Genomic DNA, 143,568 nt, shown 5'->3' with positions numbered 1-143,568 from the left:
TTAATAACTCAGTAATCTCTTAGGCGGTTTAGCTCCCATGCAGTATACATATCTATATCAACATTGTTTTTTCCGCATCAAAGTCGATGACAATAGAATCTAATATTATATTTAATTCACATATTACCTTTGCAAGTATCTTATTTCTATCGCTGATATAGAAGACCATAATTCACTGAGGCGGTTTAGCTCCCATGCAATATACGTATCCTTTTAAATATACTAATGACTTGAATTGAGAAATTACGACAAAAGCATAACCTTCATTCACCCATGTTGAATCGTATGTATTTTTTTATCTTAAAAAACTTAGTAACTCGGTAATCTCTTAGGCGGTTCAGCTCCCATGCAGTATACGTTTCTATATCAACATTATTTTTTCCGCATCCACCGCCAAATACTTAAAATTATGAATAGTGTATATCTCTTGAGCCTCATTATCTTCGAACGCAGATCTCATCTTTTCATATACTTTTATATGTTTAGTAAACATCAAATTACATTCTCCCACAAATGGATAATTTGACTCTAGATACACTCCATTCTCCAGTATATAGTGAAATAGATCAGGAAGACCAACACTAAAGGAGTAGCCGTCATGTGTGTATTTTATTCTTTTCTTTGTTTTTTCTTTTTAAATTTTATCATACGTGTAGTATAGCCATCTCTTTATAAATATAACATACATTATTTACATCAAACTACAAAAAAATAGCTTAAAACATTTGTAATCAAATTTACCAAGTTGTTCGGGATAAATATAATATATGCATGTCGGTTCTTTAATGATGAGATAATTTACATATCTTTTATTAGAGCTTTCAACAAATCTTCGAAAATAAAATAAGAATCAAAGTCGATAACAATATAATGTAATATTTCATTTATTCACGTAATTACCGTTGCAAGTAATTTAATTCTCTTGGTGGTATAAGAAACCATAATCTTCTTAGGCGGTTTAGATCCCATGTAATAAACATATCCTTTCATATATGCAAACGATTTAAAATAAGAAATTGCAACATAAACATAATATTCATCCACCCATGTCAAACTGTATGTATTTTATATTGAAAAATTTTATACATTGGTTTTCTTTGTACCCCATATTCAGAACTGTGTGGTTGGATTTCTTTATTATGTTTTGATCGATGATGTTTTAAGGTAATGAAGACATTAAAAACTTATGTGAGAACAAATTATTAAGCAAAATAAATTATCCGCAATACTTACTTTTTCTTTCATCCATGCAAACTGGCTACTTACCCAAAACATTTTGTTCACTGATATATTTTCCACGGTGCTCCTTTCACTTTATCAATAATTTTTATATTGTTGTTTTTTGCATCGACCTTCAAATACTTAAAAGTATCAATCGATTATCTCTTTTGAGCCTGATCATCTTTGTACATTGATCTTATTCTTTTATATTATTTGACACAAATAACAAATAAGCCCCAATAAATTTTTAATTTGACTCTAGATAAACTCCGTTATTCGGTATGTACAAATTATTTGGGCAGAGTTTGACAATGAATACAAAACGGGAAAAAGTGCAACAAATAATTTTATTCTTGTTTATGACATTCCTCTAACTTAATATTTTCGGCCATTCCGCTCGTACCAGAGTCTTGGTTTGATTAGTCTTTTTTTAGTTTCAACTTTAAGTATTTCAAAAATTAAGACTTTAATTAATTCATTGCATACATATATCTCCACCTTCTACGATATATTTTGTTGGATGTTTTATAAGCTGTATTTTTTTGACCCCTATTGCAGGTTCATAAAGGAGGCGCGAGGACCAGCTTTGTTTCGCAATGAGTCAGGCTTTTCTATTGAGTTGGTCGTTACCTCTGGTATTTGAGCATGTTGGTGTCTATGATAAGGCGAAAAATCCTTCACTAGGAGGCATAGTTGATTATGATAGCATTCTCATGACACAGCCTTCTCAGCATGTGTCACATCCATCTTCTTCGAGGCCTAGGCAAATGAATGAAAAGTTTAGCACGGAAAATATGAACAATATAAAGAGAGGTTGGGGATGGGGATCAGATAAGAAGGTGCTTATGGAGGGTGAAATTAAGCACAACAATAGGTATTCTTTAGCTGAGAATGCTATGCAGAGTTTGGCCCCCGGATTTTGGGTAGATGATCAGATCATAAATGCATACATGGTATGATTTTTAACCTCTTTGTATTTCATTTGGTTCTTTGCTTTCATATATCATATTTCATATGTTACATATATTATATGTTCGCTAATGTTGATGTAATATCTATTATGTTGCTCATAGTCCCTAAAACCTATACTTAGTTGCTAACCCATGTATTGGTAGAGGTTAGGTTGTATTTATAGTCCTCTAGTTGGGCTCTTCTTGGGTCTTTCACCGTTTGGCCTTCCCTTATTGGGCCTTTGTCCTGACAATAGCCCTCTCATGAAGTCAAAATATCTTTAGATTTTTGTTTTTTGTTATTTATTTTTGTTTTGTGTGCCTCTTCTTTTTTTGTCCTCTCCCTTTCTTTTGTTGTATACAACCGATTCATCTTCCCACCTCTTGGGAAGCGCAACATTTTAGCTCGGTAAGCCAAACGTCTCTTTACTTTTTTTCTTCTATTTCTTACTTTTGTTTCTTTATATATACTGGGGGGGAGTATGTCTTTTCTTGTTTTACAGAGAAAAGTATTTTTGAAGAAGGATTTGGGGAGGATATATCTTTCGTTAGAGCTTTCTCTCAAGGTACATTTATTCTCATTTCGCTTAGCTTTTCGTAGTTTTTGTTTCTATTTTTTTTTGTAAAAGTATGAGTCGGGCTTCTCAATCTACTGCATATAATCATGAAGATTGTTCTTTGGATTATGAGAGTAGCTTTAGTGGTCTGGAGCCCCTAAATCCTATTCTGGTTCCACCGTCGGTCTCTCGTAACTTTGCTTTGTTTGGTGTTGATTTTGATATGAAGAAAATTGACATGATTGAGAGTAAGGGTGTTGATTTAGAAGACAAGGGAACTGGGGATTCAGTTGATTTTTTTTATTCTAATATGGTAGCCATGATATCTGCCAATCTGGTAAAGTTTTTTGTTATACCCAAAATTTGGTATTGGATCAATGTGGGTCAAACGCGAGCAAATTACGGTCAAATTCGGTGTTGCATTGCAAAAGAGGGGACGCGTCCTGATCTTAAGACGCACCCACTTTTTATGGGAATGTTTATTAAGGATGATTTTGTGGTAAGGAGGTTTGGAAGCACCTACCTGGCGTAGAACGCATCCAGGGACGGAGGACGCGTCCACCATGGTGGATGTATCTAGCAATTATGGTCCTTTAGCAATGAAGGTTAGGGCATGCGCCCAGAGGTTTAGGACGTGTCCTGTCTCTATGGAATGTTATGAGAGGTAGTTGCTGAAAAAACAGTACGGGCTTCATGAAGGTCAGGACGCGCCCAATGTCTTAGGACGCGTCCTATGTGTGGTAAATGCATTCTCAAGGGTGAGCTCAGGACAAAGCATGCATGGAAAGGAGTAATGGAGGGTTATTTTTACTAATGTATTTGTTGCAGGTACTCTTTGAAGAATTCCCTCCTTGAGACGGTCAAGGAGGGGGATGTCCGTGAAAAGCTAGAAGGCTTCCAGGGGTATGCCTGATGATTGAAGGCCTCCTCCTGTATTCAACGGGTGTCCTCGTTGGGGATGCGGGGTTAACTTTGGTGTGTGCTTTGTGAACTCTGTTCTTGTATTCAACGGGTGTCCTCGTTGGAGAACTTTGGAATCATCCTGCACTTTGCACCCAAGAGCTTGGGATCACATGTCCTGCTATCTGGTGGGTTATCCTCATTCGGGGGACAGGGACACGTCCAACATTTGGGGTGAACCGTGGCTATACCTGCGTCCGTAAATCAAGGGAGATAGTTGTAGCGGAGTGTTATCCTTGCACATGGAGATGGATTATCCATGAAGTCTTGGGATTGCGGGTGAGCCTTGGGCCTTTGTGGTTAGGCCTCATAGTTGGACATTTCTAAAGCTAACGGAAGATGGATTCTGGATGGGCTTCTACTGGGCCTGGGAATAAGAAGTCTAAGCCCATTAGATTTCTTGTTCCCCAAGAACTACGTCAGGCTTGATCCCTATATAAAGGGTACGTAGGCACAATGAGAGGGGAATGAAGTTGAGAGCTGATAAGGGAGCCACCACTTAATCTGATCCATCTCAGCCTAAAACAACCACAAACTACCGCACACCGCTTGATTTTCCGGCGAAGAACCACCGTCATAGATCTTAATTCCAGCGAGAAACCTCAAACTTTGTTGTTACCAAATTCCTCCGTCAACAAATTGGCGCATGAAGGAGGGGTGCTGATTAAGATCATAATCTTGGGAGGAAAAGATGTCTTACAATCATGATGGAAGTTCTTATGATGGAAGTGATAGCAAATCTGAAGGAGAGGGCGAGGGAGGCTACACTCGCCATGAACCCTACGCACCCAGAAACATGGTAGATCCTCCGAGAGCTCCGGATGTGGGAGGAACACCTCCAGTTCTCATCAGCAATGCTGATATCTTGAAGCAGTTGTACCGCATGGGGGATACTCTGAACAACTTTCACTCAAGGCTAAGTACGGTGGAGCGTCGCAAGACGAGGAGGGGTTGTCGTTTCCCCCATCGTGGCCACGCCCTGGGGAAAACACCCGTAGTCGAGGGAGATGCCCAGGCCAACGAAGAAAACCCGCGAATCACTCTGCGGCACTTGGAATATTCTGATGATGTAGAGCCTATTATGGAGCTTGTCGATGATGACACTGACGGTAGAGAAAGGCCTCGTCTTGGAAATCAGGTTGTACCACACCCACATAGGTTTGGGCGTACGATGGACGAGCGTCGTCATGCAGAAAATATTCAGAATCAAGATGAGGAAAGAAAAGACTTTTCAACCCTAAAGAGGAGACTTGGCATAAGGTTGGGATATGATGATTTGAGGATGTTATTGCTAGAATGGCAAAATGAGGGAAACAGTGGAGAAGCGAGGCCCCATGATAGAACGCGTGTGCCCCTACATATCCAAGAGATGATAGGGTGTGGCACCGCGAACACGAGTGTGCCCCTCCACGTGGAAGGTTCGGAAATTATGGCCGAGGCTATCAAAGGAATGGACGAGGAAGGATGGGATACCAGCATGGAAGGGCGCCATACAATGGAAGAAGAGATGGCGCACCCTCCACTGAAGAAGCCCCTGTCATTATTCCTGTAGCTTACCACAATGCTATGGGCAATGGATCCAGGACGCGTCCACATGACCGGGATGGTGCGTGAATTCAAGAAAGGTTACAAAACAATGATGAGATACCGAGACGTGGTCAGGAGGAACCTCGTGCATAAGGGAATATTCAAAATCAAGATGGCAACATACCACAGCCGCAGCCTCAGGGCGAGCGACGACGAGATCCACCGGTACACCGGGGGGTAACTAAGGGGGACAACAACAAGTTGTGGAGTAACCCCAACAACTCAACGTTCAAACCATTCCTAGAGTAGGGACGTTTAATGTGAATGATCTTAAGAGGTTGCTCAACCATCTTGAAGGAGGTAGGGTAACAGCAACTGTGCAAGCTCCATCCACTTATTCTGCTGTTGTGAGGGAAGCACAACTGCCTGCAGGATACAGGAACACAACTAATGACTTGTGTTTTCATGGAAACTCCGACCCCGTGGAATTCTTGGGGCGTTTTAACATTGAGATGGATGTATATCAGGTACCGGAATTGACACGGTGCCATCTTCTAGCGGCCACCTTAAGAGAAGGTGCTCAACAATGGTTCCAAAAACTTGGTCCAGGAGTAATCACATCTTGGGAACAGATAAAAACTTTGTTTCTAACTCAATTCCAAGTTGCGGTGAAGTATACGCCATATGTTACCATACAGGCCAATGTGAAACAGAAGGAAGGGGAAAGCTTGACCTCATACTTCAAAAGGTTCAATACAGAGTCTACCTTGGTGAGAGGCGCGACTGATGAGACACTGAAAATACTTCTTATAGTTGGTCTGCACGTGGGAACAGATTTTTGGAAACACCTGCAAGGAAAGGACCCTGTATCGTTAGTTGATGTACTTGTGCAGGCGGAATCCTTCAAAGCGATTGAGCAATCGCTTGACGAGACAAAGAAAAATGATAATAACCACAACTCCAAGGGGCGAGCTAAGAAGAGAGACAGGTCTGTAAGTCCAAATTATTGGCGGAATGCCCGAAGCCCTAATAGGGTGAACGCCGTGAACGTGCGGAGAGAGTGGAGTCCACCGTTAAACTATGAAAAGACGGTAAGAAATTACACTCCACTGGCAGCATCCATTGCTCACATCTTTGAGGTGAATAAGGACAGAGGAATTTTCAAGAAACCAGACCGTCTGACTTCGTGGCAGAGTAGAGACAAGAAAAAATATTGCGATTACTATGAGTCTACTGGCCACGACACCCACGAGTGTCGTCACCTAAAAGATGAAATTGAAGAATTGATCAAGGCAGGATATCTGGGAGAGTGGATTGATAAGGTGAAATGATGCAGAGGAAGCGATGACAAGGGGAAAGATGAAAGGCATCCCGTACAGGCAGAGGATATCGAAAAGATAGCGGAGGTTAAGTTCCAAAGGGCCGGAAGTATTTGAGCAATCTTCGGAGGACATCTATTTGTTGGTGATAGCAATCCGGCGTTGGAAAGGAATGAAAGAGAGGCACGACACCCACCACTTACCAATATTCATAACTTGGAAGATAGACCTCCAAAAATATTCAAAGGGGAATCTGTTGATATTACATTCAGGGAGAGAGAGTCAAGTTGGGTACATCATCCCCATAACGATGCGCTGGTAATAACTATGCTTATTGGGGCAATGAACCTGCATCGAGTCTTCTTGGACAACGGGAGCTCTGCGAACATCCTGTATTACAGCACGTACAAGAAATTGGGTTTCCCGGACAGTGACATGAATTTTGAAGACGCACACGTCTACGGTTTCACTGGAGAGGCAGTAAGGTTTATGGGTTTGGTTAGGCTTCCTGTCATGCTTGGGGAAGGATCTCTGTCTGTCACTCAAATGATAGACTTCAAAGTGCTGGATCAGGACTCCGCGCACAACATGTTGGTGGGCAGACCTTGGTTGTGAGCGTTCAGGGTGATAACCTCTGCTTACAATCAAATCCCCATATACGGCCCCGATCAGGAGCATACATCCTTCATCACTGATAGAGGGTTATATTGCTACATAGGGATGCCATTTGGATTGATCAACGCTGGCGCGACCTAACAACGGTTGGTGAACATGATGTTCAAGAATCAGATTGGGAGAACCATGGAACCATGGAGGTATATGTGGACGATATGTTGGTAAAGTCCAAAGAGGCAAACGATCATGTCGAACACTTGATGGAAATGTTTAACATTCTAAGGAGGTATCGCATGAAGTTGAATCCACAGAAGTGCATGTTCGGTGTGGAGTCAGGCAAGTTTCTTGGGTTCATCGTCAATCATAGAGGAATTGAAGCTAACCCTGCAAAGATCAAAGCACTGCTAGACATAAAATCTCCCACCAGTGTAAAGCAGGTGCAGAGCCTAACTGGAAGGATCGCCGCGTTGAACCGGTTTATCTCTAAATCATCTGACCGGTGCAAAGAATACTTTAAGGCAATTAAAGTGGCAGGAAAAGACTTTGTATGGACACTAGAATGTGAAGAGGCTTTAAGGAGGATCAAGGAACAACTGGGGAACCCTCCCATGTTGTCGAAACCATTAGATGGAGAATCCCTAATCCTATACCTTGTCCTTTCTGAGTATTCAATCAGCGCTGTGCTAAAAAGAGGAGAGGATGCGCAACAGTCACCAGTGTATTATGTGAGCAAGCGATTGCACGATGCTGAACTCGCTATACAAGTATGGAGAAGCTGGTTTATGCCTTGATCCTTGCGTTAAGGAAGCTACGCCCATACTTCCAGGCCCATAGAATTGAAGTTCGTACAACATATCCTCTGCGGCAAGTCCTTCACAAGCCAGAATCATCGGGGAGAATGTTGAAATGGGCTGTGGAGTTGGAACAGTTTGACTTAGAATATATGCCCCGTACAACGATTAAAGGGCGGGCCTTAGCCGATTTTTTGTTGGAATTTGATTCTGCAGTTGATGATAAGGCTTTGGTAGTGCTACATCCCCCTCATACTGAGGAGTTTTTAGAGGAGTTTCCACATCCCTAGTGGATCTTGCATGTGGATGGGGCGGTGGAGGAGCAGGTGCGGGCATAGTACTCGTGTCTCCGGAAGGCCATCATCTGATGAGTGCAATTCACTTCAAATTTTATGCAACGAATAATGATGCAGAATATGAAGCATTGATCAATGGCCTGAAGATCGCTTTGGAAATGGGAGTGCGGAACCTAATTGCAAAAAGTGACTCGGAGTTGGTGGTATACCAGGTGAATGGGGGGTTTAAAGCTCGAGGACCGCGGATGGAATTGTACTTGAGGTGCACGCAGCGCCTGATTGGAAAGTTCAAAGATGTTAGGCTGGAATGTGTACCGCGGGAAAAGAACAGCAATGCGGATGCCCTGGCGAAAATGGGATCCCAGCAAGAGGCCGTGTTGTTGGGATCTATACCTCTAGAAATCCAGGAGATTCCTAGTATCCCAGAGGTTGAGGTGATGCAAGTAGATGAGGCTCCCAAGAAAATATGGATGATGCCCAATCTTGCTTATATTTACAAGGGAGCACTTCCTGAGGATAAGTTCAAGGCTAGACGACTCCACTACTAGGCCACAAGGTATGTGGTATATGATGAAGTTTTGTATAAAAGGGGCTTCAATCAACCGCTGCTCAGATGTGTTGATGAAGAAGATGGAAATTACATCTTAAGGGAAGTACATGAGGGGATCTGTGGTAACCACTCGGGGGGTAACTCGTTGGCGATGGAAGTTTTACGCCAAGGTTATTATTGGCCCACTATGAAGGAGGATGCCGCAAATTTCGTTAGAGCCTGCGATCGCTGCCAACGTTTTGCGAATTACTCATCTATGCCAACGACGCTCTTGACGCCTATGGTGAGCCCATGGCCATTTGCCATGTGGGGGATTGATCTTATTGGGGAATTACCTAAGGCTAAAGGAGATGTCAAGTATGCAGTGGTTGCGGTTGATTACTTTACTAAATGGGCAGAAGCTATGCCGCTGACGAATATCACCGCGAAGAAGATTAAAGACTTTATCTTCAATTCTATCGTGTGCAGATTTGGAATTCCTTACAAACTTGTTTCTAACAACGGAAAGCAGTTCGATAGCAAGGAGTTGCGACAGTTGTGTGAGGATCTGAAAATTAAGAAGGAATTTATGGCGATCTATCATCCTCAAAGCAATGGGCAAACAGAGGTCGTGAATAAAATAATAAAGCATACCCTTAAGACAAAACTAAAGGAGCACAAAGGAAATTGGCCCGAAGAACTCCCAAAAGTGATGTGATCCTACAACACTACTCCGAGATCTACTACGGAGGAAACTCCGTTTATGCTAACTTACGGGTATGAAGCTATGGTCCCTGTGGAGGTTGGCTCAGGGTCGCTTCATAGAGATCGTTACACGGAGGAAAATGCAGAAGTCAACCAAAGGCTTCATTTGTATCTCTTGGAAGAAGCGAGGGAAAATTCCCAGCTGAGGCTCGCGGTATATCAACAGCGTGATGCAAGGTATTACAATAAGAAGGTAAATGGACAGCTGCTGAAGGTAGGAGATCTGGTGCTCAGGAAGGTGATGCCAAACACAAAGAATCCCCAGCATGGAGTATTTGGAGCTAATTGGGAAGGACCATACAAGATAAAAACAATCTTGTAGAAGGGGACTTATCACCTTGAAGACTTGGAAGGGAAGTTGGTTCCGCGCGCGTGGAATGCGGAGCACCTCCGAAAGTATTATCAGTAAGGCACGGCTTTGGCCCCTTACATATCATGTTTATATTTTTAGATTATATACTTGGGGTTATGCCCAAATTTTAGACTAGAAACAATAAAATTCCTCCTAGCCTAGGGGGTAGTGCATGTACTGCTTACCTTAGAACTGGTTGAAGGATCGTATTTTCAAATAAATTCCCCATAGAGCATAGTAGCCGTGGGACTGGTGCACTTTTGACACTAGAGCGCATTATTAATAAAGACTTTGAAAAAATTGCAAATAACTGTCTTCTAGTTTGTTCGGTTTTGTGACGCGCCCTAATAAATTGGCGCGTCTTGTGAACAAAACTATGTAATGAACTACGATGACACGTCTCAATCTCGGACGCGCCCTGACAGTATACTTCTTTATTTACAAGATTAAAGGGTGGCAGGAATACGACTTGAAAAAAAGAAGCTAAGGGAAACTCATGTGAAACTAAAATTAGGACGCGTCCTGAGCTAAGGACATGTCCTCATATAACTTGACGCTCCTTCTGGTAGGACACGTCCTCTTTATTAAACCTTTAATTTTAGCATTTGAAGTTAGGGGTTGACGCGTTCAAACATGAGGACACGCCCATATATTGTGTATGGCACAACAGGGATAGAAAAGAGTATAACATGTCATCATGTTGGGGAAAAATATATCATATAGGAAATTTAAAACAGCCAAAGTAAATGGACTAATATATTATATCTAGACGCGTCTAAATACCTGGACAAGCCCTACGGTCTATGGTGCTGGAATTGAATTAATACATAAGGAAGACGCATCCTAAAACGAGGACGCGCCCTTGCAGGATATCTTCTTAGCTTGCAATGATAAAGGGGATGACAATAAGATTTGAATATCTAAGGAATAACCTGGCGTATATGCGATTTTAAGCAAAAGGCGACGCGTCCTCAGCTTAGGACACGCCCATATGTATGACAGGTGAAGATGATCAAGAAAGTAAAAATACGCATGGAGATAATTAAAAGGGGAAAACCTTACGAAAGTACAAGCAAAAATAATTCAGAAACAACGAGTCATAAGTTTACAACTTGCAAAGCTTAAAAGGGCCTGCACCTTGGAGATAGTTCAAATAATAAAGTTCATAAATATAGAGCAGACGCGTCCTAGGCAGGGGGCGTGTGATGTGGTTTAGCTTGGCCTGTTGGAGGAGAAGGTTGAGGTGGAGCTTGGTGTGGAGAAGGGGCAGGAGACGCATCCTCCTCTTCCAAGCCAAGGATGATCCTCTTGCTCTTGATGGAATCCGCAGCTCTGACTTTGAAGTCATTTACCCATTTCTGGGTATCTTCATCAAATTTGGAGGAAGAATACTCTGGATCATTTGCTATAAACCCAAAACACCATTCCTCGAACCTAGCTGCAAAACCGTTCTGGTATACCAGCTTCTTCTCCTCCTTCCATCCATGCAACCTGTCATCATTCAGAGTATCTGGTTCCAATTGCATGGTGGAGTTTAGGGTGACTACGCTCTCCATAACCTTCTCCACAAAGGTGATATTGCCTTCAAGCTGTGCCTTCTCACCCTCAAGACGCGCCTTATCTTGCTTTAGCTGAAGGATTCGACATCTTTCTCTTTTATGAGCAAAGTGATGCTCTTTTCCAGAGTTTTGATTTTGTCTTCAGCTTCACTTTTTGCAGTATCTGTGACGGCAAGACGCGCCCTAAGTCTTGCAGCCATATTGGCACTTTGACTTGCGTGCAGGTGAAGCTCAGCTGCTGCTCTCACCATGGCTTCTTCAGTCTGTTGCTCTGTTCTGAATGTCCAGCCCCTTACTTCCTCCTCAGTAAAGGTCCCGGATGAGGACGCGTCCAGATATCCGAGGACGAAAGATTGGTCGTCAGGAATTGTCTTTTGGAGTTTGGGGGGGCGCGTCCTCCTTATCTGAGATGTTGACCATAGTGGTGTCAATGATCTTGGGAGGAGGAGAAGGAACTACCACTTGTGAGGGATCTTTAGCTTTTGGATCAGACTTCGCAGGAGCCTGCTTCCTGGATCTCAGCTTCTTGGAGGCCCCTATGGCAAACCCTTTTGGAAGAGAATTCATATCTGAAAAAAGACATGTAAAATATCAATACCGGATGTGTCCAGAAATGTAGACGCGTCTTGACGATTAAAGACGTATGGTAATATGAAAATGATATACCTCCATAATATGAGTTGTTTGAAAATAAAACAAGGATATACCAATTTTATGTGCACCTCAAAAAGTTACCCAAATTATAATGATGACGCGTCCTGATGGGATGACACGTCCATTACAGTTGCATGGATTATGAAGATGTGTATGAGACTTCAACCAAGTGTTCATTATGAATGCTAGAAAGTGTACTTTTTGTAAGGAAAATATAAGTGACAGATTTGCCACAACATAATTATCTTGTAGTCACGCATATTATACAAGGACGAGTCCTAGGTATGACGCGTCAAAAGTGATTATATGGGTTAGAAAGATAAGTACATGTATCACACTAGATAAAAGTTATGCATGTAAAAAGAGGGGTGAGCACATGTATGACGCGTCATAAACTTATGACGCGTCCTATGTCTGATTGTTCATACCTTGTTCTAAGTCTACTTGTCTACTGATGTCCAGTTGAACCAACTCTGTGGCATTAAGCCCTCTAGCCTTTTTAGAGGCCATGAGGATGGGCTTTCCATTGTAAAAATCTTGATATTTGCAAAGAGGGCCAACCCTTTTGGACAAAGCCCCAATCTTCTTAAGGTTGGCCTCTGTGATCATGTCCTTGAGGTTGAAATGTTCCTCAGCGTACTTGAATACCTTCACTGCTATCTTCTTTCTTTTTCCTATTAATTCCTTTTAGACTCTTTTGTCTAAGGAAGAAAAATAAGAACTTGTTAAGGGAAGAGGAGATGAAAATTTTGAAAAAGGAAGACGCGTCCAAGTTAGGAGGACGTGTTATAGGGAAATCACTTACTTGGTTCTAAGTTGAAGCGAACCCGGGCTCTCTTGACATCATAGATGTAGAAGAAAGGTTCCTTCCAATCCCTCTCATGGCTCACCTTGCCTTCATTGAAACCCTTATTGTTTAACCACTTGTTAACAACAAAGAAGTGGTAGCCAGGGATGGACTTCCTGATGCTGAAGAAAAAGCTAAACTCCTTCATGGAGGGTGCGCCCAACCCAAGATTGTGGTACATGATGTACAAAGCCCATGCTAGTTTGTACGAGTTTAAAGATAATTGAACTGGAGCAACATCATACCTTTTCAAAATCTTTTTGATGTATGGGTGCAAGGGCGCACACACACCTAAAGAAATGAGTTTTGGAGTTAGGATTATCCTGGGGATCCTCAGATTTTCCACTTTAAAGATATGGGGCCTCATCATCCTGAGAGGACGCGCCCAGATTCCCTCCATGTCATAATACTTCATGGTCCACCCAATCTCTAGGTCTGTTGCAGTGGATTTCATCCCAACACAGGCCAATTTGTGCTCTTTCTTCCTCCAAACATTCTTTTCTGTCTCAGGAAGGTCCTCTATTTCTTTCCAGTCAAAATCAAGCTCTACCCCACTTGGCTCCCAATGTTCCAATGGGGAGACAAATTGATGAGGAGAGATATGATATTTGTCAGGTTCAGGAGCCCTTTCTTCAAATTCACTTTCACTGTGAGGAGAAGGCACATCCTGTAAGGGAGACGCGTCCTGAAAGGGAGACGCGTCCTGAAAGGGAGACGCGTCCTGAAAGGGAGATGCATCCTTAGCATGAGATGCCTCCTGAGCTGAAGTAGACGCGTCCTCGTCCAGAATAACTTCATGTTTTTATGATTTAATTGAAGAAGGGATGACCTCATCGTCCGTCCAATCTTCAATTGCTTGACTACGGGCGGTTTGGGAGTTCCTTTTACATTTCTGTCCCAATCTTGCGCTCAGAGGAATGTTATCCATTGATTCAGAGCTTGAATTTGCCATAATTGAGGTTTTGGACTTCAAAGATCCGAAAGCACGGGACTCTGCTTCCAAGAATGATTCTGTCCTATGGTACTCAGGTGACTCGGGAAAGAAAGAAATTGGAGGGGGAGAGTAGATCCCTATGCGCTTGTTAAGAGCCTTAAATGGATGGAAAGGTGACGAAGAAGACGCGTCCTTCAGCTGAAAAAAGAAGGAAGAAGATCTTGGGGACGCGTCTATGTTTAAAGAAGAAGATAATGAAAATATGTAAAAGAAAGTAAGGGATGAAATGGGACGTTGTGGAGACGCGTCCTACAAATCTATCGCAAGAAACATAGTAAGATGACGCGTCCTAGGTTAATGACGCATCTATTCAACTCTTGACTGAAATAACTAAACATATGCAGGATGCTTCCTAAGTGGTAGACGCGTCCATAATAGTGGGAATATAGCCGAATTTGAATCGACTGTGGTCAATTTTGGGAGAATTCTCTAAAACCCTAGAAATATTCAATTAGGAATCAAAGAAGCAAAGTATGTTGATTTAATTTATACATACATATATATGCACTACTGTAACGAAGAAATAGTAGAAGAATATAAGGGTAAAAACGAAGAATGCCAATAGTCTTTTACTTATTATGATCGATTTACTCAATGGAATGAAGAAATGAAAACAGATTCATGTACCTTGGAACTTGGGGGTTTGACTGATTGCAGAAACTCAGGGAATGGCCGGTTAAATCTCCGTATTTTTGAACTTTAAGCTACTGCTTGAATGGCGGCGATGGCGGTTGTTGAGAGAAAATAAAATGGTGATGAGGGTCGTGTTTTGTGTTATACCCAAAATTTGGCATTGGATCAATGCGGGTCAAACGCGGGCAAATTACGGTCAAACTCGGTGTTGCATTGCAAAATAGGGGACGCGTCCTGATTTTAAGACGCGCCTACTTTTTGTGGGAATGTTTATTAAGGATGATTCTGTGGTAAGGAGGTTTGGAAGCACCTACCTGGTGTAGAACGCGTCCAGGGACGGAGGACGCGTCCACCATGGTGGAGGTATCTAGCAATTGTGGTCCTTTAGCAATGAAGGTTGGGGCACGCGCCCAGAGGTTTAGGTTGCGTCCTGTCTCTATGGAATGTTATGAGAGGTAGTTGCTGAAAAATAGTACAGGCTTCATGAAGGTCAGGACGCGCCCAATGTCTTAGGACGCGTTCTATGTGTGGTAAATGCATTCTCAAGGGTGAGCTCAGGACAAAGCATGCATGGAAAGGAGCAATGGAGGGTTATTTTTACTAACGTATTTGTTGCAGGTACTCTTTGAAGAATTCCCTCCTTGAGACGGTCAAGGAGGGGGATGTTTGTGAAAAGCTAGAAGGCTTCCAAGGGTATGCCTGATGATTGAAGGCCTCCTCCTATATTTAACGGGTGTCCTCGTTGGGGATGCGGGGTTAACTTTGGTGTGTGCTTTGGGAACTCTGTTCTTGTATTCAACGGGTGTCCTCGTTGGAGAACTATGGAGTCATCCTGCACTTTGCACCCAAGAGCTTGGGATCACCTGTCCTGCTATCTGGTGGGTTATCCTCATTCTGGGGACAGAGACGCGTCCGGCATTTGGGGTGAACCGTGGCTATACCTGCGTCCGTAAATCAAGGGAGATAGCTATAGCGGAGTGTTATCCTTGCGCAGGGAGATGCATTATCCGTGAAGTACTGCGATTGCGGGTGAGCCTTGGGCCTTTACGGTTGGGCCTCATAGTTGGACATTCCTAAAGCTAGCGGAAGATGGATTCTGGATGGGCTTCTACAGGGCCTAGGAATAAGAAGTCTAAGCCCATTAGATTTCTTGTTCCCCAAAAACTATGTCAGGCTTGATCCCTATATAAAAGGGTACGTAGGCAAATTGAGAAGGGAAACAAGTTGAGAACTGATAAGGGAGCCACCACTTACTCTGATCAATCTCAGCCTAAAACAACCACAAACTACCGCACACCACTTAATTTTCTGGCGAAGAACCACCGTCATAGATCTTGATTCCGGAGAACTCAAATTTTGTTGTTACCAAATTCCTCCGTCAACAAGTGAAGGTGTTGATTTAGAAGACGAGGGAACTGGGGATTTCAGTTGAATTTTTTTATTCTAATATGGTAGCCATGGTATCTGCCAATCTGGTAAAGTTTTTTGAGTCTAAAAAGCTGTTTAATGCCACTAGTCTTTACCACGAGGTGCCTCTCGATCTTGGAGTGTTATCTGGTTATTGTGCTTTTTCCAATGGTTATACCATGTATCCTTCAGATGTCAACGATCAAATGTGGGACTCTCATAGGAAAGGATTGCAAGTCATTCCTGATATGTGATTTACCTACGGATTTCGGTTACCCATGCATCCTTTTTTCATGTTAATCTTGAAAACTCTAGATTGCGAAATTGGGAAAATATTTCCCAATCTAGCTTTGCAAGTCAATGGTGTCATGTCTCATTATGACGAGCTTGTATTTGAGCCTAGCCTTGATTTGTTCTTTTCTGTTTATCGTATGAAGTCTACTGGCGCCCAAGTCTACTTCGATGAAAAACCTCGATGTTGTAAGTTCACGAGGACACCTACTTCAAATTCTGGTTGGCACTCGAGTTGAGCATGGTATGAGGGTTGTGTGCTCTCAGAGGTGAGCCCATGACGTCGGTTGTCACCTGAAATTGTGAATGCTTTGGGAGATTCAGGTTCTATGTATTCTTCTGACTTAGCTAATTTTTGTGGCTCTGTGAATAAAGCTGCTCCTTTTTCTGAAGTTTGGTTTTCAATGTAATCATAGTTGTAAGGAATAGTTTTTTCTAGGATCGGCCTTTGTTTTCCCCTTCCCACTTTTTCTCCTTTCCTTCTCCTTTTTTTATATGTACGTCTTTCTTTTGTTTGATCTTTACTTGATGCTTTGATTAATTTATTTTTTGCTCTGTCACAGTGTTAGGTCCTAAGCTTCAAATTTTATTAAATTTTTAAAATGAGATGCCTTCTGAAGGATTCTTGAAACTTTTTTCCCGGAAGAAAGGGATTGTAAGTGACTTTGGAGTTGAAGGTGGAGCTGATATTGGAGATCGGAAGTGTGAAGAGTTTCCAGAAGTCGGTGTTGTGGAAAAGGATTCTAAAGGGGTTGTGTCCTCAAAGGGCAAGGAAAAGAAACAGCACCGCGACCATAGCTCGTCTCGCACACATCTCCTCAAGAAATATAAGGATTTATATAAGGTTGTTGAAATTGAAGACAACGATAAAGCTTCTCGTGACTTGGCTGTGATGAAGCACATGAACGTTTTTGTGTATCATGCCATTAAGTTTTTCAAAAATCAATATTAAAATAAACATTTTTGTTAAGGTGGCTGACGTGCTATTTACATGAACGTGTCATAGTTCTTGAACTCATGCAATATATCGACCGACACACCTAGGCATCAGAATGCCACTTCATCTTTTCTCATCAATTCTTTTTAAATTATTTAATGAAATAAAATGTGTCGTCTAGTGAGTGATTTAATCAAGACCGAAATTTCGATGTGACTTACTAAGTCACAAATATGATAATTAACTCATTCTAAATTTACATCATATACTTTTAAAGTAATTTAACAATAAGATTGAGATATTACACATAGGAATTCTTGGATGTTAATTTGATCGCATATCAGCCCCTGAGAGCTGCTGTTGTCTTATAATCACAGAGAAACATGGAATATTTGCAAGGCACATGCATATATTGTACTACCATGGTGTACAATTGTCCGTGTGCGGTTGTCACAGCCAAGAAAAGAGGATTCCACCACCTGAACGAGTCATAAAAATGAGCACCAGGTAAAAGGAAAAAAAGGAAGGGTTCTCAGTATTGAAATATATTTTCATATTGTAAATAATATAAGAAAGGATAATATTTAAACAACTTTTGGTATATTTGGCGGGAAACTTAGTAACTAGAACAGGGTATTAGATATATAGTTTCAGGCTTTCATTGTAACAGAGTGAGTATATAGAGTTTTGAGCATCAATGAACAGAGACACGTTTTCTCAATTTCAGTCTAAGATGGAGAAGAGTCTCCATCTTCTCATGGTATAAGAGCAGTGAAGATCATCTCGATCTCCGTTGCATATTCATCATTTCTTCTTGTTACATTTCTGTTTCAGATTTTTTGTTTGTTCTTTATTGAAAATCCAAACAAATTGTTTTTAGATTTGTTTTAGTTTCGTTCTTATACATTCATCAGATTCAAGACTAATTGTGTTCTTATTTTGATCTTGAGATTGTTTCTTTCTCAGTTTGTTCTGTGTTCATCTTTAGATTTTACAAAATCTCTCTCAGACCTTTTATCAAACACTTATGGCACAATCTGAATCTTCATCTCAGACTTATGCTCCCGGTAATAATATGACGATCAATTATAATGATCCGTATTTTCTTTCTTCTAATGACAATTCTAATGCTAAATTAGGTCAGATCATCTTTAATGAAAACAATTATGTCAACTGGAATCGTAGTGTTATGTTGGCTCTTGGCGCGAAGAATAAAACCAGTTTCATTGATGGAATTTTGCTTCGTCCAACAGATGATTCTCCTGATTTGCAGAAGTGGATTCGGAATGATTATATGGTTACTGGTTGGATTATGTTCTCAATTGGAGAATTATGGCTTGAAATCAAAGAAAGGTATGGACATTCTAATGCACCTCAATTGTATGAATATCACAAAACTTTGATGTCTATTGCTCAAAATGATGATTCTATTGTTGATTACTATAATAAGTTGAAGAAAGTATGGATCAGTTACAAATTCTTGAGCCATTTTCTGATTGTACTTGTGGAGCAATTACTGAGTGTACTTGTGGCTTAATGAAGAAGATTATTGAGGCAGATCAGTTGAGTAAATTGATACCATTCATTGTTGGATTGAACAAATCTTATGATCAAGCTAAAATCAATATCTTAAGTATGGATCCTTTACCTTCCGTCAACAAAGTTTATCATATGTTACAGCAAATTGAGAGACAAAACTCAATCATTAATTCACAATCTGTTGAAATGAGTGCTTTATTTACTGCAAGAAATATTCCATCTTAGTTTGGATCCAAGTTTTCTGGTTCACAATTCACTGGACCACAGAGAAAAGATATGAAGGATTCAAGGAAGAATAAATTGGACAGGTTTTGTGATTTTTGCAAGATGAAAGGACATGTTAAAGAGCAATGTTTCAAGATTATTGGATATCCTGATTGGTACAAAGGCAAATTTCCAAATCAACAGACTAATTCTAAAAATTCTGATCAGAGGTTTGCTAGGAATGTTCAAGAGTCTTTTGCTGGTGTTCCTGGACATTCACCTCCGGATTTGACTGCTTCTCACTCAAATAATTTTGATGATACAATTGTTGGTTCCTCTAATGTTGATTCTCAAGGAAATAACCCAGCTCTTTATAAGGAGTTTCTCAAGTTTTGCAGCTAAATCAATATATCACAAATTCTTCTGCAGCAGAGTCTTCTTCTATTAATTTTGCAGGTAACTTATCAGCTTTTTCTGCAAATGCTTTTCAATTGTTCAATGATAAGCATGTTTGGATAATAGATACTGGTGCTAGTGATCATATGGCAACTCATTTAGATATTTTTTCTTCAACACAACCTCTATGTCAACCACTTATAATTGTTTCGCCAGATGGTACTCTTAAAACAGTTTATACTGTGGGAACTGTTAACTTAAATAATCAGATTACTCTGTCAAATGTTTTTTACATTCCAGAATTTAAACATAATCTTCTATTAGTAGCAAAGCTTCTTGATCAACATCATTTAGTTGCTAATTTCCAAACTTCTTCATGTTACTTCCAGGACCTTACAACTAAGCAAATCAAGGCTATAGGCGTAAGGCATGGGGGTCTATATAGATTTCTTTCTGATATATCTTCTATTTCTGGTTCTATTAGAAACAATTCTGGTTCTTTTGAACAAGATGCTTCAACATCTTCTTTACAATGTAATGTTTCTTTTGACTTGTTACATGCTCGTTTGGGATATATGTCTGTATCAAAATTTCATCATTTAAATGATATATCTTTTGACAAGAGTACTAATAATATTTCTGATTGTGAATCTTGTATTCTCGCAAAACATCATCAGTTGTCTTTCACTACATCTAGTTCTATAGCATCAACATGTTTTGATTTGGTACACATTGATAGGAGTGAGCACTTCCCGGTTCGGAACCGAGAACCGAATCGAACCGATCAAAAATTGTGGTTCCGGTTCAGTTCTTAACTAATTCAGATCCAGTTCGGTTCTTGTTTTTCTAGAAATTTCGGTTCTTGGTTCGGTTCGGTTCTTAACATACTAGAACCGCAAGAACCGAACCGTATAAAAATGAATAAATACAAAAATATTTATAAATATATGTATATTTATTACGTAATATGTTTACTTATTTATAATACTTTAATAAATTTTAAGAAAAATATGATTTTTATTGTATTACTCGTTTCTTTAAATATTTATGGAGTTTTGAATATTTTTATAAATATTTTTCTTCTTAAATATTAGAAAGTAATCGAATTCAAAATGATCCACCATTAATAAAAATCTTCTTTTACTAAGTTACCCTTAATAAATAATCAAAACTAGTCAAAATTTAAAAAGTAAGAATATAAAATAATATGAAAAATAAATAAATATGAAATAAAATATAAATTCGGTTCTTTCGGTTAAGAACCGAATCGAACCGAAATTTACGGTTCGGTTCTTAAAATATTCCTATTTCGGTTCTCGGTTTCGGTTCGGTCCGGTTCTGACCCGTTGCTCACCCCTACACATTGATCTTTGGGGGCCTTATGGAACCCCTTCTGTTCAGGAGCTTCTTATTTTTTGACAATTTTAGATGACCATACTTGAACAACTTGGACACATTTGGTGCATACTAAGTCACAAGTTCCAGATATAATTTCTACTTTTCTATCATATGTCGATAACCATTTTTATAAGGCTGTTAAAAAAATTTAGAGTGACAATGGAACATAAATTGTTCAACATTACTGTCATACCTTGTTTGCTTCTAAAGGAATTGTACATCAGACTAGTGTGGTTGGGGTTCCTCAACAAAATGGTAGGGTTGAGCGCAAACATAGACATTTGTTAGATACTGCAAGGGCTATCAGATTTTATGCAAATTTGCCTATTAAATTATGGGGAGAATGTATCTTAGCTTCTACATATTTAATCAATCTCATGCACAGTTCTGTATTGTCTTGGAAATCTCCTTTTGAAGTTCTTATGCAGAAACCACCTGATTATTCTAGGTTAAGGGGTATAGGTTGTTTGTGTTATGTTAGGCTTCCCACTTCTGACAAGCTTGCCCCTGGAGCTCTTAAATGCATACTTCTTGGTTATCCATATGCAAAGAAAGCCTACAAACTTTATGATCTTGATAACCACATAATTGTTATCAGTAGGGATGTAATTTTCAAGGAACATATTTTTCCTTATAAACAACCAATCTCTGGAAATATTTCTCATGATATTCCTTTTTCATCTGTTGATCTTTCAACAGAATCAACTGACTCTATTCCACCTTTTCCAGACCTCTCAAATGGTTTTGATTCTGATAATTCACATTCATCACCTATTTCTCCTCTTAATTCCTCTTCACATCAAACCAATCCTGTACAACCTCTTTCTTCTACTATTTTGGGCAGTTCTGATAATGCAATTGTGCCTTTAAGAAGGTCTACTAGGTCTGTGGTTTTACCTCATAAATACAATGATTTTCTTCTTTCCAGATCTATTCAACCTCCTGATAGATCTATATCTACTTCTCAGACATTTAATGTTTTTATACAGCCCGAGTTTTCTAGTTTTAGCTCAGCCTATTTGACCACTTTATCTCAGGTTTTATATGTCCCTGAACCTACTTGTTACTCTCAAGCATAACATGATCCTGGATGAGTTGAAGCCATGAATTCAGAAATACAGGCTCTTGAGAAAAACCATACATGGGATTTAGTTTCTTTGCCCTCCGGAAAATCTACTATTGGTTGTAAATAGGTATACAAGGCAAAATTTAATCCAGATGGTGCATTAAATAAATGCAAACCCAGATTGATTGCTCGGGGTGATAGATAGATAAAAAGGAAGGATTACAAATATACTTTTAGTCTAGTAGCTCGTTTTACTATTGTTAGAGTCTTAATTGCTCTTGCTACTTTTAAGGATTAGGAAATTCATCAATGTGACATTAATAATGCATTTATGCATGGTTATGTAGAAGAGGAGTTATACATGGTTCCTCCTCCAGGTTATAGTGTTCAACCATGATTAGTTTGTAGATTGAAAAGGTTTATATATGGTCTTAGGCAAGCTGCCAGAGCATGAAATGTTGAGCTGTCTAAACATCTGATTCAGATTGGTTATACACAATCTAAACATGATTATTCTATGTTCACAAAAACTGAATTGAATGGTGATTTTACTGCTATTGTGGTGTATGTTGATGATCTTTTGATCACTGGTAACTCTTTGACACAAATTTAGTCTGTTAAACAATCTCTTCGTGAAGCTTTTACAATCAAGGACCTTGGTCATTTAAAATATTTTGGTATTCTTCTAAATCAGAGAAAGTATATTTTGGATCTCTTGAAGGATTTTAATCTTGAAGAATGCAAGGCTGTTTCTGTTCCTTTTCAAAAGAATTTACATTTAAGTACTACAGATACACCTTTGTTGCTTGATCCTGAACCATACAGGAGACTGGTTGGTAAGCTGTTATACTTAAACATGACAAAACCTGACATTTCTTATTGTGTTCAACAATTGAGCCAATTTTTGAATACTCTTGTGCAATCTCACTTTCAAGCTGGTCTACATGTGCTAAAATATCTTAAAGGTATTGTAAACATGGGGCTATTTTATCCATCCAAGTCTGATCTTTTGCTCCAAGGTTATTGTGATGATGATTGGGGCAATTGTCCTTTCACTGCAAAATCTTTGTCTGGCTATGCCATTTTCTTGGGAAAATCTCTCATTGCCTGGAAAACAAATAAGCAAAAAATAACTTCCAAGAGTACTTGTGAGGTAGAGTATAGAAGCATGAGTTACACTACAAGTGAGCTTCTTTGGCGTAGGGTTTACTCTCAGATTTACAGATTAATGTTCCTCTTCCAATTAATTTGTTTTGTGACAACACTGCTACTCAATACATTGCTGAAAACCAAGTTTTTCAGGAGAGAACAAAACATTTACGAGTTGACTGTCACTTCATTAGAGACTATGTTGACAATGGTTTTTTGAAGATTCTTCATGTCAAGACTTCTCTTCAGCTGGCAGATCATTTTACCAAGGCACTGAGTCATGACCAACTTCAATTTTTCTGTTCCAAGCTCGGCCTTGTCTATCAACATCCACGTTCAGCTTGAAGGGGGGATATTGAAATATATTTTCATATTGTAAATAATATTAGAAAGGATAATATTTAAACAGCTCTTAGTATATTTGGCAGGAAAGTTAGTTATTAGGACATGGTATTAGATATATACTTTTAGGCTTTCATTGTAACAGAGTGAGTATATAGAGTTTTGAGCATCAATGAACAGACACACGTTTTCTCAATTTCAGTCTAAGATGGAGAAGAGTCTCTATCTTCTCACTCAGAACTTCAAGTGTATAGTAGCAGGGCGATAGAGAAAGGAGTCATGTAGAGATGTGCAAAATGAATCCTGTTACTTTAACATACTATCACGCTCCTGCTCATTCAAATTCCTGCCATTGTACTATACATGGAGAATAAATAGCGGACACTGATCGATTTCTTGGGTATATATTCATGCGCAATGGGAAATAAGACGGATTTCTATCATTGTTTTATTGTTTGAATTTAAATAGACTGGATTGACACCAGATTTATGTAAATTATGATATTTTTAAATTTGATTTGTTTAATTACGTGGATGATTGCTTGTTATAAATTCTCGTGTTTGAATTTGTTGTTATACGAAGTTACGATTGCATGTATATTGGAATGTGTGGTCAGGACAATTGTATGACTTTATTTTGAAGCAAAAAATGGTTGGGAATCAGAAAAAGAAAAAAAAATGCTCCTGGAGAAACAAACATATGACGGAATTTCTGGGTTACTTGCGACGATTATTCATAATTTATTTAATAAATTATTTCTGAAATTAAATCTGGCTAGCTTCTGTAGGTGGGTCCCTTTGTTAACTTGCAACAATTTTTCCGTCGTAAGAAACCAATTACGACGATATTTAGCTTGTGACGAAATTTATACTTATGACGAAATGTGTAGCATATGACAAAATGTATACATGCGACGAAATTTATATTTTTGACGAAAATTGTATTTGTGACGAAAATCTGAACTTAAGACTTGAGCAAAAAAGATGAAATATTTCCGTCATAATTGGACCAATTACGACGAACTTTAGTGTAAAAATTCTGTCGTAAATGGTAAAATTTGTTATAGTACTGGTAGTAAGAGATTTCAGAGATAACCCTCATTTTGCAGTAACCTCATGAGTGCGAGTGCAGGCTCAATTGGCCTCCCAAAATAATGGAACGTGTTGAGTGGCATTTATGACACTTTATAATGCTCTAATAAGCTTTGAATTGATGTATTTGTACTCAAGTTGTTAAGTGTTTTAACGTGTTTTCGAGTGTTTTTGCATTTCAGGCATTATCTAGGTAATCAAGTGAATTAACATTATTTTGATGCTAATTTGGTGTCAAGGTGGTGTTGGAATAAAAGCTCATTTAAAGCCGGTTTGAATCTGCAGGAAAAAGAAAAGAAGTCAATTCTGGCAGAAGCCCAGCGCGCCCGCGCTGATGAAGCGTGGCCGCGCCCAAAGTACAGAAAGCCAGCGCGCCCGCGCTGATGAAGCGCCGGCCGCGCCGTGTCGGGATGATAGATTCCTGTTTCTACTTGGTTTCTGAGGAAGAATTCTACACTGCATGGGGCTGCTATATAAACATCTCTAGGTCGTTTTTAATAGAAGAATCAAGACATATCAAGCGAGAGCTAAGGAGAAGACGGCAAGGAACCTATAGCACAAATCAACAAAGGTAAATATGATCTAGTTTATTCTTGTGAATCTTTGTTTTGAGTTGTAATCTTGGATGCTCGTTTCTTGTTTTGTTGAACCTATACCCGTGTGTTAACTTGGTTTATTTATTCGTTATAAAGACTACGTCTGTTCTACCATATTTGTGGCGTCCTCCAAACCCGGGTCAGAAGTTTGGGGTCCACAACACATAATCAATATATAAACCTGTATATATAAAATATTATTTGTAATGACCCTGCTTTACATAACCACGGATCGCAACAGGTTAAAGTATGAAAACAAGCCACCACCTTAACTTTTATTACAACGTACCATATCCCAACTAATTTAATTTACAACTGGTAAAAAAAATTATTCTTCAACCTTGCTATCTCACTACTGCCATAAGCTTTTGCTAGCTCGATCAATCATAATCTGGAATCCTAGCTCGAACATTGAACTGGGAAACCTCGCTATCAACCGTATCCTTCTTAACTGTAGAATACATAAAAAGATTCGCAAGAGTGAGCTAACTAGCTCAGCAAGTCATATTATCAATAACTGAGGTTAAACAATAATAAACGAGGTGATTCAAAAGAATCAAGTTTCCTGTTAAACAGTCATTAGAATTGGATATTCATTTTAAGTTTTTTTTTTAAAAAAACCAAGGTTAGGCTGCTGATCAGTCACGCTCTAACCCCGAGCAAAGCACACAGCACTGCTCTAACTACTGGATCCAAAGCACACATTGGCCTAACTTGACCATCGATATGGTCTGACCACGAATCTGGTCCACACAAAGAAAACTATCCAATTCTAAAGCATTTCAATATGATAAACAATAGAGTTCAATAAAACCAGATCATAATCAATAACCATAAAACATTTATAAAAGAGCATGGTAAAAATTCATAGTTACCAAAAAGGGTATGTCAAAATACATAAAAGAAGTGGCCTCCAGCCGGTAGGATAATCGGATATTAGATGAATAGTGTTTTTACAAGGTTTTAGTACTTTGATATCGCAAGGTATGGTTGAGTACAAAAGTTTTTGTATGTGTAAACAATTCTGTTCCAGTGTTTGGTATATATGATGGATATATATTTGTGGAGTAGTATCTTATTTGTGTGGTTTAGTATCTGGTAAATCAACAAGAAGTGGTTTACAAAGAATAAGGCTTACGGCTCAAAGATCAAATACTGTGGCTCAGGTTCAAGGCTGAAGGATTCAAAATGTGTACAGTATAAAACAGAACTATTTTGGGTATTAACAATATGTCACAAGAGAATTTAGAAATATTTGCATTGTATTTTGAGAAAGGTTTAGAAATATTTGCCTTATCATAATCGATTTCAACTTCACTTGTACTTGTCTAATGACCCCATTCAACAATCACTCGTCTGTTTCTCTTATGCCTCGCTTCTATCCTCTGATCACTTGCGGTATTTTCTACATGTTAATTCTATTTTCTGATCACCTGCTTCTCTTTCTTACGCCTTGCTTACTCTGCTAGGCATCATAAGTATCTATTAATATTAAACTCATACCATTCTATTCGACATACACTTCTATCTACCCTTCGTTTTACTCAAATCCAATTAACGGATTGAAAGTTACGCTATAAACAAGTAATCACCGAACATATAGACCGACAGTCAACCAACAAGTCACATATAACACATAACACATTAAATAATCAATGCCATCCCATTTATAAAGAAGTCTCGGGTCATAAACAGGCTTTCGGTTACTTAAAATGATTTTTAAAACATTTTTCGGAATTAAAATGGGTCGTTGGATCAATTTTGGAGTAATAAACAGGGTTCGGTTGGCCAATTCTGGCTCCGAAATAATTTTAGAATAATTATCGAGCCTTCAAAATAATTTAGAATAATATTTTAAAGCTCGAAACTATTTTTCGGAATTTTTAAATCATTTCTAAATAATTAAATCTAATTAAATAAGTAATTAAAATCAATTAATAATTAATTAAATCAATTAATCAATTAATTTTTGAATTAATTGACCAATTAATCAATTAAAAATTAACTAAAATTAATTAACTAATTAATTCAGATTTATTTTTGAATTAAAAATAATTTTCGGAATTAAAATACTAATTTTTAGAATTTTCAGAAATTAAAAATGAATTTTTATAATAAAAATAAATAGGAAATATGATTTTTAAACATTTTTAAAACAGGAATCCAACTTTTGCAAACTCTGGAAAGTTTAGGGACTGAACTTCATCGTTTTCAAAAGTTGGGGTACTAAACTGCAATTTTCCAGCCCTTCGCCGGAAAACAGTCGGGTTCGCCGGAGAACTCAACTCCGGCCTCCTCCCACCACCACAAACTCCAGATTTAATCTATACTTCACAAGGAACACAACCATGCCATCAATTCATTCTAATCATCCCGGAATTAGCCGGAAAATGATCAAGAATCTCGCCGGTTTCCGGCGAGTTCGACGAAAACTTTAAAACCTAACTCCCTCTTTTACAGACCTCGTTGATTCATGGAACTTATACGACTAGATTGCAAATTTCACAGAGAACACAACCCACTATAACACAACATCAATCTATCACAGAATAAGAAACCCCCAAATTTCAATTAAGAACATTCATACGGGTTATAAACCCTAATTTTAAAATTCGAAAATCAAACTCAAATTTGAACATGTTATTGAACTCCAAATCAGACGTATGACATATGAAAATCATCAGGAAAACAAGCTCTACAACATGCAATCATCAAATCATACAAACAATCATCCGAACAAAAATTCATATTTTTAATAATTTTAATTCGAAAATAAATAAATTTTCAGAAAATAAACCTTTGGTTCTGCAGTGAAACAAAGCTCAGAATCTGATAGAACACTTCAAATCCTTCGTTTTGGTTACTCAAGCTTTGAAAACAGAGATCGGTAACGCCTTCGTTTTGCTGTTTGATTCTTAGAACAGTTTATGTAATTAGGGTTTTTCTCTGAAAATTATAGAATTAACTATCTGCAAATGATTTTGATACGAAATAAAATACGGTAAAAGGCTATTTATAATTACGGAAAATTAGTATCCCGTTGGATCATTCCGGATATAAAATGGTACGTTTATTTGTAAAAACTGATCCAAACGGTATCGGTTTTCGAGATAATTATCCAAATCAGTACAATTTGTACTGCGGTCTTGGTCTCAGCGCCTGGTTACACGTATTACGAGGTGATAATTGTGATAGTTTAATAAAAAGCTCTCGTTTCTCGAAAATACGAGTTTTATTGATTTACCAAAACGGATATTGTATCGAAAATGTTGCGCCGGGATCCGCGCAGGACAAACCGTACGCCGGATCAAAAAAGTCGAAACATGGAATATGCTCGGAATATTACAATTAGGTTAGGAAGGAGTTCTCGGAAAAGTTTCGGGTTCTAAAAACGTAACAACGGATGACGTCGGTTGGTTCCCGTTTTTATAAAATAGATTTTAAATACTCGGAAAAAGATTTTAGAAATTTCAGATGATTCTTATAAATCCATAACCCAACATAAAAATAATTAGGAAAATATGACAATTATCTATATTTTATTTTGGACATATAAAAATTAAAATACTCAATTAATATTATTTTTGAATATCCAAGTACAGATAACATTTAACAATTAACTCACAGAATAGATACTGTACACACATAATAATTGTATAATAGCAAAAATAATTACACGATATATCCCGGATATTACAATATTTTCATCGGAACCCACGTTGATGATGAGTCCGATTATGGGCTAATCGTTATCGTGGGGTTCTAACGGATTTATTTATGGATTTCTTTAGTTAAATTATTTCGATGCCTTAGCATTTGGTGATTGTATGATAGCCTAGTATTGGTTGTGCGTATTCGTCTTATGAGTGTCGCGAACTTATAAGATTGTGTGTTAATTCTTAATGAAGCGAAAGTGAATTTAAGGATTTAGAACTTGCCATGCTAGCATAGGTTCATGTATTGTTATGCATGATTCGTAGGTAATTTTAACCATCTTACTTGCCCTATGTAATCAAGGTAGATAACTTGTGCTTAAACGTTATGTTGTCAAATTCCATAGACATATAGGGTCTCATTATAATTGGTGTCTATTCAGCTTCTATCTCTTTTGTGGATGTCTAGTAGTATGGTATCCGTGCAATGAAAGTTGGCGTTTATCAGTTTCGTGTTGTCTGATTAGTGTCATCACCATTGCATGTTAAGGTTGAGAATAATAAGGCTATTGAATGAAGTATTTAATGAAGTTAGAATCTCATGTTGTCATATATATTAATTCATTCAATCTTATTCTCTTAGTTATAATTTTGGTTTAATTCTTAGTTATAAACAACCTCAATTTGTTATCGTCTTAGCATTGAATAATAACCATACATTGTTGCTTAAGTGTGTGAATTAATTAGTTAACCAAAGCAGTATATGTGGGAACGAACTAGAAAAGATTCTATATTACTTACAAATGCATATACTTGCATGTATTATTAGCGCGTGTTTAGCGACTAACAAGTTTTTGGCGTCGCTGTCGGGGACTGCAGTGTTAATTTTTATTTTATGCACTTTCCACCAGTGGCCGTTAAAGTTCATTGACTCGGACACTGTTACTTATTTGTTTCCTTGTCTTATTTCAGGTGATCTAGCGAGCGTGTATGCATACGCGTACTCGGACTCGTAAGGGAAATCTGGATCAAGCCGAGGAGGAAGTTGTGGTAGTTCGTAGGGAAGTTGTTGAAGAAGAAGAGAAGGTAGGAGAAGAAGAAAAATTTGAAGAACCAGTGGTAGTAGCAATGGGAGATCAAGCAGAAAATCCTAAGGCTTTGATGGACTATTCTCAGCCCAAGATCAATGATATTCAGTCAAGCATCATCAGACCGGCCATCTCGGCTAACACTTTCGAGATCAAAGCAGGCACGATTCAGATGATACAAAATTCAGTTCAGTTTGGGGGTTCTCCTACTGAAGACCCCAACATGCACATCATGGATTTCATCGAGATCTGCGATACTTTCAAGTTCAATGGTGTGACTGAAGATGCTATCAAGCTGCGACTCTTCCCATTCTCTCTGCGGGACAAGGCTAAGTGCTGGTCACATTCTCTACCATCAGGGTCTACCACTAAATGGGAAGATCTTGCTCAAAAGTTTCTCACTAAATTCTTCCCTATGGCGAAGACTGCTGCAATCAGGAATGCTCTTACTCAGTTTGCTCAGCAAACTGGTGAATCTCTGTGTGAGGCTTGGGATCGATATAAATAGATGCTAAGGAAGTGCCCACACCATGGCATGCCTGATTGGATGATTATCAACTGTTTCTACAATGGATTGGGTGTTACTTCTAGACCCATGTTTGATGCAGCATCAGGAGAAGCCTTGTGGGCTAAAAGCTACGATGAAGCTTATGAATTGATCGAACTGATGGCTGCTAATGAGTACCAGAATCCTTCCCAGAGATTGACTCAAGGAAATGTAGCAGGAATTCTGGAGTTGGATGCAACAACTGCTATAGCTGCCTAACTTAAGGCGTTGACGATGAAGGTGGACTCTTTGGCTAATTATGGAGTTAATCAAATCACCAGTGTCTGTGAGCTTTGTGCTGGTGCCCATGAGACTGATCAGTGCGCAATTTCTAATGAATCAGCTCAGTTCGTGAGCAACTTTCAGCGTTCACAGCATCCAGTGTCAGCCACTTATCATCCCAATAACCGCAATCATCCTAATTTCAGTTGGAGTAACACCCAGAATGTGGTTCAACAGCCTTATCAGCAGTACCCAGCTAAGCAATACAACCTCCTGGTTTTCAGCAACCGCAATTTACACCAAGACAACAACTCCAGCTGCAACAAGCTAATGAGAAATATGAATTAGAGGAGTTGAAGCTTATGTGCAAAAGTCAAGTTATTTCTATCAAGACCTTGGAAAATTAAATTGGGCAAATTACCAATGCCTTGCTTAATCGTCAGCCTGGTACACTACCTAGTGACACTGAAGTGCCAGGAAAGAGGGAAGCTAAGGAACAAGTAAAGACAATCACTTTAAGGTCTGGAAAGTTGTGAATCCCGAACAAACTAAAGTGTTGACTGAAGAAGCTGAGGTTGAGAAAGAAGTACAACAGCAGGAAGTAGAAGTGGAAGCAAGGAAGACCACTATTGAGCACACTCCTCCTGAGGGTAATACAGGGGAGTAACAGATCTATCCTCCACCGCCTTTTCCTAAGCGGCTGAAGAAGAAAAAGCTGGACAAGCAATTTGAGAAGTTTCTGGAGGTGTTCAAGAAATTTCATATTAACATACCTTTCGCTGAGGCTCTTGAGCAGATGCCTACTTATGCAAGATTTATGAAAGGTATTCTCTCTCGAAAAGTGAAGCTAGATGATTTAGAGACAGTCGCTCTCATGGAGGAATGCAGTGTTGTGCTGCAACAGAAAGGAATGCAGTGTTGTGCTGCAACAGAAGTTGCCTCTGAAGCTTAAAGATCCAGGAAGCTTTACTATTCCGTGTACTATTGGAAAAGTGTCTTTTAATAGATGTTTATGTGACTTGGGAGCTAGCATCAATCTGATGCCTTTGTCAATTTTCAAGCAGTTGGACTTACATGATCCCAAACCAACTTATATGACCTTGCAGTTAGTTGACCGTTCCATTACATATCCGCGAGGTATTGTGGAGGATGTCTTGGTTAAGGTTGATAAACTCATATTCCCTGCTGATTTCGTAATTCTTGATTTCGAGAAAGATAAGAAGATTCCCATAATCTTAGGAAGACCTTTTTTGGCAACTGGCCGAACCTTGATAGATGTGCAGAAGGGTGAGCTCATAATGCGAGTTCTGGATCAGGATGTTACTTTTAATGTGTTCAACGCTATGAAATTTCCTACTGATAATGAGGAGTGCTTAAAAGTGGAGTTGGTTGATTCGGTGGTCACATCGGAGCTTGACCAATTGCTAAGGTCCGGTGCCTTAGAAAAAGCCTTGTTGGGTAATTCAGATAGTGAAGATGACGAAGGTGAAGAACAATTGCAGTATTTGAATGCTTCTCCCTCGAAGAGGAAGATAGATATGCCATTTGAATATCTTGGAATGGAGGAATTGAAGAAAGCTCCTGAACGCCTCAAGCCATCTATTGAGGAAGCTCCCACTCTTGAGCTTAAGCCTTTACCTAAGCATTTCAGGTATGCGTTTTTAGGTGATGCATCTACTCTTCCTGTTATTATTGCATCTGTCCTTTCAGGTAGTGATGAGGAAAAGCTTTTGAGGATTCTGAGAGAGTTCAAATCGGCAATTGGATGGACAATAGCAGATATCAAGGGAATCAACCCTTCTTATTGCATGCATAAAATTCTGCTAGAGGAAGGTAGCAAGCCTACGGTCGAGCAGCAAAGACGAATTAATACAATCATGAAGGAGGTAGTGAAGAAAGAAATTCTTAAGTGGCTTGATACAGGGATCATCTACCCTATTTCTGACAGTTCATGGGTAAGCCCGATTCAATGTTTGCCAAAGAAAGGTGGTAATACAGTGGTAACAAATGAGAAGAATAAGCTTATTCCTACTAGAACAGTCACGGGGTGGAGAGTTTGCACGGACTACAGGAAGCTGAACAAAGCCACTAGGAAGGATCACTTTCCTTTGTCGTTCATTGATTGATGCTCGACAGGTTAGCTGGTCATGAGTACTACTGTCTACTGGACGGCTATTCAGGTTACAATCAGATTTTTATCGCTCCTGAAGATCAGGAAAAGACTACCTTCACTTGTCCATTTGGTACTTTCGCCTTCAGATGAGTCTCTTTTGGTCTTTGTGGTGCGCCAGCCATATTTCAGAGATGTATGATGACCATCTTTTCTGATATGATTGGCCAGAATGTGGAGGTGTTCATGGACGACTTCTCGGTCTTTGGCGATTCGTTTGATAAATGCTTGCAAAATCTTGGACACGTTCTCAAGAGGTGTGTTTAGACCAATCTGGTTCTCAATTGGGAGAAATGCCACTTTATGGTGCGACAAGGCATTATTCTCGGGCACAAGGTTTCTAGTAAGGGTCTAGAGGTGGACAAGGCCAAGGTGGGGGTCATTGAGAATCTTCCTCCACCTGTTTCTGTTAAGGGAATTCGTAGTTTTATTGGCCATGCGGGTTTCTACAGGCATTTTATCAAAGACTTCTCTAAAATTTCGAAGCCATTGTGCAGTTTATTAGAGAAAGATGTTCCTTTCAAGTTTGATGATGAGTGTCTTACAGCTGTTGAGACATTGAAGAAGAGTTTAATAATGGCATCGGTCATAACTGCACCTGATTGGAATGAACCTTTTGAGATGATGTGCGATGCAAGTGACTATGCAGTTGGAGCAGTTCTTGGGCAGAGGAAGAACGACATATTTCATGTGGTCTACTATGCTAGTAAGACCCTAAATGGTGCCCAACTGAATTAAACTACTACGGAGAAAGAACTTTTGGCTATTATCTATGGTTTTGAGAAATTTCGATTGTATCTACTTGGGACTAAGGTGACAGTTTTCACTGATCATGTCGCAATTCGATATCTCGTCCCAAAGAAGGACTCAAAGCCTAGATTGATTAGATGGGTTCTTTTGCTCCAAGAATTTGAAATAGAGATCAAGGACAGAAAGGGGACTGAAAATTAAGTCGCTGATCATCTCTCGCGTTTGAAGAACCCTAATGCTACTTTATTGGATAAGTCATTGATAAATGAGACTTTTCCCGACGAGCAACTGTTTGGAGTGCAAGAAGAAGAACCGTGGTTTGCAGACATTGTGAACTACCTTATGAGTAATATCATGCCTCGCGATTTGTCTTATGCTCAAAGGAAGAAGTTTCTACATGAAGTAAAGTGGTATATGTGGGATGAGCCGTTTCTTTTTCGACAAGGAGCTGACCAAATCATAAGGAGATGTATTCCTTACAGTGAAACGGGGGGAATTTTGCGAGATTGCCACTCAACGGCTTATGGAGGACATTATGGCGGAGAAAAGACAACAGCTCGTGTTCTCCAAGCAGGTTTCTTCTGGCCGATATTATTTAAAGATGTTCACCAGTTCATTTTGAAATGTGATCGATGTCAACGTGTGGGTAATATGTCTAAGAGGGATGAGATGCCTCTTAATGTGCTTCTAGAGGTTGAGGTCTTCGATGTTTAGGGGATTGACTTCATGGGGCCATTTATCTCATCTTGTAACAATCAGTATATCATGTTGGCGGTTGATTACGTGTCGAAATGGGTTGAAGTTAAGGCGTTGCCAACGAGCGATGCGAAGGTGGTGCTTAATTTTCTTCACAAGCAGATATTCACAAGGTTTGGAACTCCAAGAGTCATAATCAGTGATGAGGGGTCGCATTTTTGCAATCGCAAGTTCTCTGCTATGATGAAAAGGTATAATGTGAATTATCGCATTGCCACGGCTTATCATCCTCAGACAAATGGTCAAGCTGAGGTTTCTAACAGAGAGATCAAGCGCATTCTAGAGAAAGTCATGTGTCCATCAAGGAAATATTGGTCTTTGAAGCTTGATGAAGCTATTTGGGCGTATAGAACATATAAGACTCCATTGGGAATGTCGCCATTTCAGTTGGTCTATGGTAAGGGTGTCATTTGCCTGTGGAGCTCGAGCATAAAGCTTATTGGGCTTTGAAGAAGTTGAATCTGGACTTGGATGCGGCTGGTAAGAAGAGGATGCTTCAATTGAAAGAACTCGATGAGTTTCGACTTCAAGCTTATGAGAACAACAAGTTGTATAAGGAGAAAGTCAAGAGGTGGCATGATCGAGGTCTAGTGCTCAAATCATTTGTGCCGGGGTAACAAGTTCTTTTGTTCAACTCTCGTCTCCGTCTTTTTCCTGGGAAGTTGAAGTCAAGGTGGTCGGGGCCCTTCATAATCAAAACTGTGTTTCCATATGGAGCGGTGGAAATTTTTGAGAATGATCCGGGTCAATCATTCAAGGTAAATGGTCAGAGGTTGAAGCATTATTATGGTGACACGGCAAACCGCGAGGTGGTTAATGCCGTTTTATTATCCATTTGATCTCGAGATTCTACATCGAGCTAGCGACGTAAAAGAAGCGCTTCGTGGGAGTCAACCCAAGTATGTTGTACATTAGTAGGTAGAGGAAGCCAGAAGAAAGGAGAAAAACACAAAAAAAATCAGAAAAAGAAAAAAATTCAGAGCCAACTCCAGTGACCAAGCGCGCCCGCGCTGATCCAGTGTGCGGCCGTGCTGCTTTTCCAGAAGGTAAGTGTGCCCGCGCTGATCTAGCGCGCGACCGCGCCGATTTTCCAGAGAGTGAGTGCGCCCGCGCTAACCTAGCGCGCGGCCACGCCGGGTCCCTGTTTGAAAAAAAAGAGCATTAGTTTAAAAGGTAATTTCGGGACTTTTAATCAAAAATCAATTCCAACCCAATTTTTACTCTACCACATCCCATAATTCCCTCTCCAAATCAAACCCATTATTCCCACGATTCCCAAAATTAATTCCCACTTCTATTCCTTATAGAATTCTCACCTCTTCACCTATAAATACATACACTTATATACAACTTCTCCACCAATTCACAAACTCTCAAACACAAATCTCTCTCAAACACTTAAACTTTTATTTTCTCTCATTCGATCCCAATGGCACCCAAGAGACAAAGAACACAAGTTAGCAGCAACACCACCGATTCTTCATCTGCGGGAGGTGTGAGGCCAAGGTTTTCTACTCCTGAGGCTGAAGAGGAGTACATGAGGCTTCTCTCGAAGCCTATTGCTAAGGAACGAGGTTTTCTGCCATCAGGGAAGGATGGTAAGCTTTTGGAGATGATTCTCGAGATGGGCTGGGTTTCCTTCTGTGAGGTGCCCGCTGTTGTGCCCATGAGTGTTGTGCGGGAGTTCTATGCTAACGCCAAGGCGGAGAAGAATGGCTTCACGGTGGTGAGGGGGAGGACTGTTGAGTACAGTGCTGATGCTATCAGGATGGTGATTGAGCAGCCCGCGAGGAAGGTGGGTCTGGATACTTGGAACGATAAGACTCCGGAGGACTTTGATTTGGATCTTATCGTTGCTACTCTTTGCGTGCCTGAGACTCAGTGGAAGTACAAGAGGGGCACTACCGATTACTCCACGTTCCCTGCTTCGTGCATGAACAGGTTTGCACGGGCCTGGAACTCGTTTACTTGTGCTAACATCATGCCATCTTCGCATATGCATGAGATTACTGTGGAGCGTGCTCGTTTGTTATGGGGGATTCTTCAGGGTGATTACATTGATTTGGGGATGATGATATATCAGGGGATTCTGAGATTCTTGAGAGGAGGTACTACAGGTGCTATTCCTTATGCGTCCGTGGTGACGACGTTGTGCGTGGCAGTTGGTGTTCATTGGCTTGCACATGAGTAGCTTCAGCTTCCCAGTGCTCCTATCGACAGTTCGACACTGTTGAGCATGTATGAGTGGTATGGAGGGAAGCCTGATCCTAAGGGGCTTGGATATTTATATCATCATCTGCCAGGTGGTGTGCCCATGGATCAGCTACTGCGGGAGGTTCTCAGCATACCCGGAGAGCAGTCTGGAGAGCTCAGTTAGGAGAGGAGGTTGGTTCGTCGCAGCAGCAGCAGGCAGCAGGAGCGGATAGTGGAGCTGGTTTGAGTTCGACGTAATATAGGCATCTTGCGAAGAGGATGGATGCGATACACGACATCCATAGTCAGTTGGCACACGATCTCACCCAGGCACTTGGGACTGCATTTAGAGCCACCGGTGTTAACATCCAGTGGCCAGTATATGGTGAGGATTCCGTGTATCCGCTTCCTGATACACCTGACACTCCACCCGTTGAGGGTGATGATTCTGATTCGCATTAGGTATGCCTGATTCCTTACTATTACCTTCATTGAGGACAGTGAATATTTTAAGTTTGGGGGTAGTAGTTGAAGGAATATGTTTTTGTGTGAGTCACATATAGTTGCATGTTCTGATAGTTTAGTTCATATAGTTTGCATATTTTGCCATGTAGTTTTTTTTATTTTTTATTTTTTATTTTATTTTTGGTAGTTTTTACGATATTTTGTTCATATAGTTTTCATGCATTTGCATTATAACATGATCCCTTAGATGATTTTCCGATTAATTGGTGATATTGATGCTAGTGTAGTGATATCGAATTTAGTGATGTTGAGCCTTATCGAATTAATTTGCATGCTAGAGACACTTGTATTTCACTAAGTCTTATAGGTTGCTAGAGTTCTAGATCATAGTCATGGTTTGTTGGTTGTCGAGGTTTAATCGCTTGTTTATATTTAGAATTTAGGATATTCTCTTAATAATAAAAGACATGGATATTTAAGAAAATTGAAGTAAATTGGATTTCATTGCTAGTTGTGTGGCTAGGTGTCAAATGGCTAGTAGTCGGCTCATATTTTTATGAGTAGTCTATGGTTGAGCGAGATGGAGCGGAACGCACTCATTCAGAAATTCGTAAAAAAAAGAGAAAAAAAATAGAAAAAAAAAGAAGAAAAAAAAGAGAAATAAGTTTATGTATAATTGATCACGAGTGGGCTCTTTAGTACTCGAGTTATTAAGTTCTTAGGGGACTTTGTGCCTAGTGACCTAAGGCTTTTATAGTCTGGGATCCGCTAACCTAACGCTCGCTACATGAGTACTATTGTATAAGTCTTTTGTGGACCTTACTCATTGCACGATCAAATGAGCATACTTGTGTCGTTTTATTGTGAATAAAAGCATGAATCCGCGTTAACTCCGATATAAGAATTGAAGTGTTATAAGTTATTTTGAGTCTAGTTTTTAATATATTTATAAACTTGCGATTATTTTGATAGGAAGTGAGTCATGATTGTCGATCTAGTTGCGATAGTACATCTGTAAGCATTTGCACAAACGCACGTCTCCGGTTTGTATGTTGATTTGTGAGATTTGATTGATCTTTATGCGAATAAATGCATTTGCTGAGGTGTTGCTTGTTGATTGGTTTAGTTATTCTATGGGGATCGTTGCATTCATTTAGTTGCATTCATGCATTTTTATTGTCTTGTTCTTTGAGTCTGTTTATGCTTGAGGACAAGTATCGATTCAAGTTTGGGGGTATGTTGAGTGGCATTTATGATACTTTATAATACTCTAATAAGCTTTGAATTGATATATTTGTACTCAAGTTGTTAAGTGTTTTAACGTGTTTTCGAGTGTTTTTGCATTTCAGGCATTATCTAGGTAATCAGGTGAATTAGCATTGTTTTGATGCTAATTTGGTGTCAAGGTGGTGTTGGAATAAAAACTTTTTGAAAGCAGTCTCAAATCTGTAGGAAAAAGAAAAGAAGTCAATTCTGGCAGAAGCCCAGCGCGCCCGCTCTGATCAAGCGAGCGGTCGCGCCCAAAGTACAGAAAGCCAGCGCGCCCGCGCTGATGAAGCGCGCGGTCGCGCCGTGTCAAGATGATAGATTCCTGTTTCTACTTGGTTTCTGAGGAAGAATTCTACACTACATGGGGCTGCTATATAAACATCTCTAGGTCGTTTTTAATAGAAGAATCAAGACATATCAAGCGAGAGCTAAGGAGAAGACGGCAAGGAACCTATAGCACAAATCAACAAAGGCGAAGACGATCTAGTTTATTCTTGTGAATCTTTGTTTTGAGTTGTAATCTTGGATGCTCGTTTCTTGTTTTGTTGAACCTATACTCGTGTATTAACTTGGTTTATTTATTCGTTATAAAGACTAGGTTTGTTCTACCATATTTTCATCGGAACCCACGTTGATGATGAGTCCGATTATGGGCTAATCGTTATCGTGGGGTTCTAACGGATTTATTTATGGATTTCTTTAGTTAAATTGTTTCGATACCTTAACATGTGGTGATTGTATGATAGCCTAGTATTGGTTGTGTGTATTCGTCTTATGAGCGTCGCGAACTTATAAGATAGTGTGTTAATTCTTAATGAAGCGAAAGTGAATTTAAGGATTTAGAACTTGCCATGCTAGCATAGGTTCATGTATTGTTATGCATGATTCGTAGGTAATTTTAACCATTTTACTTGCCCTATGTAATCAAGGTAGATAACTTGTGCTTAAACGTTATGTTGTCAAATTCTATAGACATATAGGGTCTCAATATAATTGGTGTCTATTCAGCTTCTATCTTTTTTGTGGATGTCTGGTAGTATGGTATCCGTGCAACGAAAGTTGGCGTTTATCAGTTTCGTATTGTCTGATTAGTGTCATCACCATTGCATGTTAAGGTTGAGAACAATAAGACTATTGAATGAAGTATTTAATAAAGTTAGAATCTCATGTTGTCATATATATTAATTTAGTCAATCTTATTCTCTTAGTTATAATTGTTAGTTTAATTCTTAGTTATAAACAACCTCAATTTGTTATCGTCTTAGCATTGAATAATAACCATACATTGTTGCTTACGTGTGTGAATTAATTAGTTAACCAAAACAGTCTCTGTGGGAACGAACTAGAAAAGATTATATATTACTTGCGAACGCGTATACTTGCGTGTATTATTAGCGCGTGTTTAGCGACTAACAGAACGCAGAGATATCGCTTATAAGTTATAATTATTGAATCTGACTGATTGTCCTCTCGCCTTCCCAAATTGCATATGAGTACGGGAGAAGGATTTCTCTAACTTGCAAAATTCATATAAAAAATCACGGGAACTTCAACCCCGTTGTCATTCAAAATGTACATTATATCAGTATCTAGGAAAAGACGTAGAGGGGCACTACTTTAATCAATTTCATCCGACAAGGATTCGTAAGCATAAAGAATTCCTGGTCTGGCAAAATGTAGGGATCATAGCAGGTCTGAAAGTAAAAGAAACGGCATAAATAAACTGATGCAATACACTTGCTGAAGTACTGATGACTCTTTCATTGTTTAACATATTAAAATCTCAAATGGCATTTATAGAAAGACGGATACATTCTTGGTCTTAAAGCTAACTCATGTATTATCCATATATATTGCAGAACCTACACAGCTGATAACACCATACCAGATAAGTTACACCACTATGCTACGATACCTTGGAATCCTGACATGGATTATAAAAATAATGTACTAAATCCGTTCAAAACCACACTGGTGATATGCCAACTGGGGCTGTTGAGTGTTGATGCTAAGTTAACGTCTCATGGTAAGCAAGCCACAAGAACCACCAGTGGAGCAAACATAGTAAGAGAAACACGAAAGAGATGGAGGATGTTAATTAGCCAACAAACCCTAGTATCTGAACAATATAAACTCTGTTTTGTTGTCTTCAGTGACTTTAACAAAGAACATCCCCCTCACAAAAAAGTAAAATTCGAAGACAAAATTGAACAACGTGAGATTCTAGCAAAGTAACCAAAAAAGGAGATAATTTTTCGAATCCCAAAGATTAGGCATCTAAATAACAACAAGATATATGGAATTTTGGTAAACAAGAACATGAATTACTGATCTTGATCAGACAAGCATGCTTTAAAACGGATCCAGAAACGAAAACCAGCCAGAGCACGGTTGTACGCCTTGACCAAACCAACATATTCATACTTTGTACCCTGCAAAGTACAAACTCACAACATATAGAGTTAGTTAGACCGGAAAATCTTATTCAATTATTAAAATTTAAAATACACTATCTTTATTACATCGAGAGGCTAATTGTTTTTTATCATACGAGGTTACTCTTTATCTAATATTCATCTATCGAGATTTTACATGTGAACGATATACGTACCTCGATATGATTATAACGATCAAGGGCAAATTTGGCAAAAGTGGAGAGAGGAAGCTCTTAGTTATATAGTTCATGTTGAAGGGGATAACACCTCCTCCTTCTGAAGAAAGTCTTGGTGGCAACCTTGGGTCTGGAACGGTGAAGCCATCCTCCACCACGTATGTATACCCACGATCCACTTCAACGCGATCACGAACTACTTCTTCATCCGACTCTACCTCCTCTTTCTCATTATCATCAGATTCATCCACAATATTATCATCATCATCATCTGCATATTTCTCATTATCATCAGATTCAACATCTGAATAATTTAAAACAAGTATGACAGAGTGTTTCTTTAATATCGGATTTACCTGTCCCCTCAACTTTTTAAGTCTATTTCAAGGAGAGTAATCAGGACCAAATAATTTAAACAAAATCAATGCTTGACTTGGTTCCGCAAACTTAAATAAAACCAAGGGGGAGCTATTAGATCCGGTTGAGACGTTCTTCTTACACCTTAAGGTTTTAGAAGAATTGATTACTTAACGTGACATCAGAGCATTAAGATTTTAAGTAGACTCCTTATTCAACATTGCCAAATACAAATGATTTGATGAAATATAAACATAATAATAACTATATGAGAGAAACAATTTGAAAACTATGGTGATATATACAAATAATATGGATTATACGAGTAAACTATATATACAAATTCACCTAACTAACATCCGTTATTTTTTGAAGTTATGTATGATGTAACAAACAACCTACAATACCCTCTCCTAAGATGCGCTAACAAATGAATTTGCAAGAAGTTATACTCCATCTCTTACGAACATGAGGCATCTATATCCCCTCGTTTTCTTCTTTTTCCAGTTTTTATTCTCCAACTAATGATTATTATCATCCTCGAGTAATGCATAATATTTCTTTTGAAAGAAAAATGATGCAGAACATAAGGCAATACATAGTGCAGAACACAACATTCAGCTCGCAGAACATTACCAAAAAAAATAATGATTACTAAATTTAATCAATAAAGTAAGGCAATTATAATATGATCTCTATCTAATTGTTAATATTTCATTCCACCATTATTAAAAAACAGAAAAATCATCCGATAAGGATGAATTCATAACCGTAAATCCCTTTTAAGGAAAGTGGAGGAAGCTACCGGATCATTGGAGAGACTCATTCTATCGAGTCATTGTCTTAACATGATAGAAGGAAACAAGAATGATAATAAAGTATATGTATCGGAAAACGTTTCAGCTCGGGATATTGGCAATGTTTTCATAAAAGTTACTAAAGGGAATCTTTCAGAATCTTGTAATGGAAGAAGCAGCTTCGGGGTCTAATCTTATGGATCCTTGGTCTATGCAGAAAAAATATCTTATTAGCAAAAGGCCTGGTGTAAAAGTGTCATTTGCTTCTAAAATGAAGTTCCACGAAATTTTAAAACATGGTGGGTATTGCTGCATCTTTTGTAAAAGATCTTGTGCATTCTAAAATCAACATAAATAGTGTAAAGAACAGAAGCAGTGCACTTGGTGATGAATCTTTCATGGCTATAAATATTGACAAATCAGATGATATTCACAAAAGGACAGACATGGTTTTGGTCTCAGACACCACACTAGATAAGTTACAAGTAAAAGTAAAAAGAAGAGATCATTGAGAGATTGACGAGTGTACACAAAATCAACAGTTAAAACAACAACCTTTGTTGTTCTGTCCAGAATTTGCTTACGCATCATAGAGTGAAAATAGATGGTGATAAGCCAATTGAGTCTGTTGATGCTAAGCTAGCATATCATGTAATCAAGCCACAACAACTACCAATGGAGCAACCAACATATAAATCCAAAGAAAACATATTATCACAAAATTAATCTAGCAATAATCTTTTTTTTCTAAAAAAAATGTGCAATGAAATTAAAAATGAAGTAGAAATTCAAAGAAATAAATATGAACATCATGGATTCAAGCAAAGTAACCAAAAGAGGTGATAATTATATCAAATCCCAAAGATTTAGCACACATATAACAGCAAGATAAATAGAGTTTTAAATAACAAGAGAACATGAATTGCACAGTCTTCTCAGATAAATATATCATCAGGGTTTAGTTGCTTATTAAGAATAATCGGCTCCAAAAAGGCGGCCTCTACGAGAGAAGAGCAGCAGAGACATGTTGAGCGAGCAAGTTGACAGGCATCACCTGCAAAAAATTCAAATTATTAGTATTAGGCAGGAGGCTAAGTAGGCAGGAGGGTATGAATTAAACTGAAAATGAGAATGGAAGAGAATGAGTACGTACCGGGGTGGGGAGAGGGTAAACAAACTCAACATTTACAAAAACAACATCAGTTATTCTATCGGGAAGTCCCCGAGTTAGGATAGCTTGAAAGTTAATGGCATGTTCCTGACCAGGCAAGCAGGCTTTTAAACGGATCCAGAAACGAAAACCAGCAAGTGCACGGCTATAGGCCTTGACCAAACCAACATATTCATACTTTGTACCCTGCAAACACACAATATTTACGGGAACATTTAAATCAGAAATGCACATTAATTCATATTTTGTATCATACTTGAAACAAACAATATATTGATCGTAATCAAATAACAGGAATTCAAACGTACCTCGATATGATTATATCGATGGAGAGCAAATTTGGCGAAAGTGGAGAGAGGGAACTCATAGCTATAGAGCTGGTGCTGGAGAGGATAACATCTCCTCCTCTTGAAGTAAGTTTTGACGGCAACCTTGGGTCTGGTAACGGTGAGGCCATCCTCCACCATGTATGTATAACCACGATCAACTTCAACGCGATCACGAATGACTTCCTCATCCGACTCAACCTCCTCATTATTATCATCAGATTCATCCATATCATCATCATCATCTGAAGAATATTCTGAGTACTCCCCCTCCTCCATCGTCATCGAAATTGCCTTGTCGTGGTCTTTGTCCATCACATTCAATCCACTCTATATAATCAAAATACCCCAATGTTTATGGGATAGTGTCCGACACTATTTTAAGACGAAGAAAAATATAGTTCTTTAACTTTTCTTAAAATTTTATTTTTCTGAATAAAAGTTTAAACATTCTACTTTTATTCAGAAAAATAAAATTTTTTAAAAAAATTATAAAACTATATTTTCTATTCATCTTAAAATGCGTGTCGGACACTCTCCCAGAAACGATAACAATTGGGAGGAACGGAGGGAGTATGTTTTTTTTAAAACTAATAGCTTCTCCGACCACCTAAAACCCATGGCTAAAAATCATTAATATATAGTATAAATAAAAAATATAGAGATTATGTAAAAAAAATCATCTCCAATAATACATTCCCCTTCTTTATAAATAATAAATATAGTCAATCCTCTTGATATTGGCTATATTTGTTGAACCACCGCAAACATGTAAGAAATTTGTAAAAAAAATTGAATCATTTATTACCACATTGGAGTAATATATTCTATTCATAACAATATAAAATTTTAATAACATGCTATTTTTAAAATATAGCTAATCAATATAGCTATCGAAATTCAACAAATTTTACATATTGTGCTACATGTCCAATTTAGCCGATCAATTATAGTTAAGATGCTAAAATCAATGGGTCTAGGTGAAGTGGATTAGGAAGCTGCTCGACGAGCAGATGCAACAGTTCTAGTAATGGGACTTGATCAATCGGTTGAAGCAGAGGCCAGAGACAGAGCTAGTTTATAATTACCTGGACATCAACAAGAGCTCATTTCTAGAGTTTCATTGGCTTCTAAAGGCCCTACTATCTTAGTCTTGATGTCCGTTGGACCAGTTGATATTGATTTTGCCAAGGCAGATTCTCGAATTTCTGCTATTATATGGGCTGGTTATCCTGGTCAAGAAGGTGGGACTGCAATTTCTGATGTTCTGTTTGGTATGACCAATCCAGGTAAAACTAATACTCACAGGGCCTTAACCTAATACTCGCAAATAAAACAATTATTTGTATATAAGCCCAAAGCTACCTTGCACAGGTGCCAATGACAAACATGGACATGAGAGCCAATCCATCAAAAGGATACCCAGGCAGAACATACTGATTTTACAAAGGCCCGGTTATCTATCCATTCGGGCACGGATTAAGTACTTATTTGTAAGGGTATAAAGTCATATTTGTCAAAAAAAAAAATTATACTATTAGTCAGCATATCCACAGTGGTTGTGGAAACCAAAAACTGAAAGCATGTTACAGGGACACCATATGCGGCATCAAATAAGAAAAGTCAAATCTCTACTCTAATTATTAACTCAATAATTCATTCAGATCCAGTTCGATCAGATTTTTTAAATAATCTCTGAACCATATGTTTCTGCTATATAGAGTTTACATTTGGCCTAACAAACCATACATGTCAAAGAATCTGCAGCAGACCAGCCTTCCCCAGTCACATAAACAGTTTAGTACATTTTTTTTTTTTGCTAATATTTATTCAGATTAGTATTTTTCTTGTTGTTCCTGAGAAAAATGGTTGATGCAATCGTATCTTTTGCAATCGAAAAGCTTGGTGAATTTATTGCACAAGAAGTTAACATTCTACTAGAAGTGAAAGATAATGTAAGATGGCTCAAAGATGAACTGCGCTACCTCCAATCTTCCGTCAGATCTGCAGAATCTAGGCTGGAGGAGGAGCAAATCAGCAACTGGGTGAAGGATGTCAGAGATGCGGTAACTATCCTGAGCAATTTCAATGCACACCAACAAGAGCATGCAGCTCCAAAACAAGGTATCTTGGATCGTGTTCGGGCCTGTGTTTGCGTGTGCAATAAAGAAGTTATGCTTTATGATATTGGCAAGGAGATTGAGTCACTCCAAAAAAGGATTGTTGTCATCAAGAATAGGCGAACTGAGTACCGTATTGACAACATCTTAGCCACTCCAAACGTGCAGCAGAAACAGAGAACATTATTAAGAACAACCGCCATTGATAACCAAGTGGATGTGGTTGGTTTCGAGGATGATTTTAAGACTCTGAAGGCTGAACTTGATAGCGAGGATCTCTCCCTCAAAGTCATTTCAATTCACGGAATGGGGGGCTTGGGCAAGACTTCACTTGCCACCAAGTTGTACAACTCTAGCGAGTTGAGGAATTTTGTTACTCGAGCTAAGGTCTGTGTGTCCAACGAGTACAACATTAAAGATGTTCTTAAGAGAATAGTAAAGTCTTTTATGGGACCGGAGCATGAACAAATTTTGTCAACCATGGATGAGCATGATTTGCTGCAGTACCTGCCAAAGTTACTTCAAGATCGAGGCTGCTATCTAGCCTTGATTGATGATATATGGGATGCAAAGGCTTGGGACCAGATTAAAATTGCATTTCCAAACCAAAAGAACGGTAGTAGAATCATCATAACTACAAGAAACCAAAAAGTTGCAGAGATGGTAGATGACAAATGTTATGTCCATCAACTCCGTTTTCTAACAGAAGATGAGAGCTGGAAATTGTTCTGTAAGAGAGCGGAACCAACAACCCCAAATTTAAAGAAATTAGGAAGGGAGATGGTTGATAAATGTCGAGGTTTACCACTTGCAATTGTGATATTGAGTGGCCTATTATTGCACAACAAGAGCTATGATTATTGGTCAAAGGTGAAGGATCATATGTGGAGAAAATTGAAGGAAGGTGGCTCTTTCCAGATTGAAGAAATACTGAGCTTGAGTTACAATGACTTGTCTCCCCAGATGAGAGACTGTTTTCTCTACCTTGCAAGGTACCCGGAAGACCGTGTGATTGACTCATGCGAGTTGAAGCATCTATGGATTGAAGAGGAATTCATATCCGAAGCTGAGGCAGGTGAAGGGCTAGTCATGGAGGATTTGGCTGAAGATTATTTGAATGAGCTAATTAACAGGAATTTGATTCAGGTTGAATTTTTGCAATACAATGGACATGTTTCAAGTTGTCGGGTCCATGATCTTGTACGGGATCTTGCCATAAATAAAGCTAAGGAACACAAGTTCATGGTAGTTTTCGACTCAGGTAAACACCATCCAGATCCCATCCATATGTTGGAAGGACAACCGCGTCATGTCATTTACAATGGTTTAGGTGAGTACTTGAAATTACTTGAGCGTAGATATGATGCTGCATATTTGCGTTCATTGGCCCTAGTAGGGCATTTTGCTGGTAAAGTTGAATTAAAAGAAATGAAGTTGGTATGCACCAGATTCAAAAATATCAAATTCCTAGATATGAGAAGTGTACACTCAGAGATAATACCAGAAGAAATAGGAGAATTAGTTCTCTTAAAGTACTTGGGCTTAGTGGGCGGTGAGAAGTATTCTACAAAACCTATACAAATTCCACCAAGTATAGGCAAGTTGAAAAATCTACAGACTTTGCAGGGTGCGCCAGGTAGACGCTACTCAGTTCCTACAAAGATATGTGAGCTGCATGAGTTGAGGGATCTGGGTATCCGAATTAGTGGGAGTTTGAATTTAGGTAAACACCAAACAAAGATACATAATCTTGGTTGTATACGGTATAAAGAATGGATCAAAATTGATACTGTTAATATCACCAAGCTCCATGCACTAAAGATAGAAGAAGAAGCAGAAGAAAAAGGAGATGGTTACACGTTGGAGTCCATTGCTAATTTAACGCGTCTCCAAAGATTAATGATTTTTTTTATTTCTGCTGTTACTCCAAGAACGAAACCACTCTCGTCTTGCAAATGTCTCAAGAACGTCAACTTAATAGGCATTCTAAAAGATCCATCGGAACTATGTTTTCTGCCCGATTCAGTCACGTATTTAAGTCTAAGTGATAGCGGGTTTGCAGAAGACCCCATGCCCACTCTTGGAAGTCTGGAGAATCTCACCGCTCTTAAGCTGGATAAAGTGTACAGGGGAGAAAAAATGGTATGCAGCCGAAATGCGTTTCCAAGCCTTCAAATTTTAAGATTATACAGGTTCTACAATCTGGAACAATTGGAAGTCAGGGACGGAGCTTTCCCTTCTCTCAAACAATTTAAAGCAGTTCAATGTGAAAAATTGAAGAAGATTCCTGTACAACTAGAATGCTTTGGGTTCCGTAACATCACTTTTTAAATTCTGCTCGTGTGTTTTTTTGTTAGTTATTAATTTGTTCAGAATTGGAAAGATTTGCAGTTCTCAATCTTGTTCTAGATTTATGTTTCTATTTTAATAGTTGTACAAGTATTGATCTAGACAAATGAGACTCTACGATTTAGTTTTTTTTTTGCATATATACCGTATTTTTGTTAAATATATGATCCTATTATGGCCTTCCTCTCAATGATCCTATTGAGTCATTTCTCTAACACCTTAAGATTACTCAATGATTCTATTGAGTCCTTTCTCTAACACCTTAAGGTATCTTAAGGTTTTAGATGAGCTGGTTACTCAATGATCCTATTGGGGTCTTCCTCTAACACTTTAAGGTTTTAGATGAGCTGGTTACTCAACAATTTTTACAATTATGCACGGACAGCCTAATACCGTAACAGCACAAGATTGGAGATGTAGAGATTTGCTTCAAAGAAGACTAGTCGGAAAGCAGTTAATAAGATGAACACATAAGGGAAACACATTTAAGAGGAGGACATTCTTGAAACTGGAGAGCCATTCTGATGCTTGATTCCGGGAAAGAAAAAGGAGATGGTTACACGTTAGAGTCAATAGCTAATTTAACAAGTCTCCAAACATTCAGCCTGTACTTCGATTTTTTTTAAATTCCTACAATCAAACCACTCTCGACTTGCAATCGTCTCAGGAGCGTCGAGTTACTGAGAACTCTAAACGATCCATCGGAACTATGTTTTCAACCAGATTCAGTAACGGATTTACGTCTTTGCTATAGTAAGTTCACAGAAGATCGATGCCTACTCTGGGAAATTTGTCGAATCTCACTGCTCTTGAGTTGGTTGATGTGTACAGGGGAAACATAATGGTATATTAAAATTAATATTAAAATTTATGAAAAAAAATTAAATATTAATATATTAAATAGTAAAAAAAATTATTTTCAATTTCGCCCCCTCAAAAATATATAAATTTTATAAATTTAGTACTAAAATAAATGATGTTTATAATATGTATGAATTTAGATACATGAATTTAAATATATTATGTACATTAAAGTTATTAAAAATAATATTTATTAATTTATTAAATATATAATAAATTAAAAAAAAAATAGTTACACCGAAAAAAAAATTCGCCACCCCAACCACCAACCACCGGTTTCTAGTTCCGTCCCTGATAGTAAGTTCACAGAAGATCCGATGCCGGGAAATTTTTCGAATCTCACTGCTCTTGAGATGGTTGATGTGTACAGGGGATCTATAATTTTACTATCTTAAAATTATAAGATAGTAACTTATAATTCGTTTCAAAGTCTTCAAATTTTAAGGTTGGAGATGTTCTGTAATCTCGAAGAATTGGAAGTCGGAGATGGAGCCAATTTAGCCAATTAGTTAAATCAACGGGTTTAGGTGAAGTGGACCTGAATGTCACTATTTTACTAAAAAAATGTCCAAAATATCATTTTTAAAAATTATGATTTAAAATGTCTCTTTAAAACAGGTATCATGTGTATTTTCATTTTTTAAAATTATGACTCAAAATGTCTCTTTAAGACGGGTATCATTATGTTTTTTAGAAATATGAGAAAATGCTACGTAAAGTAGCATTAAGCCCCATTCTATTTTTTGAAATGCACCCCCACGCTACTTAGCGTTACGGCGTTGGTTTTTTCCTATCTTCTAAGTTTTATTTGTGTGTTGTTTTGGGACCAAAAACACTATTTAATGTTACATTTTTAATAATTATTTTTAAATTAATATTTTTAAATTTAATAATTTACTTTAATTTAACAATTTTTAACATTTTAGGATTGATCAATGACCCTAAACTCTAGAGCCTAAATCCTAATTTAATCTAGGGTTTATGACCAAAAATGTAAATTTTAAATTAATTAATTTTAAAATTTAAGGCTATAACTTAATTTAATAATTTTTAATATCTTAAGATTTATCAATCCCTTTTTGGGTTTTATAAATAATTTAAAATATTTTTTTATCAATTTAGGATTTAACAATTTTTTATTTGGATTAGAAAAAAATTATTTTAAAAATAATAATCTGTATAAAACGCTAGATGAAATACTGTTTTGGGGGCAAAACCCTATATGATGTAGTATTTTAGAGCCAAAACACTACTATCATGTAGCGTTTTGTCTACTAAATATTAAACGAAAAAAATGAAAGTCACGCTGGCGCTATATAATGTAGCGTGTGGGTTGAAATCTTAAAAAAGAATACAAAACGCTACATCATGTAGCGTTTTAGGTTGCTTTTCAAACAATATGTGATGTAACGTCTTGAAGTGATATTTTGGGTCATAATTTTCAGAATTGATATCTTAGACCATTTTTTTATACAAAAGTGATAATTAGGGTCAACATCCAATCAACTGATAGTAATATAATTTTAAAATATATGTATTTAATTTAAAACAAGTATTCCGATGTACATGCAAGTGACAGAATCTTTAATATCCGATTTATCTGTCCTCTCAACTTTTGAAGCCTATTTCATGGAGAGTAATCCGCACCAAATAATTTAAATAAAATCAATGCTTGACTTGGTTCCACAAACTTAAACTTGCTCGGGAATGAAAAAGAACCGATCCACTTTTATTTGATATTTTGGCCTAAATTCCTTGACTCCTCGATACTCAATAAAATCCTCTTTTTTGGCATGGTTCCTTATTTTGACAGGGCACAAATATCTAAATTGGATATTTTTATATACTTTTTCAGGCCTATTACCGATACACCTATTGCCGATACTAAGTAGCAGTCAAAAATTTGTATCCATCTCGGACTTTGGAGCACCGTCTCGTTATAAGTAAACCGGTAATTCAACATTGCCAAATACAACAAGCAGGACTGATGACACTACTTAAGGCTGAGACAAGATAATATTAAAATTTTAACATGCTTCTTAAAATATTTTAACAAGATTATAATATTTCACAGTTTATATGCGTGCCAAATAACAGAAGCATGATTGCGACGGTCACACTGCCAAAAGCGGAGTCAGGGCTTAGCAAAAAATTCAAAAATTTCATGCTTCTTGAGATTTTTCTTTCGATATCCCTGAGAATTAAAAATAATTAACATGGTTTACAAATACCACAAATATGATGACGATGATCACACTATTAAAAGGGTGAGCGTGGCCTTAATTAGTCAAAATTTTAGAAATTTAACACGATTCTTAAAATTTTTCTTTCGAACTCCCTACATGCAAAATAATAATATTTAACATTCTTTCTAAATACCACAAGTATGATAATTGACGATCACGCTACTAGAGGGTAAGGGTGAAACACTAGAATTTAATAAATTTAACATGTTTTTTAAGATTTTTCTTTCGATACCCAAGAACCAATAATATTGAACATACTTGCCAAATATCACAAGTATGCTAATGACGATCACCCTAATAGAAGGCGGGCCTCAGCCAGAAACTCGGAAATTTAACATTTTTCTTAAAACTTTTTTCTCAAGGTAGGAACGGAACGGACTTCCTGCTTGAAAAATTTAACAGGTAGGCTTGGTTTGATTTTACATTTATTTGTTATTCATTTTCAATTCTCTACAAAACCATTTATCCACGCCTATAATCAGTGCACAAGACGAAATCTGGGGTGGGTACAACGGCCTGGTAGTTGCTACTTGCTATGCATGGAGGACCAAGGTATTAAATATGTTAAACTTTGTGAATCAGAAGTTGTCTGGTTGGATTAGTAACTGAAAGCATACTTAAGTTATTACGCAGTCTGCTATGTTAATTGGGTTGATGATACAAAAAACTCAAATAGGTCACTCATTACAAATTTGATTCAAAGCGATCATTTGATCATTCTGATAAAGGCGATTTTTGAAATTACCTAAAAATAAGAAAGCTAATTGTGAACAAACCGGTACCTTAATCAGTAATGGCGGTGGGTGTGTGTCTCCTACATTAGTTCAGAGGTGCATCTGCTACATTTATCCAACTTCATGGCTCCCACGTGACCCAAGAAAAATTAAATTCAGGTGTAAGAAAAATTAACTGCAGGCTGGTGGTTCAGTGCACTTGTATAACTGAGATAACTTAAGGTAGAAATGCAATAGGGAACGAGATCAAGTAAGCTAATGGTCCGAATTCTAGTCCGGACCATTACATTTACAGTGATTGATACTGATGGTTCAACTGACATTTAAATTGTGTACTATGCTAAAGCATAGTATTTGACAGTGTCGGCATCTACTTATTATATACTACATCTGGATCTTCTGGTAGAAGAAATGAAAATAGTAGTTGTTCTGGTTCTGCAGTAGACCATTGCTAATTTTTTTGTTTGTCTTTAGTTATGAACTCGAGAACTCGTCTTGATTATGCTCTCTTTCAGCTTACGCCTACCAGAACCAGGTTAGCGGTCCATGCACCTACAGCTTTATATTGCATGCTCAAATCCAGTTCTGTACTCTGATTTACAGTTTTCTTATTGACTGCATTAGGTGTGATCTGGTCATTTTCGGTGGCAATGCAAGCGAAAAACTAGCTTCTGGATTGCTGGAACCATTTGTTTCTCATCTCAACTCTGCCAAACATCAGATTTCCAGAGGTGGTTACTCCATCACTCTTCAACCTTCCCAAATTTCTCCTTGGTTTACCAAAGCAACTTTAGAAAGGTGACAATTATCCTCATCTCTTTAACAGATGCATCAGTGTTAAGATCTTTTACATTTATATTCACTTCCTCTTTTTGGATCAGGTTTGTGAAATTTGTTGGCACGCCTGAAGTTCTTGAGAGATTCGTTACATTAGAGCAAGAGCTTGATCAGATTAAAAGTTCTGCTAAATCAAATGGATCTACATATGCAGAATGTATGTCCTTACTCTTGTTGAGAAGTAAATTACATTAAATAAATACAACAATCGTGTAACACTCTTAATCGTATAATTGTTTGATACGCCAAGAAACATGATCACCATATCTGGAATCTTCAGATATGCACTCCAGAAAATCTGGACTCCAGAAAGAAGAGGCAATGGCTTATGCACGAGCATTAGTAGCAGGATTTGAGATGGATCATATCGACGACCTTATCTATTTTGCTGATGCTTTTGGAGCTTCGCGTTTAAGGTAGCAATTACCAGTGTTGTAGTTATTTGATTATGAATTTTCAGGTACAACTTGTTCACCTAAATTAAATTGTTCATGTGAGTTAGAATTCTGTCATCACTTATTATTTGACTTGTATTACTTCTCAATTTGCAAAGAGATATAGCTTTTACAGTCCAGGTTACAGAATTGTTATGATTTAAGATGAATTAGGTCCTCACATAAAACACACACAGGCCTATGTAAACTACAAGATTAGTCCAAAGGTCACTTCTAATTTCTTGTCTTCGGAAATATGATTACTACTTCTACTTTTTTCCTCTTAGGGTAGCATGTTTAAATTTCAAGGATTTATGCAATAAAAAGAATGGTGATGGCTTTTGGAGGGATGAGCTAGCAACAATGCAGGCATTTTCTCATTCAGAAACGTCTTACACGGGAACATCTGGAATGTTGCTCGCCACTAAAGATAATGAATCTAGCCCAGAATTCATGATTACTGTCCAGAATGGTAGGCTCTCTACAAAGAAACCAACTGAATCTATTGATGTATCAGCATCAGAATCAAGTACAGGTCATCTTACTTTAGACAATAAACAAGGTGAGGTTTAAATTTATATTTCTAGAACCTGATCACACCATGTGACTGCTAAAATAACTAAAGTGGTGACAATGTCTAAATTAAATTGCCAAAGATCTGTTGATGACACAAACATTTATCGAAATTTGTTTATGATTAGCATTCTGGTTTTCACAAAAACATGTATGATATAATAAAAAACGGATACCTTCAACAGATGCAAAGTTGCAAATACCATGGACAGATCAACCTCTTCAGTACATGCACAATTTTCAGGGTCCTGTATATCCTAATATGTCTCCATATCCTGGGCATCAGTACCCTGGTATTCAGGCTTCTAGATATTATGCAGAACATACGTCGTGGCCCCAGAACATTGAAGACGTTAGCTCGGGTCTTTATAGGGACCAAAATCAAGAATATTATTTGAGGACAACAGTGGGATCTTTACATGGTAAAGCATCAAGGGCTGCAGAACAAGAGGGTAACTCTGTAACCACTGATTCCAGTTCTGGATGTGGTTCAGGCGAGTATGGGAATTCTTTAATTTCATCCGAAAAGGATGCATTCATGAATGTAAATTCCCTTGACAAAAAAGTGGAGGAAGCTGCCAGATCATTGAAGACACACAATAGATCAAGCAATTGTCTTAACAGAATGGAAGGAAACAAGAATGATAACAATGTATCTGTGTCAAATGATATTTCAGCTCAGGATGTTGGCAATGTTGTTGTCAAAGTTTCTGAAAGGGGAAAAAGCAACAATAACTGGGATATCTTTCAGAATCTTATAATGAAGGAAGCAGCTTCGGGGTCAAATGTTATGGATCGTCGGTCTATACAGAAAAAATATATTACAACCAAACGGCCTGGTGATAAGGAGTCTGTTGGTGCTAATCTAGCATCTCATGGTAAGCAAGCCATAAGAATTGCCACTGGAGCTCGTGAAAGAAATTTCACAAATAGAGAGATAAAATCTAAAGCATCAGCCTCTTCCCTTAGGAAGAGCATGTCTGAGATTATAACAAGAAGGAATAACCCTGTTGAAAGCAGGACCATTGTCCATAAGAGCAAGCTGGAGCAGGTATTTAGCTGCACTTGGTTTGTGCTTTTTCACGTCACATTCAAATTAGTACAAAAAAATTGTTTCTTTCTTAAGCATCAAAAAGTTTACGACATTTTTGAATACCTACACAAATTATATTATGTTATTCAATGGTATCTTTTTGAATTGCTCTTTTTTGTATAATTTTCACAGGAAGAAGAAAAAAGAAAGAAAATCGAAGAAATAGTGACTCAGCGTCAAAAGAAAATTGCTGAAAGAAGTTCAACCAAAGGTATTACTTCTATGTCAGCAAAGGGGATTTTACAAGAGAGAAAGAAAACAGGCACTGAACCAATGAAGAAAGAGAAGGTAGTAGTCCAGGTTTCCCCGTCCAGTATTAATAAATCGCCTAAGCCAATCTTTAGGAGTTCCACCATAGATCGTCTGGCTGCTTCACGAATAACTCACAAACTCCCTTCTAGCGAGCATCCAAGAAAAAGCACAAAAGGAAGAGACACTGAGATTTTTTCATCTGAAAAGACATCTATAGTTGGAAATAAAAAATTAAGTATTGTCACAAAGATTCCAGAAAAAAAGAAAGGCCAGAATGCATCAAATAGTTTACCTTATTCTGCATCTAAAACCCCTGGAAAGAAGGATAGCATGACATCATTGCCAAAACACTTCAGCATTTTGCATGGAACTCAAGCATCTAATAGTGTTAGGAAACCTGATAACTCTGCCAAGAAGTGTATTAGCAGAACTCTACCAGGCAATTCTTATGATGAGAATGGAGACACTGGCATTTCAAGAACTCGAAACTTCAATGTGCCAATTAATAGCCAGTCTGAGAAATCAAATCATATGAAAGGTGACAATAAGGTAACATCAAAGGCACCTCATGTTCATGAAACAACTATAAATCCACATGAACAGAGATCGATTCCAGGTGCGTCAGAATTTTCAGTGACCGAAATGTCAACCCCACCACCAGAGATCCATTTGAGAGTAGAGCCACTTTCTTCAAGAAAGAAATGGGATAATTCTGAAGATTCTCTTAAAGCTGCAAAAGGGTTTAGAAAGCTTTTATTGTTTGGTTTGACAAGTTGAAACTAGCCTTTGAATTTTATGCATGCATACAGTTAATTTGTTTCATGAGCCAAATATTCAATTTCTTATGCACATAACTGATTTTATTATAAGCTTTGTTGTAATCCCCTTTGAGAACTTTTTGCTAATCTGAAAAAGCTGTTAAATGTCGACACTGCACTGCTGAGTTAAAACATCGAATTATGTAATTACTCTCATCAGATATCGGCATCTAATTTTTTTTAATCTTTACGAGAGCAGAAAATACCTAAAAAAAGTGTAAGAAGTCTTCATTAAACTGATAATAGTCCTAAATTTCAGGGAAATAACTAAAACCAACAGTCATAGGACAAAATTTTCATGCGAACAGAAAACGCTGCTCAGACTAAGGCAGTTTATGATGCAGTAATACTCTGATGGAATACAACTATGCTAATATTGTCTTCCCATCAACCTTTCGATCATGCTTTTGTTCGAATAGTTCTGCAAAGATTTTTTCTTTATATCCGTGAATTTCACAACTAAGTCATCATAGTCAGGAAGCTTTGGGTGGACATGGCTCAAGCAAGGCTTCAGATCTTTTACTCTCTTTTGAGTCTCAGCTGCAATTTCCGATGAGTTCTGCAAACCATGGCTTTTGGTAACTGAAATTTCTTCAGAATCCAAATCATTTCTTAATGTAGCACTTAATATTTTTGTATGTTGAGTAGTAGCCTCATTCTGTGCTGAATGGGCACCTGATGAGCTATAGCGAGTACTTGAAGTATTCATCTTATTATATCTCGCCCTTTGGGATTCTGGAACTATGTTCAGGCCACTGTTGTTAGATGTTCCCAGGGATGGTACGAGCTCTTCTTTTGCGATATCATTCAACAATTGATGCTTTAAACCATCTGGCACAACCAGTTTTCTGCTCAAATATTCCTTTATTTGAGGATAGACATTGTTTCCAGGTCGCAATTCAACACAAGTCCTTTCAAATTCCTGGCTGAAATACTTTTTAAACATATTTCTCAAACTATGAAGCTCCGGAACATCACCACATCTTGAAGCAGCATATATTAAACTTGACACTGCTTCACGAACATCGTTTGACAACTCATTGTGCCTAAAATAATTTCAATATATAAGCCACTGAAAAAAAATCAATAATTGATGAACTTGTTGTTCATTGTTACCTGCTAGACCTGCTCATCTTATCAATGTTCAAGTAGATGCAGTCGCAAAATTGATAAAGTTGGGCATATGCTGAGACGATAAACTGCTCTCTACATAATCGTTCAACCTACAGATTACTCATTCGTGACTGTGGGCTTAAAGATATAATTCGAAAGGATCACAACAACATAATTGGAAGTCCTTTTCTAATGAAACATTACCCTCGACCATGCCTCGTCTTGTAGGCCAATTCGAAGAAGTTGACCAACATCAGAGCGCCATAGTCTTATATTGGCCTTTCTCCTGCTCATGTTGGCTATCAAACTACATTTGGCTTGGCTAATCAAGCTTTTCCTGCAGGCATATTTATTTTAACCAAAAAAAGTTTGTTATGGTTTTTAACATCATAACAAGCATACCGCAACATGAATTTTTCTACTCAAAATACCATGATCTAAACTTTGGACACAAATATGACATCCAACCTCATGCTTGACTATTAGATCCCCGAACAGGGTTGATCTATGTTACTCCGACTCTTGTGTTTAGGTCACGGTACCTTTGTCGGAAACTCGGACATGACACTTATTTCTTGTCGAACCTTTAACTAAAATGTAGATACCTTGACCAATTTAAAAATTAAATATGAGTCAAACTTACGACTCAAAATAAATATTTGAGAATAAAGAAAGAAGCAAAAATGATATAAAAGTAGGAAAACGCCAAATTCACAAAGTCCTCTAGAAAATCAAGTTGAATCTAAGTTCTCCTCTTACATATTTGTAAGATGTCTACCTTTACCGTATTTGTTTATTAATAAATTTTGTTGTGTCCAAGTTTCGATATCCAAAGACATTGTCCAATTTTAGACTTTTTAAGTTGATACACTGTGTCGTTTCCGACACTCCATAACCTAGTCAGGGGAACAAAGGGGTTTATAATCATAATAGACATGCGTATCTTTTCAATGATACATGGATCATTCGCATAGTGCGCAAGATAACTGAAACTAACTAAGTAATTTTTTGTGATCTAAAAGAGAGGACTATCAAGTGTATAGTGACTGAAAAAAGAGTTTAAAAAAATGCAGGGGGACCTAGGAGGAGGAGCACAGTAGGCTCGCCTGACGTCGTCAAATTTAGCTAATAATTTTTGGAAGCCGGTCCCAGCAACGGTTTGTCAGGGACAATTTACACAATAAACGATTCTTCTGCCGTTGGATCAACTATCCAACGACCCTGATTTAAAAAATATGTGATGCCAACCGTGGACATTGTCCATGATCCTTGAAACTTTTCAACACCAACCGCAGACAATGTCACGAACCACGGACAATGTCCGCAGTTGGGTCATTGGATAGTTGATCCAACGGCAAAAAAGTTTGTTGTGTAAATTGTCCCTGACAAACCGTTGTCAAGAACCGGCTCCATATTTTTTGCAGCCCTAGTTATCTTGAATGATTAAGTATAACTTTTACAGTTATGCTATTAATCGCCTACTTTTTCAAGATCAGGGTTCTGCCTCTACTAAATAAATGCAGGGGAGGAACTAGGGGGAGCAGGATAGGCTCGGCTGACCTCGCGAAATAAAGCTAATTAATTTTTATCTTGAAAAATTAAGTGTATCATTTATAGTTAAGCATTTTATCCCTCCAATTTCGCCTCCAAATAAATGTCCGGAAAATAAACTAAATCACGGTGTAATAAAAAATTATTACAAAGAATAAATAATAACATGTTAACTCAACATCTTGTGCTCGCTTCCTTATTACGAAGAGTAAATAGTAACATGTTAACATAACATCTGTTGATGTACTGGCTTCCTTATTATGAAGAGTAAATAGTAACATGTATCTCTTGGCTCCCTTTACGAGAGTTCGAACCTTGTCAAAAATAAGGCTGGTATACGAGTATATTTAACTAGAAAGAAAAAAACATGTTACCGCTTGGCAGCACTCTTCCATCTGAAACCTTGAACCAAAGCACTACCAAGTTGTGCAGAAGTGAACCCCATTGTTGTCTGTGGCCTGTCTCTTGTTATGTGTGTAAATTTATCACTATATGAGTTTGTTAACTCTTCAAGAAAATTTTTACCAAGATGAAGGTATATTATATACAGTAAAAACAGACATGGGCATGGTAAGTTGTAACAGAGGAAAGTTAAAAATGGATATTGCTGAAGAATCACAGGGTTGATTTATTATATCTTGACTGAGCATTTGCTTTCTTCATATAAGTTTTGTTTTTACACTGCAACATTCGTTAAGCAAGAAAATATCGGAAATTTGATATATGAGATCTTATTTAGAAAAAAAATGAATATTAGGGAGAATTAATAATATTAATGTAGCGCAGGAAGCATGAGCGTTATACTGCATGTAATATTAGGAAAAGAAACTACTATTTCTATTTTGTTGCTCTCATTATTCACCTTCAATCAAATACCAAAATACTAAATTTTGGTTATCGTTATATATTTTAATTAATTAATTTAGTTTTAACTTAAATTCAAGTTTAATTACGTGTAATTATATAACTGAATAATAATATATTTTACTTTAGTTTGGTTTCGATTTGATATAATTACATAATTGAATAGTATTTTTTTTACGAACAAGCAAAAATTTCCTTAAAACATTAAAACACAGCCGGAACAAACCTCTGAATTGTCAAATACAATCTGATTGTGAAACAAAAATAAGCTAAACAAATAGCTGTTTTATTTTCAGATCGCTTAACACCTAGAATATGCAAATTCTTCTATCTAAAAAATATTACAATGACATCATGAGCAATCCAACCTACACCAGTTGTAAAACTAGTAGCATTATAATTGACTTTCACATAAGTATCATTCGTAGCCCAATGTTCAGAATTATGAACATTTTTTTGTTGTAAAAAGGTAAGTTCTTGCAATATCCACCACCGTCCGAGATTTGATGTGAGTTTTACGGATCTCCCAAAATATCATAGAAATTCTTATCAGAAAAATTGCTGAATCCGTAACAGGACAAACAGAAATATCAAAACTGAACATTAACATCCCAAAATATGGGCACATAACAACCTTGATAACAAGGTACTTAACGAGATTTTATCCAAAAATGATTAAATCTTGATTTTATTGAAAAAAACAGATAAAAAGATGATATGGAAGAACGAAGAGGGAAGAGAGAGGAAGGATCGAATAATGAAGAAGTGGCGGGTATGAACCCTAAATTTGAGAGCCGACTCTTAAAACCCTAGTTAAGAGATCTGTTAGACGAATAATATTATTTCACTTCTTGAGTTTCATCTTGAGTTTGATTTCACGTAACCACATAATAATTAAATAAAACTTAGTAGTATTATCAAAAAATAGTAGTAATAGTTGAATTTTATGGTTGAATAATATAATTAGTATTTTAAGCTTCGGGGTAGATGTTTACAAAAAAAAAATTATATACCAAGTTTAAAACGTGTATGAAAAATCGAAAACGGTGTATAATCTATTTTAAGATGATAGTGTTACGCCCAGATTTCTTTCGTACTGCAAGAATAACATTCGTCCTCTTATAAACTCCCTTCGGCTGCCACCTGAAAAGGAAGAGAATGCGAGAGATTGTCCACCCGATTCATGTCGGTTGTGAGAATAAGAATCTGGAAGTTGAGTGGATTTTTGGAAATACAAGAAAGTAGAGAGTGTGAGAGAATGAATGTGTGATTAGTCTTGTCTCACCTTTCTCATGGTATTTATATCCAAATTTTACCATAAATGCTTGTCTGTCCAATTTCCAACGGCAGGGTAGAATAGTGGGCCTCGTCCTTCGGCCCAATGCTCTTAGGAAGTTTGCTGGGCCTTCGGCCCAGTGGTCCAGAAGCTTAATGGGCCTTCGGTCGTTGGGCCTTGTTGGGGGTGGAATAGAGTCCACTGGGGAATCAGGCAAACTATGCTCAAAATCTGAATCACTGCCACTACTAAGGTCATGAGATAAAATACCAAACAACAAACAAGAAACAACATTAGGGTTAAATAAAACCTCCAACTGACTCAATGCCCTAACTCTATTTATCACCTTAACCTATTTATTACACTTAGACTATACCTGATAGTCTAACTCAACTCTATATGAGTCGAACACTCTCGCATAATGATTCACCCAAATACCCTTTTATCCTGACTTGTCTCAGGGACTAGATCTTGTAGCTCTGATACCAACTTGTGACGCCCTCAATCTCGGGGTTAGGAAATGAGGACATACATACCAATAAACTAAGACAATAACAACAAATATAATAAACCCCTATTAAAGAATAACAAGATCTAAACATGATTAAGTTTGAGACAAGATTACAACTACCAACCAGAATAAATATATTACAACCCAAAATATAATTAAATCCAAATTCATTCAATTCCAATATGGAATTGACAGATAACCCATTGTATCAGAACCAACTTAAATAGTCCTTCCAACTAACACGCTTGCTCACACATACAACAGCTACCTGCTCTGGCATCTGGAAACCTAGAACCCGGTAGGGACTGCCAGGAACGCTCTTGCGAGTGGTGCGCCTAAATCTGGCCATCTTCTTGCTTAACTGTCATGGTTAGATCAAAGCAAATAAGTGAGCAAAGAAGCTCAGCAAGTAACTATATAAACAGCTCTATAATGCAAAAATAATATCAATATCAAACTCTGAAGCATTCTACTTTAAATCTCTAGGTGGCAACCTTCTATGATTGGTTAAGTAAAGGTTATGAAGAAGATTTGGGCTTTCAAGAATCAAGGCTCATGATGGAGTGAAAGCCGACATTCATCACAAATCATTAGCAGGGTTTCAATGAGTTGCTCAATTGAAAGGAATCATCTAGTCAAGCTTCGAGAATCAATATAAACATCAATGCAAAATAACAGGGTTCTAGATTCCACAATTTAAACGAAGATACGATTCAATCCATTTCGTTTCATTTCATTTTGGGGAAGCAACTGCTTAAAGAATATAATCATTTCTCTTTTATTAAATAACAAATAACCCTTGATTGGAATACACATCTTAATAAATATAATACGGGTGATCAGCCCGTACCGACCTCCATCTGGTCGTTATGGTACCTATGGCATTATTTCAGCCTTATATCAGACTAGCCCCGCTAGCCTCTTACATGACTAGACTAGTCCCACTAGTCTCTTACGTCTATGTCCAATCCATCAGGAATTCGTTTGAAAAACCTTTGTGTTGGAAGAAGGAAGAGTTGTCTAAATTCATTTTATTATTACCAAAAATTTGAAATCATTTGGACTCATTCAAGTCGAAAATCATTCTTAAGTTCAATTCAAGAATTTAAAGAAATCGAACGAATCATAAGTAAACAAGGATCAATATAAAAAGATCTTGATCAAATGGTCAACAGAGTATACTAGTTCCGAATTAGAATGATTCCAAAGATCAATACAGAACAAGGTTCACGGGTTATTGAAAAATTCAGGTTAATCAAAATAATACGTAAGAAGATTCTTCAAGGTTCTCTTAGGGTTTACGAGATCATAAGATAACAAAGGATATAAGTAAGGTAGTCAGGGTATGAATCAATAAGGTTACTATAAAGGGTCGAACAGGGGTCGATATCAAGTTATCACAAGAAATAATATCAGGGTTTCTCGAAATCAAAAACAGGGTTATCACAATTGCTATAAAGATTCACTACTTTATCGTGACTACAATCCAAAACAGAATCCCTAATTAGCAACTTACTCAACACTCGACGTTTCTCAGAACGTCTAACGATTACCCCATATCGCGATATCACTTAACCTATATTCATATGCAACACACATAGCACATAATCATACATACATCTATACTCTTATATCATTAATTAACCCTACACTTTCTCATATAACCGGTAATCACGTAATCTCATGATTTTATCAATTCATCCTTATCAAAACGTATATATGCTTACCCTTAACTTCTCAAGAATTCGCAATTACATTTAGACATATAACACGTAACATGCAATTTCCATCTCAACATATATATTCTGATTAGCACATCAAAAAAGCTATAATTGATCTTAATTCTACAACCTATAATCTCATTTAACCGAGTTAATCAATCTATTCAAACCGAACTCTCAAAAATCTCGAACCAACCAAGAATCGAACATTAATATTTAAAATCCTTACTTAAGCATATGCAATTTGTCAATCAAAATCAAATAACTAAGATGCATATGTCCTAATTCATAGTTCCCTATAAAACCAAATATCATCCATATTTTATAATCAAAACCTTAACTTAATCGTACATAAATATCAATATATCAATCCATATTCATTCACTTCCCAATTAATTTCCAAACTAACCAATAAACCACTTAACACTAAAACAACTTATAAAAATCAACATGCAAACATTTAACTCGACATGCAAAGCTATTCTCACAAATCCAACTCAATTTCAACCATATACGAATCATTCAAATCGTTTTCTTCAAAAACCGAAACTAAAATTAAGATATTCATACTAAAATTTTACATGCATGCAAGAATACAAATTTAAAAACAGAAATTTGTGTAAATCATCGGACTCATGTTCATTATCGTCCCCGTCGGTTCACCGCAGACGGCGGCAAAGCACGGTGGTGCCCCGTTTCAGGGTTTCCAACCGTAGCTCCACCTTGAACCCATTTTTTTGACACCAAACAAGCATGCAAACAAGATTCATCATCAAAACCATGAGAAACATCAAACCCCCTCTTGATTTTGCAAAAGCCGAACCACACAACCAACTAACCCAACTTGGGATTTTTCAAAAATTCAAATACAATCACATGCATCCACATATATGCATACAAGAAGCAAAACCTCAAATATAAATGAGTTTAGAATAAAAAACGGATGAGAAATGAGAGAGAGATGGAAGAGAGAGAGAGAGAGAGAGAGAGAGAGATTTCGAGAGAGTGAGAGAGACAACCGGGGAGGAAGAAAGAAAAAAGGGGGTGGTGTACACTCAAGGGTAGAATGGTAGTTTAGCAATTAAAATTTTGAATTTATTTTTCTTTCCCATTTACAAATTTATAAATCTCTTTTAATAATAAAACATTCTTATAAAACTAAGAATATACCCAATCCCACTTTTAAAATAAATAGCATAAAATTAGCTCTCCTCCCATATTTTAAAATGAATTTTTAAGCGAATAGATTATTTGTTATGGATTTTACAAATAAACCCCAAATTAATAGAAATAAACTTCATAAAATCATTTTAAAATATTAAATCACCCAAATATATCCAACCATTATTTTTAGAAACTCTCTTGGATTATTATAAAAGTAGAAAAGCAAATCTCACACTTTAATCACATTTCTGTAATTTTATAAAAATGTTTAAAGATCAATAAAACCCTTATAAATCCTTTTTAAAACATTTAAAATTCCATAATTCTCGAATTCAAACATGCACACATCAAATATCATGCAAATACAAATGATCATCAAATATACTTTACATTCACATTCTTAAACACTTTAATCCCTTTTAAATATGGGTTCCGTTCAACTTGACGGTCGGACGACACAGCTTAATCTCTTAGCTGACTTATCAAACTGGAACGAGTTACTTTACGTTCCCAGTTACTATTATACAACAATGACAATTAACCATAAAATCATTTAGTCCTTTATTTATTCACATAATCTCACACTTATAGTACAAAACTATATTTTATTCAATTAATCATATCGCGAAATTCCCAGTCGCTACAAGGACAGTTGTCCCATTTTTGATAATTGTGACTTCATCGTGGCCCTTGAATTCCAACCATTTCAATCGTGACCCTTGATTTTCAAAAAAAAAAAAATTAAATCCGGCCTTTTGGCTCCCAATTAGTTTTTGGCACTCAAAGATTTCCTTGGGGGGGCTATATACCTGAACGGTTTCTTTCTTTCATTTTTTCACCCAAGTTACAAAAAACTCTCAAAGGTACTCTCAAGTCGCATTTGTTCAAGGCAGAGCTTTGTCAAGACGGGTAGCATAAACTCAGTATTCTCAGATCATCCCATACCTCTCCAACAACATCTTGAAATCAGTAAGTGTCTGGTTTTTTCTTTGTTTTAATTTGCATGTTTTTGGGTTTTAAGAGTTTTCATGTCTTATTTCGAAGTTCTTTTATTATTCCTTTATGTTGTGCCTTTCCTTTTTGAAGTCCTTATGCGTTTTGTTGACCCCTGTGTCATCTTTTTTCCTTTTTCTTCTTTTTTGGAGGCCCTAACGGGGTTTAAAGAGGGCATGCAAGGTGTTTTCGGGCAAGAACTCTCTTCGGGGAGATTTTGCCTTAGAAACATCCTTCGGTAGCCGACCCTAGTTGCCTCCATTTTTCGTCCGGTGGGTTTAAAGATGGCCTACAGGGTGTTTAGGGGCAAGAACTTCCTTCGGGAAGATCTTGTCTTAAAACGCCCTTCGGGAGCCGACCCTGGACATTTTATTTTCTTTTTTCGTTCATTCGATTCTGGACATGTACTCGATCCTTTTCTTTGTGTCTTTTATCTGTTTTCTTTGCCCGGGTACATGGACTAACCTGTCTCCTTATTTTCGAATACAGGGACATAAAACAAATGAACACTTTGGCGAGGACCTCAACTTCTCGGCTTGAGCGGACGGGGATGAATCGCCGAAGGGCTGCTAGTCGTTCGGTCAGCTTTTGGATATCCCTGATGCATTTAGGAGCTTCCATGTTGATAAATGCTTCATTTTTCTCCGAATTTGCCTCTATCCCACGGGCACTGACCATGTAGCCCAAAAAATTTCCACTTGCCATGCCAAACGTGCACTTGTTCAGATTTATCCTCATAGTGTTCCTTCGGAGGGTCTCAAAGTATTCTCTCAGATCTTCGGCATGATCTTGGAACCGGGATTTTACGATCATGTCGTCCACGTAAGCCTCCATATTTCGGCTAATCTGCTCCTTCAACACTTTGTTCACCATTCGCTGGAATGTGGCTCCAGCGTTCTTAAGTCCGAAGGGCATTTTAATATAAGCATAAGTCCCCTTCGGAGTTATGAACGCTGTCTTGGGCACATCTTTGTCGTTCATGGCAGTTTGATGATAACCAGAAAAAGCATCAAGGAAACTAAGTACCTGGTATCCGGCCGTGGCGTCTATCAGTTGGTCGATGATGGGTAGGGAATAGTGGTCCTTCAAACAAGGCTTGTTGAGATCCGTGTAGTCCACGCACATCCTCCACTTCCCATTGAATTTCTTAACGACCACCACGTTATCTAACCAGTCATGATACTCAATTTCTTCTATAAACTTAGCCTCCAACAGTTTCTCTACTTCGGCTTCAATGACCTTCTATCGTTCAGCTGCAAAGGTCCTTTTCTTTTGCTTTACTGGTTTAGCCTCGGGCTGCACATTAAGTCAATGCTTAGCCATCTTGGAATCCAAACCAGGCATGTCTTACGGCCCCCAAGCGAACACATCATGGTACTGTTGAATCACTACAATAACCTTTTCCTTCCAATCCTTTTCCATATTCCTCCCAATTCGAACCATTTTGCCTGAATGCCCCGCATACAGTTGGACTTCTTCTACTTCGGAGGCTGGTTGGGCGATCGGACTTGAAAGATCCGCCCCGAATTTCTCCAACTCGATGTTCATGGTTTCTCTGCTTCCACTGGGTTCGGCCTCAGTTCTTTTTCTTTTTCCACTTTCATCTGGCTTTTCGTAGGCCTATCTTTTTCTAGGTCTTCTAGCATGATTATTCGGGCGGTTTTCTGTTCGCCCCTCATCTCTCCTACCCCCTTTTCAGTTGGGAATTTGAGCTTGAGGTGGGGTATAGACTCTATCGCCTCGAAGGTTGACAGGAACGGCCTTCCTAGAATGGAATTATACGTACTCTCAATTCCAACCACGTAGAACTTTACTGGCTTCTCAACAGTGTATGGCAATTTACCCAAAAGAACGGGGAGATTGATCGTACCTTCAAACTGAATCAGGTGTCCTCCGAAGGCGTAAAGAGGTGCTTCGTTGCAGGGCTCTAGTTGTTAGCCCTCCACGTTCATTTTACAATAAGTTTTGTGGAACAGGATATCGGCCGAGCTGTCGGTATCCACAAGCACCTTCCAGATTTTGTTTTGCCCAATAAGAGGATTGATGATAAGGGGGTCTTCATGTGGACGAATGACATCCTCATAATCTTCTGTACTAAAAGTCATGGGCGGTTGGGGATTTGCCTGACCGAACTGATATAGGTTGTACACTTGTCGGGCATACTTCTTCTTCGTTATCTTACTATCTCTGTCCAGCACAATGCCCCCAAATATTGTCTTCACCCCACCCCTTATCTCGTCTCTTCGTTCGGGCTCCTCAGCTTCTATTTCTTCCTGATTATCCTTCGGCCCCGGTCTGTCCCTCAGATCTCGAACGAACTGATTGAGTTCTCCTTATTTGATCATCTGTTCGATAAACTTCTTGAGATGGTAGCATTCATCAGTATTGTGCCCCTTATCTCTGTGATAGTCACAGTACTTGTCGGGGTTCTTCTTGTGGTTTGGGACTTTCATTTTGGCCGGTCGAACGAATCCAGGCTTTCCCTTGATTTCATGGAAAATCTTGGAGATTGGTGCATTCAAAGGGATGAATACAACCGAATCTCTATCTCGGCGCCGTTCGGCCTCACGGTCGGTTTCCTTTTTTCCTTCTTTCCCTTCGGTCATTCCCAGATCTTGAGCTATCGTATCTTTCTGCTCGCTTCGATCGGTCATCCCTTCGGGAATCTTTGTAACCCCCAATATTTTCCATCTTCCTCCGAATGTTCTCACCCCTCACATATATATCATTTAGGGATTTGGGGGGAAAATCGTAAAGAGAGGAACATAGCTTTTTACCTTCATAGGGGTCCAGCCCCGCCGTAAGGAAACCCATAGCCTTGACTTTATCCAGATTTGTGACAATTCCAGCTTCCTCCTTGAACCGAGCCAAATAATCCTCCAATTCCTCGTTCGCCCTCTACCTGCAGTAGACCAGGGCCTCAGTATCCTTCGCCTTCCGACACAGGTGTGAGTATTACTTCAAGAACTTTCTCTTCAACTTCTCATATTATTCGATGGACCTAGGTTTTAGGGACTTATACCACATCGAAGCCGATCCCTTCAAGTAGGTCTTGAACATTTTGCAGAGCATGATGTCATTGGGCCCCATCCCAATCATCAGCAATTCATACTTTTCACAGTTGTCCTTCGGATCACCCTTTTCATTGAACTCAATCATCTTTGGGAAATGCCTCTACTCGCCCGGGGGAGGTCGGTACTGCTCGATCTCTTCCGTCACAATCGGTTCTCGATCCACCCTTCTGTCACAGAACATGACCTTTTCCAGGCGAGTTAATCTGATTCGAGACCCATCAAGTTCTTCGTCTAAATCAGATGAAAAGTGTTGCTTTGTCCGCTTCTTTCTGGGTGTGAATCAGAGTCATACTCGTCTTCTTCGTCATACCCCCTTCGTTTTCTCCTTGGCTTGGTCGTTTTCTCCGGCTCATCAGCCTGCAGTGCTTCGCGCAGTGTTTTCTCCTGTAGCTCAATTTCTTCTCTCTGGAGCTGCAGGGCTTTCAGTCGCAACACATCGGTCTCTCTTTGGTTCGCTCGGGCCTCCGCTTTTTTCTCAGCTTGGTCATCTTTCGCTTTGCCCTCCTCCGCAGCTAACTTTTCTACACGGATCTTGAGAAACAAAACTTCTTCTTCGGGAGTTAACTTAATGACTCCATCGGCATCCACCAAGGAAGACGTCTGTCCCCCGTCATGAGGAGTGAAACCAGGCGGTGGTGAGTGTTCAAGAGTTGTGTTTGTCATTTTCTCGGTGTCTCATTTGCGATTCTTGTGTTCCCGCAGACTGCGCCAAATGTTACGCCCAGATTTCCTTCGTACTGCAAGAACAACCTTCATCCTCTTATAAACTACATTCGGCTGCTACCTGAAAAGGAAGTGAATGCGACGGATTGTCCACTCGATTCATCTCCTGTGTGAGAATAAGAATCTGGAAGTAGAGTAGATTTTTGGAAATACAAGAAAGTAGAGAGTGTGAGAGAATGAATGTGTGATTAGTCTTGTCTCACTATTCTCATGATATTTATATCCAAATTTTACCATAAATGCTAGTCTGTTATCTTTGTAATAAAGGCAAGCGTCATAGGAGTGAAAAAAGGGGGGTGCGTTAAGATTCTTTGTCCAATTCCCAATGGCAGGTGATTCAGAAACTTAATGGGCTTTCGGTTGTTGGGTCTTGTTGGGCCGATGGCTAACAGATAATATATAATATTTTCGACTGATTAGAACAATATAAAGTTTGAAACTCTACCGTAATTAAAATTATCATGTATATATTTAAAATCATACATAATTATTTGTGACTTTCTTAAAGCGTGTGTATCAAATAGTCTGACAAATTACAATATACAATGTTCCATAAAATATAAGATTCTATTGTTGAGCTCAAAAAAGAAAATAGAACGCGCAAAAACAGAACACGGGACATAATTTGTTTCCATGAAATTATTTATAGTGTAAAGATTTTGTTCTTAGCTAAGAGACATGATTTGTTTCCCAACAATTCTATAAATGGTAAGTTACAAAAATTATTATTTTTATTCCGTTCATATTAAATAACAAATTTATAATTACTTGTTACTCCCTCTGTTTTTATTTATATGACGTTTGACTTGTGTGCACACACTTCTAAGTGCTTTGACCACATAGATAAAATAATATTTTTAAAACTTTCTTTTTGTAAATTAAAGTTTTAGTTTTATATTTTTATTCACAAAAAGAAAAAAATTGAAAATAATTATTCTAACTATGCGGTCAAAGCACTTAGAAGTGTGTGCACAAAAGTCAAACGTCATATACAGAAGAGTATTAATCGGTAATTTCCATTAGTGTATTTTCATTTTTTTGTGTTACGGATTGTAAGATCGAACCTGACATTATTTGTATTTGTGTATTAGTTGGTGGTCTAACTCAAAATGAATGTTTTCATTACTCCATCGGAAAATACATGAAATTACACAATTTATATTATAAACAATTAGATTTCAAATAATGTACTAATTAATAAAATAATCTTCAACAACAACCAAATAAGCTTTGAATACATAATTCATAAAAATAAACAAGCGGAAATATTAAAAAAAAACAAGTAAAATTTAAAATCATATATTATTTATATTTATTATAATTTGAATGATATATTTGTAATATTATAATTTTAAATATTTTTTGAATAATTAGCTATATTTGTTGTCAGAAATTTCGGGTGAGAGAAAATTGAACTCAAAATATAGCACTGAAAACAATAAGCTCTTATCACTTTAGCTAGCTATCTCATCATGGTAACAATAAAAACATTATCTATTTTAAAATATTATATATTTATTAATCTATTTCATATACGGTGTACTTTCATTTTCATTCTGTTTCAAAAAATTAAATCTAACATTAAGGATTTGTAACTTTTTGTATTCGTGTATTAAATATTCGCATCCAAAATTTTAAGAATTACGTATCGGTAATTTTGCGTGTGCTTAAGCAGTGGTGTGAGCACGGTTGGATAATTCAAATAGTTACGAGTTTATCATAAATTGTCTCACATCTTGGTTTCGATCCTCGCACATTTCCAAAAATTTCCCAAACATATACCAATTTGTAAGTGTAAATACACTATATATTTTACCCATAGGCTATAAGGATGGCAACCTACCTCTATCATGAAATATTACAGGATGGCAATCACCAATTTTACTACTCCCTCTGTCCCATTCATTTCTCTACACTTTCTTTTTTGGGGTGTCCTATTCAATTCTATACATTTCAAAATTTATCAAAAATAGTAAAAATTTTATAATATAAAAATTAACTACACCCACTCATATTCACTATTTTCTTCCACTACACTAACTTTATACATTAAATATTGATTGACCCCACCACTTTACCCACTTTTCTTACTTTTTCTCTCAACATTCCATTTTTTCTTAATCTGGGTGCCCAAATCAAATGTATACTTCTCAATGGAACGGAGGGATAAGATAGTATACGGACCGAATCAGATCCACAGTACGAGGTTGCGTAGAAACCAATCATTGACACGTGGCAGTTGTGGCCCAGGCCCAGAATGTATGTAGTTATAGTAATACCTTCACCTACACGACTGTAATTCTATTGCATTAGTTCTGGTGTCTCTATCCAACCATCCTAAATAAATTATTGGTATGTTTATTTTATTATTGTTGTGCATTCTTTTTTAATTCTCTCATCTTCTTCTACACTATTTCCTGGTGTTGCTTATATATTGTTGAAGCTTTTGCATAACAGATATGGCGTCCAAGTTGGTGCTGATCATCGTGTTCGTTTTCGATGTTATTGCTTTTGGCTTGGCTGTTGCTGCTGAGCAACGCAGAAGCACTGTATGTCTTCTGTCTTTTTATTCATTCTCCTCCTTATTTGTTTTAGTTTGGTCAAAAATATTTAGTAGTCTAATAGATTAAGCAGCGGAACAAGGATTCTGAAACAGTCGGGGCTAAAAATTTATCGCTAATTTTTGAGGCCGAATGGAATTTTCGGCTAAATTTCAACAACTTGTGTTTGTCAAGGAACCAGTTACTCTAAAACCTTAAGGTGCTAGAGAATAGCCCTTTTCAGGATCTTATATTATTCTAACAGGGATGTCAGAGCTTTACCATAGGATAGTTCAAACAGGAATTGCTCCAGTTGAGGGTGAATGTGTTCTGCAATTGTTGTGTTGGTGAGGATGTATATGTACTTGTGATCTATCTGTATACATGTAAAAACTAACAATACAGGAATAACAGGATGCACATGTTCCTTATTTCCTCGAATTTTGATACTAATTTTTTTGCCCGATATTCAGGAAATTGTTTTATGCATTATGCAGCCTTAAATTTAGATTGTCTTGTGTTCGTGTGTCCTAAAATATCGTGTCTTGGTCCGAGAGGATGATCAGCCACACTGGGACTGAGACAGGCCCAGACTCCGACCGATAATCCTTTGTTATAATGAGTATCCAGTATATTGTTTTATGTGTTATGTATTGGTTTGTATTCACAATTTAAATATTTAATTCATGAACAAGGTGTTTTGATCACTTTGTGGTTATTGTGGAATTATGTAACTGATCCGAGGGGTGGTCCTGGCTATAGACGAAGGATTCTTTCTCTTAGGGCTCCCCACACTTAAATGCCCCCTAATTTTCAAATAGTCTATATGTACGATAAGTCCCATTATCTGATTTCAACTAGAGTCTCTAAAATCTCAGGCCGGCCCCTATATCGATCCCTCTTAATAGGAATTGTTTTCCCATGGAACGGAATTGCTATCCCTCTTAATTTTCATCTTTAGGCATTGTTTTCTTTCACTGCAGGCGACAACGACCAAGGATGCAGATCAGAACTACAATTATTGTGTCTATGACTCTGACATTTCAACCGGATTTGGTGTTGGTGCTTTCTTGTTCCTCATGGCTAGTCAAGCAATCATAATGGTAGCAAGCCGTTGTTTCTGTTGTGGGAAGGCTTCACGTCCTGGTGGCTCTCGGGTTTCTGCACTTCTACTTTTCATATTCTGCTGGTATGCTTCACATTACTGCCCACTTTTTATTTTCAATACTTGGACAATTGACACTTAATCTGACTTAATCTGTACACCTGACATATTGAAAATTATACATTTGAACTTACTCAGGATGGCCTTCATTATAGCCGAGGCATGCTTGTTGGCTGGTTCAGTAAGAAATGCCTATCACACCAAATACATCACAATTTTTAGCGAAGATCCTCCATCTTGCCAGACCGTAAGAAAGGGCGTCTTTGCAGCTGGTGCAGCGTTCACTTTCTTCACTTGCATACTATCTGAGTTCTACTACGTCTTCTACTCAAAGTCGCGAGAAAGCTTTGCACCGTATGGTGGAGAAGCTGGTGTAGGACTCGGAACCCACAAGTGAGGCATGTCACTGGTGCTAAATGTCTCCTTGAATGAATACTCAGACTATTTGAATTGAGAATTTTATAGTTAGAAAAATTAGTGTAGTGAACATTTGTTCTCTCAGACTACTTGTGAGTTGTGAGAAATATTTAGCATGTGAAGAAATAAGAAAAAGACTGGCTTTTGTTCTACACTTCAGTCCAGTTTAAGTGCCCTGTTACATGTTCACTTATGAATATGATAGCATAGCATTAGTATAACACTAGCATCAGAAAATAAAAAGTTATTTTTTTTTCTGGATATAAGGGTTTTTCTTATTTTTTTTTTCTATGCAAATGAGTCTACAAAGGCTTTTCTTATAATAAAAAAATACAAGATTTTATAAATTCCAAAAATCGGTGTGAATATATTTGTGATTCATGAAATGTTTTAAACTAGAACCAAAAGTCAAAAGACTTTAAAATCTTCAAATCCAATATTTACACGATATTTGAACAATTTTTGAGATCACTAGCATTTTTGGAATTCACCGGCCTTTTCCGAAATTTAAAATACGATAATAAACCTTTGCAAAAAATTTAATATTCCGTCTTTCTCCTATTCAAAAAGTCAAAAATACACTAGAAGAAACAATTTATGGGTTCAAAACATTTTCCCGAAATTCACAAATACAAATATAAACCTTCACATAAAATTCAACATACCATTTTTTCCTCTGCAAAAAGTCAAAATACACTAATAAATACTACCTCCTTCCTAAAATACAAGTTCATTTGACTTTTTACGTGTATTTTAAAGTAAATAAAAAGAATAGCTCCATAAATCATTTTTCAAATTTTATTTTTTCTGAATAAAAAGTATATATATTAAATTTTAATTCAAATAAAGAAATTTTAGAAAAAAGTGTGCGGATATTTGACTTTTGTATATCTTAAACTACATCTAAAAAAAAGTTAAGACTTTATTTTGGGACGGAGAAAATAATGTTCAAGATTATCCTTCCACAAAAAGTTAATATTCCGAATCCACAACCTAAATGGGCCTAAAATAAGAAGACAAAATTAAGCCTAGCCCATTAAAGTAATTGGGCCTAAAACCTACTCTCTACAAGTCCAAACCATTAATCCACGCCCAATCTCACACCCCCCTCCTTTCTTTCTCTAAACCCTAGCATCTCTCTTAAACCCTAATCTCTCTCTCTCTCTCAATTCAGAAAGATGAAGAAGATAGGCAAGAAAAGAAAGCACGCAGAAACAATCCCAGAGCCAAAAAAAGAGCTTGTAGCTGAAGAAAGACCCAAAAGAACACTTCTTGGTTGGAAAGACAAGCCTGTTGTTAATGAAAATGAAGCTGATGTACCCACTTTTAGAAACAAGGAGAAGGTCCTTATCACTTCTTCTCGTCGCATCAATTATAGGTACTGGTTATTCGTTTATCGAGTATTCATTTATCGAGGTTAAAAATACTGTCTTTGGTATGTTTGGACCGAGAAAAATTATTAGTTTATCGAGTATTTTGTTTGTCGAGGTTAAAAATGCTGTCTTTGTTATATTGGGACCGGGAAATTTGTTAATTTATCGAGATTATTCATTTATCGGGTTTTTAACTGTCTTTGTTATGTTAGGACGGAGACAAATTATTAGTTTATCGAGATTATTCATTTATCGGAATTTGTTTGTCGAGGTTAAAAGTGTGATCTTTTTTATGTTAGGAATGTGAGATTATTCATTTGTTGGGTATTTATTTGTTTGAGGTGAAAATAACAGTCTTTGTAATGTTGGGACTTGGGGAAAGTTTTAATTTATCGAGATTATTTGTTTATTGAGGTTCTAAAATGTTGTGTTTGTGTGAAGTTTGAGTTGATTTGGGTTTGCTGTGATTGTGATGTTTAGGTATAGGCATTTGATGTTGAATTTGGTGTCACTTTTGCCACATTGTAAGAAAGATAGCAAAGTTGAATCGAAGGAGACTAAAGGGGCTACTTTGAATGAGCTTGTTGAGCTCAGAAGCTGTTCGTCTTGTCTCTTTTTTGAGGTCAGTTCTTAGATTTTGATTTTTTTTATTCATTTTGTTTATATGTTAAGTAGAAAACCGTAACCGTATAGGACCTGCATTGAGGTGTTTGATAATATTTACATCGCTTGAGCTGAAATAGGTTATGTTGAACATATTTTAGTAATTCTTATATCCGTGTGAAATTGTAATGTTTTCAAATACGAATGTGGACCAAAACCTGAAATCGTGACTTATGCCTATATTGTTTTACTTATGTTCACTTTATCATCAGTGTCGGAAACACAAGGATCTTTATCTCTGGATGGCAAAGTCTCCGGGTGGTCCATCTATCAAGTTCTTGGTTAATGCAGGTGATATTTTGTTTTACCCTAGCCTGAATTCGTAACCTTTTTTTGGATGGCGTTAGCACCCGTTGGATGCTTGTTTATATTATTTAATTTAATACCGGATTATTGAAATTTATGCTTTTCTCAAGTTCATACTATGGAAGAACTAAAGCTTACTGGAAATCATCTCAATGGATCACGCCCTCTTCTGTCCTTTACAACAAATTTTGATAAAGATGCTCACTGGAAACTCATAAAAGAAATGATCACACAGGTACTGTGTAGTTTGTTTCCCATACTAATAGACTTAGTGCATTGTGTTGGGTTACAGTATGGTTACTTTGTTTCGTGAGCCTTCAATAGATTTCTTCTCCAATATTAATTTTAAAGGATAATGGTGTTACGAATAATTCATTCACCAGTTGTGGGATCCTGTGCTCTTGAAGTATAAATGAACAGAACTTGTAGCTGTAACATTATGAGAATGTTTTTATTTCTGTAATAAGTTATAATAACAGAACTGGATAAATTATCTGAAATATTGTTAGTGAATGCACTAGATGGGTGGAGACAAAAAGTATATTTGTATTACCTGGCTATAGAGACTTTCACCAAGCTATACTGTATTTTTTTTATATCTCTGTCTGTTTTTTCAGATATTTGGAACTCCCAAGGATCACAGGAAACAAAAGCCGTACTATGACCATGTATTTGTTTTCTCAATTATTGATGGCCACATTTGGTTCCGAAATTATCAGGTTGGTACTAAACGAAAGTTGCAAAATGCAATATTACAGATACAATTTTGAACCGGAGTCTAGTTATATTTTTCCACGTGACCAACACATTGTGTATTTCTAGTTGATGAGTCAGTAGACTCACTCATCATATGTTTAAAGGAATATCTGCTTTGTCCTAAACAAGCCTATCAGGAATTAGTGGTAAAGTTTGTTGCATCAGTAGACCATGTTGGAGCTTAGAAGTCTATTACTGGTGCATTTGTGTTCTTATCTACCTTTGCATTCATATTGTATGCCTGGGTATTGACCCCTTGCAGCTCCTTTATATTGTGTAATCTACTCGAAGGAATAAGATTGTATGAATAAGTAGCTTTAAAATGGTTTATATATCGTTTGCACCTTCAAAGTTTTGAGAACTGCAGCATTGTGCTTTTTTTAGCTCCTAGCTAGTAATTTGGTATTTATTGCATGTAAGACTTAGCAAGCTCATGTAAGGTTCCGACTGTTCAGTAGCCTATTCTGAGGTAATTCATCAATAAAGTCCAACAATCAAAAAATCTGTGCTCTCATTTCTTTACACTCCTACTTCTTACAATCCTTCACTTCCAACTTTAATTTTGTTTGCATTTCATCCTTCCGTTCCTTCCAACCAAACAGAGCTTGAGTCTGCATGTGTTGAGCACAGAAATATCAGCAAAATGTTTTAGCACACAAATACTTGATGCTACGAAGTTATTTCTCAATTCGTTAATATTTATTTATTAAATGGTTCAGTTACATATACATTTTTTCTATCTTTGTATTAGATTTCCTGCCCTCATACTGGAGCAGATAAAATAGACCGAGGAGGGCTAGAGAAGATGACCCTTATTGAGGTATGGGACACACTGCAGCAGCACACACATTAAGAGTCTTGCAATTAATCATGCAAATTTATGCCATATATATTTTATACGTGAACAGGTTGGTCCAAGATTTTGTTTGAATCCGATCAAGATATTTGGTGGAAGTTTTGGAGGCCCGACACTGTACGAAAATCCATTGTATATTTCACCAAACCAGGTTAGAATAGGCCACTTTTCCAACTTTTCTGTATTTCTAGCTCTTTGGAACAGTTCATAAGGGTTTGCAAACCAGATTTTCTATTACTTTAGTATTATTAATGTGTGTGTGTGCACACGTTTAATGTCATTGACTGTAGCTTATAACCAAAATCACATTACTAAAAATAAAGAAGAATGTGCTTCCGAGTGATCTATTGTCCTTGTTTCACTTACACAGTGCAGTATCATTCCAACATTTGATACTGACCGCATCTGCCTTGTCTTTTGTCTCAGATTCGTGCTTTAGAGAAAAAGAAGAAGTCTGGAAAGTTTGCAAAGAAAGTCAAAGCTAAGACAAGGAGGAGGATGCATGAGATGTCGAATCCATTGGAGCAAGATGAATTTGCGGACATGTGGAAGGAATGAGGTTGTGCTGGAGCAAGGATACAGTTTTACACCATCAAGTTTTAAGTTGTCTTCTGAGATCAGTGGAGCTCTGTGTAATCGGAATTTTGACAAGTGTTGTTTACATTTTTTTAGTTTGCCTTGTATCTACTACATCTGTTGTTGAATAAGTATTGAATTTTATATTGGCTAGTGTTTGAATCGCCTTACCATTGCTCACACTTTGCTGACTCTCTGCAACAATCTGTAATGTCTCTTTGTGCAATATCCTCCAGTTACACGTCGTCCTCGTGACATGATATGCTCAAGATAAATTGCTAATAATATTAAGGCGTGCTCTATGGGGTGCACGACATTGTACATATAATTATGCTGACCTACAGAATAACAATATAGGCTACAATGTCGGGGGAGCAAACCTCGGATCGGTTCGGTTTTTAGATAAAACCGGAATCGGAAATCTTCGGTTTTTAAAATTAAAAACCGCAAACGTAACCGCAACCGAACCATCTGATTGGTTTCGGTTTTAAAAACTCCGGATCGGTTTATATCGATTCGATTTCGGTCGGTTAAAAAAATGTATTGCATAATGTCTAGGCATTGTGTAAATTTTGAGTTAACCACTGAGTTGGTAGCTTTATCAGTATGATTAGCTGTTGCTAATGCCTTGTTTAGGATAATGAGGTTACTAGATTATCTCTGTTGCCTATCTTGTCCGGTTGTTTAAGCCCTACAAATTTCTGTTACTTGCTGACCTTCGTGCTTGGGAAGGTAATAGAAATTTTTATTGTTCAGGGTTTTTTTGGTATGCTTTTGGTATGCTTGGCTTGTTTAGATTCAAACTAATGTATTATTGCAAATCTTAGGTACAGAGAACCCCTTTACAGAAGTACCAAAAACAAGAAGAGCACAAACTGAAATGAACCAGCTGAAAGTGATCAGCACCGAGGTCCCCATTCATTCCAGTTGGTTTGGCTTCCGACGCGAGGAATGCTGTTAACCCTGGAGTACACATCAAGCTTGAAGTTGGAACCACACACTACTCCTTCACTATCAACCCTCGGCATTGCCCTCATCTTGTGCAGTGGGTGCTCGAAATTCATCAGCCCTCCCTCGCTGTGGAACATACACCCTTTTGGAAATGGTGCAAATGATTTTGCACATCCTGCTTTTATCACCTCCAAATCATCCGATATCACTACAGATCCATCAGCTGCTATTCCCCAATATAGCTTAACTCCGCCATCTGATCCCTAAAGTTAAAAGATCGCAGAATATCAGTAACTTTGTGATCAACATTCATATCAGGTAATTACTACTCCCTCAGTCCTACCCAATTGTTATCGTTTCTGAGAGAGTGTCTGACACCCATTTTAAGATGAATATAAAGTATTGTTTTGTAACTTCTTTTTTAAATTTTCTTTTTCTGAATAAAATTAGAATGTTAGTTCTTCTGCAAACTTACCAATGCAGTAAAAACTTTCCCAGCTTTACTGTCATAGACAACAAAGGCAAAACTTCCTTCCAGGTCTTTGATAACCTGATCAGCCGGGTAAGGACCTCTGTCGCGAAGCGTCCTGTAAGCTTCTATCACAAACATGGCCTCATTGGCTCCCTTAGCCAGCCCATATTGCTTAAGTTGAGAGCACAGGTTGTTCAAGCTTCCCAAGAAAAGGCAGTAAATATCATCAAATCCACAGAACAACCTGTAAACAAACAAACTTATAAATAACACACAAATGCCAAAAAGCCTGTATTTGTCCTAACAAATCTCTGGTTGAGCGAGAATCGAATCCAGAGCCTAGGAAGACAAGGGATAAAGAAAGCTGGTTTAGTCGAAAACATCGAAAAATTACCTCTGATGAAGGAGAGTGGTAGCATGATCAGGCTTAACATAAGCCAGAACAGCAGACTGATCAAAAGTCATGGAGCAAGTGTTGTCAGGATGAGCAGAAAGAAACTCTTGGAGGGTCTCCTCAGGGAGCTTAGGCTGTTCAGAGCCTTTCTTATGAGAAGCAGGGCTGTTCAGCTCCTCAGGAGGATGAGCAAATGCCTTATGAAATATAGCCAACATGGTAATTTTTTCACTAAATTTTCTCTAACAAAAACAACAATGTATGTTTTGTGTAACACTTGAGAGACGTTCAAATAAGTAGATAATGTAGGAAGCAAGAAGAGATAAAAACCCTATTTATAATGGTGAAAATTGGGTGTGGGGCCCAGAGTTAGAATATTCAAAACTGGTGATGGTAGCATGGGTAGTTTTATCTTTTATTCAGAGCTATGCATGTAAGCCTAGATGATGATTACAAAATGGATAAGATAACGATTCTTTGCAGTTTGAATTTTCCTATGATTATGTCTTCTAGATTCTTGGCTTTAGGTTAATAAACACCTCTAGAATAATCAATGAATAATATACCGTGCTAAAAAAAGGGTGAATGACAAATTTAACCTATTTTTACACAAAATTAATAAAAATCATCAATTTCTGAAAAGTTTGTCAACTTTAACCGATGGGATACCCAATTGTTAGTGGAGTATTCACTCTATACGATATACTCAACTGATAATCACATATATAAAATACCCAACTAGCAGTGGAGTATCTTATACATATTGGGATACCCAACTGACAGTGAAGTATTCAATTGGCTGAAATTGATTTCACCACTTTTTTCCAAATGACTATTTTTGTTAAATTTTTTCAAAAAATGACTATTTTTGTCATTTTTTCGCTAAAAAATTAGGAAAATGTTATTTTCGAATCTAATTTTTTATTTTCAGAACTGATAATTTTGAAAAGATAAAATTATTCTTACATAATTTTTTTTATTTGCTATTATTGTGTAAGCAATGGCATATTTGTTTTGAAAAATGTTATTTTCAGATCAATTTTTTTATTTCTGGAATTGGAAAATTTGAAAAGACGGAATTTTCTTTACATTATTTTTCTTTATTTGTTGTTATTATGTATGCAGGAGGCGAATTTGTCTTTTTAAGTTTTGATTTCTTTGAAAATAAAAAAAATTGATTTGAAAATATCATTTTTTTCATAAATTATTACGACTGATAATTATAAATTAAATCAACCATATTCGATAAATCTCACTCGAAAAATAAAATTAAAAAATTAGTCCGATTTCACATTCAATTATATGTATATGAGTTTGTAAACAGGGAGCACAAAATGAACTTTGAATTATATACTAATAGTTAATTTTAAATATTTGTACTCCCTCCGTCACTTTATACATTTTCTATATTGATTTAGGACACTATTCATGCTAATCGATTAAATATTAATTTACGTCTACTCTATAACATCAAATATAGTCATGAGTGATTTCGTTGGATTCGTATTTATAAGTACTTTAATATAATGAAGTTTTTATATTTAATACTATTACGAAATTAAAAATATTAACAATTATTGGCAAACATGTCCAACACAAAAAGGAAACGTTTTTAGAGACGGAAAAAATAACCGTTAAATTCTATTTTTAGTAAAACGATTCTTGTGCACGGCGATGAGGACAAATCGAAGAGAGAAACAACAATGAATCTGATCAACTATTTTTTGCTACCTAACACCAGCCATGGTATTATAGCAAGAGCCCATTGGAAGACAAAGTTATGTAAATTAACTGTGGGTGAAGCCCACAGATAAGTATAGAACAACTGCCTCAAGTCCACAATACCAATTTCATATCCAATTGTTTTGAAATGTTTTAGATAATATAGTTTTACAATTTTTTTGCTAAAATACTAGTAGTATATTTCATAAATATTTACAAAAAATACGTTTCGTAAGTTTGGAATGATTTTGCAATCACGTCTTAATTTTAATTTTAAAAAATATTTACGAAAATACATTATACAAATTTGTAACTATAATTTATAACTGAAAATGCAACGTATAATATAACTCCAAATGCAATTTAAAGCAGGGACGAGGCCCCAAATTTGTCATAATATAAAAATTTTATTAGACAAATTTTAAAAAATTCCATTCCATCCATATATATGACCCTATAAATCAAATTTTAATTAATTAGAATTTTGAATTTTCTTATTAATATTCAAATATAAAAATAAATAATTTAATTGCATATATATACACATTATACTATTATTAAAAAACAGATTATGAAATGTGGTATATCGCAAAGATAAACGTCGAAATGTTTTTTTTAAAAGTTAAGAATCTTATGATTTTCTTATCGACTCACTTCTTCATTTTTTTACAACAGAACTAGTCTTCTCTTTTATTATTGATTTTTTTAATTAATTTTAACCCACTCAAATTGTTGATTTAAATTTCATTTTCTAGGTAATATTCTTACTTGTTTTTAAATAGCTTATTCACTTCTTAACTAGAAAAATATTTAGTTTTTGAGTTATTACTCAAATGTTGTTTACTACTATCCAAAAAACAACTTAATAATTCTACGTGTACGTGTGTTATTGCTGATTAAAGGCTATGATTTTGAATTATTTGAAATTTTAATACTGACTCAATTATAGACGGGTTTCGTAATTTGAAGAAGGTAAAGCTGTAATATAAAATTTTTACTAGTATTTATATATTTTTTTTGAAACTTACTAGTATTTTTATATTTATTTTATTGAATAATTTTTTGTGTCGATGAATTTTTTTTTGCCCCCTTATTGGCAATGGCCGGCTTTGTCCCTGATCTAAAACAATTACACAATTCAAAATAAATGCAGCATATTATGCAATATCGTAATTTTGTAAATATTTACAGAATAAATTAGTATTTTTACAAATCTTTCGAGTAGTTGGTAAAACTATAAATAATTTTATAAAAAATGTATTTTTCATAAATTTCCTAATAACTTTTCATAATTCTTATTTCATACAAATACGTTGTTTTTGATAAAATTTTCTAATACTTTTTCAAATTTCTTATTTTATACAAACAAAAATTTACTGCATTCTTATATTGAAATAAACTTTTCACTCTAGTTCAAAATCGGGACTGAAGTAGTACATTTGTTTAGTTTGTACGAGTCACGAGGAAATCCCAAAGCTTGGAAGTATGGGCTTTGAAGTAAGCTATTCTTGCGGACAAATCGTTTATAATCAAATGGCATTTTACAAAAATTGTTGTTACGCCCAAATTCTTGCGGACATAAAAATATTATTCGATCATTTAAAAACAGTTTTTGGTTATGACATGAAAGTAAAGAAAATGTTAGAGTTTGTTTCCCGATTCATCTCCAATATAAAAATCAGAGTAATCTGAGTGTAGAAGTAGCTTTGAGAATATAAGAAAGTAGGAGAATTTTAGTGTGTAGAAAATTGTGTGTATTTCTTACATTTTTTGGGTACTTATACTTAAACCTGTAGTTAATATTCGTCCGTTATGCGAATAATCCGGACAAACGTTGGAGGAGATAGAGATAATTGTGGGTAGTCGTTTCAATTCTGTGTTACAAACAATTGGTTGAAATCGAAGTGGGCCTTCGGCCCAATAGTCCTAAAGATCGACGGGTCTTTATTCATTGGGTTTGATTAGGCCTATAACTAACAATCGCAAAACATGTTAGTTGCAGATGAAAATTTTAATTATCGTTTATTTACGATTTGAATGTGGTTTCAAAATTTTAAAAATCGTAAGATCACAATCGCAAATTGCATTGTTTGAATATTAACCGATCAAGTAACCCGAACTTAAATTTTGTAATGTTATAATTTTTTATTATTAATATTTTATATCTAGTGATTAAATCGTAAACTGAATTGCAATAATCATAAATTCGCAAACGTATTTGAAACAGTTAATTATAACTGTAATCATAAATATAATACGTTGAATATTAAAGCAATCAGCTAAGTGTACCATTTAGCTTTACAACATTTTAATTTCTATAAAAAAAAACATAACTTCTAAATGCAATAAAAAATTGCTTAACGCAGTAATATGTAATTACTATAATAGCCTTCCTCATTTTCTGCGTAACATGACTCATTTTCTGTGCGACATGAATAACTGTTCATATTTAATGTTAGACACTTCCTGTTCTGGGTGAATGTCGGATAAACGAATACATACATTATTGCCTCGCTAATTTCTTTGTTTTATAATTTTTTTTGTTCTATTAAATTTATTAGGATTTTGTTATTTGTAATTGTTATTCTCAAGTATTGGAAGTTGTAAAATTAAATTTTTATTATCTAAAAGTTAGGGAGTTTCTAAATTGATTCAAAATAATTTACATAAATTATTAGTTGAAAAAGTATTATTGTTTATAAAAAAAAGTTTTCAATAACCTTAATAAAATCTTGAATATTAAGTTCATAATAAATATAAATAATGCAAGATAAATAGTGCTAGATGTACCAAATTGGTACCAAAATTATTTTTATTTGTGCCTTAATAATTTAAAATAATTTTAATGATGAAATTTATGTGAATGCATATGTTCACTATTATTAATTGTATTGTAACCAATCTAATCATGACGTATAATATTTGAGATCCGTTTTGGTATCAATTTAGGATTAGGATTTTTAGTATTTTTCCAATTCATAGTACTATTATGGGTATTTATTTTTAGGATTGTCAAACAAATCCGAAAATTTTGATATTCGTCTGAAATATCTGCATTCGTATTCGAAATAAAATTGATCTAATATGTATTTCAAATAAAACGGATATTATACATATTAAAATATTATAACTAAAAAGTGTTTCATATAAATAAAAATTTAAAATCAAAATATTATAAATTCATCATATGAGTAGTACTTGAGTTTTGGTAACTTTCCATAAACGGCTGTTAAAAAAACTTTCTATAAACTTTTAAGTTTTTATATAGTTTAAAAATGTCGGCGTATATTTTTATGTTAATATTTTAATATGGGATTATTTATCTCTAAATTGAAAAAAAATATTAATGAATAATTTGTGAGATAAATTTGAAATATGTAAATATGTAAAATACTAAAAAAAAACGCCTGTATTAAAATGTGCACATACTATATTTTTCAGCAACTAACCATTATTAACACTAAATTACGTTTAACACAGGGGAAGCTTAGCATTTAATATGTATAGGGTCTCAAGAGTAATTTCAGATTACTACACAGATCAAATTTTTACTGCATTTAGCACCAAAAAAAAAAATTTATCGTAATTTTGCTCTTAGCTCTTTAACACGAAATTTGAAATATTTTATTATTAACTCTCAACCTAATCCAGAGCTAAAATAATTTTCGATCACATAGCGGACCTTTACTATTACTTGCAGTTTTTTTGGCTCTTAGCTCTATAATACGAAATTTAAAATATTTTATTATTAACTCTCAAGCTCATCCAGAGCTAAAATAATTTTCGATCAAATAGCGGACCTTTACTATTACTTGCTGTTTTTTTTACTGTGGCCCTCTAGCTCTTGATGTTCTTGCTAAGGAGAAACTATTAATTTTGAAGCGAATGTTTAATTATATGTGCCCGTGGGTTAGTATTAGGTATCCTAAATATTTTTTTCAAATTTTTTTATCAAAATACATGACTGATACATGATTGATTTTAGTTTGTGGGCGCGTATTAATTTACATGGGGTCCCATATTATTATTAGGAAGGTCGCCAATTATTCATGTGAAAATTTTTGAGTTAAAAATTTGATGTCTCTAGTATTTTCCAACTCAAATTCCGGCTAAACTTAGTAGGATGTTTTTTAGTATAAAATAGATTTCTAATTGAAAGTTAGTTAAATTTTAGTTTAAAGTAGTGATGCACAAAAAGTCCGGGTCCAAAAATCTGGCCCGGTCCGATCCGGTCAAATACCGGTCAAGCCCGGCCCGGTCAAAACCCGGTCCCGGCCCGGGTTTCGGGTCTCGACGGGCCCTATATTTTTAGGTAAAGTCCGGCCCGGCCCGACGGGCCCTATACTTTAAACCGGCTAATTCCGGTTAACATGTTTAGAGCAAATGGCTAAACCGCTTGTGGTACACCTGGTCTTGGGGTCTTGACTTTAAGACGAGATCCTCACATGCGTCACAACTTTGAGTCTGATTGATTTTGAAAGCGTAACTAGTTGTATTATTAAGATTTTAGATTAAGCTTTCTACTGGTTTACAACTGATTATCATTGTATTTGCAAAGCTTACATGTGCTTTCATTAAATGCCCGTTAAGTTGCAGTAGACAGGTCTCATAAGTGACGAAAACGGAAGTTCAACGTCTAGAGAATCGAAATGAATTACGAGTAACAAAGGGTGACTCTGCCTATAAGCGGACAATACATGTATTCGATATCTCTAAAAATGTTAGAATCTGAAATTGGAAATTATAGAATATAAAATGTATATTTGAATCCGGGGCCTCGTAAATTGAATTAAACTAGGGTCCGTAAACTTCAAGACGGGTCCTAAGTTGACGATTAGGTTCTAATTGTTGTTGCTGGTGGAATGTAGCCATCAATACTATACACTTCAGGAGTTTCTTCTCATGTGCCAAACTGGAAAACAGGATTATAATGTTAGATGAACACACGTCATGTCCATTGAAGTAACGAGAGTGATACTCTATATGCATATTCGATAAAATTCTAAAAGAAATTTTTCATAGATAAAATAACATGCATTCACATTAATTTCCGGTGTTTATCTTGTTTAAGTGATTTAATGTGGTAAATACACGCATTGACGGCAAATTTAATTGCAAACCAATATAAAATCAAGGGTGGCCTTGGTCCTTCCATTTTTTGAGCACCATAGTAGTAATATTAGGTGTGTTGTCTGTATATGAATTCTATTTTATAAAACCGTTTTTCTAATGTGTGCCAAGGGCACATATTATTCACTAACTCCAATAAAAATAGACTCTTTTTATGAGTGAAATTGATGTGAATGCAGAGGTCATTAACATTTATTATTCAACCACCAATAAGAAGAGTTCATTTATGGGAGTTAGTGAGTATTGGAAAATCCCATAAACGGCCCCTCCCAATTTTAGTGGGCTCATTTAAGGCCCAATAAACAAGTATAGAGAGAAGGTAAAAAACAATTACAGAAACACAGATACATTTCCACTCGTTGTGGACGGCTTCGATTGCTTGTACTGTCACCGTAGATTCGTTTATTGATGATTTTTCGTGACTTGAAAGAGCGAAAATCTTTATTTTAATGTATTACTAATGATAATATAATTATATACGAAAAAATGTTAAAAATAACAATTTTTTAGTGTAAATTGCTGAAAATACCCTTTCAGAAAGTGGGTGGCTGAAAATACCAATTTCGATACGCATTTGTCATTTGGGTATCCTGTTTTTTACTAGATACACATTTATCAAATGGGTATCCAATTTTATTTTTTAAAATACGCATTTGGCAATTGCGTATCTCATTGGTAATACCCCAACTACAAATGCGTATATCTAGTAATTTTCTTAGATACCCAATTCTCAAATACGTATTACACTTATCCAATTACAAAATGTGTAACCAAAACGGTATTTTCAGCCTATATATTCTAAAAATAGGTATTTTCAGTCATTGTACCAAAAAAATGAGTATTTTTAAATATCACCCAATATATACTCCAATATATACTCTTTTGGAAAAAAAAAAATTTGGCCTCCGTTACGTGTTGAGTCTGCGTCCGCCCATGAACTGAATGAACAAATTACCGAACATGCATCTGCAGCTTTAACGCGATGAACTTCGTAATTTTTTTAAATATTCGAAACTCCAGTCTCCATGAACCACATTCTGTAACAAGTACGTGGCACAGGTTTTTTTGACTAATTTTGGCTTATAGCCTTACAAATGAGTATCTGTTCTCAACAATTCTCGGGGTGAGTCAGGATCGAACCCAGGATCTGGGACGACAGAGGATAAGCCCTTTACCACTTGAGCTATCCAACCGTGCTCACGTGGCACAGGTTTATATGAATTAATATGTATAAATTGTAATCAGTGAAGCTCCTTATCATGTGGACTTATATCGCACTTTGTAGATTGACTAAATGTAGTACTATCTCACATGACGATTTGTTCTCGTTCCACAATCCTCGCACGGAGACCAGGCGTATATCAAACTTTAATTTAATTGCATCCATTTTTATTTTTATTTCATTTGCAATGAATTTGATGGCATATATTGTTATGAGTTTGATTACTATATTATAATTTCACTTGTATACACTTGCTATACTAAATCTCGACTTCCATATTAAATGCATTCGATAATTTAATCCCCGATAGATTTGAACTCAAACCACTCGGGAGTCAATTTGTGATGAATCTCGACTCGCATATTAAATGTATCCGAACTCAAACAATCTGTGACTAAGCTTACTTGAATTATAGTTGTAAAGTTAACAAATTTTGATTATTACATTTTTGTTGCGTATTCAAACAATTCTACCTTTTTTTATTAAATCATACGACTAATTTATATAATAACGTTAATAATGAAATAGGATTTGACTAAATTTACTTCTCAACATTTAGAAAAAAATTAGTAATTTAACATGATTTCAAAAACCGACTCGGAATGATGATAAGATGGAACTTGCAACCTGAAAATGATTTTTCGAAAAAAGTGTGAAAGATGGTCGTAAGCAACTTGCGACCAAAAAATGACCATAAATAACTTGTGAACCCGAAAATTATTTTTCGAAAAAAATGTTCAATAAAATAGAGGTAGTATGACTAGTGAGTAAGGTACTTGTCATAAGACTCTCTAGACATATCTATAGGCATTCTTTTTGTTAAAGGGCATGCCATTGACATGCCATTTATCAATTAAATATAATAAAATTTAATAAATAATTGTTATACAAATTTACCTAGAACTTGAATATAAAACTAAAATTAGTTGTCAGTAACAACCAAATACCATCACAATACTCATTTACATTAATAATTGATATTAAAATATATGTAAATATTTTAAAATTATATTTGTTATTTCTGGATATTTCTAATATTAAAATAATTATTAAAAAATAGTAAAAAGGCACGCCGAATCATGAAAAGGCATGTCTAGCTAATTGACGTCTCATCTTGACATAGCGTGCCGCTCATGCCTGCACCGTGATAGTATATGGGGCTATGGCAGGCCAAGGTGGGATGCCACGTTTGGGGTATAATATAAAAATATTTGTCTACCCAACAACAACAACAAAGCCTGTGCAGAGAAGAAGAGATCTCCACTCCAGGCGGAATTTTGCTGTACATTAATAACAACTATATTTCAGACCTCCCCACATCAATCTGTACATTAACACATTTGTTTTATTACCACACATTAATTTATACAACACAGAAAATATGGTCTATCAGTGTTAACTAGTACTAGTACTTTAAATATAGTCACTGTAATAGCCTCTGGAACCTGCCCAGAAACACCTACTTGTCTTCTGTTACATACCCTCATTTTAATTTATATGCATGTTATAAATTAGCTGTATAAGACAGATTTTTAGTCACTGTTTATTAGCTAGTTAATGATCATTTGTTGTTGTGAGTGTCATTGATCTTACTTCTTACAGTCTTTGAATATTCTGAATCTAAAGGGGATCTAAAGGGATATTACATTGTCTCATTCTCTGGTTTTCAAGAAAAGTGAGAGAATTAGGCTGTGAAATATTGATGCATATGAAATATAGGTGTTTGGTATAGGAACTGACCTGGATAAGTCAAATTTGAAGCATTGTTAATGTGAAGTTTGAATACACATTTTAGGAATGATATGATTTGGGAAATGTTTCTGAGGCAATTGATTTTCGGAACAAGTATCTGTCTATAGGACTAATTAAGAGGTTTGATTTGAGAAAGGTTTTGAATGGTGCTTCTATGTAGCTTTTGAGTTGAAAAGATTACTGAGTGTTTGGTGCAGAGTATTGGATTTTCGGTTTAGGTTGGTTTAGGGGAAAATTTATTTAGAATGGTTGAACAAGACGACGAGGAGTCCAGGTCTTTGGCCTTAACACCTACATGGTCTGTTGCTACTGTGTTGACTGTCTTTGTTGCTGTTTCCTTGCTCGTGGAACGCTCCATTTACCGCTTATGTAATGTAAGTTTAGTTCCTCATTTTAATTGTTGCTACCTATTCCACAGTAATCTAGTTGTCATTAGAGAATTATATGTAGGCTATATGCTTTATTGCATTTGACGATATTCATGTTTTTTTGGTGATTTTACTAGGTTTCTGTTTTATAGTACTTCACTAGTCATGATAAGTTCATAACTATATCCAATAGTAAGTGCTTGATTTCTCTCCACAATCCCCAGGCAGTGTATGCTTTTGGATTGTAAATTTAGGGGCTTAATCTTGCTTGAAATTCGTCTTAACGACTTAGACTTGCCTTTTACACTTCTATATTATGATGTTTCCTCATAAATTGCCATTCTAATGATGATATGCTTAAAAATGGTTTTTCTGTTGTATTCAAGCATCTCTTTTTTGAAAATTCAGTGGCTTCGGAAAACCAATAGGAAGCCTTTACTTGCAGCTGTGGAGAAAATGAAAGAAGGTTCTCGATCAATTTTTTGAACAAAAATCTGAAATATGTACGAGCCTTTTAAAGCATGTGAATCTTTTCTGAACTCTGAATTTCTTTTCTGCAGAGTTGATGCTGCTTGGGTTCATATCTCTTCTTCTTACAGCTACCTCAAGTATCATAGCCAATATATGTATCTCATCAAAGTTCTACAACAGTGCATTTGCTCCGTGCACTAGGTCTGAAGTTAATGAAGACAATGAGAATAATGCATCCCATGAACGCAAACTTCTGACAGCTTTTGGGTTTCCTTACTTAACGAGAAGAGTTTTGAGTAGTCTAAATGAGAATACCTGCAAGCAGGCACATGATTCCTCTTATGTTTTCTCTCTCTTCGACCATAAGCTTAAAATTCAGTTTAACCTGTATCAATCTAATCCTTAAAAATAATTTTGTTTTACAGGATTACGAGCCATTTGTATCATATGAAGGACTTGAGCAACTGCACAGGTTCATATTTGTTATGGCAATTACACATATATCTTACAGCTGTTTAACAATGCTGCTGGCAGTTGTAAAGGTTAGGCTACAGCATTATTTATCACACCAAAGCTGTAAATGTTGCATATGTTTTCAATTTTTAAACCTTTTCTGCTACATAACCTCTATAAATATTCCTTTTGAAAAAAAAAACACAATGCCTCGGTCCTGCAAATGATGTGTGACCTTCTTATGTATTGTACTTAAGATTTTACCATTTGTTAATGCTCTGTTATTTCGCCCTACTATTTAGAAAAGGCTGAAGGAAGATATCTACTGTCTTATATGAATTGTTAACTAGTAAGATCCACAACCATATGCTTAATTTATCAATTCTTACAGTTCGAAGTAGGTTCAGTTATATCACGACTTGTAAAATGACATGGATTTTTTTATGATGGCTAAAAATTAGAGGAATAAATTTGTAAATTTTGATGCCCTGTAACCCTGTAACTATTGCTGTATTTTTTTCAAAGGCAGTTGTGTAATGACTTATTAAATGGTATGGATTGCTGTAAGATTTTGTTCCCTTGCTAAACAATAGTGAGTACTGAATGTGAGAACATATGGCCTACACTAGCATGCACTTCCTTGACATGTGACCTTCTTTGTTCTGCGAAATGTATAAGAGATTCTGGATGTTTATGAAAACCTGATCTAATAAAATTTACATCTGTGGTCATTGTTCATTAAATGGTCTTGGTTAATTCAGATGTAAACAATTTAAGAATAAAATAAAAATTGGAACCAGATGCTAATTTGGCCTTAATTCAAAATACAAAGAATTTCACTTTTCACCATATTGTAATGTTTTGTCAGATCCACAGTTGGAGGGCATGGGAGGATGAAGCCTTAAGAGACCGGCACAATATGTTACACGGTGAGTTTTATTGGCTTTATGCTGTGTGGTGCACCTACAAACATCCAACACCAATGCATTTGCCTAGTTGCAGTTCAGCAGTTGGGGTTTCTTGTGGCTGCTACACAGTTTCTGTTTCATTGCGGTGCTGTTCCAATTTAACAACCAAAACTTGCATAATATTTTTTTAAAACTACAAAATGCAAGTAATCTTATTCTAAGTATATAAGAACTGCATCTATTGAATGCCTCAAGTAAACAATAACAGAATATAATTTATAATTATTTAGTTACAACCAAGTTATCCAGAGTGAATTTACTAAAATGTATAAAATTTGTTTGTTCACTTTCATGCAAAAAATTGCTAGATCGCTACCGAAATCGGGGTCTGTCAAATTTAAAGGTTCATTTCCTCATTGTCTTTATAATAAAAAAAGGTTACTCAGTCTAAAGTTTGTGTTTTACTATGATGGCTCTCTTAGTTGTTCTACTTTTTACAAGCTCTATTTAAATTTAATTTAGGACTTTAGGTAATTTCATTTTGATGCTCAAGTGACACAGCTGCAGCAATAGCTTTAAATTTGATATAAAATCTATGCTTTTTTTATCATCTTTGGCACTTCCGCAATGCTTGTGACAGAAGGAGATAAGCTTAACAGTGAACTTGTTTTTTTATCACAGAAATTGCAAGAGAAAAGACGATGCAAAGACAATCATCCCTTGTCAGATTTCATGCATCACGTCCTTTGGTCAATAATGGCTTTTATGTTTGGGTGGTATGTCGCCTACCATATATTGTGACTTAATTTGTATCAGTGTGATTACAGTACTTTTTATTTTATAAATTGGGGAAAATAAGTCATAATTAGTTTAAACATTATAGAAGACATAGCAAGATAGTGATGAGACTAAAGAAAAAAAAAGTTATGCATGAGAACTTAATCAACATTAATGCAAATTTGCGTCTGGACTCTGGAATCTTGAGTTTATTTGTGCAGAAATGCAAATTTTATCTGTTCAATGAAATTTAAGTTTGCAGGATACAGATTGCTTTTCCTAAATATTAATGAATTTCTCAATTCTGCAGATATGTTTTTTCCGGCAGTTTGGGAGTTCTGTTGTCCGTGCAGATTATCTAACACTTCGTAAAGGCTTTATTGCGGTAAGTGGTTTGAGCCATTGTAGAATATGTGTTTCCTTGGACTTCTTATTGTGTTCATAGTGAACTACTTGTTCCATTTTTAAAAAAAGTATCATTTGTACATGATACTCCCTCTTCCCAGTTTGGATAAAAGAATCATTTGGGATAACTTGATATGTTGATAAGCACAGGAGGTTAGAACTGAACTCTAGATTTCTTCTAGCATTCGTAGATTTATTTTCTTTATATTCGTATTCACTACGACATTTTCTGGAAACAAAATATGCAATAGTTTCTCCAACAGAAGTTCCAAATACCTTTTATCACTGATTAGAGTTTTCTGATATGTACCATATTTCTGTTAAACAAGCCTCTTCTTACCAAGTCGGCCTAATATACTTAGATATTGACTTCAAATAATACGTTATCAAAGCCTCTGTTTACATATTTTTTTATTCTTATTCATGGCAGAACCACAACCTCACATCAAAATATGATTTTCACAGCTATATGGTTCGCTCAATGGAAGAAGAGTTCCAAAGGATAGTTGGCGTGAGGTATGAAACAAACAAACTCTAAACGAAAAACTGATCATGTTCAATGTCCTTTATACCACCAGAGACCAAAGCAGAAGTTGCCATCAATTTGGATAATTTTATAATTGAGTACATATAAGCTACCTTCTGATTTCGTCAAAAATTAGGGCCACTTAACATTGCTGAGCTAATCTCCTACTTTCGAATTACATGCAGTGCCCCACTCTGGGGATTTGTTGTGGCCTTTATGCTGTTTAATATCAAAGGTAAGGCATGTCCTTGTGTTATCAGGTATTGATATAAAAAATTTCGTTCAAGCTCTTTGAGACTCTGTGATAGACTTTGTAAATGAACTTTATATGTACATATCTAAGCCATTTCCACATTCTTTTTGGGTATATAATGCATGCTATGTCACTTGCAGGGTCTAATCTCTATTTCTGGATAGCTATAATTCCTGTGACTGTAAGTTATTCTTGTCCAGTTAAATTCACACCATTGTAGCAACTAGCAAATGTTCGGAATTTGACTATGCAATATTATGTAGCATAGTTTGAACTTGGAAAATGGTTGATAGGAATCTGTCCAAGAAATGTCTAATGTATTTTAAAGATATTAAGATGAAATTTTGTATTGCTAAATGCTTGGAACAAATGTTCAATGTGTATTATTAATCATCCTACTTCTGATTCCTTTTATGTCATGCACAATTGTTTGGTTACATGTCCAATACGATTTACTGTTCTTACCTTTCACTTGCCTCGTGTTTGGCACACAGCTGGTTCTACTCGTGGGCACTAAACTACAACATGTTATTGCAACCTTGGCACTAGAAAGTGCTGGAATTACTGGACTTATCACTGGAGCAAAATTAAAACCTCGAGATGAACTCTTTTGGTTCAAGAAGCCTCAACTTTTGTTGACCTTAATCCATTTTATACTTTTTCAGGTTGGCTATGCCTGTCATGATGCATTTCTTATTTGTTCAGTCAAAATCTGTTAGTTATTCCATTTTAACAAGTATTCTGCAAAACTCTAATTTTAATGTTGTTGTTCATCTTTTTTGCAGAATGCATTTGAGCTGGCTTCCTTTTTCTGGTTCTGGGTAATTCTTGTTTTTTTAACCACTTCACTCTCATGTAATTCATTAGCATTATATATTGGTAAAACTTATCCTTTCACTAAGCAGAGAATACTGTTCCTGTTCATAAGCAACTGAAAACAAAATTCAAGTTGATTGAAAAAGTCTATGGAATGAACTAGAAGCTGATATGCAGCACTTTGTAATATTAGAATATCTGCATAAAAAGGTTAATCTGTGATGTCTTTCGAGTATAAAAACTATGTGTTCATTGCAGTGGCAATTTGGATACAATTCTTGTTTTATCAAGAACCATATGCTCGTGTACTTGCGATTAACATTGGGGTACATTTAAAATTTTAACGCAACCTCATTTATAATTCTAGATATACTTGTTTGCCTGCTCATCCTTTTTATTCTTCTATCTTTTCTTAGATTCGCAGGTCAGTTTCTCTGCAGCTACAGCACATTTCCGCTATATGCACTGGTCACTCAGGTACATTCTCTTTCGAATGGTCTGATGTATGTTATTACTTGTATTGATCTGGCAGATTTTGTGTACAAAGTTCCTTTATAATCATTCATCTAGGATTTGTAATGGTATCATTTATACTGTAAAACTTAATGCTTCTCTTTTTCTTTTTCATTTTGTTTCAACAGATGGGAACAAACTACAAAGCAGCAATGATTCCACAGAGGATTAGAGAGACAATCCATGGGTGGGGGAAGGCTGCCAGGAAAAGGAGAAGGCATAAGTTTTTTGCTGATGATTCGACTATTCACACAGACACGAGCACAGTCTTGTCAGTCGATGAATACGAGGATCATCAGGTGCTTGACAGTCCAGAAGCTGGTCAACATGCAGGCACTGAAATTCAGTTACAGTCCGCTACTTACATTACAACTGGGCAATCACCAACTGCTAATGAAACCTCAAGTCGGATTGGTACTCCTCTTCTTCGCCCATCTGGTTCCGTTCCTTCTGCACCTTTACCTGATTCACAACCAGATGTTATAGAGAGATCTTCTTCAATGTCAAGCAGAAGAATGAAGAAAGACACTGATGATTATAGGTGATTAGAGGAAAACTGGAAGGGGAAACAAATTGTAAATTGTATTGGAGTCCTAGTACACACACAACACAGGTAGACTATGAGTTATGAATGTATCACTGCAGATAAACAATAAATCATCACTGTAATCTATTAATTTAGCACTTTGTTTAATTGGGTTCTAATCTCTGCACCACCTTACCTTGCTCCTTGAAACTTTTCAAAATCAATTTACATCGAGGTTTAATATGTTTCCACTGCTTGCCAGAAAATTGCAATAATTGAAAGCCCTTGCGATTGGCAATGGCCAATGGGTCTTGCAACGATTTGGAGTGTAAATATAGTAAACAGGATTCAATACATTGCAGAAAATTTCACGAGCTAAGACACCATTAAATTAACTCACTCCATTTACAATAATCAGCTTAAAGCAATATCTGAACAAAGAACGTAAACTTATACAATGTAAGAAAAGCCATGAAACCTCTTCTTATACAGAATCTACAACACTGCAAAAAAAAACATACATGATCATATGATTCACATCATAGTCAATAATATAATTGCCGTGTCCATGTCCTATATATATCCACGGGAAGCCCACAAATGGAGGAATTAGGACAAGGTCAAGGAACCACCACCGCTTTACTTATTCTTCCGGCTAGTTGCCTTCTGTATCCATTTTAACGACTTTGACTCGAAAAAAAAATTAAGCTGTTGATGCATATAAAATGACCAAGATCGAGATCAATTGTTGTCCTCTAAACGGAGAACAATTACCAGAGTACACCACAATTTCACTGAATGAACATATTTGAGCATAACGTAACAAGCTTTATAGCATATACAAACAGTGGCTACATCACTAATGTAAACACCAAATGTCCTGATTATTTCATTAAAGTGACTGATAAGCATCCTTCATAACTGTTATAATTCACATGTGTAAATTAACGAAGTGAATCAGGAACAACATCCAAAAAGGCAAGTGACGCTTTATGAAATCAGAAAAGGGTCGCAAAACACATATTACAAATAATGTTCTGCCTCTGCACTATCACTCATACATTTTCACCAGCTCCGGAACCTGAGTCCATTGCCTTCATAGCTTCGGCCATCATTTTTTCTCTATTCTGTGTTTGTCTTTCCACAGCAACCATATAAAACCCTAAGCAATAATTCGCGGAAACCAGTAAGTGGATAAATAGCAAGATCAAACAATTATCTGTATTGATTTATAAAACACTAGAACGCAAGGATTCTTCGGTCACCTAATGAATCCTCGTATCCCCACGAACCCCCGTTTCGACTACTCAGATGCTCAAAATTCTCAATTAAAATTCATCTTTTTTACAATTTGTACTACAAACTTAAGTAATTTTACTTCAAATTTTTGAAACATATATATGATAATACGAACGGGGCCATATATCGAAAGAAAGTAATAATACCAACTGCAGTTCCAATAGCACATAGCCATAGAGCCCTCGATGACCATTTATCACTAACAGCTCCTCTCACCATTTCCCACTGCCACCAACAACAACCGTTTTACATTAATAATAAAACAAAATAAACAAAACCGAGACATACAGCTCTCACAACGACATAAACAGAACAACTTGTACACTCCAATCAATACCCAACAAATCATACAGAACAACCTCAATATAACAAACAATCATATTTTAAAACCTCGATACAATAAAAGAAGAACCAAACGAGGAAAACGAAACACAAATACAACACGTACGGGCTAAAAACACAAGTTCACAATAGGGATTCAGACTAAAACTAAACATTACATACATTAATCACTTCGAAAACTAACCACAAACCAATCTCATTTTTATTTTTTCGCTAATTAATTAAACATGCACACAAAGGAGTCAAACTCTTGACTTCCCGCAAGGGCAACAAGAGCTCAACAGACAAACACTAAACTAGGCAAAAACTAGGAATGCAATTTCGACTGTGAATTGTTAGATTAATTTGTTTTCATTTCATATTTTCAATTTAAACATTTAGAGAAACCCTAATTGAAAATGGAAATTAATAATTTGCGAAATGAAAATGGGGGGTTAAGAAAAAGGAAGATTAAAAATGATACCTGCTGCTACGATGAGGATTGAAGTTGATCACAACTATGATATGATTCAATCAATCTCAGCTCCTTGGAGTTCAAACAAGAAAATATGCAGCTTAATTTATTTTCTCTTTTTTTTTTGTCTTTTTTCCATACTCCCCTTATATAATTTGATTAAAAATTGTTAATTCTATTATTAAAAGAAATTACATACTCATATAACTTCCAAAACAGATATTTAAGGAAAAAAATTCTTTCTTTTTTATTGATAATTTCATATTATTTTAGTTTTTTCTTTTATTTTTGGAGGAATTTTCATTGATATCAATTTATATGTACAAGAGAATTATCTTTTTTTCTCCTCGTGTGGTATTTGGGTCGACACCACCAAACAATCCTACCATCAAATCAAGAACCACATAATCCGTGTTCTTCCCGCGATAAATCTGTCTACATATTGCATCGATAAATTTTTCTACATACCACGATTCACCTTGTAGAATCCGCTGCTTAAATACCATCAAGAATATTTTCAACACATAAGGCACAGATAGATATCCAATTGCCTGTGAGGGACCCCCACATCAAATTACCGCAACCCGTTATTTTTCGCAAAATCCAACTGAATCATATCACTTGTTGGGCCGCGACCGGGTCTTAACTTCACATTAATTGTTCATTTTGGTCCAAACCTATATGAATTTATTTTTGGGTCACTCCCCAAAAAGCTCGTACTAATCAAGTTAACTGGCTATTCGATGTGATACTTGGATTGACACCGCACAACATGTCCATAAGTCAAAACCTTTTTATATACCAAGAAAAAGCATTATGAAATGGTACTATTGAGAATTTCCTGATTTTTTTGACTTAATTTCACTTTGCATCCTTTTGATTTCAGCATAATACGGATTTACGGATTGAGTCAAAAACTTTAATTATATGCAATATGCATCCCTCGATGAAAATTGGCCAAGGGGTGGTCTAAGGGTATAGAAATATGCATATTACATATAATCAAAGTTTATAACCCAATTAAGCTGAAACCAATGTTTACTACTGTATTAGTGACTACTACTAATGTACTACTAATGTAGCATTATTTTTCGATTATACTACTAATGAATAATTAGACTTACACGTTTGTCAAAATCATTCAAAACCTAAGAGTTAATTGATGATTACTACTAATATAGCATTATTTTTCCATTATTTATCATGAATAATTAGATTTTTACGAATTCAAAACCTAAGAGATATCGTAATGCTAGCTCAGAATTTACTTGTAAATTATAGAAATTGACAAATTCTAGACAGATGTTCATTTAACAACATCAAAATTCAGTGTTTTTTCAGCACACGATTTTTTTAAATGCAAATATTATATGTCCATTTTCTATCCTTCTCTTCCCAAAAAACTGAGTCAAGACTACCAAAAAAAGATAAATAATTTAATAATGTGTACATTTTCTGAAATCTTCAAATCAAATTCATAAGCAAACCAAGAAATTTGAGATTTTTTGTAGGAGTTTAATACATATTTTTTAAAAATTCCCAAAGCAGCCAAACATCCATCTTTAATCACCCCAAGGGAAAATAAAGAACACAGTTTGGTCTTCAGTGGCATACTGGCATGTACCAAATGTGTTACAATTTAAACACTCAGGTCACAAGCAGTCAAGCACACAGGCAAGTAGCATCTCTGATCTCTGCAGAGCTTAGAAATGAACTACGATAATACAGCCATTGCCAGCAAAATTGTATATACAGCAGGGAAGTACCGAAACTTGAGATATTAAACAGCGAAGAAGTACACTAAATCATATCAAGCAATCTGACCCTAATCTACTACTTGCATTAGTTGAGGATGTTTTAAGCATGTTACTGTGTTAGTCTTTGCACCTCGTATTGGTCATTTAAGGTTTCCATTAAAAGGGGAGAAGCAAATTGAGCGGTTCCTTGGTGCTCTTCAGAATCCTGGCAGAATGAAAGAATGATTGTATCTATCGACATCTCGACAACTGCAAAGAATAGAGTAGCAACAACGTAGCCCAGAACCCAGCATGCCTGCGGAAACATTTTAGAATTATAATTACAATCCATGAGGAGGGGGTTATCACAGTATTTATATGACAAACAGCATAACAAATTCCCAAGTTTAAGTGTACCATAGCTAGGTGCTGATTAACAACGAATGACAAGCATAGTTTTAACAAAGGAAAGTCCCATAATTAATAATTTGTGTGCAGAAGCATGCCAGTGTGCTAATTCGGATTCCATCAGTCCACAAATTATCGAGCTTCTACACATTGTACAGGTAGGCTTGCTGAGAAAGCTGCATCTATCTACACTTTATAAAATCCCAGAGAACTTGATGCACTAGGATATATACTAATAGAAAACTTTTCTATTGTGACCTTTAGATTCTCTTTTCCCATATGCATTATCTTATTCTTATATATTTAAACAAGGGAGAGGAAACAATAGAGTTGTAAAAATGTCCCAGAACACTACAGCGATCTTACAAATCTAGTATTACTGATATACAATTTCTAGTCCTTCCTAAAACATTTTTCATAATTGAATCGATACAATTCTGAAATCAACTAGACCCTGATTGAATTTAAATATATTTATTTCAACCATGCAGGTAGGGCATAGGGGGGAAGAAAATAATAATATAAAAAGTTGCCAGCCCCTACTTATTGCTAATAGAACATCAAGTACAGTCATTATTTCTTCGTTATTGGGTTGCTAGAGAGTATATAAGAACAAACTACAAGGAATAGACGAAACTTACCACCACAGGAAACAGAGGCGAAGAAATTTTATTGTGAGCAGACCTATATCTGTGAGTCTCCAACATGAGGAAAGCAAAGAGCACACTTGAAAGGCTGACACATAACTTCCCCAAGAAGAGGATAACATCTCCAATAATGTTCACTTTACCGATCCGAAGAATGTTACTGATAATTAACTCTGTAGACATCTCAGAAGCTCTGAAGAAGCCTTCACCTGTGATAGCAATCTGCAAGGAAAAATAAACACTTTCTTTAATATATATATAGACAAGAGAAAGTCATTACTAAGAACTAAGTGTCGTTGTAGAAGTAAATTTGCTCTGTGGACCTGCTAAGTCAGCTACACAGACTACAAGAACCCTTTACCCTTGTTCCGTATCATCTTGATCTATGCTCTATAATAAAATTAACCTATGAAAAGTTAATAATTTATAAACTACATGTCATAACGAGTGTTCTTTGTTCTTTCCCAACTGAAAATTACTATTTCTCAAAAAATCAAACACAAAATAAACCCCACTATCTTAGATTTACGCATATGGCCTGAGTCCTGATATCTTAACACATGAAAAACAATAATAAAGCTGGAAATGTAGCCACGATCATCTTCAAAGATACTGCTGTTAATGTTTTTGTTTTTATTTCACCATCTTCACAATCAGGGAAAATACTCCACTTAATGAAAATTTATACCTGAGCAGGTAAGTAATAGTGTAACAAATGACTCGCAAAAATGATGGACCATCAAATACATCTCAAGAAACTATGAGAAGAATGGCTATCGTAACTTACCATAATATAAGCATTGCGGTTCACTGATTTAATGGTCCATCCAATACATCTCAAGCAACTATTAGAAGAATGGTACGCCACTTTTCCGATCCAACTTTCGGGAATAATATCCGCAACTTTTAGTCTTCGACGAATGGCCTCAAGTATGAATCTAATAGACTCAACAAACTTCACGATTAAAGAACCAATAGCAACAGACCCAAGGCTGTAACGAGCAAGCCTCTTCATTGAAGAAAACACAGGAAGAAATGGAACCTCGGTCTGGAAAATTAAAAAACCTTCCATTAGCTCTATATAATGCGGAAATGTTCAAGTTTCAATTCGTGAAGGATATTAAAATTCAGTATTTATCATAAACAGAGTGTTCAAAATGATTACATTAGTAGTATTATTATAGGATTGCATTCGGTGAACAATGAAAAAGGTAGTTTACATTCTAAAAACAAGAATCCAGAGATTAAAGAGACATGAACATGATGCTGAAATCAGTGAAAAAAGACCCATATAATTCTGAAACTAAGTTAAAGAGTTGCTCCTATTTAGCCAAAAAAAAAAAGAGTTGCTCCTAAGATAAGGAGCCTACACAATTCGTACAGGATTTATGTTTGTTGATGTAAATAAATTATGCAATATTTAATGAAAACAGTGGTGCATTTAAACAGAGCAGTCCACATACGAAATGGTTTGATGTAAATCAATTGAGCAATATTGACAAAAAATGGTTATGTACTTGAACAGATCAGTCTGCATACGAAAAACTGCATATTCATGTGATTATGAACCAATACAATTAAAGGCCAAATCTAATGCCAATTTTTTTTAGAAAGTCATTGTCCACCATGTTCAGTGCAGTGTAAAATGTAAGACTTAACGTGGATACTTTTATATATGAAATACTACCCTACTAACACTCACCGCAGTTTCACCTCGAGCCCCTCGTGCCCAATAGTATGATGCAACAGAACCAGCAATTACGGTGGAAGAACATGAAACAAAGAATTGTGTAGCCCAATAGCAGCCAATTAAGTGGAAAAGGATTGCAGCTGCAATATGAGAAGTATAGTGTATGCTATAGCCACAACAACTATTACAGCTGACCCGTTTTGCTTTGAGGTCATATGCACAGCAGTTGGCATTGCAATCATTCTGAAGAACCTGACCAGAACTGAAAAGATGGAGTGCAGCTGACAGCCAAATCATGTAGAAAACTGCTAGGATGGCATACGGAATGAGTGGAAAAATTATAAGTGCACGAACTTCTCCAATGACCTTTGCAGCAACCTGCATTTTATAAATCAAAAGATAATATATATAAATATGAGCACGGTTCGAACGGAGATGTACTTGGTACTTCAAGTAAACCTCAGGCTAGTAACTTCAACTTTCTTATTGACAAGCTCTGAACACGTTTTTGATAGCATTTACGTGACATATATTACATCTTCGCTTAAAAGTTAAAACCATAGAGTTGCAAACTTAAAGCTCTTAGCCCTTGTTCAGGTGCGAGTAAATTGAAAAAAATGGAAATTAAGTTAAAGGGTTAAATTATTGTTAGGCAGAGAGGAAAAGAGGAAGGAAATTCAGGCCCGTTAGGTGTTTCTCTAAACTAATTTCTATGGACCCAAAGAATGGAGAACTAGAGGCAATTTTAAGGAATATCTCAAGACTTTTGATATTGATCATTGTACTTTGGCTAAAGTTACCTCTTTAAATGTATATACGTATTGTGGTACCACAAGGACTATTGACATTGATACCCCTATCCACCTTAACCAAATCTTGTAGACTAACATTCATTCATAATATTATCCATATATTTTTTTAATCAAGTTTATTCGGTTCAGGCCAGTTCAAACCCCCACCAGCTCGACCGACTAACACCATCTAAATCTGTCAAATATGAAAATCAGCCTATGTGTTTGAGCAGCTATTGAGAAGAACTAATCAACAACTTATTACTGTGGGCTAACTTTCATAAATGTAACAAGGAACAGCTTCTCTATAAGTTCAATAATTAGTCATTAAATTGACAAGACCTCTAAAATATGCACTTGCCTTCAAGACAGATGTTGCCATTAAGATGCGCCGAACGATAGCAATCGATGAAAGAATGGCAACAATCATCACCACAGTCATGAAAACAGCAGCCACACGGATATGATTCAACTCCTGAAGGATTTAATGATTGAGTAACAGTAAACTATTGACAGCTTTAAACATCAAAGATTTTAGGAGCCCGAACTCACCCTTGCAGAGACAGTGTAGTAGGGTTCACTCTCGCCAATGATTGGAGAGATTGCACTATTTCCAATCCATCCAGCTGATAATAATATGGAAAACATTTGCAGCATAAGTATTATTCTTTCACCAAGTATATTTTTAACGCAAAAAAAAAAGTAATGCACAAAAACAAATAATGAGCACAAAGTATATATCTTGTCACAGAAATAAAACAACATTATAATTAAAAACACAGGTAAAATAGAGCACAAATGCATCAAAGGAAAACTTATAAGAAGTCTCTTCTTCCCGCAAGGTAAATATTTTTTAATAGAAAGAAATTAAACAAAAATTAAGGTTCATCAAACATTAATTAGTTTTCATGCTACCATCATATAACCCAGGAATATAATTTGTGTGATTGGCGATTTATAGAATAAGAACTTTTGTATAGAGAGCTTGGGATGATGGGTACTACTGCAAATGTGTGGCAAAAAAACATGCAACTTACTTTGTCAAAGGCAGCTGCCTACTTGGTTAAGAGTGCATTTTTTATAAAAAGGGTTACTAAGTGAACCCATGCTTTCATATATTGGTATACTAAAACCCTTTATTGCAGAGATGATAGAAGAGGTAAATTTCATAAAAAAACCTTAACTAAACAGCAGATCAGCAACAGCACAGACAGGTTCTTCAGAGTATATAAAGACTTTCTTCTGACAACCACAAAAGTGATGATTATATATAAATGAAAACTGGCAATAACAAACATCTCAAGCATTAAATAATTAGAGTTGATGTTAGTTTTGAAGCTTTGATGTTCTCCCACGAGGCATGAGCTTTTGTCATCCCCCATCTCAGCCCTGGAGTTAGTTCAAGTACTGATTCATAGTCTTGCACAAATCATTATTCTTATACCAACTTAGAGATACAGCCCAAAGTTATTTTTCCAAATAAGCACCAAAAGAAATATGTACAGAACTACGAGGGATTACCTTTTAAGTAGTAGAACATTGTGACTGATATTATAAGAACATTAAAGAGGACGACAGTTATCCATGGCATTCCAGCAACAAAATGCCGGATCAGCAAAAGCCATATCACGGACAGAAACAATGGTACGATTCCTCCACAAACAATTAAAACAGGCCAGGACTTCCCGACATCAGCTACATATCTCTAAATATTAACAATGGAAATATTAAATTTAGAAATGAAAAATCGAAAATACATCATATATACCTATATGAAGAATATATGTTTACATATATTTATTATACTTGGAGGCTATTTCTCAAAGCTTAAGAAATTTTACGCCTTCTATAATTCCTATAAGAGATTCCTTACTATATACAGAAACAATGATTAAATTGAGAGAAAAGATTATTGACCTTCAAGACCGAAGAATGCGAGTTGATGGACCTGTGAATAGATTTATCTATTAGAATGTTCTCAACAATGCTCACTCCACCCATCTCCCTCCAATGCCGCAAAGAGGCATTTGATGCACGTGCAATAATCTGGCAGCTCCAGTAGACTACATCATAGAGGGGAAATTATGAGGGGTGGGGGGGGGGGAATAGACATTACTTGCAGGAAATGCATTACTGAACTGGAAATAAAAATTTACAGTGCAATAGCTGTGGTACCACAGGCACATAGTCATTATTGCATGCCCAAGTGAAAGATGTCTTTTAACTTACCATTTACACTTGGAAACACGATAGGGTAGCAAGGTCCTTGTAGCTGAAGAGAACTGTTTCTGAGTTGCGGGGGTAAGTCGGCAAAATAGTCATAATTTCTATCAATCCAATCATCTATTGAGAGACGAATATCACCGTCAGGATAATCACATACCCAACCTAGAGAATCCTCCAACGGTTTGGGGCAATCCAACAAGCAGACGCTTCTAGCATTACCAAGCTTGAAATGACTATTCTTTAAACCACTTTGGTAAACCTGGTTAGGGTTTAGCCAGTAATGTAGTTCCAATTCACGAAGATTACGATGCGCATGTCTATCACCACATACATTACCCTCATAGTCCAAGCCATAATTAAGCCTGTGAAACCATGTCTTGGTCATGACAATAACCAAATAAGGGAGGAAAAACAGAACAACGTATCACTGACCCAAGCCAGATAGGAGTTGACATACAATCACACACACACGCATAAAAGGAGTAATGTGGCATTTTCTACAAGAGTACAATTATATATATTAGTCCACATAAGACAGTTCCAACTTGATATTCATTTTTTCTTTACTTGCACTTGCTAAAAAAATCCACTACTAGAGTGTAATGTTAGAAAAATATAAGATCCTGGAAAGGGTTATTCTCCAACACCTTGAGGTTTTAGAGTAACTGGTTCCTTGACATGGTATCAGAGCTCTGGCTGGCAAAACTCAAGGTATATCCTTTTGTATGCTGAGATTATGCCAGACACCTGTTTGCACTACACATGGACTTGTGATAATTTCCAGTTTGATATAAGACCCTTTGGTTAGATTTACGGTCTGCTAATCCGCAGTGTATGTAGAAAATTTCATTAATTGACTAGCTTTGTCCTACTCCCTTTGATTATTGCTCCAAAGTTACTTTCATAGTTTCATATAGCAAACACCAGAAATACATCCCAACTTTCTGGAGCCTGAACTTGATCAATATTTCATTTCTTTCAACATTCAACTTAAAAGGCATCAAAAAACCAAAATGCATACAAGTACACAGCATACTCATGTGAATACAGCTAATATAACAGACCACCAACTACAAGAAAGTACAAAGCCTATATTCACATAGCAAAGCCAAGAAAATTTAAAAAATCAAAAACTACAACTTTCTCAAAAAGACCCTTAATCTTCCTCAACAATATAGCTCAAACTAACAGATCAAAACACATAAGAAACCCAAAAGAAAAAAAAATACACTTTTAGGGCATAATATGAGCAAACAAAAGCAAAAATGAGCATTGGGCAGTGTAAACATTATAAGTCTTGAAAATAAAACATTACAAAGCCTATAATCACATAGCAAAGCCAAGAAAATTTAATATATCAAAACTTACAACTTTCTCAAAAAGACCCTTAATCTTCCTCAACAATAAAGATAAAAAAAATACACTATTAGGGCATAACGTAAGCAAACAAAAGCAAAATGAGCATTGGGGAGTGTAAACATTATAATTCTTGAAATTCTTGAAAATAAAAAGACAAAAGTCTTAAGTACCTCAAAGGGTTGCCTTGGTTAAAAGCAAAGCTAGAGTTAACAATCATAGCAACCCAGAAAGCAATGAACAAAACAAGAAACACAACATCTTTACACTTCCTGTTATGCTTAATAATACCATCATTATTATCACTCCTCATTTCATTTGAACCTACAACAGCTCCTAGTGGCCCTCTCATCTTTGTGTGTATCTATGTAAGTACTTATAATGGGGTGCTTTAAAATGCAGATTTTAAGGTTTTAGAGTTGAAGATGAAAAGGGTATGTCCTAAAAAGAAGGAAGAAAGAGAGTGTAAAAGAGGGGAATGAGAAGATGGGCTAGCAGTATTTATGCTTACATTACATTAATTAATGTAAGTAACTAGTTAGTGTTGGAAGTTAGATTTATTTGACAAGGAGTCACAAGACAAAGATTTCTTGTTTATTTTGGGTTTCTCTTAAAGTAGAACTTCACTTGCAAAGGAATCTAAGGTAAAGATTGAGTAGAGCCGACAAGCTTTTGGGTTGTTTTTTTGGGTGAGGGGCTATTTTTGATTATTGGGCTTGGAATAGTTTGGTTGTTCAGGGTTTTAAAAATGAGCTCACATTTTTTTTGATCAACATGGCTTGAAGATTTACGGTTGTATATCTATTCTAAGAAATTCTCGGAGATTCTGGAGTGAGCCATAATCAAATTATCCGGTACATACTCTTAACCAATTTAGTTATCCAGTCGTGCTCAATGAGACATAATTCCGTAAATTGTCGCAAAATAAAACCGCACGGATAGTTAATAAAACCCAATACGAAATAAAATATTGAACAGCTAGAGAAAGAGCAGCATTTGTAAAAATAACATTTATTTTCTCCCAGGCATAAATTGTTCACTTGTATATTTCAATTTCAACTTAAAATCTTGGGTTTTGTGGAATCAGGGGTTCATGCAGCATAGTTATTCACTTCAGTGATCAAGTCACAGATGATATTAGGATCAAAAGGTTCTGTTGTGAAGATGAGTGCGACTCCTTTACAATGCCAAGAAAAGTAGCAGGCAGTTGAAGTCATCTCATTCAGTTTCATCTGGAACCAAGTAGTTTCTTGGTTTCTTCATCTGCTTCTATTTTATCATACTTCATCATTGTTATTATATCATCAACTTCTCTACCAACTCTTTTATTGGCCTTGATCAGAGAATAGTACATTTCTTGGTTAACAGGAATAACAGATCTTAAAAAAGTGATAAAAGCCTCAACATCTACAATCTCACCCTGCTCACCAAGCCAATGCAGCACACTTGAAATCAATTTAGGATGCGGTTTCCAACCTGGACTTTCTTTAGCGACTGCCAAAGCTTCCTTCATGCATCTAGAAGCCTTTTCCATATTTTCCATCTCTGCGTACCCACAAGAAATAATAACCCATGAGTTTGGGATTGGTGTCTTGCCAGTGTCAATCAAGTTCTTTAGCATAGTCTCAGCTTTCTCTGTCAATCCCTTCGAACATAACCCCATGTATAGGGCATTTGGTACACGGAAATCAAATGTGTCGCACAATGATTCCCATTCCTTGAGCAATTCTTCGCTTTCCTGGAGCTCCCCAAGTGTCACCAACGTACCTAGCATCATAATGTAGTCTGAGTTTTCTAGTTTCTTATGATGTGTCTGAACACGCCACAGCCTCATTACCTCATCCTTGTTTCCAAGCTTAGCATAGTGCGAGATCAAATGACTGTAACCATTAGCTTCTTCATTTATCTTCTCCATTTTTTTTAAGATAGCAAGTGCTTTATCCTTTTGATTCTCTTTGATGTAATGATTGACGACGGTGGAATAAGTGGTCCAGTCCATAGTCATATGAGGTTGATTCTCCATATCTTCCAGAAGCATATCCAGGTTGATGAAATCAGATCTTTCTGCACAAAAATCGATGCACATTCTGTAGCTTGAATTATCAGGAGGGATGCCACTTTTTTCATCTCTGACAGCACATCCAGGATTTTCTCAGGTTGATCAGTTTTAGAATAAAGATACATGAGATTATTGTAAGCAAGAGGTCTAGATGCAAAACCAATCTCCTTCATTTTCTGCATCAGCGAAAGAGATTTATCTACAAGACCTTCTCGAGTATAACGGCTAAGCAGAGCACCATATGCCTTCTCATCTTTATCTGTATCAGTCAAGTTATTGAAGTAGCTTTCAGCAGCATCAAGCCCCCGGACCGCACCAATCAGATCCAACTGCACAGCATGACTTACAGAAGAATCTCGGCAGAACTTGTTGGTGCTCCCCCACTCAGAAAGCTGCAGTAGGCAAATTAACACATGTTTCAAATATTGCAAGAATAAATTTAGTTGGAACATACTAGCAAATAGCTAGAGTTTTTACCAAATGAGAAACAAAGGAAACTAAAAGCATGATGTCATAATGGGAGAAGCATCTTTTCCGTACATACAAGTTGAGGGAAAATGATTATTGGTGTGCTTGCATTATCTTTTGTGAAGCCCATCTCATTTTCTACATCCCCCCCCCTCTCTTCCCCAACCACTTTCCTGTTCCCTTCTGGGGATCCCGCCAATCAGATTCCTTGTGCACCAGCAAACATCTTACTACAGATATCATTTAAAGTAAAATCCTTAATCTGTATTTCAAAACATACAAGTATACAACTAACTTCTTTATATGTCCATATTTTACATGTTGATGCCTTTTCTATGCTTAATTTTTTTGAAAATTTACAAAATTTCAAATAATTTGAAAATAACGATTTTCAATAACCAACCAAATTTTCCCAAAGAATATGTCAAAAGCTGTGGTCTTCGCGAAAACAATCTCCCCTCTCTAGTCTCTACTCCAAAGAATTTAAGTTCATCTGACCACCAACCAAACCCCTCCCCTCCCGCTGCGGCGAGACATGCTAGAAGGTCGTTTGGTATGCATTAATTTATCTAGGAATTTTAACTTCCTTGGAATAAAATTGTATATTTGTTTGATTGTCAATAATACAGGAAACAGGAATCACCTGGGAAGTAAAAATGCCTACATAATATTGGAAGTGACTCACCCACTCCCCCCTTAGTTATCCGAGAAATGGCCCTTATTCTCAAAATTTTGGAATAAAATGCCCAAAATATCACTATATAAAATAATGGCCCTTCTATCACAAATAAAAGCTAATTTAAAATTGTGTTTATAATATTACCCGGAAGTATGTGTTGGTTCAGTGGTTCGGCGGTGCAAGTAAGAGCTCACAGTGTTGAAGGTTAAAGCTTTGAATCTCAGAGGCAGCAAATAATTTTTTTCAAGAAGCAAAAATGCATTATAACCATGCGTTACTTCATGACATACGCATAAAATACATGCGGTTTGAAATGTAATGCATCCTCTAAATGCGTTTTCAATTTTTTTATTTTTTATAATTTTATAATTTTATGTTTTCTGTTTTGAAGGGACATTTTTTAAAATGTGATTTTTTTGGGCAATTCTACTTTAAATTGTGATATACAGGGCCAATACCCTAGCTATCCACACTTCCCGTCCTAAAAAATAGCTATAGACACACACAAAGATATATGTGTGCATGTGTTGTGTATAATAACTGGGAGTACCTGTAGGTTAACCAACAAATTTTTCCACTTCCCAATAACTTTGAAAAGATAGATATAAATTACACGAAGTTAATTCTCATCGTTTCCCAAACAAGCACCAGGTAAGTAGTGTTTCGTAGGAGAGCACATCAATGATCATGGTTTGGATTTGATTAGTCAGGCCTATGTCCATTATATAACTTCATTTTCCTCAAACCTGAGATTTAGTTATTGTAAAAGAGCAAGATATGCCCTTTACATCGCACCTTAAAGCCAAACACAGAAGACATATTTAATTTGGGATCAAAGTAATTTATAAGCCGAAAGATATTAAGGAGCCTGCAGAAAAACAAATCACTAGCAATCCATTTCATCTTCTATATCTTTCTTATCATCTATTCGTTCTATTTTCACAAGTAGAGCTTTATCCTAATTTACTCACAATTATATTAGTAAAAACTCTATAACTTTGCAAAGTTAAAAAGTAAAATTATATGAAAATAAATACAAATATATGGTCGCACTTCACAGACAACAATTGTAATGCACGTGTTCAACACTTTTTTCTCATATGTATGTCCATAATGTGTGGAACAATTGTCCCAATGCTAAAACTTTTGTCACCTGGCACAAGCTCATCTATATTATACTAATAAAGCCGAACACTACTCTACGCCTAAAACACTTCAAAACTTTTTAAAAAAAAAAACAATTCTCCGTGCTAACCTACAAAATATCGGCCTACTTAAAGCTTTTAGAGAAACTACCAAATGTACTACTTTTTCTAAGTTTGTTTGCGATTTCACTATCTTTTGAATTTTTTTGCAAGAATAAGGTTTGCAACCACATCTGCAACTTCTTTTATGTTTTCTGAAAAATGACTGATTTTTTTTGGTTCCATTTAAGGTTGCATCAGGTTCCAAAATCGTAATTTTGCAAAAAAAAAAAATTTGAAAAATCGGATGTTTGCAAATAAAAACTTAAAAAGTCGTATTTTTGCAAAAAGAAGTTCAACTCAAGTTTTTATCCATATAACTTCTATTACCATATCAAACTTCAAATTCCTATTAACATATCGAATTTCTATATCTACTTCCATTTTCTAATCTAAAATATTTATAACCCCTATAACAACAACAAAAAATCAGCTAAATTAAGTTCTTAACAATCTATACAATGTAATCAACACAATCAATTTCTAAGATAAATCTTACAAAATTTATTTAAACAATACTCCCTCCATCCCAAATTAATTGTCAATTTTGATTTTTACGTATATTTTAAGGTAACTTGACTGTCCGGCTCATTTAATTATTTTTTAAATTTTCTTTTCTTGAATAAAAATTTAAATCTTAAATATTTAAAAAATAATTAACGGTACTAAATGCAGTAAAAGGGAAGTCGAAAATGCTCAAGAAACGAGAACCTGGAGGGCGTGAGAGTAACGTTTTCGAGACCGGAGAGTGCGAATAAATCGTTGAAAATCAGAGGGATTAATCTTATTCCCCTCTGCAACCCATTGATCAAGTACAGGAACTATACTAGCTTGTTGGTTTCGAAAAGAAGTGATTCTTTTTAACAGCTTGTTGCTTGCATTCGACATCTTTGGGTTTAAATACGATGATGATGTTGTTGCAGTACGGTAATTGGTTTTGTTGGAAAGGAGAATTAGGGTTTTGTTAAGGTTGTTAGGGTTTGAGTTTGCCCTTATTGTTGTTGATATTGTTGTCCCCATCTTTCAAGAGGGTTTAGTTGTCTGGGCAGAGTGTGTTGGTTTGAAGGGTTTAAGGTGATCCTGTTTATGTTTGTGTTTATAGAAAGTTTAAGTCATTTGATCGACCCTGTATATGCAAAAAATGCATTAATTAAAAGAGTTAAATGACATTTTGGTCAATGATCGCAAACTTGCAGTTGGGTTATCCAACTCAAAAATCTTTCAATCACGTCATTTTACTCTTAAAACTTTTCATCCAGATCACTCGCCCGTTATATTCCGTTAAAAACGTCGCTTCATCCGACTGTACATGCAATGATAGATTTATTTAAGCTTAGTCAGCATTCTGTTAAGTTTTTAACGGAATGTAACGGCAAGTGACCTAGATAAAAAAATTTAAGAGTAAAATGATGTGATTGAAAGTTTTTTGAGTTGGATGACCCAACTGCAAGTTTGCGGTCAGTTGAGTGCCCCAAACGCCATTTAACCCTTAATTAAAATGACCAAAAGTTATAAATTTCACGATTATTGTGTGTTCATAGAAAATTTTTATGTTTATTTACACATTTGCCCGGTTCATTTTACAGATTTACAATATGATTATTATAATTTAATTAACATTTATATATTGAGCATTATAATTGTTTTTGAAACTTTTGGTAGATTTATAAGCTTGTAAAGTTATAAATAAATGTTTTTAAATTGTTGGTTGAAATTTGTGAAATATTTAAGATAATTTTTGAATATTTACACATTTTTCACACATTTTAATTTAAATCCTTTCAAAGTATATTTTTTTAAATATAAGTTTGGTTATTTTAAACTAACATCTATGAAATCAATTCTCAAAAGAAACGATAGAGTTCTCAAATTATTTACAAAACCTTTTTCTAATACTTAGATGACATGATCAATTAAAAGAATATATCAAATATAGAAAGAATTCTTATGTATACATATGAATTTTAGTGATAAATGAAAATATACGACATTCGGCAATAATTTTAGAATTTATTTTCGAATCATAGCATTGTTCTTCCTCGCTATACCTTATTGCAATGGCACAATTGGATGCACTCTCTAGATAAATGAATAACAAAAGTCAAATTGGATCGGTAGCCAAAACCAGTGTTGCAAAAAGCGCAAGGCCGGTGAGGCTATTTTTAACTCATAAATCGGTAAATTGAAAATTAATTAATTGACACATTAATTGAAATAATATAAACATTATTTTTAATTTTTATAATTATATAATGATAGGTAGGTCAAAAAATTGGTTAAATATCCTCACAAAATTGGTTAAATGTAGTCAAATTTATCAAATGTCAGCTTGCTAAATTACCAACCTTCAGAACTTAACTGCCTAAATAGCCCGTAAAAAGGTCATGATGCTTAGCAAATTACACGGCCTAGTTGCATCCCATAATACACAATATTGAAATGAGCATTTCTAACAAATACAGCCAGGTCTGTAGAATCAGGGGATAAAATATAATGGTTCAAGTTATTCATTTCCGGCCGTCTTAACACTCAGAAGTTTCTTGGTTTCTTCATCAGCATTGATTTTATCAGACTCCATCTTTATTAAAATTTCATCCACTACTTTACCACGTCTTATAGTTGCCTTGATCAGAGCATGGTACATTTCTCTATTAACCGGAATAACAGACCTCAAAGAGCTGACAAAAGCTTCAACATCTGCAATGTCGCCATTTTCACCAAGCCAATGCAGTATGCTTGTAATCAATACAGATTTCGGTTTCCAACCTGGACTCTCTTGTGAAACTGACAGCGCTTCCTTCATGCACTCATAAGCCTTCTCCAAATTTTCCATCACCATGTACCCAAAAGAAATAATAGCCCAAGAGTTTGGGATTGGTATGTTACCCGTGCTAATCATCTTCTTCAGCATGGTTTCAGCTTTTTCTGTCAGTCCCTTTGAACATAACCCTATAAATAGGACATTTGGTACACGAAAATCAAAAGTCCGGCATGAAGATTCCCATTCCATGAGGACATTTGCGCCTTCCTCGAGCTCCCCGAGTTTCACCAACATACCTAGCATCGTTATATAGTCTCTGTTAACTTGTTTCTTACAAACAATTTTCTGAAGGCCCCACAATCTCATTACTTCCTCCATGTCTCCAAGCTTAGCATAGTGTGAGATCAAATGATTGTATCCGATAGCATCTTTATTTATTATCGTCTCCAGTTTCTTTAAGGCAGCAAGTGCTTTATCCTTTTGATCCCCTATGATGTAATGATTGACGGCTGTAGAATACGTGCTCCAGTCCATAGTGATCTGAGGTTGGCTCTCCATTTCTGCCAGAAGCTTTTCCATTCCGCTAAAATCAGATTTTTCTCCGCAAGCTTTGATGCAGAATCTGTAGCTGAAGTTATTAGGAGGGATGCCATTTTGCTTCATTTCTGACAGCATATCCAGAACTTTCTCAGGTTGATCACTTCGCGAATATAGACACATGAGATTATTGTAAGCAAGAGGTGAAGACGCAAAACCTATCTCCTTCATTGTCTCCATAAGCAAAAGAGATTTATCAACATGGCCTTCTCGAGTATGACAGTTAAGTAGAGCACCGTATGTTCTTTCATCTTTTTCCTTATCATTCAACTTATTGAAGTAATTCTCGGCGGCATCAGTTCCCCGAACCACACCAATCAGATCCAACTGCACAGCATGATTTCCAGAAGTATCTCGGCAATAATTGTTGGTGTTCACCCACTCAGAAAGCTGCAGAAAACAATTATATACCGTGAACCAGAGATTGGAATGATAAATCTATACAGAAGTTATTAGTAGGAAACATAAAACCAAGATTTATACCAACCAGAAAACAGGGGGAATTTAAGAGCATGAAGCAGAAATTTGGTAAATCTAAGTTGGGGGAAAGGACTATAGTTGAGCCTGCATAATATCATTTTCGAAGCCTGTAGACCTAGCACATGGCACTTTCTAAAGACCCCCTGGCCCTCTCCCAGCAAACGTCCTCCGACCCCCTAGTATGCCTATTCTCTTTTCTTCCTTCCAGATACTATCAGTTGTGCCGATTGCCAGTTGGCTTGGCAATCAATTAATAATTTAATATAGATATAAGGGATAATTAACTCTTAGGTCACTAATCTATTCGGATTTCTTATTTTGAGTCCTTGAATAAAAATCCATTAATCATTTTCAAATGTTCAAAGTCCTTGCTCTAGTCAAAAGCAACAGCAGTTAAAAACCGAGGTGACATGTAATATGTGAAGTAGCATCTGAGTGAGACTTGATTTGAAAGTTAGAGGTGTTTGGTCTGGAAATTGGCCAGAATCCACCATCAGAACTAAAACTCATTCCTTCCACCACATCACCCTAAAAATCGCACCATCACCTTCATAATCAAACCTCCATCACATCTCATTCTCAATATATCAACCACCCTAAAAAATTTGGAGCTTTTAATATTAAATGAGTAACTTACTTTAACGCAAAAAAACAACTGCATTAGGGAAATATGTAGTTATTTTTGCAAAATTCCCTTGGGGTTTGATTAAAAAAACCAATGTGAAAAATGGAGTTGAGGGCCAAAAGTGAGACTATATAATTTAATAGTAACTGTCAAAACAAATAAAAAATTAAAAAATACCCTCTATCCCATTAGTCCCTCAGCCTTTCTAACTACAAACCATTTTTACCGTTAAGGCTTAAACCAATGTTCAGCCACAAAAATGGTAGTTCACCCACCATTTCATAACTCCTAGTCATATATAGTCACTAATACCCGTCAACTCTTCTTTCTTCACTATCTTCTCATTCTTTTTAGACTCACAAACATAAAAAAATTCATACTCTATAAAAATCAATCCCTCAACTTTGTTCTACAATCCGAAATCATATCAGAAATCATAAATAAACCGAACCTTCACTAAACCAATAAAATTTCCACACCGCACAAATACAACAATCTAAACATCCCAAATGCAGTAGAAGAAAAGTATAGTTTCACTATCTTCTTGTTCTTCTTGCCCAAGTACACTCTATACACATAATTTAAATTCTACCCCCATAAAATACAGTATTTAAAATCATATCAGAAATCATATATAAACCGGCCCTTCAATAAACCAATAAAATTTCCACAACAACAATCTACATATCATATACCAAATGCAGTAAAAGAAAAGTACAATTTCACTATCTTCTTGTTCTTTTTGCCTAAGTAGACTCTATACACATAATTTAAATTCTACTCCCATAAAATACCGTATTTAAAATCATATCAGAAATCATAAATAAACCGAACCTTCAATAAACCACTAAAATTTCCATACGGCACAAATACATCAATCTACATATACCAAATGCAGTAAAAGAAAAGTATAATTTCACTATCTTCTTATTCTCTTTGCTTAAGTAGACTCCATACACATAATTCAAATTCTACTCCCATACAATACCGTAATAAAATCATATTAGAAATCATAAATTAACCGAACAAAAAATGCAAATCACATAAATATATTTTATCTACCTACATATGCAAAATGTGGTAAAAAATAAGTCAAGAATTGCTAAGAAATGAGAACCTGGAGGGCATGGGAGTATCGTTTTCGAGACCGTAATTCGCGAACAAACCGTTGCAAATCAGACCCTTTAACCTTATTACCCTCTTTGACAAACTGATCAAGAACTGCAACTATGCTAGCATTCGGGTCTTTAAGAGTGCTGATTTTCTGAAACAGGGCGTTGCTGCCATTTGAGCTTGGTTTTGATTTCATATTTGATCTTGTTGCTGTAGAGAAGTTGTTTTTGTGATAAATTAGAGCCCTGTGGAGATTTTTTGAAGCTGGGTTTGATCTTATTGTTGAAATTGTTGTCCCCATTTTCAAGAGCTTTTGGAGAGAGTGTAAGTGAGTGAGAAAGGGTCTTAGGGGTTTCAAGATTTTAGGGATTTAGGGTTTTAGCTTTTATGTTAAACTCTCTCTTCTTTTTTCCTCAATATATTTTATTTATTTTTGGTGGTTAAATATTACTTTTTTTACTCATTATTTTTCATATTTATAATTTATTTTTTGTTTTTTTACCACATTTTAAATGAATTTTCTTTATAAAAAAGCTCTTTTATGTAAGATTTTTTTATCTAGGGGTATATTCTGAATGAGATTTTGGGAGATTCAAAGTTAAAATTTTATTAAAAATAAGATAGGGGTTTGAGCTTCTATGATTATCAAATATATAGTTGTTATGGATTAAAAACTAATATATATAATTGTTGTATTTATTACTAAGGTTCGGGAGCTCAAGGCCTTTAATGGCTGTTCTCGTGTTTCGTAGCTTAACTCTGCCTTTACGAGATGCCTACGTATCTCTGTGAATTAGAGAATCAAGCCAAAAAACGTAGTTCTTATTTGTGGGGTGAGGCCCCTTATATAGATGTGGGGGTCCTTGAATTGGACTTGGTATAGGAGACTTGGTGGGCAAGTCTCAAAGTTAAAATGGACTTTGGAGTCCTAGAAAGTAGAAAACTGACTCCTTATCCTTTTAGATCCCCTTGAGGCTAATCTGCAAGGATTTATATCCTTATCGGGACTTTTCTCAATGGCTGATTTTTCCCTTATTAATTAATTACGAAATTAATTAATAATATACAAGGTTTTTGGGCCTTCTTTATTCCATCTGGCCTGATCTGGTCTACCAGGCCTGATCAACATGCTAACCTTTCTGGTTTGAATATCATACATCTTCTTATTGGGCCTTGCAGCCCAAACTGTAATAATTAATTATGTAATCAGGATTTATTTATCCCTATCATTTGCCCCCCCAACTTTTGAGAAACCGTATAAGATTTCGTGAAAGTTAAGTTCATTTATTCCCTTACTGGGTATCGTTTTGCGTAAAGTGTGGAGCGACCTACACGTTTACAATTATTTACGTTTATTCCCTTTATTCAGGAATTATCTTAATTTCCATGAATTTTTCCCTTGACTCCGGGATTTTTTCTTAATTTTCTGGATTTTTCCCTTAACTTCTGGAATTTATCCTTATTTTTCTGGATTTTTCCCTTAATTTCTGGGATTTTCCTTATAATCTGGGATTTTTCAGATTTCCAGCCCTTTTTCGACCAGGATCCTCGTCGAAATTTCGACCTGGATCCTAGTCGAAATATGGGTCAGCCTTGCAATCCTGGTCGAAGGAGTTCGAATAGGATCCACGACCTGGAATTCGACCAGGATCCTAGTCGAACTTTCGACCTGGATCTAGGTCGAAAACTTACCCTTTTTGGATTCCTGGTCTTGAGCTTTTCGACTAGGATTTCGACCAGGATTCTAGTCGATGTTTCGACCTGAATCCTGTTCGAAAATTCTCTGTTTCTCATGCTTCCTGGTCGAAGGATTTCGACTAGGATTCACGACCTGGTTTTCGACCAGGATCCTAGTCGATTTTCGACCTGGGTTTTAGTCTAGGTTTTTAAACCCCATTCTTGAAAAATGCTTGGTTCATTTCGACCTCATTCCTGGTCGAAGCTTCGACCTCAATCCAGTCATGTTATTCCCGTTATTTTCGTGTGTCTGGTTGAAAAATTTCGGGCAGGATTCACGACCTGGATTTCGACCTGAATCTTAGTCTTTTTTACCTGTTATTTTCGGGTGCCTGCGCGAAAGATTTCGGGCAGGATTCACGACCTGGAATTCGACCTGAATTCTGATCTTTTTTACCCGTTATTTTCGGGTGCCTGCTCGAAAGATTTCGGGCAGGATTCACGACCTGGTTCTCGACCTGAATTTTGGTCTTCCACCAGCCTTCTTCATTGGGCCTTACAACTTTTAGGGCTACAATTTAGGGTATTACATTTTCCAAATCCTAATTGGATTTGGGCCTAGCCTTCTTTATTGGGCCTTATTTTACTGGGCCTCTTTATTGGGCCTTAAATCTTATTGGGCCTCTTTATTGGGCCTTAAATCTTATTGGGCCTCTTTATTGGGCCTTAAATCTTACTGGGCCTCTTTATTGATTTGGAATTCTCTAGAATTCCTTGGAATATTCTGGAATATTCCTTTTTCTGGGCTTTTTTTCTTTGGACCTCTATCCTTAATGGGCTTTTGTCCCTTTAACTTCCCTTTTCCTCTTATATAAAGGTGTGAGGAGAGGCTACTACTGCTCACTTTCTCATTTCTACGTTTTTCTTCTTTCTCCTCCTGCTAAGATTCTCAGAGCAATAACAGCAAGTCGGAGCTCGAAGCCTTTTTTAAGAGCGCTTCTTCAGGTAAAATCCCTCCCTTTACTTCTTGTGTCTACTTTTCTATTGTGTGCCCTTTTAAGATAACCTGTCTATGTGCCCTTTTTTCAGATGGCTGACAAGAAAATGACTCGCTTGGCCAAGATGAACGTGGCTAGAAAGTCCAATGAATTCCCTATTCGATCGAGGTACACTTCCTTAATCGACATGATCAACACTCGAGGGGACGAGTACCCGTCTGATGCGCATCTGGACGCGCACGACCATATTAGTGCTTTGCGGGATCCCAAGGAGCTGGAAAAGTTGAGCAGCTGCTTCAAAATCAAAGAACCTTTCAAGCTGGTTCTTGCAGGTTCGGCCGATAGGGCCTGCCAGTGGAAGAAGGACGCATTATGCATCTATAGGGATACTCTAAGGGCAGGTATCAGACTCCCTTTTCATCCGTTCATTCCTCTTTTACCGGCTGATGTGGGCATCAGCCCTTGCCAACTCCCCCTAATTCTTGGAGGCTTATTCTGTGCTATATGTCACAATGTGCCAAGCACAATGTCCCCACTTCCGTTGCTGTTTTCAGAAAGATTTTCCAGTTCAAAAACAGCCCTGATAAAAGTCCGAGTTGGGTTTCTCTAAACCAGCGCCCTACTATTCCCCACATTATGAACGGGAAGTCCATCCCTGAAAACAACTTGGGGTGGAAGAAAGATTTTTTGTTCGTCGTTTGGGAGGGTGGAGATTGGGGCACCCTATTTCGATCGTCCTTTGGGCTTGCCGTCGATGGGAGCCTGTTAGGTCACACACACACTGTAGAGGGGGTGAATACAGTGTATAGTACACTCAAATCGAATAGAAAACAAACTTTATTGAAATAATAAACTTTGTTACAATATGGAACTGTTACCTCTCAGTGATGAACAAATATCACGAGAGCTGCTAGGGTTATAAAGAATAATAACTTCGATAATGATAACACGTATAGTGTAAACCCTATGCCTGTGTTTATATACTACACAGTTACAAGATAATCGCTAATTGATATGGAATATAATTCTGCTTCCTAAAATATATCAATCAGATATCTTCTATTCCAAGTATTCCATTCTTCACGGAATTCCTTCTTCATGCATATCTCTTCTTATGTTTTATCTCTATCTTCTTTCCTTTAATCAGCTACTGTCCTTATCTGATTGTCCTTCAGCACTTAAGTTCTGATATCTATCTTCTGATGATTATCTCCTGATAATATAAGTACTGATATCCTTAAGTCCTGACTTCCAGTATAAGTACTGATCAACAGTTAAGTACTGATCTATCCTGTTCACACAAGATCTGAAAGCTAAACATAAGACATATTAGCCATGACATTATCAAATATATCTAACAATCTCCCCAACTTGTAAATTAACAAAATATACAAGTTAAACAGATATTTGATGATGTCAAAAATATTAAGTACAAATGCATGAGAAATAGACTAGATAACTACAACTTACAGTCCTTAAAGTTTTACCAATTTCAACTTCTGATAACAACTTCAATCTGCATAAATATCAGAATTTAAGCAGTTGTAGATCTTCGACTTGGCTTCATCATCTTCTGATCTCTCTGATGTCAGGAGTTGTTCTGAGATAGTTCTTCAATAAACATTTCTCAGCATATCTTAGTTCATCAATCATTCTCCTTTTAACACCTTTAAGCTCTGCAGTATCTTCACCAGTTTGAAAGATTACAGCTCTGAGATCATTAATCTTTGCTTTCCTTAACTCCTGGTCTAGTCTTATGACATAAGCTTTGTCAGATTCAAGATTGAATTCAAGTCCCTTAATACCAAGATACGTTCTGATCTGTGCAGTATTAGGCTTCATATCAACAATATCCCCATTGTGATCTCTGTACTTTGGAACATATCTGCTGTCAGACTTAACAGAATAAAGCCTTTTCTGTCTCTGAATCTGTTCTTTTAAGTAGTTTACAGCAGTCTCTGTTATTCTGTCATCCACTTGAAGTAAGAAAAGTACATGCTCCAATTCTTCAAAATACTTCAAAGGAATGGCATTTTGTCTTATATGATAAACCCTACCATCTGTCATGAAATACAACATGATGTATTCTTTCAAGTAGGTATGGTAAACCATCTGTACAGATTCTAGTTGATTCAATCTCTCAGGAGTTGCTCCAATACCTGGTTCACTCAAGGAAGTTGGATCATCGGTAGTGTTGTGTACTCTTCTTTCATCAGCACTTCCCAATCCAGTTTTATCTCTAGCTTCCTTTCCAGTAACTACTCTTGCTTCAAAACCACTTGGAGTAGTCTTCAAAGATTGAGTCTGTTTTGCTTTAGTGAATCCTAGTAGGAGTGTTTTAGATCTATTTTCTGATATCAAGTTAACTTGAGCACTGTCAGAGGTTACTTGCTTCTTCTGAATATCAGAACTTACAATTTCTTGACTCTGAACAACTTGAGCCATGTCAGAGGTTGTTTTAAGAACTTTTCTTGAAGTCAGAGCAAGATCATCTTTTCCATTAGTAATTTCTTCTTCCTCAGGAGGTACATAAGACTTGATAGGTTCACCAACCTTTTCTTTACCCTTGGATCTTGGATCTATCTGTGGTTGTGATCTAGCCAAAGTTTCTTCAGTATGTATCCTTTCTTTGATCACAATGCCTTTAGGTTTTGGAAGTAACTTTTTACCAGAAGCTTCATATTTAGATGTGACTTTCTCTGATTTAAGTCTGGCTTCTTCTTCCTTTAAACTTTCCAAGTCCATCCCTGGATTTTCTTGAAGAAATAACTGTCTTGACATTTCCTCATCAAGATCTAGAAGTTCATCAGAACTTATCCTTTTACCAGCAGCAGAACTTATTCTTTTTCCAGTATCAAAACTTGTTCTGTGACTAGCTTGTCTTGATGTAAACCTTCTACCTTGACTATGACCACTACCCATTCCAGAGTTTCCTTGGTCATCTTTTCCATCATCCTTTCCTTGCAGTGTCTTGTTGGTTTTGCATTTGGACTTAATTACCTTCTCCCCCTTTTTGGCATCAGCAGGTAATAAAAGAGAGATAAGTAGTTCCACTGAGGTCTGGATTTCAGTAAGTTGCGATTGCTGAGAAGCTTGATTTGTCAGAATTTGATCAATCTGAGCTTGTTGCTTCTCTTGAGTTTTCTCAATATAAGCAACCTTGTCAATGGTAGGTTGGAAGAACTTTTTCTTATCAATTTTCCAAACTTGTTCCTGTTTGATAAAGTTCTCCTGAATCTTGTGTAGCTCTGCATGAGTGTTGGAATGAAGACCTTGTAGATGTTTAGTACTCAATGCAGTGACTCTAAGCTGGGTTTTAAAAGCATCAGAATGTAACATTTCATCAGCTTTAGTCAAGTGCTCAGCAAGATGTAAAGCTTTTGGAACACATGAAACTGAGTTCCATTCCTTAGTCCACTCCTGACCTGCAGGAGTTTCACTCCAAGGTACTAGTGCATCCCTGATAACAAACTCCTTTACCAGTTCAGACTTAGGAAGAGTCAGTGGAGGAGTATGTCCTGAAGGACCTGCTTCATCAGCATTTACAATTGTAGCAGCCTCACCAGTATCTCCAACATTTGCAGCATCAGAACTTAGAGAATCAGTATCTTCTGATAAGACAACAGTGTGAGTAGCAATGGAGGCTTCAGCATCCTCTAATTACTGATCTGATACTAAGTTCTGATCAACAACCATATCCTGATGCTCACCTAAAATCTGATCATCAGCATCTTGATGCAGAGAAGGTGTTAGTGATAACTCAGGAGTTTGAACAACATCAGTAACAGGTGTTGTGGAAGGATTATTTGCTGTTGGAGCTTCTAAGAAAAGTATTTCAGGCACAACCAGGTTCTGAATATCAATTTCAGCACTTGTGCCTGGATCAACAAGAGACACAGAAGGTGAATTAGCCTTGTTAGATACAGGTTCCTGAGATGGAGTTGATGGAGAAGAAGTGACTGGAGCAAATTCCTTGTCTTGTAAGATCAGAGATTCCTGATCCCCTTCCTTAGCTGCTTCCTCCTCATCATCTGAAACTGGCCTTTGTGCCATCTGTTTCTTGTACTTCCTTGTTGATTTGGATTCCTTGGGAGTTTCAGGAACCGTCATACGTCTAAGCCTCTTGAGAAGCCTAGAACCCCCAATTGCAGAATCCTTCTGAGAAGTTGCCTTCTCAGCTTCATTTACCACAGGTTCTGAAGAGGGAATCTGATCCTCAGAATCTCGAAGAATAGAAGGTGAGCCAGCACCTCCTGTGGGGCAGAGTCCCAGATCTCCTCAGGAATGGCTGTTATATGCCACTCCTGCTGCCAGTCGGCACAACTGAGCTCCATTGTGAAGGTTTGTGTGTTCAAAAACATGTTGTATCGAACCATTGTGTTTTTGACAGAAGAAGGAGGATAAGTGTGTGAGAAGAATGTGATGGAAAGACTGATGTGAAGTGGTTGTTTATATAGGCAAAAGAATGCCAAGAGACGCAAAGATATTTAATGCTGACAAGTAGAATTAATTCTACCTCGTCTCCCTAGACTTTGAAAAAGAATAACAGTCATTGGAAAGAGGAATCATGGTCTAGACCGCACAAGACACAAGAAACAGTGGACTGTTCAAGTACAAAATCATTAATCCTAATCATAGTGACTATTAATCTTCCACTTCAACATATGCGAGTACAAACTGAGACTGTTATTAAATTTCATTCAAAAATAAGCCAAGTAAAGGATTAGACTGAGAAATCAGAACTTAGACCTATACCAGAACTTAACAGTCATCAAAACATAATTTCTTAACTCGAAAAAAGAATGCTCATCTTAGTAAATCCTCATACAAGTTCTTAGTTATGAACGTCAGAACTGAATCATCAGAACGTGTAACTAGAACTTGTCCTCAGAATTTGTGCAAAAATGACACAATGACTGTTTATCTACAATAACATAGACCACCACAGAAATTTTCATCATTCAGATGGAGTGATTAGTGTGTGCATTAAGCTAAATAACAGACAAAGAGTAAAGTCTGATTCACTTCAGTACATCTTAGAAATAAGGCATAACTAAAATTTTGCTAAAGAGCTGTCATTATCCTGAAACCTACTGATGAATGAGTTCATGCTTGAGGCCACCTCAACTGTTTTGTGCTAATTTTATGCATCTTTTGAAATTCTATTTTACAGTGGCTTCTCAGTGTAAGTGAGTCACGACTGTTTATCAGAATTTATGCTATTATCAGAGTATTTCTCCAGTAATCATAGAGTGTGAAAAGTCACCAAGAAAATATTTTGCTTTTCTAATGCATATTTACTTAATACCAGCAATGCACTTGGGTCATCCCTTTCACATTTTTACTCTAGATCTCAAAGGAGTACCTGATTTTATTCTTTAATCTTTTTGCTTTTTCTTTTGATAAGAGAGGTCTATCAGCACTTAGTACACTCAGCAGTTTTACTAGTATCAGAACTTAACAGATGAGTAGCATTATTCTAATTTGTGACTTAGTAATAAGATATACAAAGTAAACTTAACTAAGCTCAATTATCAGAATTTGCTAGTGTCATAAGATTTCCACTGAAATAGTTACTTCTTCCATGGAATCATTTGTTTATTGAAGACTACTAGGTCAGTATCTAGCACAGTTATCCTCATAGGATTGAATAGGTACTAGAACAAACATATCACTTATCAGAGTTTAGAAACATATATCAGACAACAGTCAGTACTTAAAGACATTTATCAATTAAGCACAGAATACACAATGAGATTAATTCTGTAAATACTGAGCATAAAGTCTGATAACACAGAACAAGTCTAAGCAGATTTAAAGAAAGAACCTGAAACCATTCCAAGTTCATTTACCAATCTTGTAAAAGTAGTTTCACATAATGGTTTTGTGAAGATATCTGCCAACTGTTGATCTGTGGGAACAAAATGCAATTCCACTGTACCTTCATCCACATGTTCCCTGATGAAGTGGTACCTGATGCTGATGTGCTTTGTCATTGAGTGTTGAACTGGATTACCTGTCATAGCAATAGCACTTTGATTATCACAGTAAATAGGGATTTTGAAATATGTTAACCCATAATCCAGTAACTGATTCTTCATCCAAAGAATCTGTGCACAACAGCTTCCTGCAGCAATATACTCTGCTTCTGCAGTTGATGTGGAAATTGACTTTTGTTTCTTGCTGTACCAAGAAACCAATCTGCCTCCAAGAAATTGGCAGCTTCCACTTGTGCTTTTCCTGTCAATTTTGCAACCTGCAAAATCTGCATATGAGTAACCTATTAGTTTAAAATCTGATTCTCTAGGATACCATAATCCCAGAGCAGCTGTTCCTTTAAGATACTTAAAGATTCTTTTTACAGCTGTTAAGTGAGGTTCTCTTGGATCTGCTTGAAATCTTGCACAAAGACAGGTAGCATACATGATATCAGGTCTACTAGCAGTTAGATAGAGTAGAGAGCCAATCATACCTCTGTAGTCAGTAATATCTACTGATTTACCGGTATCCTTATCCAGTTTTGTTGCAGTGGCCATTGGAGTGGATGCACTTGAACAATCTTGCATTCCAAATTTCTTTAGCAAGTTTCTGGTGTACTTGGTTTGACAAATAAAAGTGCCTTCCTCATTCTGCTTGACTTGAAGGCCCAGAAAATAGCTAAGTTCCCCCATCATACTCATCTGATATCTTGACTGCATTAGTTTGGCAAACTTCTTGCAAAGTTTGTCATTTGTAGATCCAAAAATGATATCATCAACATAAATCTGAACCAGAAGTAAGTCCTTTCCATGGTTGAGGTAGAACAGTGTTTTGTCTATTGTTCCTCTGTTGAATCCACTTTCCAGAAGAAACTGAGCTAAAGTCTCATACCATGCTCTAGGAGTTTGCTTAAGTCCATAAAGTGCTTTATCAAGCCTGTAGACATAATCTGAATGTTTGGTATCTACAAAACCTGGAGGTTGTTCAACATATACCTCTTCCTCCAATTCTCCATTGAGAAAAGCACTTTTCACATCCATTTGAAAGACAGTAAACTTTTTGTGAGCAGCATAAGCCAAAAATATCCTTATGGCTTCTAACCTAGCAACTGGTGCAAATGTTTCATCATAATCAATTCCCTCCTGTTGAGAATATCCTTTTGCAACCAGCCTTGCCTTATTCCTTGTAATTATGCCATCACTGTCAGTTTTGTTTCTGAATACCCACTTTGTACCAACAACAAATCTATTCTTTGGTCTTGGTACTAGGGTCCAGACTTTGTTTCTTTCAAATTCATTCAACTCTTCCTGCATTGCTTGCACCCAATCAGCATCTTGAAGAGCTTCTTCTACTTTCTTTGGCTCAGTCTGAGAGAGAAAAGAATTGTATAGACACTCATTTGAAGTACCTGTTCTAGTTCTGACACCTGCATCAGGATTTCCAATTATCAAATCAGGTGTATGTGATTTTGTCCACTTCCTTGCAGATGAAATGTTTTCTCTAGAACTGGATGCTCCCCCATGATCCATGCTATCTTCATTTTCATTTTCTGATGCTCCCCCTGAAACTATGCTCTCTGAGTTGGATTCTTCAGTATTTAGATTTTCAGCACTATCAGAACTTGGCTTATCAGAACTTGACGAATCAGAACTTGAAGAGCCAGATGCATGTTCTGATGTTTCTTGAGATGTGGTAGGATCTTGAGTATGCTCCCCCTGCATAGGTGCATCTTCCTTTAACGTAGTCACCACAGTTTCAATAACATCAGAGTTTAATCCGTCAGAGTTTGTAGTATCAGGACTTAGACTGTCAGGTTTTTCAGTATCAGAATATGAGTCTTCATTTTCAAATCTCAGCTGATCATGGTCAACGAAATCTTTAAGACCAGTGATCTTCTTGTCATCAAAGGAGACATTGATAGATTCCATGACCACTTTTGTTCTCAAATTATAGACTCTGAAGGCTTTTGTGGAAAGTGGATATCCAACAAAGATTCCTTCATCAGCTTTTAGATCAAACTTTGATAGCTGTTCAGGATGAGTCTTGAGAACAAAACACTTGCATCCAAATACATGAAAATATTTCAGATTTGGCTTCTTTTTCTTCACCATCTCATATGGTGTTTTTCCATGCTTGTTAATGAGTGTTGCATTTTGAGTAAAACAAGCAGTCTGCACAGCTTCAGCCCAGAAATAGGTTGGAAGCTTTGCTTCTTCAAGCATTGTACGTGCAGCTTCAATGAGAGTTCTATTCTTCCTTTCAACAACTCTATTTTGCTGTGGAGTTCCAGGAGCAGAAAATTCCTGCTTTATTTCATGGCTTTTGCAGAACTCTTCCATTATCAAATTCTTGAACTCAGTGCCATTATCACTCCTTAAAATTTTCACAGAATCTTTGACCATTTTATCCAGCTGTTTGACATGATCAATCAAGATAGATGCAGTTTCACTTTTTTTGTGCAAGAAATACACCCATGTGTATCTGGTGAACTTATCCACTATGACCAACGTATACTTCTTCTTTGCAATAGACATGACATTTACTGGACCAAATAGATCAACATGTATAAGATGATAAGGCTCAAGAATTGATGATTCAGTCTTGCTCTTGAATGAAGATTTTCTTTGTTTGGCTTTCTGACATGAATCACAAAGACCATCAGGAGCAAATACTGTGTTTGGAAATCCTCTCACAAGATCTTTCTTGACCAGTTCATTTATATTGTTGAAATTTAAATGAGAGAGTTTCTTATGCCAATTCCAGCTTTCTTCAATTGATGCTCTACTTAACAGACAGATTGCAGAGCCATCAGTACTTGTTGAAAGCTTAGCTTCATAAATGTTACCACGTCTATATCCTTTCAGAACAACTTTGCCTTTAGATTTACTCACAATTTCACAGTGTTCTTCAAAGAAATCAACATGATAACCTCTGTCACAGATTTGACTTATACTCAGAAGGTTGTGTTTAAGTCCTGAGACCAGAGCTACTTCTTTAATGATGACATTCCCAAGATTGATATTGCCATATCCCAATGTTTTTCCAATGTTGCCATCTCCATAAGAAATACTTGGGCCAGCTTTCTCCACAAAGTCTGATAGCAGGGCCTTATTTCCAGTCATATGACCTGAACATCCACTGTCCAGAACTAGAATATTTTTCCTGTTGCCCTGCAATCATAAAGACCACTAATTATTAGTTTTAAGGACCCAGACTTGCTTGGATCCTTTAGTCTTATTAAGTTTGTTAACATTTGCAGCGGATTTAGCATCAGAGTTTATGTTAACATTTTTCTTATCAGAATTTACATTATCAGACTTTGAATCAGAATTTATACTAGAAGGAACAATGGAAACTTTCTTCAAAGAAGGTTTTATTTGATAATAATCATAGTACAGACTATGATATTCCTTACAAGTATAAATGGAATGCCATAAACTACCACAATGAAAACAAGGATTTTGTGGTTTGTATCTAACTGACTGACTCTTAACTCCTGATTTCGAAGGTAAGGAGTTAATATTCTTATTTTTCCTGCAAAAAGAAGCCAGATGGTTAGAACTTCCACAGTTATGACATGTTTTCCTAGGTGCATCAGGAACAGGTTTATAATCATTGCTTTTATTCACACCTTCCTTTCCATTCCTATTTTTCCTAGGTGATTTTACCTTGTTTGCATTCTTGACATCTTTCAGCTTATGCTTAAGCTGCTTCTTTGTCATTAAGCCTATGTTTACTTCAGCTGTCTTTTCCTGTTTTAGTTTGTCAGAAGTTAATTCCTCTTTAACTTCTGATTTCTCATTATCAGACTTTACAGTTACAAACTTAACAGGTTTTAACTTTGGCTTTTGCTTAACAACAGACTTAATTTCTTCAGTTCCTTTATCATTCTTATTTTCTCCATAACCTAAGCCCTCTTTCCAATTTTCACTACTTAGCAAATTTTGAGTTGTTCTGCCAGAGTTGGTCCAAGTCCTGATTATCTCTCTTTCCTTTTCTAACTCAGTTTTTAGAGATTCATTCATTTTTAGCACTTCATCCCTAACATAAAAAGCATCATCTCTATCCTTCTGAGTTTGATGGAATATGACTAACTCTTTTTCTAAGAAATCATTTCTTTTCTTATATGCAAGATTTTCAGAAGTTAATCTTTCACATGTTAAAGTTTGATCTCTATAGCTAACAAACATGGTTTTAAGATATCTTCTCAACTCATTAATATCATCAGTATGAAAAGCATAAGTAGTCTGAGGTACCTTTGTTTCAGCAGCTTCAGAACTGCTCTCAGCACTTTCTTTATCAGCATTTGCCATTAATGCATAGTTCTCCTCACTTTCAGAGTCTGAGGTGTCTGTCCAGCTTTTCTGCTTTGTGACAAGAGCCTTGCCTTTGTCACCCTTTACCTTCTTGCAGTCAGGAGATATGTGGCCTTTCTCACCACAGTTATAGCATTTAACATTGGTGTAATCTCCTCTGTCAGACTTTCCTCCTCTTCCTTCAGATCTTCTGAAATTCTTCTTATCAGAACTTATGCTTTTCCTGGGAAACTTCTTTCCCTTCCTGAACTTCCTGTATGCAATCTTTATGATTCCTTTCACCATAAGAGCACACAGTTTCATCATCTCCTCATCAGCATCAGTCTCAGGCAAGCTTTCAGAATCTGAGTCATCATCACTCTCAGAACTTGATGACTCAGTATCATACTTTATGAAAAGAGCTTTACCCTTGTCTTTCTTTGAGGAAGCTGCTTTGGGGAATTCTTCTTCAGCCTTAAGAGCAACTGTCCTTGACTTTCCTCCTTTCCTCTTGCTTCTTTGTTCCATCTCCAGCTCGTGTGTCTTGAGCATTCCATAGATTTCGTCAAGAGTTGTTTCATCAAGATTGTAGTTGTCTCTTATTGTCGTTGCCTTCAAATCCCAGCATTCAGGAAGAGCTAACAGGAACTTAAGGTTTGAATCTTCAAGATAATACTCTTTATCAACCAATGACAAATCATTCAAAAGTTTGACAAATCTATCATATAAATCATTCAATGACTCATTAGTCTTTGAGTCAAAGTGTTCATACTCTTGAGTGAGTATTGTCTTCCTGTTCTTCTTAATTGTGTCAGTTCCCTGACATCTTGTTTCCAGAGCATCCCATATCTCCTTAGCAGTCTTGTAGTTGATTACCCTGTTTGACATTACATTATTAATGGCACTATACAGTAAGTGTCGTACCTTAGCATCCTTAGCAATTGATGCTATGTCCTCAGCAGTATAATCACTCTTCTCCTTTGGTACGGTCGTTGCTGCTTCACCTGCAACTGCAACAACGAGTTTGGTTGGTTTGTGAGGACCTTTCTTGATTCTATCCAGGTATTCTGGATCTGTTGCTTCCAGGAACATGGTCATCCTTACCTTCCATATGGGATATTCAGATGGTCTCAGTATGGGGACTATGATGGTCTCATACCGACTCTGAATTTGTGTCTTTGGTGGTTCCTCAGTTGTGGTAGGCTTATTTGGAGTTTCTGTGTCCGACATGATTGTGTTTGGATCTTTAACTGTATGTAAGTTAACAGATAGGCTCTGATACCAATTGTTAGGTCACACACACACTGTAGAGGGGGTGAATACAGTGTATAGTACACTCAAATCGAACAGAAAACAAACTTTATTGAAACAATAAACTCTGTTACAATATGGAACTGTTACCTCTCAGTGATGAACAAATATCACGAGAGCTGCTAGGGTTATAAAGAATAATAACTTCGATAATGATAACACTTATAGTGTAAACCCTATGCCTGTGTTTATATACTACACAGTTACAAGATAATCGCTAATTGATATGGAATGTAATTCTGCTTCCTAAAATATATCAATCAGATATCTTCTATTCCAAGTATTCCATTCTTCACGGAATTCCTTCTTCATGCATATCTCTTCTTATGTTTTATCTCTATCTTCTTTCCTTTAATCAGCTACTGTCCTTATCTGATTGTCCTTCAGCACTTAAGTTCTGATATCTATCTTCTGATGATTATCTCCTGATAATATAAGTACTGATATCCTTAAGTCCTGACTTCCAGTATAAGTACTGATCAACAGTTAAGTACTGATCTATCCTGTTCACACAAGATCTGAAAGCTAAACATAAGACATATTAGCCATGACATTATCAAATATATCTAACAGAGCCCAAACGATATAACTTTGTCTGAGGAGGAGGCTAGAGCTTTCAACCTCCTTACGCAAGATAATGGGACTTCCCATTCTTGGGACCTTATCCGGGAGACCGTTCTTGTAGAACGCGACCTCTCTCCCGTCCCTAAGAAAAGTAAGTTTCCTTCCTTATATCTCTTTTTTATTTCCTTCATTTTCTATTCCGCTGATTCTTCAACTTACTTATCTCACTTGTTGCAGTGGCTGAGAAGATTGAGGAGGCTACCAAGCCTAAAGACCTGGAGACAACCAGGATGAAGCGGGCTGGAAAGGTCTTTAAAGACCCGCGCCTTGGTGATCGCTTCCCTGAGTTCCTCCTCCAAGCAATGGAACCAGGCGAGGAAGGCCCCAGCCAAGTTTTACGCACCAAGTAGAGGCCAGGGGCCTATTTTCAACCTGCTTGGGGGATCCAGGGAAAGGATTCAATCGTTGGCAGCACGACACTTGCCAAGGAATGGTCTAAACATTCCATCTCCCCGGTGGACTATCAAGACTTTGTCCTTCAACAGGACTTAGAGGGGAACGAGCTTTTCGGAGCCCAGGCTTTAGCGACGGTACGTCCTTTTCCTATGTCCTTCATACTTGCCCTTTTTAATTTTCTTCTCATACTTTTGCTGCTTCTCTTGTAGGCTAACACCCACTTTCAAGGGGCGATTCACCAAGCCAAGGCTTGGAAGGTTGGCCTGGAGGACGCTAACAAGAAGTTGGAGGAGGCCAACCAGATAATAGAGGCCCTTGAAGCTCAACTTGCCTCTTCCACTTCTGACCTGAAAACGGCCCGGGCTGAAAATGTTATCCTGAAGGCTCAGAAGGATAAAGCCTTTGACGACTGGATGGACACTCAGGAGTTCAAGGACTTGATGGTGGAGCACGATGCTCTCCTACACCCAGTTAGCTATAAAGAAGGCTGGGATACTGCTGTGGAGGCCATCCAAGATGAATTTTCAGAAGTCCTCGAGCAGTCCTCCTTTCCTTGCCCTGTGCGAGTTCCAGAGCTTGGGGGTGTTACTGACAAGCTCGCTGATCTGATCAAAGACGACCCTTCAGGGAGCCAAGGCCACAAGAGGAAAGAACTCGAGTCCAGCTCTGGGGAGGAGGAGACTTCTTCCGAAGAAGATTCTGAGCCTGCTGTGAAGAAGGTCAGGGTGGAAGAGCCTCCAAGGGCTGCGCCTCAGAATCCAGTGTCTCCCGCATCATCTAAAGCATCTGAAGGCAGTTCTGATGGAACCTCTACGGGGACTTCTGAGGGGATGACTGAGACATCCGAGGAGACTTCGGATAGTGGTTCCGAAGGATCCCAGCCTTCCGAGGCCTAAGTTTTTTTTATGTATATCTTCTTTTTAGACAATATGTGAACTTTGTTTATGTCAGAACTTGTTACCCTTCGGGGTTATTTCATATGCTGCTTTCCTTACTTGCCTCTTTCTACTTTATCTTTCCAATACTTAATATGCATTTGAACTAATTGTCCCTTTGATTTGTGCAACGTGCACCACACAAGGTATTATCACAACTTTAAACATCCTTAGGTTGAAATAATTTCAAACTCTTTAATATGAAGTCTGGTTTTCCAAAACCTTACATAGCATGGGTTCGACCCTAATCAATAATAACTAGACAATGTAAATTCTACTGGAATATAAAATCCTACGCAAGCAAAGCTTCAAGGTGCTATTAAACCTACTTGTCATAATGACAAGTGAGAATCGTACTTCAACTATCTTACACATAGTAAACCTTCAGGTTTTGTGCATGCCAGGTTATCGGGACTTCAAAACCATCCATAGTCTCCAGCTTGTAGGTTCCTCTACCCTGAACGCTCTTGACTTTGTACGGCCCTTCCCAATTCGGGGCAAGCTTTCATTTCTGTCCTACACCAGAAGCTTCTATCTTTCTCAAGACTAGGTCACCTTGTTTGAAAAACCTTTCTTTAACCCTTAGGTTGTAGTAGAATGAAGCCTTTTTCTGATATTCTACTATCTTTGCATGTGCCCCATCTCGCACTTCATCGATTAGATCCAGGGCTAACCTCTGCCCTTCTTCATTTTCCTCTGTATTGAAAGCCTGAATCCTTGGAAAGGAATGTGATATCTCCACGGGAACTACTGCTTCTGCCCCATATTCCAACATGAAGGGAGTTGCTCCTGTCGTGACTCTATAGGTAGTCCTATAGGCCCATAATATGGGAAGTATCTCATCCACCCAATTATTTCTTGACTTCTCGATCCTCTTTCTTAGTCCATCCAGGATTATTGGATTTGCTACCTCAGCTTGCCCATTGGCTTGCGGGTGAGCCACAGAGGTGAACCGTAACTCAATCTCATTTTCTTCACAGTATTTCTTGAATTCCTCGTTGTTGAATTGTGTTCCATTGTCGGTGACTAGGATACGGGGAATTCCATATCATCACATAATGTTTTCCCACAGGAATTGTGCAACCTGCTTAGTTGTGATCTTGTCCAAGGGTTTGGCTTCAATCCACTTGGTGAAATAATCAATGGCTACAATAAGAAACTTCATTTGTGTCGTGGCCATAGGGAAAGGCCCTATAATATCCATCCCCCACATAGCAAATGGAATAGGCGAGTTGATAGAGGTCAGCATCTCGGGGGGTTGTCTAACAACTGGTGCATACTTCTGACAGCGATCATACTTCTTCACATATTCTTTGACATCAACCATCATCTCTGGCCAATAGAAGCCTAAACGGGTTATCTTATGAGCCAAGGCCCAGCCCCCCAAGTGTTGCCCGCAAATACCTTCATGCACTTCCTCAAGAGCCAAGCGTGCCTCATCGGGTCTGAGACACCTCAAGTAAGGAACCACGAAAGATCTTTTGTACAAAATCCCATCTATCAAAGAGTACCTTAGTGCCCGAACAGCTAACTTCCGTGCTTCGGTTGCATCGCTTGGCAACCAACCGGTTTGAATGCGAGCCTTAATAGGATCAATCCATGATGTCCCCAGGCCTATAGGAGCCACAAGCTTAACATCTATGCTTCTTGTCTTCAAAACACGGAAGTACACACTTCCTGAACTTTCTTCTATCTCAGATGAAGCAAATTTTGATAACGCATCTGCCTTAGCATTTTCTTCCCTTGGAATGTGCTCAACATGGCATTCATTAAATTGGGTCATCACAGCCCTTACTAGGCGGACATACTTAGCCATCGTATCATCCCTTGCCTCAAATTCTCTCTTTACCTGGGATATGATCAGCTTCGAGTCCCCACGGACCTTTAAGTTTTTGACTCTAAATGTTCCAGCTAGGCCAAGGCCAGCTATCAGGGCTTCATATTCTGCCTCATTGTTTGTGGTTGGAAAGTCTAGCTTCATAGCATACTCAATTAAGAACCCATCAGGGCTTTGCAAAACCAATTCTGCTCCACTGGAGTTTGTTTTTGATGCTCCATCAAAATAGAGAACCCAATATTCTTTCTCCTTATCATCCTTCTCTTTGTCCCCATTATCGACTCCCTTGTCTTGTGGTGTGGTATCTCCCTGCCCCCCGACTTCTTGGTTGGGTATGGTACACTCCACCACGAAGTCAGCTAGCGCCTGGGCTTTTATTGCCGTTCGCGGCTTATACTTGAGATCGAACTCTCCCAGCTCTATTGCCCACTTAATCAATCTCCCACTTGCCTTGGGATTGTGAATGATATTTCTTAGTGGCTGATTTGTTAGCACCTCAATCTGATGAGCCTGAAAGTAAGGACGCAGCTTTCTCGAAGCCATTACCAATGCTAGAGCAAATTTCTCAATAGTTGAATAATTCAATTCAGCACCATGCAGAATTTTGCTGACATAGTATACGGGTTTCTGGACTTTCAGTTCCTCCTTAACCAACACTGCGCTCAAGGCACTCTCTGAAACAACCAAGTACAAGAATAAAACTTCACTCAAAACTGACTTGGCCAACAACGGGGCATGCGCCATATATTGCTTCAGTTCTTCGAAAGCCTTCTGATTTTCTTCGCTCCATACAAAGTCCTTAATATTTTTTAATGACTTAAAGAATGATAGGCACTTGTCTCCTGACTTGGAGATGAATCATCCCAGCGCAGCAACCCTTCCCGTGAGCTTCTGAACATCCTTAACAGTTTTTGGTGGTTCCATGTCCAGGATTGCCTTTATTTTATCGGCGTTAGCCTCATTTCCTCTCTTTGAGACCATCAATCCCAAGAATTTTCCAGATCCTACTCCGAAAGCACACTTCGTAGGATTCAACATCATCTTGTGGTACCTCAGGACCTCAAAAGCTTCCCTCAAATGGGTTATATGATCAGTCTTTACTAGACTTTTGAATAACATGTCATCAACATAGACTTCCATAGTCTTACCAATAAGATCCTTAAAAATTTTATTTACCAACCTTTGATAGGTGGCTCCTGCATTCTTAAGACCAAACGCCATAACAAGATAACAATAAACACCAAAGTCAGTGATAAATGATACCTTTAGAATGCTATCCTTGTGCATCTTAATCTGATTATATCCGCTAAATCCATCCATGAAACTCAGCATCTCATGCCCAGCAGTGGCATCAATCAAAGTATCAATCCTTGGCAATGGAAAACAGTCTTTAGGGCATGCATCATTCAGGTCAGTGAAGTCTATACACATCCTCCACTTCCCATTAGCCTTCTTCACCATTACAGGGTTTGCTAACCATTCCGGAAATTGAATCTCCTCAATGAAACCAGCCTCTAAGAGCTTTTCTACTTCCTGTTTTATAGCCTCCTGTCTTTCGGGGGCAAGATTTCTTTTCTTTTGTTTCACTGTCTTTCTGCTTGGATCCACGTTTAACTAATGAGTAATCAGCTCCGGGTCTATGCCTGGCATATCAGCTGCTGACCATGCAAACACATCACTATTTTCTTGCAAAAATTTCACCAACTTCCCTCTAAGGGGCTCCTCTAATGTGGCTCTAATGAAAGTCATCCTCTCAGGATTCTCGGGGTCTAAAGGAATCGAAACCAAGTCTTCTGCTGGATTTCCTCTCTTGTCATCATTTTCTCGGAGATCCATATCTTCAATAGGAAGAACCTTCCCCCCGACTCCATCCACCCTCAAAGAGGCCACATAACAGCTTCTTGCCATTTTTTGATCTCCTCTTTCTTCTCCAATCCCATCTCGAGTCGGAAATTTCATAACTGAATGATAAGAAGAAGGGACTGCCTTAAAGGCATGTATCCCTGTTCTTCCCATGATAGCGTTGTAGGTCGAACTAGCCTTCACCACCACAAAGTCCAACATCTGAGTTGCTTGCCTTGGTTCCTAACCTATAATTGTGGGCAACTTGATTATTCCTTCTACGGGGCATTCCACTCCTGCGAATCCATATATCGGCATGTCGGTTGGGGTCAATTGGAAGTCATTATACCCCATCCTTAAAAAGGTATCATGGAGCAAAATGTCCACTGAAGCTCTATTAGTAAAATGTCCACTGAAGCTCTATTATCCACAAGGACCCTTCTTACCGGGTTGTTCCCTATTATCGGGGTTATGACCAACGGGTCATCATGGGGAAATTTCACACCCTCCAGATCAAAATCATCAAAAGACATTGTTACTCCTGTCCTAGCCCTCTTCGGGGCTTCCCCAACAATATGCATAACTTCTCCAGCATACGCTTTCCTGGAGTTCTTGGATAACCCTGCAGCAGTTGGTCCTCCAAAAATTGTGTTGATCACAGTCCCTTGTGGACGTTGTCCTCTGAAAATTGAATTTATCACTAGTCCCCTAGGTTGGGGATTTCGCCCCTGATCTTCTTGATCTCTCCTTCGGTCATCGAAGTTTCTTCTCACGTTGTTGTTTCTATCCCCTCATTCTCCAGTATACTTGTTCAATCTTCCTTTTCGAATCAGAAACTCAATTTCGTCTTTCAATTGCCTACACTCATCGGTGTCATGGCCAACATCTTTGTGAAATCTGCAATACTTGCTCTTATCTAGCTTGGCGGGATCAGCCTTCAAGGGCTTAGGCCAACGAATATCTCTATCTTTCTCGATCTCCATCAAAATCTGGCTTCTAGGAGCATTTAACTTAGCGTATTCAGTGAATTTTTGCCCAGGTCCTCCCTTCTTGGGGGTTGAATCAGAATTTTGTTCGGTTCAAGGATACTTGTCCTTAGCAATATACTCCAAATCAATTTTCCGCTTCTTGCCTCCAGTGGGCTCATTACTTACTACGGTCTTCCTCATGCTTTCTTCAACCTTGATATACGTCCCTGCCCTCTCCTGGAGCTGCAACATGTTTTCAGGGGGACGTTTGGCCAAGGACATCTTGAAAAACTCATCCCTAGTTCCTTATTGCAGTGCTATCATGACTACCTTATCATCAAGATCTGGGACTTTTAAAGCCTCCTTTGTGAAATGATTCAGGTAATCTCTCAAGGATTCCTTTGCTCCCTGCACAATACTCATAAGAGATGCTGAACTTTTCTCATGGATTCTCCCACTGATGAACTGCTTAATAAAAGCCTGACTTAACTCTCTGAACGACCCAATAGAGTTTGGGGGCAAACGACTATACCACCTTTGAGCCATACCCGACAGGGTTTGAGGGAAAGCCTGACACTTAATAGCGTCATTCACGGGTTGCAGCAACAGTGTATTAGAGAATGTCCTAACATGATTAGCGGGATCTCCCGTGCCATCATAGGCTTTGATAGTTGGCATCTTAAACTTCCTTGAGATATGGGCATTCATTATCTCTTCAGTGAAGGGCGGAGTAGGATCATCGGGATCTCCAAGGGGAAGGAGATTGCTTGGATCAGTTCTTGGGACAACAACCCTTCTCCGTACCGGACCATCCAGGTCTATGACAGGAGGAGGAATTCTCCCCCTAGGAGGTATCTGGGGTCTGGTGGCCTGGTGAGCTTCCAAATCGCGCCTCAACCTTTGGATCTCAGCCTCATGAGCCCTGATCCTTTCCCGCACTTCATGGGGATTCGCCCCTTGGGGTGCTTTGAGGGCGTTTTCTTCCATCGGCCATCGGCTCTTTGCCAGGACGCCTCCTTCTTGGGGCCACTTCATCATCCGAAGATTCAGAGTCTCTCTCAGTGTAAGGACCAGAAAATTCCCGATCCTCGGGGATAGGAGCCAAACCTCGTATATAGGGGGGCGATTGCCCTCGTGCTTCACTTCGCCCAGCATGTCCACTTCCTCCAACCTCGGGGTAAAGGGGCATCCCATAAGGGGGTTAGTAGTAACAACAGTTGAATATTCATACCCGACAAGTCTAGAATTCACAGGTACATGTACTTGTTGAACTTGAGGATTCGTACCTTGAATAGTTGAGAGAGTCGTCCCTTGTGGCTGAGGTTGAGTTGCCCCTATCTGGGCTTCCGCTTGAGTAGATGCATAAGTTGAGTGGGGAGGAATCTCCACGGTTGATGAAATCACCTGGGTTGTCCCTGATGGTATTCCTTCCTCCAGAGCTCTAATTGTTCTCCGTGTTTTCGCCATGGTTGTTGTTGTGCTTCCCACAGACGGCGCCAAATGTTATGGATTAAAAACTAATATATATAATTGTTGTATTTATTACTAAGGTTCGGGAGCTCAAGGCCTTTAATGGCTGCTCTCGTGTTTCATTGCTTAACTCTGCCTTTACGAGATGCCTACGTATCTCTGTGAATTAGAGAATCAAGCCAAAAAACGTAGTTCTGATTTGTGGGGTGAGGCCCCTTATATAGATGTGGGGGTCCTTGAATTGGACTTGGTATAGGAGACTTGGTGGGCAAGTCTCATAGTTAGAATGGACTTTGGAGTCCTAGAAAGTAGGAAACTGACTCCTTATCCTTTTAGATCCCCTTGAGGCTAATCTGCAAGGATTTATATCCTTATCGGGACTTTTCTCAATGGCTGATTTTTCCCTTATTAATTAATTACGAAATTAATTAATAATATACAGGGTTTTTGGGCCTTCTTTATTCCATCTGACCTGATCTGGTCTACCAGCCTAATCAACATGCTAACCTTTCTGGTCTGAATATCATACATCTTCTTATTGGGCCTTGCAGCCCAAACTGTAATAATACATCTCTTCTTTTTTCCTCAATATATTTTATTTATTTTTAGTGGTTAGATATTACTTTTTTTACTCATTATTTTTCATATTTATAATTTATTTTTTGTTTTTTTACCACATTTTAAATGAATTTTCTTTATAAATAAGCTCTTTTATGTAAGATTTTTTTATCTAGGGGTATATTCTGAATGTGATTTTGGGAGATTGAAAGTTAAAATTTTATTAAAAATAAGATAGGGGTTTGAGCTTCTATGATTATCAAATATATAGTTATCTTGAATTTTGATATTATTTACTTTACTTAAAAAATACTCTCCCCGTTCCCAAATTAGGTGGTCACTGATCTCCTGATCAAAACTTCCCAAACTTTAATAGTATCTGATTTTTGCGATATCACTTTTTTCATCAAATTATCAGTTGCAAGCGTGATTACGAATTTCGAAAATCGGAACTATTCAATTCAGATACCGATTTATGATTTATCGGGCGATTCTTTTAAAAAATCGAATGATTTATTGACAATTTATCAGCCATCTGTAAAATCAAACATATATTTTTTACTGATTTTTAAAAAAATTATCGGCAATTTTTAAAAAATCGGCCAATTTCTATAACCACGGTTGCAAGCCAATGGATTGTTTTTAGCAAGGGTAAGGAAGTGGATACATAATTATTAGACAAATATTTAGGCTACAATTATCTCTTCCCCTGTTTGAAATTACCTCTTCACCAGGGAAGATTAATTTATCTGCTCACACAATAATCCAAGGCCAAAGGACCATTTTACTAGCTTGCAAAAGAAAAAGCTATAGAACAGTCTGCATCGCCTTGTACTGATGCGGTCACCACGACTTTAGACAAACTTGAGACTTGAAATTTCAGAGACCATGGCCCCATAACAAATTAACAACTGACCACAATTGACCAATCACATAAACTAATCAAATTTCAGTTGGTAGGAGATTGTTATGTTTCAATCAGAGATTTAAAAAAAGATTTGACCTAAGTATGTGGTACAATGATTCTGACACATAAATTAAAGGGCATATACAGAGCATATAATCCAACTATACATGAGCATATTTAGTTTATTACGCTTCATAGTATCCGAACTTCCAACATCTGAACAGATGAAACATTAAGAGACATAAGCCTAAAAAAAGACCTATATACTTGCCACCTCTATAAGAGCTTTTCTATGGAGGCTGCGAGTGTTGTTTTAGGAACTGCGCCAATAACTGCATCTATTTTCTCTCCGCCTCTGAAAATCATGACGGTTGGAATGCTTCTTATACCATATCGTGTTGCAACAGAAGGACTCTCATCAGTGTTGACCTTGTAACACTTGAGCTTTCCTGCGTATTCTTTGGCCAGTTCATCAATGATGGGATGAATCATGCGACATGGACCGCACCATGGAGCCCAAAATTCAACAAGAACAGGGGAATCACACTCGAGGACAAGTGACTGCCATGTTGCATCAACGACACTAGGCACTGCAGTTTCAGTAGAAATTAAAAAACATTAATAGGATAATAAGATCCTTTTTTCAAGCACGAGTGCTAAGAACAGAGAAAAACCTTGGTAAACACTTAATTGCTAAAATAGGAAAACATATAATAATTGTACCAAGTTCACCTCATTTCTATACATAAAACATTTATTGGACTCTGAATTGAAACTTGAGGATATTTATACTTGTAGTGTTGTAAGTGTCAAGTGTTGTAAGTTGACACTTCCATGCAATCAGTTTTCAAGAAAATGGGCCTAATCGGACACCTAGGCTATATGCCGCATGAAAAAGCTTCGATAAGGGAAAATCGAGTGACTAGGAGTTTTTCTTACGAATTAGGCCTAGGCGGACGGGATAGGAAATCAAATCCATACATGGAAAAATTGTGATTAATCAGTTGGGAACAAATCAGCGTAGGCGGAACTAGTATAAATTATTTCTTAATTAGAAACATTACTAAAATGTGTTATAATAATGCTCCGATTAATTCCCTATCACCTTATGAACGTTTAAGGTACCCCGTAACCCCGACCTCCTGGATACACCCACCAATTCTTAAAACAGTGCTCATAATGCACCTCTCCAAGTTATAGAAAAGTAACATGTCAGTTCATCCATCCACATTTAAACTTGGTTCTCTCTTGAAAGTGATTGAAGGACCTCATTTACCATTTATTATTTCCTACTTCATCCACAATTTCTTTAAGACAATGCCCAATTCCCATCCAAAGTTTCCTTAAGCCAAATGATTTAAACAATATAAATGCTCCAGATTTAATTAAGGATAAGTGGAAGTGCACAAAATCACATCTTAACCATAACCATAACCATAAGAAATGTCAGTGGCAAAACCGACAACTTGGAGGCGCTAAGATATAAACATTTTGTTACTTAACAAATAACATTACAAGAAGACGACAACTAGAAAAGCATAAGCTTTAACTACCCAAAACGTTAAGCTATTGTAAATAGTATCCAAGTTCCCAACCCAGAAAGACCTCCAAATTTAACCAAAACAATTTACGCTAACTGAACTACACATATCTGACCTTCCGATTACATCTACATTATATCACCATACAAACCAAGCACAAATAACTTAATATCCCCTGCCTACCAATTCTACAACACAATTAACCAATTGTGTGTTCCAATCTACAATTTCCGATACATACACAAGTAATATACATTTCCACAATTATAATAAAATATACATTTGCGCCATTGAAATAAACATTTTGATAAGTAATAATATACATTTCCGAAATTATAATAAACATTCCGATAAGTAATAACATACATTTCCGCAATTATAACAAACATTTCGACAAGTAATAACATACATTTTCCGCAATTAAAACAAGTTACAGCCTCAATTAAACATCTACTTACAATTTTATCTATACGAAAATAAATTCTGAAGGAGTCTAACCTACAACAGCAGTGTCCTGAGCCTCACTAACGACACGACCGACACGGCGAACGAGTCGAGAGCTAGAACTCACCGATCCAGCGACTCGTACGGACTGAATTTTAAGTCCAGATGATTTAGGTAATTTAATTGAGCTCCGGTGACCGGAGAGAGAACAGATGGAGGGAGATGAAATCGCCGGGAAAGTAGAGGCGCGAGGGACGGTTAGGGTTTCTAGAACAGCCGCCATGTAGAGAGAGGAGAGAGAGAGAGAGAGATGTGGCTGTGGTGAGTTTGTTTGGGGGAGAGAGAGAGAGATAAGAGAGAGTGAGAGAGACCAATCGGTGTGCGTATGTGTTTGGTGTTTTGTTTGTCCGTAAAGAGATTGGTGATTAACAACTAAGGAAATGTCTAATTTTGTAATTTGGTATTATGTTTCTGTTACTCACGTGTTCTGCACTTGCCCTTTCTCACACGTCTTGTTAAATTTTTGTATATATATATTTTTGAAGTCGATTAGAAATTTAAATTTCTAGAGACTCGTTTTGGACACTGGGGTAATTCTGTCCGAGCAAATTGAGCTAGTTCGAGCCGGCTCGTTTAATTAATTTAGTCTCAACGTCTGCATGAACTCGACTCGTTTAATTTAATAAGTTGAGTCAAGCCGACTCGTTTAGCTAAATGACCCGATTTTAACGAGTTTGGCGACCCAGCTCATTTACTTTTTCACTAAATTGAGCCTAAAACATTATCCGAACTCGAATCGTTTAATTTTCCGAGTCGAGTCGAGTCGAGCTATTAAACAAGGCGGAATCTCTTACCGAACTAAAGCTCGTTAACTAAACGATCCAAGCGGAACCCTCTGTTATAGAAATCGGCCGATTTTTCAAAAATCGCCGATAAATCGCTCAAAAATCGGTCAAAAATATTTGTCCGATTTAACCGATTTCCGATAAATCGCCGATTAATCATCCGATTTTTTATAAATCGTCCGATAAATCGTAAATCAGTACCTCAACCGAATAGTTCCGATTTCCGAAATCTATAACACTGGCGGAACCCAACAAAACAAGTTCAAGACGTGCAAGATCGCGAGCCGACCAGATCGAATTACAGCCCTACCGGTCACCATACATCAGGCCTTTTCATTTTCATCCTCACACACTCCCTCGCGGTCTCTAATATATGTGTTGGAGGAGAATGAAACTATTAATGTTTGAAATACATGTCTTTAAGATATTTTGAAAACAATTTTTTTTGAAAACAATTTTTTTAGCATTTACTATGTTTAAAATATATATCATCCTTTCTATTTTCAGTTTTCACTTTCCAAACACTCTTGTTTTCAAAAATCAAGAACCGTTCTTGATTTTCTTTTGATTCGTTGCTTTCCTAGCAATGTTCGAAACCTTTGCTTCATGTACATTCTGTTCTTTGAGAAATTTCTCATCTTTTCTCCACTTTTCTTAGCTTTTTGGATAGTCTAAGGCTGTTCATGAAACTTTGTTCGAAAGTCATGAAAATTTCTTTGTGGTTTTAGCCTTATTTTGCAGTTATGAAGCTCTCGTTCTTAGCATTTTTGGTGGGTTCATCTTCTTCATGGCAGATTGTTCTAGTTTTGTTTTTCAAACACCTTTTCGTTTTTTGCCATTAATGGTACCCGCCCATTTGAAATTTTTCAAATTTCAAATTTCTTTCATTTTTTGGATCCCGCCTAATGAACTTTCAAATTTCATTTTCCCCCTCCTTCATTTCAAATCTCCCCTCCCCTTTCTTTTCCAACCTGTCTCCTAGTATTT

At 36.8% G+C, this 143,568-nt stretch overlaps 11 protein-coding genes, 1 non-coding gene and 1 pseudogene across 13 annotated transcripts; 5 read left to right on the top strand and 8 right to left on the bottom strand.

The window, feature by feature from the left end:
* Nucleotides 1-30,157: 30,157 nt before the first annotated feature.
* On the bottom strand, nt 30,158-30,264 carry LOC141710163 (small nucleolar RNA R71). Its single transcript, XR_012570696.1, has one exon. It is a non-coding gene; the product is annotated as a small nucleolar RNA R71 (small nucleolar RNA).
* A 12,427-nt stretch (nt 30,265-42,691) lies between these two features.
* On the bottom strand, nt 42,692-43,728 carry LOC141706777 (uncharacterized). The gene is made up of 3 exons (XM_074509604.1): nt 43,344-43,728; nt 43,018-43,221; nt 42,692-42,918 (listed from the first exon to the last, which is right to left on the bottom strand). Exons 1-3 carry the CDS (start codon nt 43,674-43,676, stop codon nt 42,865-42,867), a joined length of 591 nt encoding a protein of 196 aa, XP_074365705.1. The 5' UTR covers nt 43,677-43,728; the 3' UTR covers nt 42,692-42,864.
* A 1,248-nt stretch (nt 43,729-44,976) lies between these two features.
* LOC141706775 (putative disease resistance RPP13-like protein 3) lies at nt 44,977-47,958 on the top strand. The gene has a single exon (XM_074509603.1). It carries the CDS (start codon nt 45,227-45,229, stop codon nt 47,810-47,812), a length of 2,586 nt encoding a protein of 861 aa, XP_074365704.1. The 5' UTR covers nt 44,977-45,226; the 3' UTR covers nt 47,813-47,958.
* Nucleotides 47,959-51,927: 3,969 nt separating this feature from the next.
* On the top strand, nt 51,928-55,787 carry LOC141706774 (uncharacterized). Its single transcript, XM_074509602.1, has 7 exons — nt 51,928-52,206; nt 52,296-52,469; nt 52,553-52,665; nt 52,789-52,924; nt 53,230-53,504; nt 53,701-54,566; nt 54,741-55,787. The coding sequence occupies exons 1-7, from the start codon at nt 52,148-52,150 to the stop codon at nt 55,635-55,637; spliced, it is 2,520 nt and encodes an 839-aa protein (XP_074365703.1). The 5' UTR covers nt 51,928-52,147; the 3' UTR covers nt 55,638-55,787.
* Nucleotides 55,788-70,966: 15,179 nt separating this feature from the next.
* Nucleotides 70,967-72,942, top strand: LOC141706773 (uncharacterized). 2 transcript variants are annotated; one of them, XM_074509601.1, is made up of 4 exons: nt 70,967-71,020; nt 71,126-71,217; nt 72,192-72,397; nt 72,512-72,942. In XM_074509601.1, exons 2-4 carry the CDS (start codon nt 71,128-71,130, stop codon nt 72,768-72,770), a joined length of 555 nt encoding a protein of 184 aa, XP_074365702.1. In that variant the 5' UTR covers nt 70,967-71,020; nt 71,126-71,127; the 3' UTR covers nt 72,771-72,942. The 2 variants fall into 2 exon arrangements, with proteins under 2 accessions (XP_074365702.1, XP_074365701.1); XM_074509600.1 differs by lacking the exon at nt 70,967-71,020 and having other exon boundaries at nt 71,050-71,217.
* A 949-nt stretch (nt 72,943-73,891) lies between these two features.
* Nucleotides 73,892-77,502, top strand: LOC141706771 (ribosome biogenesis protein BRX1 homolog 1). Its single transcript, XM_074509598.1, has 8 exons — nt 73,892-74,168; nt 74,644-74,785; nt 75,039-75,117; nt 75,243-75,367; nt 75,750-75,851; nt 76,640-76,708; nt 76,797-76,895; nt 77,171-77,502. The coding sequence occupies exons 1-8, from the start codon at nt 73,969-73,971 to the stop codon at nt 77,300-77,302; spliced, it is 948 nt and encodes a 315-aa protein (XP_074365699.1). The 5' UTR covers nt 73,892-73,968; the 3' UTR covers nt 77,303-77,502.
* Nucleotides 77,503-78,108: 606 nt separating this feature from the next.
* Nucleotides 78,109-79,448, bottom strand: LOC141706772 (stem-specific protein TSJT1-like). The gene is made up of 3 exons (XM_074509599.1): nt 79,138-79,448; nt 78,747-78,987; nt 78,109-78,534 (listed from the first exon to the last, which is right to left on the bottom strand). The coding sequence occupies exons 1-3, from the start codon at nt 79,353-79,355 to the stop codon at nt 78,220-78,222; spliced, it is 774 nt and encodes a 257-aa protein (XP_074365700.1). The 5' UTR covers nt 79,356-79,448; the 3' UTR covers nt 78,109-78,219.
* An 8,999-nt stretch (nt 79,449-88,447) lies between these two features.
* LOC141706770 (MLO-like protein 14) lies at nt 88,448-95,169 on the top strand. The gene is made up of 15 exons (XM_074509597.1): nt 88,448-89,337; nt 89,740-89,797; nt 89,892-90,127; nt 90,228-90,344; nt 91,124-91,184; nt 91,845-91,939; nt 92,251-92,325; nt 92,776-92,861; nt 93,057-93,106; nt 93,265-93,305; nt 93,619-93,789; nt 93,910-93,945; nt 94,199-94,266; nt 94,357-94,417; nt 94,582-95,169. Exons 1-15 carry the CDS (start codon nt 89,209-89,211, stop codon nt 94,996-94,998), a joined length of 1,701 nt encoding a protein of 566 aa, XP_074365698.1. The 5' UTR covers nt 88,448-89,208; the 3' UTR covers nt 94,999-95,169.
* A 675-nt stretch (nt 95,170-95,844) lies between these two features.
* Nucleotides 95,845-97,222, bottom strand: LOC141705722 (uncharacterized). Its single transcript, XM_074508613.1, has 3 exons — nt 97,084-97,222; nt 96,425-96,503; nt 95,845-96,141 (listed from the first exon to the last, which is right to left on the bottom strand). Exons 2-3 carry the CDS (start codon nt 96,495-96,497, stop codon nt 96,035-96,037), a joined length of 180 nt encoding a protein of 59 aa, XP_074364714.1. The 5' UTR covers nt 96,498-96,503; nt 97,084-97,222; the 3' UTR covers nt 95,845-96,034.
* Nucleotides 97,223-98,526: 1,304 nt separating this feature from the next.
* On the bottom strand, nt 98,527-106,538 carry LOC141706769 (choline transporter protein 1-like). The gene is made up of 10 exons (XM_074509596.1): nt 106,102-106,538; nt 104,576-104,934; nt 104,264-104,409; nt 103,868-104,051; nt 102,899-102,972; nt 102,708-102,821; nt 101,568-101,933; nt 100,653-100,913; nt 99,860-100,087; nt 98,527-99,126 (listed from the first exon to the last, which is right to left on the bottom strand). Exons 1-10 carry the CDS (start codon nt 106,278-106,280, stop codon nt 98,941-98,943), a joined length of 2,097 nt encoding a protein of 698 aa, XP_074365697.1. The 5' UTR covers nt 106,281-106,538; the 3' UTR covers nt 98,527-98,940.
* A 393-nt stretch (nt 106,539-106,931) lies between these two features.
* Nucleotides 106,932-111,492, bottom strand: LOC141706768 (pentatricopeptide repeat-containing protein At4g21705, mitochondrial-like; annotated as a pseudogene).
* Nucleotides 111,493-112,642: 1,150 nt separating this feature from the next.
* On the bottom strand, nt 112,643-116,328 carry LOC141706767 (pentatricopeptide repeat-containing protein At4g21705, mitochondrial-like). The gene is made up of 2 exons (XM_074509595.1): nt 115,959-116,328; nt 112,643-114,126 (listed from the first exon to the last, which is right to left on the bottom strand). Exons 1-2 carry the CDS (start codon nt 116,253-116,255, stop codon nt 112,882-112,884), a joined length of 1,542 nt encoding a protein of 513 aa, XP_074365696.1. The 5' UTR covers nt 116,256-116,328; the 3' UTR covers nt 112,643-112,881.
* Nucleotides 116,329-139,856: 23,528 nt separating this feature from the next.
* On the bottom strand, nt 139,857-142,144 carry LOC141706766 (uncharacterized). Its single transcript, XM_074509594.1, has 2 exons — nt 141,791-142,144; nt 139,857-140,341 (listed from the first exon to the last, which is right to left on the bottom strand). Exons 1-2 carry the CDS (start codon nt 142,017-142,019, stop codon nt 140,028-140,030), a joined length of 543 nt encoding a protein of 180 aa, XP_074365695.1. The 5' UTR covers nt 142,020-142,144; the 3' UTR covers nt 139,857-140,027.
* Between the last annotated feature and the right edge of the window lie 1,424 nt (nt 142,145-143,568).

The sequence above is a fragment of the Apium graveolens genome, chromosome 2, assembly GCF_009905375.1.
Source record: "Apium graveolens cultivar Ventura chromosome 2, ASM990537v1, whole genome shotgun sequence".
NCBI lineage: Eukaryota > Viridiplantae > Streptophyta > Magnoliopsida > Apiales > Apiaceae > Apium > Apium graveolens.
Note: the sequence above shows the minus strand (reverse complement) of the source record. Positions and strands in the feature narration are given on the sequence as shown.

What these genes read in the sequence shown, in the direction of transcription:
- LOC141706774 (XM_074509602.1), top strand. Translation starts at nt 52,148, where the DNA reads ATGAACTCGAGAACTCGTCTTGATTATGCTCTCTTTCAGCTTACGCCT. An exon ending in TGGATCTACATATGCAGAAT is followed by an intron (nt 52,666 to 52,788) that starts GTATGTCCTTAC and finishes TGGAATCTTCAG; the next exon opens with ATATGCACTCCAGAAAATCT. An exon ending in ATAAGAGCAAGCTGGAGCAG is followed by an intron (nt 54,567 to 54,740) that starts GTATTTAGCTGC and finishes TAATTTTCACAG; the next exon opens with GAAGAAGAAAAAAGAAAGAA.
- LOC141706777 (XM_074509604.1), bottom strand. Translation starts at nt 43,676, where the DNA reads ATGGACAAAGACCACGACAAGGCAATTTCGATGACGATGGAGGAGGGG. An exon ending in ATCGATATAATCATATCGAG is followed by an intron (nt 43,222 to 43,343) that starts GTACGTTTGAAT and finishes GTGTGTTTGCAG; the next exon opens with GGTACAAAGTATGAATATGT. An exon ending in TTTACCCTCTCCCCACCCCG is followed by an intron (nt 42,919 to 43,017) that starts GTACGTACTCAT and finishes AATTTTTTGCAG; the next exon opens with GTGATGCCTGTCAACTTGCT.
- LOC141706769 (XM_074509596.1), bottom strand. Translation starts at nt 106,280, where the DNA reads ATGAGAGGGCCACTAGGAGCTGTTGTAGGTTCAAATGAAATGAGGAGT. An exon ending in CGCATTCTTCGGTCTTGAAG is followed by an intron (nt 104,052 to 104,263) that starts GTCAATAATCTT and finishes GTTAATATTTAG; the next exon opens with AGATATGTAGCTGATGTCGG. An exon ending in ACCGCAATGCTTATATTATG is followed by an intron (nt 100,088 to 100,652) that starts GTAAGTTACGAT and finishes TTTTCCTTGCAG; the next exon opens with ATTGCTATCACAGGTGAAGG.
- LOC141706772 (XM_074509599.1), bottom strand. Translation starts at nt 79,355, where the DNA reads ATGTTGGCTATATTTCATAAGGCATTTGCTCATCCTCCTGAGGAGCTG. An exon ending in ACCACTCTCCTTCATCAGAG is followed by an intron (nt 78,988 to 79,137) that starts GTAATTTTTCGA and finishes GTTTGTTTACAG; the next exon opens with GTTGTTCTGTGGATTTGATG. An exon ending in GGAAAGTTTTTACTGCATTG is followed by an intron (nt 78,535 to 78,746) that starts GTAAGTTTGCAG and finishes TTTTAACTTTAG; the next exon opens with GGATCAGATGGCGGAGTTAA.
- LOC141706767 (XM_074509595.1), bottom strand. Translation starts at nt 116,255, where the DNA reads ATGGGGACAACAATTTCAACAATAAGATCAAACCCAGCTTCAAAAAAT. An exon ending in GATACTCCCATGCCCTCCAG is followed by an intron (nt 114,127 to 115,958) that starts GTTCTCATTTCT and finishes TGTTTTCTGCAG; the next exon opens with CTTTCTGAGTGGGTGAACAC.
- LOC141706771 (XM_074509598.1), top strand. Translation starts at nt 73,969, where the DNA reads ATGAAGAAGATAGGCAAGAAAAGAAAGCACGCAGAAACAATCCCAGAG. An exon ending in CGTCTTGTCTCTTTTTTGAG is followed by an intron (nt 74,786 to 75,038) that starts GTCAGTTCTTAG and finishes CTTTATCATCAG; the next exon opens with TGTCGGAAACACAAGGATCT. An exon ending in TAAAAGAAATGATCACACAG is followed by an intron (nt 75,368 to 75,749) that starts GTACTGTGTAGT and finishes CTGTTTTTTCAG; the next exon opens with ATATTTGGAACTCCCAAGGA.
- LOC141706770 (XM_074509597.1), top strand. Translation starts at nt 89,209, where the DNA reads ATGGTTGAACAAGACGACGAGGAGTCCAGGTCTTTGGCCTTAACACCT. An exon ending in TGTGGAGAAAATGAAAGAAG is followed by an intron (nt 89,798 to 89,891) that starts GTTCTCGATCAA and finishes TCTTTTCTGCAG; the next exon opens with AGTTGATGCTGCTTGGGTTC. An exon ending in ATGAGAATACCTGCAAGCAG is followed by an intron (nt 90,128 to 90,227) that starts GCACATGATTCC and finishes TTTGTTTTACAG; the next exon opens with GATTACGAGCCATTTGTATC.
- LOC141706773 (XM_074509601.1), top strand. Translation starts at nt 71,128, where the DNA reads ATGGCGTCCAAGTTGGTGCTGATCATCGTGTTCGTTTTCGATGTTATT. An exon ending in CTGAGCAACGCAGAAGCACT is followed by an intron (nt 71,218 to 72,191) that starts GTATGTCTTCTG and finishes CTTTCACTGCAG; the next exon opens with GCGACAACGACCAAGGATGC. An exon ending in CTACTTTTCATATTCTGCTG is followed by an intron (nt 72,398 to 72,511) that starts GTATGCTTCACA and finishes GAACTTACTCAG; the next exon opens with GATGGCCTTCATTATAGCCG.
- LOC141706775 (XM_074509603.1), top strand. Translation starts at nt 45,227, where the DNA reads ATGGTTGATGCAATCGTATCTTTTGCAATCGAAAAGCTTGGTGAATTT.
- LOC141705722 (XM_074508613.1), bottom strand. Translation starts at nt 96,497, where the DNA reads ATGGTGAGAGGAGCTGTTAGTGATAAATGGTCATCGAGGGCTCTATGG. An exon ending in TGCTATTGGAACTGCAGTTG is followed by an intron (nt 96,142 to 96,424) that starts GTATTATTACTT and finishes ATTATTGCTTAG; the next exon opens with GGTTTTATATGGTTGCTGTG.
- LOC141706766 (XM_074509594.1), bottom strand. Translation starts at nt 142,019, where the DNA reads ATGGCGGCTGTTCTAGAAACCCTAACCGTCCCTCGCGCCTCTACTTTC. An exon ending in TCAGGACACTGCTGTTGTAG is followed by an intron (nt 140,342 to 141,790) that starts GTTAGACTCCTT and finishes CTGAAACTGCAG; the next exon opens with TGCCTAGTGTCGTTGATGCA.